Source organism: Pseudorca crassidens, chromosome 19 (assembly GCF_039906515.1).
Source record: "Pseudorca crassidens isolate mPseCra1 chromosome 19, mPseCra1.hap1, whole genome shotgun sequence".
NCBI lineage: Eukaryota > Metazoa > Chordata > Mammalia > Artiodactyla > Delphinidae > Pseudorca > Pseudorca crassidens.
In genome coordinates, this window is record NC_090314.1 from 56,229,633 (window position 1) to 56,365,776 (window position 136,144).

Genomic DNA, 136,144 nt, shown 5'->3' on the forward strand with positions numbered 1-136,144 from the left:
CTTACCACATAGTAGGGTCTCAATAAACACTTGCTGCCTGAATGAGTGAATCACAGTTGCTGTCTAGGGAAGGAGCACAGGGTGTTGGGTCTAAAAAGACAAAGTCTTAACTTTGGGCTCAGCTGGCACAGAGGCCATGTGGTCCAAGCTTGGCACACAGGCTGTGTCTTGCCCTTTCATGGAGGGCGGCCACCTGCTTCTAGGCCATCTGCTTCCCTCCCCACGCGTGGCCACAGCTGCACCAGCCCTCATAGACTTGAGGGCACACCCTGATCTTTGGGGCCCCACTCCCCAGGGCCCTTCCCATGCTTTCTGGCTGCACTTTTATACCCATGACCAGACCCCTCACTCCCGCCTTCTCAGGCCCCATCTGCAAAGTTGGGATCCAGAGAGGTGTGGCGGCACTCATGCTGGGCAACAGAGCCAAGCTTTCCGTTGCAAATCAAAGTTTAAAAGATGCCACTTTTAATTATGTTTGACTGCAACGTACCCTGAGGCTTTTGTGGTAAATGGCCCTCAATAAACAGTTTCTTTGTTAATTATTATTCATTATTGAGCAGTGGCAAGGGGGAGGCAGGACCCTGCTCAGCCCACAGCCACATGTCAGCTGTCAAACTCTCGGATGAGTGGGGCTCTGAGCAGCTGCCCCGTCGGCTCCATCAGGCTCGCCTGGGCCCAGGGTGGGCAAGGGAGCAGCCTGAGTGGCGCCAGAGCCAGAGCTGGGAGCTCGAAACTCTGGGAGGAAAGAAGGCAGGGGAGAGGGAGAGGGCTGTACTGGCGAAAACACCCCTTCCACCCGGGAGACACCTCGCCTCTGGAGATCCCCTCCATGGGGTAGTGAGGACTTTTGTCTTCAGCAGAGCAGGAAAGAGAAGAGAATCACCACTTACTGAACGATGACTGAGGCACCTTATACATGGGATAAACCTACTTTCTGAAAACAAAATGCAAACGAGACCTTCAAAGCCCTGATCTGCAGCACATGCCAATTTCCAAGGTGTAAACACTCCCACCACGGCCAGTTTCAAGATACCAACAAGTTAACAGTTGGCTTGTAAAATTCCTGAAAATTTAACAACCATTTCTGCACGTTAGTGGGAGCCAGCCCCAGCACCACAGTGTGTGTGATGGTATTCAAAACTTCCCTGCAAGAAGGTGTCATGGTTAGTTAATTTCATGTGCCAGCTTGACTAGGCCATGTGTACCCAGATATTTGGTCAAACATTAACCTGGGTGTGTCTTTGAGGGTGTTTTGGATGACATTAACTGTTGAGTGAGTAGACTGAATAAAACAGATTGCCCTCCCCAGAGTGGATGGGCCTTGTCTAATCAGTTGAGGACCAGAATAGGACAAAAAGACTAATGCTTCCCTGAGTAAGGCCTGACTGTCTTGAGCTGGGAAACTGATTTTTTTTTCCTGCCTTTGGACTCAAACTGAAACACTGGTTCTTCTGGGTCTTGAGCCTCTGATTTTTGGACTGGAACATACTCTCTTGGCTCACCAGATCCTTAGGCTTTGGACTCAGACTGGAATTACACTGTTAGCCCCCCTGGGTCTCCAGCTTGCCAGATGAAGATGGTGAGAGTTGCCCGCCTCCATTTTACATATAGATAGATAGATAGATAGATAATCTCCTGTTGGTTCTGTTTCTCTGGAGAACCCTAATACAGGGGTAGTGGTGGTCACCAGAATAATGCCCCCCACCTACACAAAGATGTCCATGTTCTAATCCCCAGAACCTATGAATAGGTTATGTTACATCATGTGCTGATTAGTTTTATGCGTCACCTTCACGGGGCCACAGTGCCCAGATGCGGTCAAACGTTATTTTTGGATGCGCTTATCATTTAAGTAGCTGGACTTTGAGTAAAGCAGATTGCCCTCCCTAATGTGGGGGGCCTTATTCAATCAGTTGAAGGCCTGAATGGAACAAAAGACTGAGCTCCCCTAAGAGAAAATTCTGCCTTCAGACATGAACTGCAGCGTCAGCTCTTCCCTGGGTCTCCAGCCAGATGGTCCACTCTTCAGATTTTGTACTATCCCAGCTCCATAATCACATGAGCCAATTTCTTAAACTAAATCTCTCCCCATATATGTACATATCCTGTATATACACATACATACACATCTGTTTCTCTGGAGGACCCTGACTAATACACATGGCAAGGGAGAAAACAGGGAAGAATTAAGGTTGCAGATGGAATTAAGGTTGTTCATCAGCTGACTTTGAAATAGGGAGACTGTCCTGGATAATCCACAAGGGCGCTGTGGAATCACAAGAGCGGGCAGGAGGGTCGGTGTCCAAGCGATGAGATGCGACAGACCTGGCCAGCCATGTCATGGGGCCACAAAGCAAGGAATGTGGGCAGCCTCTAGAAGGAGGAAAAGGCAAGGACACAGATTCTTCCCCAGAGCCTCTAGGAGGAACACAGCTTTGCTGACACCTTGATTTTAGCTATGAGACCCATCTCGGACTTTGACCTCCAGAACTGTAAACTAATACATTTGTATTGTTTTATGCCACTTAAGTTTGTGGTCATCTGTTACAGCAGCCATAGGAAACTAATACCGATATGTATTGTCCGCAGTTAACTAGATGAGCCTAAAACTCAGAGAAGCAGGCTGCCCAGGTTGCCATAGCGATGAGGGTCAATGGGGTTTGAGCCTAGGGCTGTCTGATTCCAAGGGCCAAGTTCTTTGTTCTGTCCCATGAGAAAAGCCATTCTTTAAATGTAAACGCCCTTAGGAAGGTTACCAACTTGGTCCTATTTCAGCCTAGGTAACTGGAAAGTTTTCTTTAAGAGCAACGTCTAGGTGAAGGCTCAGCTGAGCTTGCTGGAGGAGGGACCCCGCCCCCTCCGCGGGGTAGGTGTGGCCCAAATGAAGCTGGAGATGAAAACTACCAGGTGGTCAGTGTATGAGCCTGGCCTTTAAGCCTATGAGGCCGAGAGGCGATTCCAAACCCTGCACCAAGGGGCTTGGATGTCAGCCTCTCCCTGGAGGCGGGAGACGGGGCCTGGGGATTGAGGTGGGGAAAAGCAACCTCTTAAGGACCACAGCTTCAGTGAAAGGGTAGAGCAGAAAATACCTGTCCCAGTGCAGGGAGACGAGGAGGCTGTTCTGTTTTCGTGGAAGAGGCGAAATACGAGGAGATGCTGGCTGAGCACTTTCCAGAATGGATGAAAACCAAGCGTCAGCAGATTCAGGAAGCCCGGTGAGTCCCACTCCCCCAGGCCCCGGATGCTGGTGCCCAAAACACGGGCACTATAGAGGGGAGACTTTGTATCTTCTGGGTCAAACGCTGTAACAAGCGCCTGTGCTGGGCCAGTGTTTGCTGGATGAATGAGTGACGGGAAATGAGGATGCCAGCTTTAGACAAGGCTGGGAATTCACAATCTCTACCCACCCCTCCATCCCCACCTTCTTAGGACCCCAGAATGGGGTGGACAGAGAGGGGTTCTGGTGGACCGAGGTGGGGAGCTAGGGAAAGGGTATCAAGTGTCCAGGGATATCTCACATGGGTCCAAGATGCCCTCACATGACCTAGCCCCCAGCCTGAAACTCCAAAAGCCAAATGGCCAACCCTACCCAAGCCCTGGGGATCCCTGCTGGAGAAGACGCCCCCGAAAGGGTCTTGATAGGAAGACGTGGCCGATGGTCAAGCCTGGGAAGCCAGGGACAGAGGAGGTAGCTGAGAGTTGAATTACCCAACTCAGGGGATTCAGCTGCGCCGTTTCTCCAGAATCACGCGTCTCTGGAGCCCAGTATTCAAATATATGCAGAAGTCGAGGCTGGGCTATATTTAGCAGAGTCAGGGGGAGATGATCTAAGGCTGATTGAACAGAGCCAACCTGGGAAGTCAGGCTGGAGGGACCGCCCCCCTCCTGCTGGAAGTGCCCGGATGCTCCTCCCAGGTGCCCTGAGAGCCTGTATTTGGGGGTTTTGGCGGCGAGGAGAACGGGCATGGTCCACAGCCTGCCTAGAGCCCTGGGCACAAGCGTTGTTTTTCCTTTGGGGGCTTTTATTGAGCCAGCACCACGCTTTTATGAGAAAAGATGGACTGGGCTGTGTGCTGGGGCCGACAGCCTGGCCGGGGGGCCATTGGGCTCATGACTGAGGGCACTCAGTCTGGTTACCTCTCTCCTGCTATTATCTTTAAAAGCAGCAGAAATCTGACCCCCGTCTGTGTTAGTTTCCTGTGGCTGCTGTAATCAGTTATCACAAACTGCATGGCTTTAACAACAGAAATGTATTCTCTCATAGTTCTGGGGGTTAGAAGTCTGAGATCAAGGTGTTGGCAGGGCCGCCTTCACTCTGAAGCCTTGAGGGAAGAATCTTCCCTCGCCTCTTCCAGCTTCTGGTGTTGCAGGCAGTCCTTGGCGTTCCTTGGTTTGTAGCTACATCGCTCTAATCTCTGCTCCGTCTCCAAATCGCCTTCTCCCCTGTGTATGTGTGTGTCCAAATTTCCCTCTGTTATAAGGACTCAGGGCCCATCCTAATCCAGTATGACCTCGTCTTAACTACGCCTATGCAGACTCTTTCCAAATAAGTCACATTCACAGGCACTGGGGTTAGGACTTCAACACAGTTTTGGGGGGGGATGGGGAGCGGTGCTCAATTCAATCACGACACCTTGCATCTCGTTCTACCCAAGGACAGCCATCCCCCACCCCCAGCAGCTGTGGCTAGAAGAAGGCCCTCCAGGTTGGGGGTTCAGAATATCTGGTGCAGCAGCAGGCTGGGAGCAGCATTTCCCGCAAGCCTTACTGGTCTCACCTGCCAGGAAGGGGTGGTCAGCCCCTCTTACCTGGAAGCACCTGGAGGCGGCTCTGGGCCTTCACAGCCCACTGGCTCAACACCCGCCTCATCCCACACATCGCAACCCGGCTCGTACCTACCTGGCCTTGTTTCATCTTCAACCCCCGTGTGTGCTGGGATCATTTTCCTCGTTTCACACAGGAGAAAAAAAAGGGCAAAATAAGGTGAGCCCCACGGCAGCAGGTTGGGTGCCCGGATGCCAGCTCGGGCCTGACTCAGCTCTTGTAAGAGCTGGAACAGGGGCTTCCACACCTGTCTTCCCTTCCGAGCTGGGGGCAGGGCTGCACAAGCAGAGGCCACGGGGAACAGGGGGAACCTCTCCCTAGCACCGTCCTGAAAAGACCCCCCCAATTAAGGAAATGTTGTGACCACTTTAAAGGTTACTAGGATAAGATACTGGAGGAACCAGCGTGACGCCATGGGCCACCGGGACTTCCCTGGCAGTCCAGTGGTTAAGACTCTGTGCTCCCAACGCAGGGGGCGTGGGTGGGCCTTTTTTCTTGAGACCTCACCCCTGCCCTGGGCTCATTCCCCCAGACATGGCAGGAGGAACACATGGGGTTTCAGGGGACTTTGAGTCAGCTAAAGGGAGGGGCTGCAGCTGCGGTGCCAGGACATGGGGGAGGCATATCTGCCAGGCCCAGCCCCGGCTAAGAGGGTCCTTGGTGACCGGGAGAAGAAACTGGAGTTGGGAATGCCTTTCAGCGCTCTGCAGAGACTAGAGGAAACCCTGCCCCTCGGCAGCCCTCCCCCTCCCTGGTTCTGGGCAAGCAAAGCTGGTCAGCAGCCTCCCTGCGCTCTCTCTCCGGCCCTTGATCTCAGGATTCTGTCTTGGAGCCTGTGTGTGCTCTTGGCTCCAGGCCCAGGCCGGACGCAGCCTCTTCCCTCTTCATTCCCAGGCTTGGCAGCCTCCCGAGCCCTGGGCTGTAGGGAGGAGCTGCTTTTGGCCTGAGGGCTGCAGGTGGGGACTGGGGGGGCTAAGCCTTCAAAGGAGGCCTCCTCCAGCGCCCTCAACCTGATCACAGTCTGTGAGACCAAAGCCAGGAGGTGAGGGAGCAGGGAGGAGCCATCCAGGCATGACGGGGAAACCGGTGGTTCACGCTGGACGCACATTAGAAACCCCGGAGTGTTGTTTTTTTGTTGTTGGTTTTTTAAATTCTGTTGCCTGGCCCCCGCCCAGAGATTTCAGTTTAATTTGCCTGCGTGCAGCCTTGGACATGGGTTGGCTAACGCTCCCCAGGTGACTGCAAAGGCTAGGGCGGGGCCTCATCACACCTGCTTCCTCACCTGTAAGTGGAGAGAATGGAGTCGCCTTGCAGGGTGGGGATGAGGCCGGTCCATGCCTATTTCAGCAGTGGTTGGGGTGAAGCAGGGGGTGGTCAGCTTCAGTTTTAGGGAGGAAGGGCCTCCTGGCACCAGCATCTGGTCTTGTATCCGGGCTGCAGTTTCTTCCCAGCGCCTGACTTTTCTCTTGCCTGCCCCTCCAGCTTCACCGGCCCCCCACCCGCTCATCCACCTCATTAACATTTTAAGAGAATTCAAATGTAGTCTCCTATACAAAAAGCCTCAAAACTCAACAATAAGAAAGCAAACAACTCGATTAAAAAATGGGCAAAAGACCTGAAGATACACAGCTTCTCACCAAGAAGATACACAGCTGTCCAGTGGGCATATGAAAAGATGCTCCACATCCTATGTCATCAGGGAGTTGCAAACTAAAATTCTATTAAAAATAAGTAAACTAGCTACTGGTACCCACTTGATCTAGACCACTGGTGTGCAACGTGTGGGGCTTGGCCCCGCAGCAGCAGCGCTGCCTTGGTAAGAACTCAAATTCCCAGCGCCCACCCCAGACCGACTGAATCAGAAACTCTGGGGGTGAGAGCAGCCTGGGTTTTAATAAGCTCAGACTCAGGTGATTTGATGTCCGCCAGAGTTTGAGAACAGCTGGCCTAGAACAGGGTTTCTCCTCCTCGGCACTGCTGATGCTTTGGGCCAGATAGTTCATGTTGGTGCCGGCCGGCCTGTGCACTGTGGGGAGGTTGACGCACATCCCTGGCCTCTACCCACTGAGTGCCAGAAGTAGGCTACTCCCCTGCCCCTATCATGACAGTCAAACATCTCCAGATCATGCCAGTTGTCCTCTGGGGAGCTAACTGCCCCCGTTGAGAACCCCTGGCTAAGGGAGCGTCTCAAACACAGGATTATGTAAAACCATGAACATATACTGTGGCTTGGGCACCATGCTGGGCTGTCCCTCTATTGGGTCATTTGATCCTCACTTTATAGCAAATCCCGTCTCACTGCTTAGAAGCTCTGTGACCTTGGGCAAGTTACTTAAACTTTGTGCCTCAGTTTTCTCAACTGTAAAATGGGGATAGAATAGTACCTACCTGGTAGGATGGCTAAGCACATAAAATGACAAATCGTGGTGTATCAGACTCTCAGCATGGTGTCTGAAGTACAGTAAATGCTCAGGAAATACGTCTTTTTTTTAAACTGAAGTATAGTTGATTTACAATATTAGTTTCAGGTGTTCAGAAAAGTGATTCAGTTATATATATGTATACATATTTTTCAGATTCTTTTCCATCATAGGTTATTACAGATATTAAATATAATTCTCTGTGCTACACAGTAAATCCTTATTGCTTATCTATTTTATGTATAGTAGTGTGTATCTGTTAATCCCATACTCCTAATTTTCCCTCCTCTACCTTTCCCCTTGGTAACCATAAGTTCGTTTTCTACGTCTGTGAGTCTGTTTCTGTTTTGTAAATAAATTCATTTGTTATTTTTTAGATTCCACATATAAGGGATATAATATTTTTCTTTCTTTGTCTGACTTACTTCACTTAGTATGATAATTTCTATGTCCATCCATGTTGCTCCAAATGGCAAGGTATTATTCCAATATACCTCTTCTTAAGCCAGTTGTCTGTCGATGGGTACTTGGGTTGTTCCCATATCTTGGCTATTGTAAATAATGCTGCTATGAACATTGCGGTGCATGTATCATTTCGAATTAGGGTTTTCATCTTTTCTGGATATATGCCCAGAGTGGGATTGCTGGATCATACGGAAACTCTATTTTTACTTTTTTAAGGAACCTCCATACTGTTTTCCACAGTGGCTGCACCAGTTTACATTCTCACCAGCAGTGTAGGAGGGTTCCCTTCTCTCCACACCCTCTCCAGCATTTATTATTTGTAGACTTTTTGATGATGGCCATTCTGACTGGTATGAGCTGGTACCTCATTGTAGTTTTAATTTGCATTTCTCTAATGATTAGCAATGTTGAGCATCTTTTCATGTGCCTGTCGGCCATCTGTATGTCTTCTTTGCAGAAATGTCTATGTAAGTCTACTACCCATTTTTTGACTGGGTTGTTTCTTTGATATAGAGTTGTATGAGCTGTTTGTATATTTTGGAAATTAACCCCCTGTCGGTTGCATTGTTTGCAAATTTGTTCTCCCCATATCGGTTGCCTTGTTTGCAAATTTTTTCTCCCAGTCCATAGGTTTTTTCATTTTGTTTATGGTTTCCTTTGCTGTGCAAAATCTTTTAAGTTTGATTAGGTCCCATTTGTTTATTTTTGCTTTTATTTATTTTGCCTTGGGAAACTGATCTAAGAAATATTGCTACGATTTATGTCAGAACGTTTTGCTATTTTCTCTTCTAGGACTTTTATGGTATCATGTATTATATTTAGGTCAAACCATTTTAAGTTTGTGTATGGTGTGAGGGAGTCTTCTAACTTCATTGATTTACGTGAGGCTGTCAGCTTTCCCAACACCATTTGCTGAAGAGACTATCTTTTCTCCATTGTATAGTTTTTCCTCCTTTGTCGAAGATTGACTGTAGGTGTGTGAGTTTATTTCTGGGCTCTCTATTCTGTTCCATTGATCCATATGTCTGTTTTGATGCCAATACCATGCTATTTTGATTACTGTAGTTTTGTAGTATTGTCTGAAATCTGGGAGGGTTATGTCTCCAGCTTTGTTCTTCTTCCTCAGGATTGCTCAGCAGCTTTTGTGGTTCTGTACAAATTTTAGGATTATTTGTTCTAGTTCTTTGAAAAATGTCATGGGTGATTTGATAGGATCGCATTGAATCTGTAGATTGCTTTGGGTAGTAAGGCCATTTTAACAATATTAATTCTTCCAATCCAAGAGCATGAGCTAACATTCCATTTCTTTGAATCATCTTCTATTTCCTGAATCAATGTTTTATAGTTCTCAGCACATAGATCTTCCACCTCCTTGGTTAGGTTTATTCCTGGGTACTTTTTTTTCTTTTTTATGTGATTTTAAATGGGATTTTTTTTTTAAGTTTCTCATATTTCATTTTTAGTGTAAAGAAATGCAACTGGGACTTCCCTGGTGGTCCAGTGGTAAAGAATCCGCCTTCTAATGCAGGGGATGCGGGTTTCATCCCTAGTCAGGGAACTAAGATCCCACATGCTGCGGGGCAACTAAGCCCGTAGGCCGTGACTACTGGGCTCACGTGCCTCAACTAGAGAGCCCACATGCTGCAAACTACAGAACCCATGCACTCTGGAGCCTGCACGCCACGACTACAGAGCCCATGTTCTCTGGAGCCCGTGTGCCACACGGAGAGAAGCCCACATGTCACAACTAGAGAGAAGCCCGCATGTCGCAATGAATAGCCCACGCACTGCAACGAAAGATCCTGCATGCCACAACAAAGATCCCTCGTGCCACAACTAACAGTGCAGCCAAAATATAAAATAAATTAATTAATTTAAAAAAATAATCTGCCTTCCAATGTAGGAGATGTGGATTCGATCCCTGGTCAGGGAACTAATATCCCACATGCCACAGGGCAACTAAGTCCATGTGCCACAACTACTGAGCTCGCGCATCTCAACTAGAGAACCCGTGTGCCACAAACTACAGAGCCTGTGTGCTCTGGAGCCCGTGCCACAACTAGAGAAGAGAAAACCTGCACGCCACAACTAGAGAGAAGCCCGTGCACCACAGCAAAGAGCCTGTGTGCTGCAACAAGTGCTGCAATGAAGATCCCGCATGCTGCAATGAAGATCCCGCATGCTACAACGAAGACCTGATGCAGCCAAATAAATAAATAAATGTTTAAGATAAAAGAAATGCAACAGATTTCTATATATTAATCTTGTATCCTGCTACCTTGCTGAATTCATTTATTAGGTCTAATAGTTTTTGTGTAGAGTCTTTAGGGTTTTCTATGTAGAGTATATCATGCCATCTGCATATAATGACAATTTTATCTCTTCCCTTCCAATCTGGATATGTTTTATTTCTTTTTCTTGTCTGATTGCTGAGGCTAGGACTTTGGATATTATGTTGAATAAAAGTGGTGAGTGTGGGCATCCTTGTCTTGTTCCAGAATTTAGTGGGAAGGCTTTCAGCTTTTCACTGTTGAGTATTATGTTGGCTGTGGGTTTGTCATTAATGGCTTTTATTATGTTGAGGTATGTTCCCTCTATACCCACTTTGATAAGAGTTTTTATCATGAATGGATGTTGAATTTTATCAAATGCTTTTTCTGCCTCTATTGAGATAATGTGGTTTGTGTATTTTGTTGATGGGGCATATCACATTGATTTGCATATGTTGAATCATCCTGGTGACTCTGGAATGAATCCAACTTGATCATGGTGTATGATCCTTTTTATATACTGTTGGATTGGTTTGCTAATATTTTGTTGAGTTTTGTTTGCATCTATATTCATCAAAGATATTGGCCTATAATCATAGTGCTGTGGTCAGAAAAGATGCTTGAAATAATTTCTATCCTCTTAAATTTGTTGCGGCTTATTTTTTATCCTACTTTGTGGTCTATCCTAGAGAATGTTCCATGTGCACTTGAAAAAAATGTGTATTTTTTTAATATATAGTATCCTGTAGATATCAATTAAGTCCAACTGTTGTATTGTGTAATTTAGGATCTCTGTTACCTTATTGATTTTCTGTCTGGAAGATATGTCCATTAATGTCAGTGGGGTATTAAGTTCTCCTAATATTGTTGTATTCCTGTAAATTTCTCCCTTTATGTCTGTTAGTATTTGTTTCATATATTTAGGTGCTCCTATATTGGCTGCCTATGTTAACGAGTGCAATATCCTCTTCTTGTATTGATCCCTTTATCGTTAAATAGTGTCCTTCTTTGTCTTTCTTTACGGACTTCATTTTAAAGTCTATTTTATCTGATATGATTATTGTTATCCCTGTTTTCTTGTCATTTCCATTTGCATGAAATATCTTTTCCCATCCCCTCACTTTCTGTCTACATCTTTCACCCTAAAGTGAATCTCTTGTAGGCAGCATATTGTAGGTTCTTGTTTTTTTATTTGATCTGCCACTCCATGTCTTTTGATCAGAGCATTTAGTCCATTGATATTTAAAGTAATTATTGATAAGTATGTATTTATTGCCATTTTAAACCTGGTTTTCCATTTGACTTTGCAGTTCTTCTTTGTTCTTTTCTTCTTTTGTTTTTCCTTTAGTGTTCTGATGGTTTTCTTGTATTGTGCTTGAGTTCCTTTCTTTTTGGTTTTTTTGTGATTCTATTGTATGATTTTGGTCCATGGTTACCCTGGTTTTCAAGTATGTTAACCCATAACTATATATGCTTGCTGTAGACTTATAGTCGTATTAGTTCAAATACATTCTACAAGATCTACATTTTTTTACTTCTCTCCCCCACATTTTGTAATTTTGATGTCCTATTTTACATCCACATGTTTTTCCTTTGCTATTAATTATAGTTATAATCACTTTTACAAAAATATTTTGATTAGTTTTTAATCTATGTACTGGCTTATTTAAGTGATCTTCAGTCCTTTGATATATTTGCCTTTCCTATTGTGTTTTTCCCTTTCCTATTGATTCTTCTTTTCTATTTAGAGAAGGTCTTTCAATATTTCTTTTAGGTTAGGTTTAGTATTGCTGTATGCTTTTAGTTTTTGCTTGTCTGAGAAATTCTTAGTGTCTCCTTCTATTCTAAATGATAACCTTGCTGGGTAGAGTATCCTAGGTTGCAGATTTTTCCTTTTCAGTACTTTGAATATATTATCCCAGCTGGCCTGCAAAGTTTCTGTAGAGAAATCAGCTGATAGCCTTATGAGGGTTCGTTTGTAACTGACACTTTTTCTCTTGCTGCCTTTAGAATCCTATCTTTAACTTTTACCATTTTAATTATGACATGTCTTGGTGTGGGTCTGTTTGGGTTCATCTGTTTGGGACCCTCTGTGCTTCCTGTACCTGGATAAGTGTTTCTTACTCTAGGTTTGGGACGTTTTCAGCCATAAGTTCTTCAAATACATTTTAAATCCCCTTTTCTTCTCCTTCTGGAACCCCTATTATGTGTAGGTTGGCACATTTTATATTATTCCATAGATCTCGTATATCGCCTTCATTTTTTTTTTAATTTGTCTTTCCATCTGCTGTTCTGATTGGGTGATTTCCATTATTCTATCTTCCAGATCACTTATTTGTTCTTCTGCATTATTTAGTCTGCTATTCATTGCCTTTAGCTCAGTTTTTATCTTGGCAATTGAGTTGTCTAATTTTGACTGGTTCCTCTTTATAGTTTCTAGTCCCTTGTTACAGTGATCTATATTTCTATCAATCTTCCTTCACTCCTTTAACATTTTTATTACCTCCTTTTGGAATTTGGGGTCTGGTCAACTGAAGAGGTCTGTTTCATTGTTTTTTCAGGGGATTTCTCTTGTTCTTTTAATTGGGAGTAGTTCTTCCACTTTTTCATTTTACTTAAATTCTCTGTCTCTGAATTTAGGAGAAACAGTTTTCTACTGTGGTCTCAAAGGGCTGCTTTTACGTGGGAGTGACCCGGTATAGACGGTGTGAGTCCAATATTTTTGGTGTGAGGGCTGTTTTGGGTATGGATGTCTGCCACGTCTTTCCTCAGGCTGTTGTCCCTTTGATAGGGGGCGTGTTTGGTGTTGTGGTGACCAGAACCTGCACTGGATGTTGGGTGGGTCCTCCTCTTTGCTCTGTGGTTGTCACAGCTATGTTGGGGGCAGGGTCTGCTCCCCAGCTGTTGGAGTAGAAGCTCCCAGATCTGGCTCTAAACTGCAGTGTGAGGTAGGTGGGACTGGAGCACTTCCACTGGGAAAAGAACCCTTGTGTATTCCTCCCCAGGGGTTGCCCACTGGGGACATGCAATTCTGTGATGCTGCCTGACACTCAGTGTGCCTACCAACAAAGTCAGCTGCTGCTGGACCTGCCCCTGCTGAGGGAGTGCTGATAATAGGCTCAGATGTCAGCTCTGCCCCCGCAGTGTATGCACTCACAGAGCCCATGGCCACTGTAGCCACGCCCCACCTGAGCATGCTGACAGCAGGGGTCTTATATGGCAGACTCGCGCCCCGTCTCGCACGTGTTAACAATGGTGCCCAGACCATACTCCAGGCCCTTTGGGCTGTTTCCACACAGCTAAATCAAGTCTTCTCCCTGGGTCTGTCTGCTGAAGCCCCAGCCACTGTGCATACTAGCAGTAGCATGTTTTGGGCTGAGAAGTGTGGAGACGTGGCCGCTGTCGGTGCTGGTCTCTCTCTACCCTGCCTGGCAGCAAGTCAGCACCCACACACACCTCCCGAGCAAAGTCCAGGCCACTCCAGCTCCCTGTCTGCCCCAGCGGGGCTCCCAAATGGCAAAGAGGGCTCCCAAGATGAGGGAACCTTTCCTCTTTCAGAGCTCCCTCCCAGGGGCCCAGTTTCCATCCTGCTTTGTTTTTTTTCTTCTGTCCAACCTGGTTACAAAGAGATCTTTCTTACAGCTTTGGTTGTGAAAGATCTTCTGCCAGCTTTCAGTTGGCTTTCTGGGAGAACTCTTCCACCTATAGATGTATTTTTTTTTAAATTTATTTATTTTTGGCTGTGTTGGGTCTTCGTTTCTGTGCGAGGGCTTTCTCTAGTTGCGGCGAGCGGGGGCCACTCTTCATCGCGGTGTGCGGGCCTCTCACTGTCGTGGCCTCTCTTGTTGCAGAGCACAGGCTCCAGACGCGCAGGCTCAGTAGTTGTGGCTCACGGGCCTAGTTGCTCAGCGGCATGTGGGATCTTCCCAGACCAGGGCTTGAACCCATGTCCCCTGCATTGGCAGGCAGATTCTCAACCACTGCGCCACCAGGGAAACCCTATAGATGTATTTTTTGTTGTTGTTGTTGCAGTACGCGGGCCTCTCACTGTTGTGGCTTCTTCCGTAGCACAGGCTCCGGATGCGCAGGCTCAGCAGCCGTGGCTCACGGGCCCCGCCGCTCCGCGGCATGTGGGATCTTCCCGGACCAGGGCATGAACCCGTGTCCCCTGCATCGGCAGGCGGACTCTCAACCAGTGCGCCACCAGGGAAGTCCCTACTCTGCCATCTTGATCTCCCTCCCCTAGTTAGTCTTCTTATCACGACCTGGCTCAGGCTCTCATCAAAATGCATTTATGTTCTCTGACCTCACAGCAACCACAGCCAGCAGAGGCCAGCCCCAGGTGAACAGAACTGGATCCAGCCCTGCTGGTCAAGCGGGGTCCCTGGAGTCACAGTGCTGGAGTGGTGGGAGGGGCCGTGGACTTCTGGCGCACGCAAGGACTTCCTTTAGGCAGCCTGACACAGCCCCAACTTTGTAGATGGAGTGACAATGTGGAGGAGGGGCCCGGGGGCCCCAGATATTCACCCCCGCCCCCACCCACCCAGGGTGTTCACACCGCCTCACTCCTCCAGGCCTGGGCATCCCAGGAAAAGATGAGAAACAGCACAGCTCCTCCTCTGCACCTCACATCCCAATAAAATATTTATTATTTCAAGAAATCTTTAAAAAAAAAAGAGAGAAAAGAGTATCTCTATTGCTTTCCGCCAACAGGTCAGGTCCTTGGTGACTGTTGAGTTTCTGTGACCACAGGAGCTGCCCAGGCCGAGAGGGCTCTCTGATGGGAGGTATCCACCTTCAGGCCCTGCCCTCTGGACGCAGGGCCCTGCGGCTGCCTCCCTGGAAGGGAGGAGGGGCAGGCCTAGGTGGGTGGGGCGGGTTGCCTGGAAGGGAGTGGGATTAAAGACGGGGTTGGGGTGGCAGTGTTTCTGACGGCCCCATCTGTTTCCTCAGGTGAAGGGGAAGGCATGCCACACGGATGGACGGCTGGATCCAGAGGCGGTTGGAGGCTGGAGGAAGCTGGAGGTTAGGGACACGGACACAGCATTGATGGGGCAGGGGTGGCTACGTGGGGGTAGCAGGCCTGGGCATCCAGGAACTGGGCCACGTGTGCCATGGGGCTGAAGCTTCATCCCAAGCCGACAAAAGATGCTAGGAGGTGGGGGCAGGGTAGATTCTAGAGCCTGTGCTCAGAGGCTGGGGTGGGGACTGAGGCTTTGGAAACAAATCCACGGTCTGGAATCGCAGTCATGCTGGGACAGGTTTCAGGAAATGCCCAAAGTGAAGAAAGTTGGAATAAGCAAGAGGGAAACAATTCAACCCAGGGTCTAAGTGGTCCCTGCAACCCTAACTGTGGTGCCCAAGTGTGGAAAGGAGGGGAATCTGGGAAAACAGGAGGGGTGGGGGGGCTGAGGAGGCATGAACAGGGTCCCCCAGCCTGGCCTTCCCCCAGTCCCTGGCCCTTTCTGTCCACACCCCAAACAATTCCACAGGGACAAGGCTGACCCCTCACACATCACTCCCCACTCTGTGGACCCTCCAGTGGGCCACTGGGCAAGCATCACCCCGCTTCCTCTATCGTATGCCCAGAGGCCCCATCCTTGGGCCCAAGAAGGACAAAGGCCCTCACTCCACCTGGTCCAGATCTGGTCTTGCACAAAGCAAGGGGCCTCCGACCATCTGCTCCTGGGCCAGTGGGACCCTCTGACCAACTCCCAGCTGCTTGGCCACAACGCTGCCACGAGCCCTTGGGGTGAGAGCAAGGAGCCTGCCTAGGGCGGGCACCAGGCACTCGGCAGACTTGCCTCCCTCCCCAGACCTGCGCACCTATCGGCTCGGCCCACGTCCCGGCCAAGAAAGGAGGCTCCAGCCTGCGGGCGTGGGGGGGGGGCGGGGGCGTGGGTAGGGCGGGTCGCTGGAGCTCAGAATCTGCTGGTGCTTTCTCCTGCGGCAGGGAGGGCCAGCCGGGTGGGCGCCCTCACAGACAGTCCTGGCACAAGGCCACCTGGCCCTTGCGGAAGTCTCGGCAGGGGCAGAGCCGGCGGTACTTGCTGCTGGAGCCGGCGCAGCTGAAGAGCAGAGGCTCCTTCTGCAGGAAGCACTCCTGGCCCGGCTGGGCAAAGGCCGGGTACAGGTGGTTCATCTCCGACTCAGTGCCATCACAGGGCACCTGCAGCCTGGGTGGGCACCAACGGAGGTGGTCACTCAGCGTGCGGGGCGGGGGCTGCCCCAGCCTGGCACTGCCCACTCCCTCTCCCTGGCCCATCCCATTCCAGACCCAGGGAGACGTCTCTAGGAGGCGCCAGGACAAACGCTGGGCTGCAGCTCCTTCTCACCCCTGCTGTGAGAGAGGAGAGTGGGCAGGAGGGCGGGGGGCCCAGGCTCACCCATCAGGGGGAACCTGGGGCAGCTTCTGTGGCCTGGACCTAGAAGGTCCAGGCCACAGACCATGCGCCACAACTGAGCAGGGAGCTTCCCCTGGTGGTTTGGGGCAGAGGCTTTGCCAAGAGTGGGCAGCTGTGCTGTGGATACCTGCCCAGAGGGTCCCTTCTGGATCCTTCCTGACTCACTGGAAAGCACCGCATGCCCCCACTGCTGGCAGGGCCGGGGGCAAGGCGGCCACGGGAGCAAAGGAGCTACAGGTGAGGTCAGCTGGGCCGGGTCGGGCCGGGGCTCACTCACGTCTGGAAGGCGTCCTGGCTGTTGAGGAAGGGGAAGAAGGAGGGCTCGCAGATCAGCCCGTGGTCCAGGCAGGCGTCCGTGCAGGCCCTCCCAGCGGCGGCCAGCCAGGCCCGGAGGGAGTGCGCTGGGGGCCAGGCCCCGGGGGCCAAGCTGGCGTTGCGGGCCCACTTGAGGTGAGTGGCGTTGGGGGCCAGGATGAAGGGGCTCTCCGGGGCTCGGGCCCCTGCGGGGGCAGGGCCTGGGGCCGCACAGAAGTCCTGCCCAGAGGAAAGCATTGTCAAGAGGGGAAATGGAATACCTCACTCCCAACTCATCCTTTGGGTAGGGGGTGCAGGGGGAGGGTCTTCCCTACGCCCCACTCACTCACTAAACTTCTAAACAACTGTGTAATAAAAATGAAAAATGAGTCCTTGCATTTCTGTGCTGTGATATGGGGGTTGAGACTCGAGCTGGGGGCCCAGGGCAGGGGTGGCCCAGGCCTGGTCTCTGAGCAGTACTGCTCGGCCCCGCCCATCTCCAACCCCCGCGCAGAAGCAAACAGATTGGAGAAGGACCTGGAGGTTAAAGCACGCTGCACCCTGGGCAGAGGTGGGGCCTCAGACACTGGAGCCAGCTCGGCCCCTGGAGACAGAGAGTGGGGGACCCACCTACCTGGTGCTGGATGTAGGCATGGACCCGCTCCAGCATCCCCTCACACGTGTACTCGTAGGGCAGGTAGGGGTCCACCTGTGCGAGAGACAGGCAGACACATGGGGCAGGAGCAGCCCTGGGCCTCCCCAGACCTGGCTGCTCGGCCCTGGGAGCAGCCAGATCTGGGGGCTCTCACGGCCTGCACCCAGGGAGCCGACCACCCTATCCATGCAGATGCCCCGCTCCCCGGTGCACCCTTCAGTGGCCTTCGGGGGCCTCACGACAGCTCATCCCTCCCTGACCCCCTCCCACTTCCGCTGAGCTTCTCCTCTTTCCCTAAAGCTCGGCATTCCATCCCCTCCTCGGCCGTGATGCCTGCTCTTCCCCAGCCAACCACCGGATGCACCCTCCCCTCTTAGACGTCACCTCCTCCAGGAAGCAGACCCAGACCTCCACTCCCCCCCCTCCTGTTAAAGGACCACTTTCCTTTGCACACACTCCAGACTTTCCCAGTAGAGAATTAGTGCCTGTGTCATCATCTCTGATTTACCCCTTGTCTCCCTCAGGTCATAAGCCCCATGGGCTGTGGGACCACAACCTGTTCGCCACCGAATCCCCGGGGCCTGGCACAATGCCTGGTACCCAGGAGTCCCTGAGGAACTGGTCACGGAACGAAAAAGCATCCCCAGCTCTGCCTGTGTCCTGCCCAAGATGTGGAAGTTGCACGCAAAGCAACACAGGGCATCTCCCAGCCTGGTGGAATGAGATGACATTTGTAAAGCTTCCTGCCCGGACCAGGCACCCGGGAGCTACATGAACTAGGTGCCCCCAAAGGGAGGCCACATACCGTCAGTCTAAATATCAGAGTTACAGAACAGCGCACGCTGGGGCCGACGGGACCAGGTGGATTTGGTAGCTGGGGCGCAAGGAGCAAGGGGAACGGAAGAGGTGATGAGGCCGCCTCCCCAGCGCGGGTACCCCCACCTCCTCTCCAGTCTTCTTACCTGGCCACCCCCTCCCCGTTTACAGCAACCCTCGGTGGCCCAGCACACACAGCCTCCTTGGAGGAGACTGTCGGCCAGGTGGGCGGGAGGCGAGATGGCGGTGACCTGGGAGATGTTCGTCTCAGACTCAGAGGAAGGTCTCTTTTAGCCTTTGGCCCCACCCCCCACTCCCCACCATGTGTGTTGGCACCATACCCAGCCCAGCTGCCTCCTGATGATGCCGTTTCCCTGCCAGCAGCTCCAGAAATCAGGCAGTTTCAGCCCAGGTAGTGAAATGTTGCTGGTCTGCCCAAGTCCTTTCTCCGCATCAGAGATGGGTGTGTCAGAACCCAATCAGGCTGCGCTGGGTCCTGCCTCCTGTAGACCCCACCTCGAAGGGCTGGAGGCCCATCATGGGCCCTCTGGCCCAGGGGACATCCCCGACTTCAAGCTGAGGAGGGTCTCAGGGAAGCAGCAGATACCACCAGGACTGATTCTCGGGACCAGGCCCCACCCATCTGACCGCGCCGCGGTTCTGACTTCACCTGCCCTGTGAGTCGGTGTCCTTAATCCTGGGGCAGATCCGGGATCCCAGAGAATCCCCAGGTCCACATCCAGCCACCACTTCACAGCCCATCAGCCAGCACAGCCTTTCCAGCCCTGAGCTCCACACAGCCAATCCCAACCCCAGCTGATGGCCACGGAGGCCCCGGCCGCCAGCTGCTGCCCCAGGGGATCCCCAGTCGCCTCGGATCCAAGACTTCAAGTCCTGGTTATAAATAAACCCACCAGAGAAGAGATTTCCCCTCCAAATATCACCCTGCCTGCTCCTGGCGGCAGCCACCGAGTCATCCCCCGGGGTGGTTTGAAGCCCGTCACGTGGTGATTCTAAGCCCCCCTCCACCCGTGCGAGGGAGGGGACCATTCGCAGCAGCCACGTCCCGCCTGCCGTGAATCTCCCACCGGAGGAGCCAGCCTGCCTGGAAATTACCCCCATTAGGTCTAATTATAGGTGTGCGCGGTGATCCGTCTGGACAGAACGGCAGGTGCTGGTCCTGCCGGGATTGCTGCCCTGTGATGATGAGGGGGGAAGGGGGCGGGAGCAAACCAGCAAGATTTCAATAAAAAATTTTAAAAACCCGCAAACTCCAAGGCTGCACCGGTCCTTTTAAATCAGAAGCTGGGGATAGGCCCAGGAATCTGCATTTTAAACACCTCTCAGGCAATTCTCGGGTAAAGGGTTAACTGCCCAAGAGTCAGGGTGGGGGTGGGATGGCTAAAGGCAGGGGGGCCACGGGCTGGTTTGGGGTCCAGCTGCAAGTCAGCCTGACGAATTTGCAGTACCTTGGTTCCTGGACCCTTTTGTTACTGATTTTTTTTTTTTTTTTTTTGCGGTAAGCGGGCCTCTCACTGTCGTGGCCCCTCCCACTGCGGAGCACAGGCTCCGGACGCGCAGGCTCAGCGGCCATGGCTCACGGGCGCAGCCGCTCCGCAGCACGAACCCGCATCCCCTGCACTGGCAGCCGGACTCCCAACCACTGCGCCACCAGGGAAGCCCTGATTTTTAATTAACTAACAATTAAACAGATGTTCATGTTTTAAAAAATCAAGAGAAAACAAGGCAAAGCAAGTTCTCCTATGACCCCAGATGCCCAGCCCCTTCCCCAGGGCAGGCACTGTTACCAATTTCTTGTGTCCAGCGAGAAATAACGCGTGAATAGATGAGCATGCTCACACGCACAGACGCCCCCCAACATACACCCCTGTTTAGGTCTGCGGCTGGGAACATGGCTCTCCACAGGGCTGGGATCTCACTCACTCAGTCACCAGGGATCTTGAAGGTGGAGCCCGACCTGAGGCCTGGGGGTGGACAAAAGCCTTCCTGGTCCCCTTCCCACCCCGGCCCTGCTCCCCTAGGGTGGAAGTCCCAGAGGGTTGCTTTTGCAAGGGGTGCAGAGAGGGAGCAGGGACAGAGTGCAGGATGGGGGTCCCCTGCAGGGCAGGTTCTCACAGCGCCCTCCCCCACCGTCTGTCGGGGGGTGGGCGGCTTTCTCTAGCTTGCTCAGCTCAGTGTTGAGAGCTGACACCTGCCCTCCCGGTTCAGTCTCAGCCAGCAGTGGATGCAGCTGTGGGAAAAACACCCCAGTCTCCTCATTTCTCAGGACAATCCGGGATGCGAGTACCCCACCTCTCGGAGGTCCCCGCCGGCACTGAGCACCAGGTGGCTGGAGGCAGGGGTAACCTTCTTGATGACACACCCTGACTCACCGGCACTCCAGGACCTTCCTTCCTGGAATCACCCCCCAGACAAACTACTTGTGCTCAAATCCCTGCCTGGGGTCAGCTCCGGGAAGAGCCCAACCTCAGTCCAGGACCTGGAGGAACTTCCAGCAGAGGAGGATTTGTTTAAGCGGTTGCTTAAGAGGGGGCAGAGGGCTCTCCCTGCACCACTGGTGGAGGTCCAGGGGTTCAGCCACTTCGCGGGTCAACCTGGCCACATCTGCCACGACCAGAGATGCACCTAGGCTGTGACACAGCAGTTTCCTTGGTACTTTCACTAGAGAAACACTCACACCCAGACAGGAGGGAATAACGAGAGTGGGGTGGGTAGAAGAAGGGGGTGGGCAGGGTGGGCATGGATTTTCTGGGGTCATTTGCTGAGGGGGTGGGCTAAGACCGAGAGTGCCGAATGGGAGGGACTGATCCACGGGATGCAGGAGGGTGTTAAAAAGAAAAAACAATGCAGGGACTTCCCTGGTGGCGCAGTGGTTAAGACTCTGAGCTCCCAGTGCAGGGGGCCCGGGCTCAGTCCCTGGTCAGGGAACTACGTCCCACATGCCTCAACTAAGAGTTCGCATGCCACAACTAAGGAGTCGGCGAGCCTCAACTAAGGACCCTGCCTGCCGCAACTAAGACCTGGTGCAACCAAATAAATAAATAAGTAAAATTTTAAAAAAAAGGGCTTCCCTGGTGGCGCGGTGGGTGAGAGTCCGCCTGCCGATGCAGGGGACGCGGGTTCGTGCCCTGGTCCAGGAAGATCCCACGTGCCGCGGAGCGGCTGGGCCCGTGAGCCATGGCTGCTGAGCCTGCGTGTCCGGAGCCTGTGCTCCGGAGCGGGAGAGGCCACAACAGTGAGAGGCCCGCGTACCGCAAAAAAAAAAAACAAAAAAAAAACCTGGCAGTCCAGTAGTTAGGACTTGGCACTTTCACTGCCAGGGCCTGGATTCAATCCCTGATCAGGAAACTAAGATCCTGCAAGTTGTATGGCACAGCCAAAAGAAAATTTAAAAAAATACGCAGCCCTGCCTCACGGTCAGGACAACCAAGCAGGGCTCTGGACCCGAAGTTAAGCCCTTAAGACCGTATGGGGCATCGATGCGCGCTGGCCTCTGCCCAAAGCCCGGCAGTGTCCCCAGCTCCCCAGACAGCTGTGTGTCCTCCCGGGCAGGGCTCTCCCTTGCGGTGGCCCCTGCCCCAGCAGCCTAATGCTCTCTGATTCTGCCACAGGTCCGCCCAGAGCAGCACAACCACCCCCTGCCCCCCGCCAGGGAGGGCACGCTCGGTGACCTTGGTGATGGGCAGAGAAGGGGACCTGACAGGAGTGGGGTTTTTTGCTCAGCCTGGTGTCCGAGCTACAGCAAGAAATGGGTCCAGAGGGATCACGGAGAGCAGGGCTGCCCCTCCCCCATGTGCTCACACAGTCTGCCCGCTTCTCAAAATGAAGGGACCGCGAGAGCGCACACGCACAGGGAGCCATCAGAAGCCACAGAGGTGCCCACCGGGGAGAGGAGCTGCACGAGCCCCTCCTCGCCCTCCGCCCACACCCACCAACACTTACTTGCTGGAGGAGACGCAGAACGCTCTACCCACTTGCTACGCAAAGGCGGCACCACCCAGACCTGGTTTGAAATGCAGGGCTTCAGCCCCACCCAACCTGCTGACTCTAAACCTGCGCTTTAACAAGACCCCCAGGTGATCTGTATGCACGTTATAGTCTGAGATGTGCTGCTGAAAGACCACAGAGACAGCAGAGTTCAAAGAACCTTCACGCTTTCATCCCGAAAACATTTCCTCAGCACTTAACCTGTGCCAGGAGTGCTCACAGGACCCGGCCCCCAGAGACACGCGATAAATGATTCTGGATCCAGGGCTGCCCTGTACAGTTGTGCGGGTTGCTCACAGCACAGAGGCAGGTTTGCCCCCCACTCCCTCAACAAACACACACGCATCCAAGTTGCCAGCCCAGGCCTGCAAGTCTGAATTCACCAAGAGGAGCATCTTCTTCTAATTATAGCAAAGACGCAAAGTTTAGGAATATTGGTGGCCTGACTGGATCCGAGCCTCACCTGGGTTCTCACGATGGTCTTGATGGCTGCTTCGAGCTCCTCTGAGTTGTTGTAGTCGACAGTCCACACGTGGGGCTTGCCAATGAAGCTCTCTGCGTAGGGATGCTGGGAGAACACCTAGCCAGGGCACAGAGATGGGAGGCTTCTCCCTCTGCCTGCCAAGCTGGGCTGCGTGAAGAGCAAAAGCCCCCCACCCATCTGTCCTATCTCTCCCTTCACCCCGTGTCTCAGTCTCCCCCTTCCAGGAACTGCAGGGGTCCCATCTCGGACCCTCCCGATGTGGGACCAGGCCCTTCCCACTCACCTCTCTGGAGGTGGGTTTGCCCCGGAAGAACTCATGGTTGAGCGAGCTGTGGGGCGGGCTGAAGCGGGACTGCAGGAAGACACAGCCGTTGGCGATGGCCTCCAGCGGGGCAGGGCCCTCGTAGGGGAAGCCAAACCCTATGAAGAGCTGCAGAACCGAGGTGGCACGATGGTCAGGGAAGGTTGGGTATCACAGCCCAGGAGCCCCAGGAAGCTGGGAGTGAGGCTGGGGTTGGGACATTCACAGGAGGCAGCTGGGGCAGCAGAGAGCCCAGAGCAGCTGTGTGCCTCAGCCATTGTGAAATCAGGACATCTAGTTAGGTCATATCAATGGCCTCCTCCTGCTCTAAAGGCTATGATTCTGGAGGGGAAAAGAACAAGGGTTCCCAAGCTTAGAAGGCTTCAGGCCACTCCTACAGCTGACCTCAAAGGACCTTTACTCATTCACCCAAAAAACATTCATTCAGTACCTGACTTGTACTAGGAGTGCTCATAGGGTTGGCCCCTGGAAGGTGATCAATAAGTGATTCTGAATCTGGGGTTGCCATGTAGGGTTGTTCAGGTTGCTCACTGCACAAAGATAACCTCTCTCCACCCTGACACACACACACACACACACACACACACACACACACACACACACACATACACACACACACACACACACACACACACACACACACGAGGCCTGAAGAAATAAGTTATGGTGAGAACAGGAGAGGACCTGGCAGCTGGCTAGAGACTCTCCAGCCTTCGCTGACACTTCAGGGCCCAACAGCAGGATCACGCTTCAGGGACACAGCTCAGGGAATTCCAGAAGCAGTTCGTCAGAACTACTGGCCCGATGGAACTCCAGCCAGGCTGCGCCCCGTCCCTTTGCCCCCAGCCTGCCCTTCCACCCTCTCAGTGGCTCTGAAAGCCAGGTCCAGGAGTCAGCTGGGCTGGACTGCTGTTGGGGCGGGGGGGCAGGTGGGCAGCCCAACTCCTCTTCACCATCACTGAGCCCCACTCAGATCCGTTTCACTGTGGGGCCTCCCCTGCCTGATGACCATCCCCATCTCTGCCCCCAGCTCTGACCAGCCCCTAAGAGGCCCAGACACGAGGCTCAGGGCAGCAGAGTGTGCTGGGCATGTCCACACGTAGAGGGGGCCACAAGTGATGGTGGCAGGCATGGCAGGCACGTATGGGCACCTCCTGGACATCTATGGCCGGGCTGGGGTGAGGACGGAGGACGGGGTGGGGCTCACTTTGGCCTTGCGCAGCAGCTGCTGGAACTCAGGCTGCGGCAAGAGGCCGTGGTTCTTCACGAAGGCCGGGACTTCGGGGGGCCGCTGGCTCTCGTAGTACACGGTGCCGTGGATCTCCATGTACTTGTTCAGGATGCTCAGGAACTTCTCCTTCCCCTGGAAGAGGAGATGGAGGGGATGGGAGCCTTGCTCCAACCTCAGACGGCAGAGCCAGCTGAAGAGACGCCCCCGGTCAGGAAGTCGGAAAACATGGGGCCAGTCTCAGGTCGGCCCCTAACCAGCTGTGTGACCCTGAGGAGGCCCCTGCCCTCTCTGGTCCTCAATTTCTTTATCGATGAGTTACAGAGGTTGGATTAGACCAGAGGCCTCCAGACTATTTTTAGCCACCGACCTGTTTTCTTTCCAAAGGTCTCCCATTGAGACCAACATTTAATTGTATCCAGCTGGAGCTACATGGCCTCCCCTGAATCCCTGATGACTTCCAAGGACCTCTGAGGAGGCACGGAGCATAGGTGAATACATAACCTCTCAGCGTCCGGGCACCCATCTGACGCTACGGCCAGGGCCCTGAGCTGGGAGCGAGCTGCGGTCGGTGTAGGACCTCGACGGGAACAAGCATGGGATCGGCTGCTGGGTTCTATTTTTTAGAGGTTTTCTGAGGCTCGCAGAAGAGAGGGAGGGGAATTAGCTTCGAGATCACGGAGAAGGGTGGGGCGTGGGGCTCTCTTCAGGGAGGATTAGTTCCCAACAGGCCAATGGGTCAGAGGAAAAGAACTCATGGTTCCCCACGTCCCGCCAGCCAGCGTGAGATCAGACCACCATGAGCTCCAGCCCAGGTTCACTTTATTAACCACAGCTCTTGTAGAATATTATCAATGGACGTCAGAATAATTGTTAACAATTAACATTTTGAAACTCAAACTGTATACATTTTTCACAAGGAGGCCTTCCACTTTGGGTAATGCAGATCAGCCCTGCCTCTGAGAATGACCAGGAAAAATGGGAAAATGTAAAATACATCTATGAAGGCCCTGGAAAATCTAACAAAGAATGAAGAATGACAAGGCCAAGACCAGGGAGAAGGAGGAAAAGAGATTGCTGAGGCCAGCGTTGGGGTTGGTTTTCCTCCTGGGGGCACCTGCTGATTCCAGGGGCAGCATCTAGGCAGCTAAGCAGACCTGGAAGACAAAAGTCAGAGTTTGGGGCCTGCCAAAGATGGGGAGCCCTGATGGAAATCCACACTTTGGGCTGGAACTCTGAGGAGTTACAGCCTGGAAGAAAGGAGGGACCAGAACTAGAGCAGCTCTGGCAGGGGCTGAATCCTTTTAAAATTGTCTCAATCACTATCATTGGTTGAGGTGACCTGGGACTGCTAGGGCCCCAGCTGTAATCCAAGGATAAAAGTAAATCCTCTCTGGAAGAAGAGAGTATCATCCTTGACCTCAAATTATTTCTACAGTTTTTCATATTCATTTTCCAGAACTACCTAGAGGTAGCTTTCCTCAAAAAGAAAAGGGAACCAGTAAAATCCCAATCAAAATCCCAGCAGGCTTTTTAAAATAGGAATTGACAAGCTAATTCTAAAACTCATTTGGAAATGCAAGGACCTAGAAGAGACAAAATGACTTTGAAAAAGAAGAAGAAATTGGGCAGAGTTATATTACCTGATTTCAAGACTTATTGTAGAGTTACAGGAATCAAGACAGTGTGATATTGGCATCGAGAGAGACAGATCAACAGAACAGAACAGAGAGTCCAGAAATAGACCTACACATGTAGGGTCAATTGAATCCTGGCAAAGATGCAAAGACATTTCAGTAGAGGAAGGATAATCTTTTCAACATACAGTCATGGATCACTCTATATGCAAAAAAAAAAAAAAAAAAAAAGGAAAGGGAAGGGAAAAAAGGACTTCAACCCATACTTCATATCATATATAAAAGTTAATTCAAACTGGATCACAGACTTAAATGTGAACCTAAAACTATAAAACTCATAGGAGAAAAATCTTTGTGACCTGGGGTTAGACAAAGATTTCCTGGATACACCAAAAGCACAATCCGTAAAAGAAAACACTGGACTTCATTAAAATTAAAAACTTTTGCTCTTTGAAAGATGCTGTTAAGAGAAAGACAAGCCACAGCCTGGGAGAAAATTTTTGCAAAGCATCTATTTGTTAAAGAACCTATATCCAGAATATGTAAAGAACTCTAACCACTCAATAATAAGAAAATAAACAACCCAATCTTTTAAATGGGCAACCTTTTTGAAGGTATTTCACCAAAAAAGATGAACGGAAGACAAATAAGCACAGAGAAACATAGTCAACATCCTTAGTCATTAGAGAATTACAAATTAAACCCACAATAAGATAATACCGCACACCTGTTAAAATGGCTAAAATTAGAAAGACTGACCATGCCAAGTATTGATGAATTTGTAAAGGAATTGGAACTCTCATACATTGCTGGCAGGATTGTAAAATGGCAAAACCACTTTTCTTAAAACGTTAAACACAGTTCTACAATATGACCCAGCCATTCCACTCCTAGGTATTTACCCACAAGGAATGAAAGCATATGTGTGTACAAAGATATGTATGCGAATGTTCATAACAGCTTTATTTGTAATAGCCAAATACTGGAAACAACCCAAATGTCCACTAACAGGTAAATGGATAAAGTGTAGTCCATCCACGCAATGGAATACTACTCAGCAATAAAAAGGAATGAACTATCGTTACATGCAACAGGATGAAGGAATCTCAAAATAATTATACTCAGAGAGAAAATCCAGACAAAAATGAATATATACCATATGATTCCATTTATATAAAATTATATCAATAGAAGATGAGAACTAATCCATAGCGACAGAAAGCAGACCACTGGTTGCCTGGAGATGAGGAGAGGAGAGATGGGAGGAAGAGATGCCAAAGGGAAGAAGGGAATTTCAGGGGTGATGGAGAGAGGAAAAGAAAAATATTACTAAACTTGTGTTTAGTAATATTAGTTAGCACTCGATTCTCTCTCATGATTGTGGTGATCGTTTCACGTAAGTCAGAAGCCATAAAATTATACACTTTAAACAAGTTTAGTGTATTGCATGTCAATTTTCCCCAATAAAGCTATTAAAATAGATTTTTAAATTTAAAAATTTAAATACCTTGATTTTTTTAAAAAAAATCACGTACATAAAGAGACAAGACTATATGATCAACACCCAAGAGACACGACAATAAAAACAGATTCATAGGAGATCTATATGCTGGAGTTACCAGGCACAGACTTTAAGATAAATATGCTGAATATAGTCTAGGAAATAGAAGATAAAATTTGAAACCAAATGGAAAAAAAAAACCCCACAGTGGCAGAAACTAAAGACTAAATGGATGGATTTAACAGCAGATTAAACACAGCTGAAGAGAAACTTCACTTACTGAAAGAACAAAAGAAAACATCCAGAATGAAGCATAGAGAAACTAAAGGATGGAAATTGCAGAAAAGAATGCTGGAGACAAGGGTTTATAATGAAGATTTAATGTCTGTGTAAATGGAGTCCCAGAAGTACAGGAGAGAGATTGGGGCAGAAGCAACATTTAAAGAGAGAGTAGCTGAGAATTTCCTAAAATTAGTGAAAGGTCAAACCACAGATCCAAAGAGATCTACAAACTCCATGTAGGATAAAAACAAAACAAAACAAACAAACAAGCAAAAAACCATACAGGCTTTTCATAGTAAAACTTCTGAAAACCAAACGGAAGCCTTCAAACCAGGCAAAGGAAAACATAAAAAAGAAATTACCTTTAAAGGAACAATCAGACCTACACTGACTTCTCAACAGAAATGACAGAAGGCAGAGGACAAGCTAGAATTTGTACATAATGAATATATCCTCCGAGACATTCTTAGAAAATCAAAAACAGCAGTCCCAGACTAAGTTGGTTTCTTCTGGAGACGGACAATGATTCCAGATGGAATCTCAGAGATGTAAGAAGGAACAGAGAACAATACAAAGGGTAAATGTGGGTAAACGTAAATGAATATTGACTTTGCAAAACAACAGCAGCAATAACAACAACAATGATAATAATATATCGTGGGATATAAAATATTTGGAGAGTATTAAAATACCATGAAACATATAAGTTGGGGCCGGATAGAAATAAAACATTTTAAAGTTCTTTTATAACCCAATGAAACGTAAAAGTATTGGCTTAGACTTTGATAAGTCAAAGGTGCGTGTTATAACCTTTAGGGTATAAAAATATTAAGAAGATCGGGACCAAAAGAATATGAGAGTACAATTAGCTAAAGGGAGGTGGATTTTTTAAAATATATCAATGTAAAAGGATAAGAAATGAACGGAAAAGGAACATAGAACAGGTAAAAAAAAAAAAAGAAACCAACTAATAAAATGGTAGATTCAGAGCCAAATCACATCAGTAATCACACCAAAAATGTAAAAGGATTACTTATTATAAAACTGAATTATGGCCCTAGAAAAGAATCAAATCAAGGACATAAAGTGTTTAGAAAATGTCTCCAAAGCCCCCATTCAACTTCCTGATCCCATTACCAGAGCAGCTATTATTAACAGTTTCTTGTGTGCCTTCCTCAGATCTTTTATGCATTATAAGCAGGTGTACATTTCCTTTAAAACACACACATACGGGCTTCCCTGGTGGCGCAGTGGTTGAGAGTCTGCCTGCCGATGCGGGGGAACACGGGTTCGTGCCCCGGTCAGGGAAGATCCCAGCGGAGCGGCTGGGCCCGTGAGCCATGACCACTGAGCCTGCGTGTCCGGAGCCTGTGCTCCGCAACGGGAGAGGCCACAGCAGTGAGAGGCCCGCGTACCGCAAAAAAAAAAAAAACAAAAAAAACACCACACACATACATGCACAAATAGGTTCACGTTACATGCACTGTTGAGCAACTTTTTTTCACCTAATCATACACGTGTGTGTATTTATGTATGAAAACTTAAAGTTTTACAAAACAATAATTACTCTTAATACATATAAAGTCCTCTGATATCCTTTTATTCTATTGTTTCTAAGTTATTCTGCTTCATTTTAAAGGCTAATCAAGGCTCTCTGAGTTAAAAAAAGACAAATACTGCATGATCTCACTAATATGCAGAATTGAAAAGAGTCAAACTCATAGAAACAGTAGAATGGTGTGTGTCAAGGGCTGGGTGGGGGGGCATGGGGACATATGAGTCAAAGGAGACATACTTTCAGTTTTAAGATAAATAAATTCAGGGAGTTAATGTCCAGCATGGTGATTATAGTTAATAAACCTATATTGTATACTTGAAATTTGCTAAGGCAGTCCATCTTAAATGTTCTCACCACACACACATGATAACTGAGGTGGTGGATGTGTTAATTAGCTTGACTGTGGCACTCGTTTCACAATATAAATGTTTATCAAGCCATCATGTTGTACACGTTAAATACATACAATTTCTCTTTGTCAATTATACCTCAGTAAACCAGCGGAGGAAAACAACCAGAGCTAAGCTGCAGTTTGAAAAGTCCACCTTAGCTCCCCCAGAAGCACTCCTGAGGTCTGGAATGTTTCCTCCAACAGCAAGGCTGGGTTTGCCCTGCATCCGGACGAGCAGCCTCTCTCCCATCCCTCAGTCCTGCTCCCTGGGACAGGCTCTCCTAAAACAGCAGCATCTAAGCCTTAGCCTCCAGCTCTGGGGACCCAGGATAAGACAAGCCTCCTCCAAAGCCCTCTTCCTGACCCCGGCTGCCGCTCCCCTAAGGATGTCACGACCTCATACCCTCCTCCCTCCTCCGCTTCTCGCCACCTGGTCCCCTGAACTCTAGATGGCACTTGTCCCAGGATACTGCTGTCATTCCTTTCTTCAGCCGGCCACCTCTGCCTTCCCTGGGTCACAAAGACCAGAGCAGAGATGTCTTTTTTTGGAAGCAGCTGCTTTGAGGTCTCTTGCTGCACAGCGTTGCTCCTGGCTAACCCAGAGGCTCCTGAGCTAGAGAGAAAACTGTTCTCTTCCCAGGCCTCATAACCTCTCATTCTCTTGGAGCAGTTTCTTAACAGTATTTTCTGGTCCAAGCAGACACCGTCTGTGCTCGCTCCCAGCACCCCGGGCATCCTGGCAGCCAGCTTGTTTGGCCTCAAATGAGGATGAGTCCTCGCCCCTCTCCCCACACCTGGCAGTGGGCACTGATGTCTCAGCCCGGGCTTGGACCCATAGTCCAGCTTAATCCAGAGCGTCTCTCTGCCTCTATCCAAGGCGTCATAACGGGGAGGCTACGTAAAGTCGGAGTTAAGTGTTCTGGCTCTTAGAGTTAGATGTGGCTTCAAATCCCAGCCCCACCACTTAACTAGCTTGTCACTCTAACCTCGTAGTTGATGGTCAAGTGAGAAAATATATGCGAGCACCTGGCAACAGTAAGCTCTGGATGGACCAATATTAGCCACGGCTATGGGCTCATAGGGTTGTTGTGGCACAGACCATGAGATGAACCATAATATCGCTTTCCTCCCCCTTCCTCAGTCACAGGACTCCAGGGCTGAGCTGGGCACCTGGTTGCCGGGGGCACAGCCACTTCCAGCATCCCGAGACCAGGCATGGCCACGGGACGGAGACCTAGCCACAGGGCCATATGGGGAAGAGATGCGCGTAACGGTCAGGCGACGTCCCTAAACCTGACCTTCCCCCACCCCTCCTCCTTCCTCCTCTTCCTCTCCCCCCACCCCCCAGCTGGAGGGCAGATGTAATGACTGTGCACTGTCTGTGGTCATCTTAAATGATGAGGCAAGACCAGGGTGGGAACTAAACAGGGCGGGTCAACCAGGGAAGAAGAGCCCCAGGGGTCAGGCCAGGACTGACACCTCCAGAGTTTGTCAACAGAAAAGAAGACATACTTGCATCTTGCCTCCATCACTATTATTCAGGGCTTTTCTGTGACAGCTGGACTTAATCCTAATCAACACAGCATGAGAATCAGTAACTAAGATGGTCACGTGACAGGCTTGACATGGGGTACGGGGGCTGCTCAACGTTCCCCACGATCGGCATCTTTATTATTAACCTGTAGCCTCATGCCGCCTGCCTTAGGTCAATGGCCCATCCTAGGAGCTGCCCCGCGCCACGCGGAGCTGGACCCTGACCTCCAGGGCCTGCCTCCCCTCAGAGGGCCCCGGGAAGAGCCTGAGACCCCGCTGTCCCCGTCACCCTCCTCCCACCTTGGTCTGGTCCATCCACAGGAGCCACAAACCCCGGGGAGCCCGCCTCGGGAGCACCCCCAGGGGAGACCCTATAGAGTAGAGGGGGGCGGGAGGCGAAGGGAACACGTGGCATACCTGGAGCTGCCTCGTTGCCGGGGGGGCAGAGAGAAAAGAGGAGAGAGGACAAGTCAGTGGCGGGGTGAGTGGGTACCCTCCCATGCTGGTGGTGCTTCTTGTGGGACCCCGCCCTGAAGACGGGGTTCCAGTTCCTAGGCCTCTCCTGCTCCTCCACGGCCTCCCATCCCACAGAATCCCCACGTCTAGCCTAAACCCCCTTTGCGGGGTGAGAGTGTCTGTTGATCCATCTGAGGGAGGGTGGAAGGTTAAGCCATTTGAATTTGTTGCAAGGCGTGGGAGCAGGGAGAGGGGTGAGGCATGAGTCCCCGGGTGGTACTTCCAAAGGCAGTTCGAGGCCTCTTTTCTGACCCATTGGTGGGGCTGTTTCCCACCGTCGTCCGGTGCCGGGGGCGGCAGATGGGAGCCGAATCCTGGGGCTGGGAGCCCCTGGGGGCCGAGGGCTGGTGCTTGCGTTCAGCGGGGCTCACCTTCCAGATACTCGCCTCCTTGCCGTACACCACGGCCATGTTGCTGGCCTTGCCGCCTTTGATGAGCTGCTTCTCCGTCTCGTTGAGCTCCTCGGACACGAAGCCCATGAAGGAGTTGTCCGGGGTGTGAGCTGCGGCCAGACCACGAGGTCAGGAAGAGGGTTACCAGGCAGCCAAGGGCACACCCTGGGTCTACCCGGCCCAGCCCCATCAGAGGGCTCCCTGTTTGGCGAGGATGGGGAAGGGGGCTGGGAGGGAAGGGGTCCTGTTTGGGGCGGGGAGAGCATCAGTGCCCTGGCCCCCTTCCATGGCATCTCTTACCACCTACCCAGCCCTCTCTCCACGCAGCCCGTTGCTCACAAGTCCCTGCTGAGAGGTCTCTCCTGACCCCAATCCCACTCTGTCTCCTTTCCCTGCTTTATTTTTTGTCCCAGCACTCACTGACCAGATGTGATAGTATATATTGATTTGGTTGTGTATTATCATCAGAATCTAAGCCCCACGAGAGCAAAAGCTCTGTCTGTGTCCCCGGCACACGGGAGCGCCCGGCCGGCTGGCTCACAAATGCATGGACATCTTCCCTTTCACACCTGCCAACTCCTGCCCTGTCCTTCCCTCTGCCTGGAGCGCCCACCACCCTTTTCCAGGATGAGAAAATCCTATTCCCCTTCAGGGCCCCACTCACACATCACCTCCTCTCCTCCCAGAAGCCTTCTCTGGGGTCCACGTGCCCTCCCTTGTGGCCCCATCCACTGTGGTTAGGTCTCCGGCAAAGCGCGGATCGCACCCTGCCTCACCTCCCAGAACCGAGCACACCAGGGGCAAGGAATGCGTTTCAGCTAGGGCTCCAATCCCTCGGCCACGCTGCAGGAATGTCACTGATTAGCCCTGTCTGCCGGGGCAGGGTAGAGGTGTAGGCACAAGTGCCAGCCATTTGCAAGTCACGTGATCCCTCCGTCCCACGTAGAGGACCTTGAATAGAGCGCTTATGGAACCCGATTAAACCTACTCTACCTTCCCAGGTGGGAGAGGCTGCGGGGAGTAGGCTGGTAACAGCCAAACACCCTTGATTTCCCAGAACAGCCCCGATGCCAAATACCCTATTCTTCATTTCAGATGCACGTTTTTTCACATTTTAGCAGTTCTGAAATTGGGATGCATACTTTAATCAAACGTGTAGATTTAACACAATATGTCTACCCACCCCTCTCCATACCCACAAAGTTTATAATCAGTATCTGGTGTACCTTAGAAGAGGTGGTGGTTTTCTGTCGAAATGCCCCAGAAAGCTCACGGGTTCTTGAGTCTGAAAATCCGACCACTATAAGGACGGGCTGCAGAACAAAATGATCTCTCCTCTAGGGCTTCAGAGGCATAAGGGGGGCCCTGGAGGCCTGGAATTGTTTCTGTGATGGTCAGAGCTCAGGCAGCTCTCCTGTCTCAGGAGGCTCTGCCAGGCCAGGGAAAGGCCCCAGGAGGGCAGACCAGACCCTCCCTGACTCAGTTTGCCTGCCCAGCCCCACCCTGGCCTCTGTCCCTACCCTCTGGCTCTAGCTGGGGCTGCACCCAGATCTCTCTCCCGTTTGCCATTTCCTCCCTATTCTCAGAGATGAAGAAAATCTCATTCCACCAACTCCACCAGAAGGGACAGGTTTAGAACAATTAGCTAAACTAGTGGGCGTGGGACAAGGAAGTATTGCAACCAACTAAAATATCAGGGACCATTAAGCAAAGAGCTCCTGGGGGCAGGGCAAGGCAGGGAGAGGCAGCCAGAGCAAAGAGCAAAGGGAGTTAGCTCTTTGGGGAAATCAACCAGCTAGCAATAGATGGGGAAAGAGGTCTGCTCATGAATTCCTTCCTGGACTTGGTATATCATTAAGACCGGCAAGTCTGTTTTTTGTTCTCTCTTTCTTTAATTGATTCAGTCAATTAACATTTTTCTGAGGACCTTGATAGGCTCCAGGGAAATAAAGATAAATCAGTCAGTGGCTCCTTTTTGAGTGATTCATACATAATCTATCAGTGGATATAAATGTATAAGCAAATAACTCTATTTCAATATATGCTTTAACACAATTAGGTTGAAGAGTTATAAAAACATTCTGCCTGGAATAGATAAGGTGATCAGTGAAAGTGACAGTAAAAAGAAGAGACATTTGACATGGGGTTTTGGAGGATGAGTAGGAGTTTGCCAGCTTTGGAACTCTAGATCCAGTGGGTTTTACCCCAGGGCAAGTCCTCATTTTCTCAGTGTAGATTATCACAGAGGGCTCTTAACCCATCTCCTGCTTCCCCGTCCTCTACCACTGTCCCTTTGGCCATCTGCAGTCTGCCAGAATAATGTATCTCAAAAAATTTGGGGGGTGGAATTCCCTGGAGGTCCAGTGGTTAGGACTCCGTGCTTTCACTGCCAAGGGCCTGGGTTCAATCTCTGGTCATGGAACTAAAATCCCACAAACTGCCTGGCGTGACCAAAAAAAAAAAAAAAAAATTTCTCCATGATATTCCCTAGCTCAAGAACCTACAGTGAACCTCGAATTACCATATCCAATGTAAACTCTGGAATCTTTGCTAAAAGACCCCACCCCTCTGCTCCCAGATCCTCAATGGTATTTTCCACAGCCTACAGCATCACCTCCACTACCCACCCCCACTTCCTTTCCCTCCAGAAATCTCCTCAGGACCCATCCCACTTCAATCACTCTGCTGGGAGCACAATGCCACCAGATGACCTGTTAGGACAGTCACTCTTCTCTTGGAGAAGCCTCATACAACCTTGCAATGGGCTATGGGGAGGGAGTCTGGTCCCCACAGAGCCATGTGACCTCAGACAGGACATTCCACCTTTCTGGGCCTCAGTTTCCTCATCTGGGCTCCAAGGAAACTTCCCACCTTCCCAACCTTCTGGGATCCAATCAAGCCATTACTCCTGTATTATTCAGAAATCTTGTCTGCCTCTAATACAGCCTAGAACCTGCAGAGTAATACAAAAGGAGTCCCTAAGCACCCAAAAGGGAGGCATTCATTTGACAGGCTCAGCAGAGATCAGCTACTTTACTTACGAGCAAGTTCCTCGGGACCCTGCTTGGAACCAAGCTCACTCTTAATTTAGAGACAATCCTAACGAGGGCGCTTATCCGGCTTTCTGACCCACAGCCTTCAAAGAGCTGCCAATTAGACGTCCAAGATGCTGCTGGATGCAGATAGCTTGACGACGATTAAAAGTGACAGCTGACAGTCTCCCAAGTAGGAGAAAAGGCGCCACACCAAACAGCGACAGGAGAAGGGGCCACTCAGCAGGGGACGTGGCTCCACACACCTCTGCCGGCCCCGCAGGGCAGGCCCCACACCAGAGAGATAGAGCATTGGCCCCGAGTTGTCAAGAAAAGGTTAAATTATTTTCAGCGTGCTGCATGTAAGAGGGGAGGTCAGTGTGTATATATTTTAAAGTCTCATTAAAAATCACGAAAGCGGGCTTCCCTGGTGGCCCAGTGGTTAAGAATCCGCCTGCCAATTCAGGGCACACGGGTTCGAGCCCTGGTCTGGGAAGATCCCACATGCCGCAGAGCAACTAAGCCCGTGCGCCACAACTACTGAGCCTGCACTCTAGAGCCCGCAATCCACAACTACTGAAGCCCACGCGCCTAGAGCCCGTGCTCCACAACAAGAGAAGCCACCGCAATGAGAAGCCCGCACACGAGAGTAGCCCCCGCTCACCGCAACTCGAGAAAAGCCCGCGCGCAGCAACGAAGACCCAAAGCAGCCAAAAATAAATAAATAATTTTTTTAAAAAATCACGAAAGCTCAGCTCGAATGGCATCCCTTGCCCGAAGTCCGTCACCCACAGGGGCCCCAGCCACCCCACCCCCCAGCCTTACTTCCCATTATCCCCAACGCTGGAGCCTCCCGGAGCATTTGCATTTCCAGAACCTTCCATTCTTTCCATATCCATCTTCACTACGTCTGTTCCCTCTGCTTAGAAAGCCTCCCTCTGCTGCCCCCTCGCCACTCACTTAAGTCTCCCTCCACGTTGGAATGTCTCTCTTTCTCAAAGGCCATGGAACCCTCTTTGTTCTGGAACCCTCTGCTGAGCCGCTCTCGAGAGCAAGACAGCAACGTGTGCTCCAGGAGGACAAAGGCTGCGTCCTCTGGGTGTTGGAAAGGTCACCATGCTTCCCCCCCGCCCGGCACCCAGGCTGCCCCCTCCCTACACAGCCCAGAGGCTTCCTCTGTGGCTCACACATTTGCAGAGAGGGGAACAAGGCTTTCCCGTCCAAGGGGACACACCAAGGGGGTGTGTTCCCCCCCTCCCCGCACAGGCCCCAAAAGGAAGGAGAGGAAGGAATGGGGCCTGCCTCCTCCCGGGCCACCTCGGAGAGGCCCCCACCGCCTCCCAGAGCTGGACACTCACGGAACATGGTCATGAACTGCTTAGGGTTGAGGTTCCAGTAGCCCCAGTTTGTCCGGTAGCCGTGCAGGGTGGCGTACTCCTCGTGGTTGTATGCAGGTTCCGTCCCAAAGGTGTCGATGACCCGGATGCGGCACCTGTCCACCCCCCCGGGATCAGGAACCAGGGTCACCAACCTCCCTGTGTCTCCCTGGGCTAGGATTGTGCCAGCCATGGGCTCTGTAACCCAAAGGTGGCTGGTCAGGATACTGTGATGTGTGGTCAGGGCTTGGGCTCAGACACTAGCTGGCTGTGTGACCACCGGCAAGTGCCTTAACCTCTCTGGGTCAGCTTCCCCATTGGTGAAATGGGGATAACTGTCTCAGGGTCTTAGTGATACACCTGAACCAGGGACCACTAACTCAGAAACTGTTAGTTTTTACAGCTGCCCCAAGGGAGCCTAGAAGGGGAGGCCCAGCCTGGAATGGGATCCCTCCCCACTGCCCCAGGGGTCACTTGTACAATTTCTACTTTCCTGGGCAGGGGGTCCACAGTCCCTCTGCCCAGGAGCCTGACACCCGCAGGATGTGCCAGGGTTATCTGGGCTGAGATGCAGAAGATCAGGGCCTCAGAGGGACCAGCCACTGCCACGGGCCCATCGTGCCCATCGTGCCTCAAAGTCTCCTGCAAGTGTGGCCACTTCAGGTGGGCCTCCCAGCCGGTGGAGGTTCTGTCCCACCCTTTGGCCCATTGAGGCTGCTGTCAATGGGCCAAAGCCCAGAACCTCTCCCTCCATCTGGGCCACCCCGGAGTGGGCACCTGAAGAAAACCGCTGAGACTCAGACGCCCCTACAAGGAGTTCCCTCACCCAGAGTCCTTGCCGGTGACCCAGAATTGACCAGACTGCTGAGGTCGGCACTCCTCCCCCGGAAGAGGCGGGAATGGCAGGAAGAGGCCCCCAGTGCATGGAGAACATGCATTAATAATAAAAGCAATAATGCTGCCTGTCACTTTTTTTTTCCCTAATAAAATCATGTGGGATAGTCAATGAGACTAGAGCAAACGTAATAAACAGCAGGGCTCTCTGTGCTAAATTAAACCCTGTACCCGGCTGGCTGCAGAGAGACAGAGCTATGGCATCGGCCTTCCTCCTGCCCTGGAGGGGGTGGGGTGGAGGAGGGAGTCGGGGTCAGGGGCTGCTGGGTCCCCACCCACAGAGGTCACGCCCCGTTACCTGCCTTGTTCCCCTCCACCACTCCCTGCAATTCCTCTGCCCCCTCCATCTGGATCAGCTCTGACCCTGCCCCCCAGCCTGTCCAGCAGCACAGGGGCCTGGATCGCCTGGCTGTGGTTTATTAATTGTCATCTGAGTCAGCCTTAGTCAGGAGGCAGAGCTGTCAGAGAAGGAAGGCAGTGGGGGAGGGGAGCCTTCTCTCCACCGCGGAAGCTGGGAAAGTGCAATCCCCCACCTTGGGGACCAGCCGGCAGCCAGACCCTGGGGGCTGCCATGGGCCATCACCACAGTCCCACTGCCCTCTCACCGGTACTTCTTGAAGGAGAGTCCCATGTGCTGCTTCATCTGCTGCAGGCCGTGGTAGTCGGTGTAGATGAGGTCGAAAGGCAGGGGCATGGTGAGCGGGCAGTTCCCCCGGCCTGGCGGCACCCCTAAGTTACTGAGAGAAGAACCCTTCAGAGTCTGAGCCCCGAGAGGGACCCACAGACAGCAAAAAGCCCTCTTCCCAAACAGGCTTGCCTTGGGGGAACCTGGAGCCCACCCTTGTTCCTATAGCCCAGAATAAGTGGCAGGGAGAACACTGTAAAGGAAAGTGAGGTCAGTGCATGAATCCTGGCGAACTCTTGGAGAGGAAGCAAACAGGGCAGCCATGTACGGTTGTATAGGTTTTTCACTGCACAAGAGGCTCCAACGAGGGGCAAATGGGACTGAGATCCAGCCCCGGCTAGCTTGCCAAGACTGTTCCTGGCCTGGGCTACCTGCCAGAAGGGAAGAGCACCTTCTGTTAATTTGCACAAACTTGATCCCTGCAGGGCTGTGTCCACCCAGAGGGGGCACCTGTACCCAATGTTCACAAGGTGCCATAAACCCCTGCCAAGGTCCCCAGCGCAGCTTCAGCATCTGTTAGCAGCTGAAGGGTCCCCAAACCTGTGCCCCGCGCTGCTGACTGGCTCCTGGCCCACGGAGATGCCTAGCCCTGCCCCACAGGCAGACCCTGCCTGCTGGGTCACTTACTCGCAGGCTTTCATACGGGAACAGGGCTGCCACTGGTGACCCAGGTGGAGACTTTGGAGCATCTCACTGGAGCCTGAAGGACACGGCCTCCCATCTGCCCAGTCCACCTCCCTGGAGACGGGCTCAAAGCCCCCTGCCTGGCCCCCACAGTGCCAGCGTGAACTTTGTCCTGGATGTCCCTGCCCACCATCCGGGAGCCTTTGCTAAGCCTGACTACACACCCCCTGCAGAGATGATGCGGCTTTCAGATGAATGACTCAGTCAGTCTGTACTGAGCGGCTGAGCCAGGCAGAGAGTAGTGTCGGCCCCCAGGGAAGCCCCCCAGCAGCTGCCCACCTCCCCCATTCCCGCCTCCCTCGGATTCGTGGTCCAGATGCTGGAAGGCATCCGTGAGACCTCCCAGTGAGCCCCTTCAGGGATCCACATGGCAAAAGGCCACAGTTATCATCAGTTCCCTGGGTCGCATCTCCAGCTCCTTGAGACAATTCAAGCCATGTGGAAAAGCAGCACCTGGACGCCTCTGCACTATCGAGCGCACATTCAGCAAGACACCCACAGAGGCTCGGTAAACACTGTCCGCTGAGCAAACTGCCCTAACGCGGCCTTTTCAGCGATGTTGATGATAACCTGATGACAAGGCCATGATGGAAAGATGTCACGGGGAGCTTCGGGCGACGGGGATCAAGGCATCAGGGGTTGGTCTGTGGCCGGCAGAGAAGGGCATGCCCTCCCCCCGCCAGCTCACCCAGCCTCACGCAGCTCCCCCACGCTGGCTCCCCCAGTGGTAGAACCTTTGCTGCTAAGTGGGGAGAGAGGAATGCAAAAATCTTATAACCATTTTCTCCCCGTTTCTTATCTATAAACTTAAAAATGGCCAAGCACCCCCCCACTCCTGTCTCCACCCGTCCAACCCTCCAATGAGTCCCTCTTTCCAACCAGACGGCCACACAGGATTCTCAAACCCAGGGCTTCTCAGGCAGGACGTGCTTCTTCAGGTTTTTGCTGAATTACTCAGAAAGCAAAGGGGAATAAGCCCAGGACCCCAGGGGTCTGGAGCCATCAGAGGAAACAGTTCCCACAGCCTGGAGACTGCATGAACTATTTGGTGGTATTTTTAAGTGGTGAGCAGGCTTTACATTCTCCTCTGTAGGATCCCTGTTTTCTTTCCAGTGTGGCTGCCTCTCACACCCCAAAGCCCTCCAGTCAGACGGAGCATCATTTCTGTCCTGGGCTACAGAAGCTCCGGGTTTAGGACAGACCCTGGTCCCCCTCCCCACTTCCTCCACTCAATTGAGAACCACAAATAGAAAGACAAGGTGATGATTCCTCTTGCAGAAGTGAGGAAGCGGGTGGCTGCTCCTCCCTCATGGAATCTGGGTCTGGGAAAATTAAGACGATTCTGAAAATATAAACCGTAGGTGGGTCTAGTTGCTGCTACCTGCACCAGTCACATGCTTGATTTTCCCACACTGCCTTTCTGGCTGGTTACCAGGCAACGTGTTGTCCCTCTGTGGCCATGGGTGGTACCAACAGAGTCATGGGTGCTTCCTCTGGTTGCCTCAACCCTGACCGCACCCCTGGCCCCAGCCCCAGACACCAGGGCCACTGAGAGGCCAGATAAGCAAGTCACAGCCCTCTCCTGGGAAAATGACCGCACACTGACTTCCTAGAGCCTGTGTGGTCTTCCTCACCTTCATGGCTACCATTTTGAACACAGGCACCATTCTACGTGCTTTCAACTCATCGATTCTTCAATTCCTTTCATCTGGGCAACTACCCTATGAGATCAGACCCATTCCCATCCTGCTCTCCTCTTTACAGATTAGGAAACAGAGAGGTTTAGTCATTTACCCAGGATCATACAGCCAGGAAGGCGTGGAGCTGGGATTGGAGCCCAGGCAGTGGGCTCCAGCGCCCACACTCCCACCCACTGAGCTCTCCTTCCTCCCCAGGGCCACCGGGCATCAGACAGCACAATGGTGGGTCACTGGACCACAGTGACATCCTGAAATTGGAGCCCCGGGCTGCCAGCAGAGATTGGGCCCAGTTTTGTTGCTAACTTTGGAGGGGCCACTAGCCTCTAGGGATTTCATTTTTCTCATCAGCAAAAGACAAATAGAAATGCCTACCTTGGGCTTCCCTGGTGGCGCAGTGGTTGAGAGTCTGCCTGCCGAGGCAGGGGACGCAGGTTTGTGCCCCGGACCGGGGGGATCCCGCATGCCGCGGAGCGGCTGGGCCCGTGAGCCATGGCCGCTGAGTCTGCGTTTCCGGAGCCTGTGCTCCGCAACAGGAGAGGCCACAGCAGTGAGCGGCCCGTGTAACGCAAAAAAAAAAAAAAAAAAAAACCTACCTCACGGGGTTCCTGGTAGGATCAAGTGGGGCAAGGACAGTGAAAGTTCCGTTGATTATTATTACTTTAGTCATCAGGTTCACCTTCTGAATTTCCAAATCTGGCAACTCCTTACCCCATCCCCACGCCCAACACACACACCCCTCACTTAAGGTCACGGTCATTTTTCAGCTGGAATCTTGAGATAATTTCCTCTCCATTCTGCCTCCCTCCTGTCTTGCCTGACTCTTTTCTAGAGAGATCTTTCCATGATGTCAACCTGGTCAGTCATCCCTGGCTCCATCTGATTCTTTCCAGAGACTTCTCACCTCCTGTTCCTGGACTCAAACCATGCCTCCTCCTCCAGGAACCCTCCTTGGACCTCTGGTCAGAGTGAGACGCCCTTCTCCCTCGATCCCCCTGCCCCAGCATCCCACTCCCCTCCCCACCATCCCTCTGCACTGCCCTGAGTCACCTCCTCACAACCGGGGCCCCTCCAGGGCAGGGCCAGGTTATCTTTGAAAGCCCAGAGCTGGGACAGGATCTGACCCAATAAGTACTGTTGTGTTCATGAACGAATTCACAAGGTAATGAACCATGGGAACCCGCCATCCCCCCACCCCTGGAAGAACTGGTTTAAAGGCTGAAAATATGGTCAAGAAAAGCATGTTAGGAGAGAGGGGGTGGGTGAGTGAGAGGGGCCCAGGGCTGATGGGCGTTGCCGAGGGTTATTAGCTGAGTAGCCTCCTGGCCTGGACTGGACACAAGTGGCCCCACGGGTCCCAAAAGGACATCACAGCAGGAAGAAGAGGAGGAGAGACAAATTGGTCCAGAGACAGCAGGTCCTCTTCCCAGGAGGAGTTAACGAAGAGACCCACAGTCCCCCCAGCCCTAGAAAACAAAGATTTTCAATTCACGGTGACTTCACTGGAAATGTGTCTGAAGCTTCCTCATTACTCTTGTCACAAGGAATCTGAGCTCGTCCCAAGGACAGCACAGAGGGTCAGCCGAGGGGAGAGGGGGCTGTGGTTTTATCACTTGTAATTTAAGTTCACTTTTATGGGCAATTTTACTCTAAGTGGTTGGTTGGAGCAGTGACATGAATTGAAAAACGCTGTCTCTTGACAACCTTCAGACAAAGGTGCCCAGGGAGGCTCAGCTGTACAATTCCACCTTCCGTGCTGACTCCTCAAAAGGCCCCTGTCCAGACATTTTCCTAATTCCAATGTCAAGTTCACTTCTCTTCCGACTCTTAGCCCAGGGCTGTGTCGGGAGGGGCTCACAGAGCCTCCCCACCCCCATGGCCCTGGTGAGAGGGGGTCAAGCAGCCTCTCAGCATGAAGGGGCTTCAGATGCACCCGCTTAGCCTCCCCTGCCCGCCCACTACCACCCACAATGCTTGGGAAGTTTCCGTGGAATTGCCAAATTGGACGGTTGGAATGGATTTCCAAATGTCCCCAGGCCACCTGAGTGGGAGTCTAAATACAGATGAAGGGGCTGGGGGAAGGAGTGATCTAGGGAAAAAGAGCCTTTCTGCAGGTCACCTGGTCATCTGGTCCCGGTGCCCAACCCAGATTAATCCACCCTTGAAAGTCAACCTGTCAGGGGCAGTGGGGGATGGGGACTTAGGGTTTAATGGGGACCGTTTCAGTCTGGGGAGGGGAAAAGGCTCGAGATGGATGGTGGGGATGGCTGTACAACCATGTGAACGGACCTAACGTCACTGAACCGCACACGGTTAAGATGGTAAATTTTACATTGTACGTACTTTACTACAATTTTTTTTAAGAGCCAAAACCAAACTGTCCACACTCACGGTTCCGTGCCCAGACGCACAAGTGCACGCCCAGCACTCTGTCTCCCAAAGGCACCCGTGTCCCCATTTCTCCAGGGCCCCCCACGATGTAGGGGCTCAGCAAAGAGCCAAAGCAGGGTGACTGTTACTCTTTGCTAAAAGATCAGAAGGTGAATGAGCAAATGGGACAAGGCAGAGAAAAAAATATAATCTACGCCCAAAAGAAAAGAAAAAAACGAACCTCAGCTAGGAATCAAAATGCTGAGTTCCACATGGTGAAGAGCAGCCCTGGGCCTACAGCTGCAGCACGAGCTCGCTGGGTGGCCTCGCGCAGACACGGAATCGCTCTGGTGTCCACCTCCGCTCCCATTCCATGACACGTGGACAAACCTCCACGGCTCCTTCTAGGCTAAAAATTCTCCGGTTTTATTTCTCCCTGTGCCTTTGGTCTGTGGCTAGAAATAATCTCTCCAGGTAGTGCTCAAATTCTGGAACAAACTATTCTCTCTCCCTCTCTGTCTTCTCTGTGTGGGATGGACCTAATTAAAAAGAATCCTACAAAGCCTCAAAGATCTTTGCCTCCAGGCGCTAAGGGCCCATGGGGAACTTCAGCTTCCCTGGATCCATCTCCTCATTACTGGGAGCACCCCGCCTGGGCAGCCCAGGACCCTTGTCTCCTCTGGGGCCTGTTAGCCCTCTGACCCCGTCCGGTGCCCACCCCCTGAGCACTAAGACATTGAGCCCGTCTCTCTCTCACGGCCATTGTTAGAGCGGCTGCTGCCCCTTCTCCAGAGCGTGAGGACCACAGAGAAATAAATCCAGAAAGTTAACTGGCCTTCTAACGAGCTGCTTTAGCAGGTAGGATCACTAACAAGGAAGGAATTAAATTCTCCTGCAGGGTTTTCTTCTCTTGCCCAGCCTGAGCTGACCTTCCTGAGCCAACGAAAGCAGCCTTGCGAAGCCCTCACGATGGGCTCACCCGCAGCTTCCGTCTCCTGAAAAGGCAGGTGTCCCAGTGCCCTCGGAGGGTCAGGGATCACAGCTAAAGAGAACGGTCAGGTCCCCAGTGGAGTCAGGGCTCAGAGGAAAAGGGAGTTCAAAGGAAAAGCCACTCCTTAGCCAAAGCCCAAAGGAAACACAGGCAGGAGGGTTCGGAAATGGCACTGGGCGGCCGGCACTGGGCGGCCCGCATTGGGCCTGTGGTCCAAAGCCGACACTTTCTTCCCCAGCGTTCCCTCCTCGTAAGCAAACTCAGGGCTAAAAATATGGCTGCTGCTCCCAGGAGAGCAGGGTGAAATGACAGACTCATTCTTCCAGCTCGCTGGGGGCCGCCGGGCAGGGAACACGTCCCTCTGGCTGTCCCCTGCCTCCTTCCCCCATTTATGTAACAATGCACGTGAATGCTGCGAATGAAACAAGGCTTCTCTCGTCCAAGCCAGGATTTCAGTGAAGGTGGCTCTCAGGCCCGGGTGCAGGTGAGGGTCACTGAAGCCCGTGTCGGCTCTTGATGGCCAGGTTGGTCCCAGAGGTGCCACCTCTTCGCTCTGGGGTGGGGCCTGCCACTGGGATGTTGGTTTTCAGTTCTTCTGGGGATTCTCAGGTCCTAGGGGCCCTCGCTGTTCTATCCAGTTCCACAAACCTTTGTGAGGAACCAACCCATGGAGGAAACAAAGATGGGTGAGACTCTGCTCTCAGTCCCACTGGAACAAGCCCCGTGGGGGACTCGGGTTAAAGAAAAGACACAGCCCTGGAGTGCCGCCACGAACCGTAGGGTAATCTGGGTCCGTTCCAGAACAGTCTGGCTCCCAAGATAAATCCTCTCTTGCCCAGGGGCCCTTTTATGATTTCGGGGAAGTCAGAAGGAGTGCTAGGGGTTATTTGTACCATCCTATGCTTCTGCCAGCTTCATTAGGAATGAAAAGAGTCCCAGGCCGGCCCTGCCCCTGCTCTGAGCGCAGAGCAGTGGAGTTTTATCCCTCCTGTGGGGGGTACTTCAGTCTCCAGGAAGTTCATCCCACTGTCCGCCTTCCACCTCTCCAGCCGCCATGGGACAAGACCTCCCCTTGCTCAGGACCCCACCTCTGTTTACAAGAACACATGGCTCCTCAGATTTGAAGATGTACTGATGCCTCCCTCCCGCCGCCCCCCGGAAGGAATCCCACCTCCTTAGCAACTTCCTTCAAAAGCCTTCAGAAGCCACTCCTCCTCTTCATTTCTTCTCTGACTCCCCCCAAGTTCTCCCCACCCCACTTGGGTTGCGTGGACCTTTCCTGAGGGCCTGTGATTTCTTTTAAATCACTCTTCCTTTACGACCTCCCAGCCCCAGTGTGGACCAGGCCGGAGCTGGAAAAGGCGCCTCGGCCACTACATCCATGAGGTCACACTTACGGGCCAAGGTCAAGGCTTAGGGGCCTTGATTTGCAAGAGACAGACTCCCACTCTTTGTGGCTCAGAGCCGCGTGGAGGGGCAGGTGCAGGGAATCATCCCTCTTGGATCCCAGGGAAGGATGAAGGGCAGGGACCAGCGAGGCTCCTTGGAACCCAAGGAGGAAGAAGGCAAAAGAAGGGAGAGGCGGGAATTCCCTGGCAGTCCAGTGGTTAGGACTTCACGCTTCCATTGCAGGAGGCACGGGTTCGATCCCTGGTCAGGGAACTAAGATCCTGCAAGCCACGTGGCACAGCCAAAAAAACAAATAAACAAACAAACCAGAAGGGAGAGGGGATGCAGTGTTTTAGTGTAAATTAGTCATTTGCCTCTCATGCCTCCTCTGGGAATAGGTGGGGGAGAAAGAACCACTGTGTTCAGGGTCTGCTAAGCGCCAAGCAGATGCTGGATGCAGCTCTTCCCCCTCTGTTCGGATTGAACAACAAAATATTTTGAGCATCCAGAAAGTTATAGAAAATAATACAATGATATAATGAGTATCTGTGCTCCCACTTCCCAGCCTTGTCAAGTCATAAGATTTTGCCATATTTGGTTGAAATCTCTTTGTTAAGGGCTAACACAGCACAAATCCAGGGCAGCCTTCAGGGTGTTCTGGTCTCGTCCACTCTCCTCACACCTCCCACCCCCTCCACCTCACTCCCAGCAGATGTTCATCCCTCCTACAACAAAGATAAAATAAAAAGCATCAGTGGGCACGCTGCAACCCCTGCCTCCATCCCTGTAGCCCCTTCGGTGCCCCCACCACATCCTGCCTCTTCTTCCTCCTGGGGGCCATCCTCTTGGGCCACCATGCATGATACTATCTTCCCTCCTGTGGCTTCAACTCCTCCTTCTCCTCCTCCTTCACACCAGCATTTAAACATGCTTACAACTCTCCCATCTTGAAAAATAAACATGCAAAACTCTGTTATGGGTTGAACTGTACTCTCCCCAAAAGATGTTGAAGTCCTAACCCCAGTATCTGGGATGTGACTCATTTGGAAATGGTCTTTGCAGATGGTCAAGTTAAGGTGAGGTCATTAGTGCCCTCACAAGAAGGGGAAATTGGACACAGAGACAGACACGATAGAAGGAAGATGGTGTGAAGACACTGGGAGAAGACAGACATCTAGAAGCTGAGGAAAGCTTGAGGCTCCCAGCATCTAGAAGAGGCATGGAACAGTCTTCCACCAGCCTCAGGAGGAACCAACCCTGCCGACACCTTGATTTCGGACTTCTGGCCTCCAGAACTGGAAGACAATAATCCCCCAGTTTGTGGTACTTTGTTTCAGCAGCCCCAAGAAACTCACACACCATCTACGACTCCACTGTCCCCGCGCTTCTCTTTCTCTCTCCTCCCGCTCACAGCTCAACTCCTTGGAGAAGCTAACTCGCTGCTGGTTTCCTCAACAGCCCCCTCATTCCACGACCCACAAATTTCTGGCTTCTGTCCCCACAACTCAACCAAAATGGCTCTTTCTAGGGTTGACAATGACGTCCATGTGACCAAATGCCGGGGACATTTTTCAGTCTCCTTCTTAGTTTTTGTGAGCATGTGACATCATTGGCCACACCCTCCTTCTAGAAGCATCTTCTCCATGGGTGCCCGCTCCTTCTCAGTCCCTCTGCCAGCACCTCTCTCCCCAAGAAGCCTTTCAGTGTTGCTCTTTCTTAAGGTTTTGCTCTCAGGCCTCTTCCCCTATCACTTGGCAATTTTATTCACGCGTGTGTTCAGTTACCAGCGGCCTCCGAGATGCTGTCTCCATTCTGAGCCCCCGCGGCCCATCACTCAGCTGCCTCCACGTGGGCACCTCTAATTCGACGTGTCTAAACCCAGATTCAAGGTCTTCCCCATGTGCCTCCCAAAATCAGTGCTCTTCTCTTCTCTCCCCTCCCCCCACTCCAGAGAATGGTAGCACCATCCCCCCAGTGGCTGCCTTAAGCTGGCTAGTTCAGGCCAGTTTGAGCCAGTCACAGACAGATCTGAATGAGTTCAAACCCTGAGGCCTGCCTGGACTGGCTCCTCAGAGGGTTTACTGGCTGCAGCTTGGTCAAGCTGGGCTGAGCACGAGGGACAGGATGCGGTCCCAGCCTCTGTCATTCTCCGGGGACCCTCCCCAGTATTTCCCTTGAACAAACACTGAACAAACAAAAATGCCAGGAGACCGATTTCCACAGGGGCCGGGGCTACACAGCCGAGCTTCCCGTCCTCGTCCTCCTTATTTAAACATTCTCCTCTCAAACTTTCATTATTTTCCAGTTAAGTCAACTAATTTTCTACTAAACCCAATTTCACTCATGGAGGGAGGAAGAGCTTGGTAATTTTTCCTCATGCCAATGTACTATTAATGACGCTTGAAATTACGCAGATAAAATGGGTGAGCACAGCCGATTCTGGGCAGGCAGGGAGGGAAAGGCTTCACTTTAAAATGCCCACCGTGGACCCGGGCATCCACGAGGATGTCTCAGATGCAGCTGACGGGAGCTCTGGCTTCATCTCTCCTCCCATCTCACGCGCAAGGCACGGGCGGGACTGTCTGACATGCCCAAGCTGCAGTCTGATCAGGGCCCATTGTCCCCGCACGCCACCGCTCTCACCCCGGAAACAACTAGCAGCAGCAAAGCCAGATGTGGGTTCTGTGCATTGCCCCAAACATCCCTCCAGTGAGTCGGTTAATTAAAACACCAAAACACGAGGAGCAGAGAAAAGCGGCTCATCCGTCCGGCCTCGTCATTGAGTCAGTGGCCAAGACATCTGCCATGAACACCTGTGAATAAACTGCACAAATGTACAGGCGGCATCTTGGTCCTGCGGTTTTCCCCACGAGGGGCATTTTGCCAGCCCAGGGAGACGCTCTATAGCAGGACCCAAGCTGCGACCCTCAGAATTCGGATTACCTTCACATCCCATTGACCTGTTTTCACGTTACCCTGGTGCCAGCTGCATGCAACAGCTCCACAAGGCTGGGAGATGGGGTCCCCAGATGATCCCACCTCCCGCAGAACCCATGGCAGTGCCATGCCTGTATTCATTGCTATCTCTGCCCACAAACCCTTTCTAGGTTCAAATGGTCACCTCGCCAAACGCCCAAAACCCCAGAATGTGACCTTATTTGGAGGTAGAGCATTTACAGAGGTGACCAAGTTGAAATAAGGTTATTAGTGTAGGTCCTGATCTGATATGACTGGTGTTCTTATAAGGGGAAAATTGGACCCAGACACATACACAGAGAGAATGCCATGTGCAGATAAAGGCGAAGATGGAGGTGATGCTTCCACAGGCCAACCAACGCCAAAGATCACCAACAACCGCCAGAAGCTATGGGAGAGGCCTGAGACAGGTCCCCCTTCACACCCTCAGAACCAAGCAACCCTGCCAACACCTTAATCTCGGACTTCCGGCCTCCAGAACTAGGAGACAATACACTTCTGTTGTTTAAACCCCCCCAGTCTGTGGTACTTTGTTATGGCAACTTTAGCAAACTAAATCACATCTGTATTTTAATCTCCACTCGAGGAAAGGCCTGCATTTACGCAGCGTCCGGGTGGTCCCAGCAAAGAATCAGTTTGAGGAGCTCATAGCCCCAGCTGACAGCTGTCACCAGGAAAAAGTACATCCAGGAAAGGGCGTGGCATGAAGTACACTCCAGGGCAGAGGTTCGCACGGATGTCCTGGGTGGGCTGCGAGAGGCCCCGCTACCTGGGCCACCTCCAAGGAGTACCTGCCTGGCCTGCCCCTCCACTTGACCCCGACCCTGCAACCAAGGGCAACATTGGTGCTTTTGAGTGTGCAAATGCAGGCTCGGGAGGAATCCACACATCTTTAAGGCGCTGAGCCCTTACCCCAGGCCCTAATCCTACTTCTCAGGACCGTGCACACATTCTGCAATGTCCTAACCCCACAGCTATCCTGCTACCCAGACTTGGGGCGGGGGGGGGCATTGAAAAGCCACAGCCTCAACTTTCCGACTTCCCAACCGTCACTGCTCATTAGATCGTACATTGCCTGGGGGAGCTTTGAAGACTTGATACCCGGCGCCAGCCCAGATCAATTAAATCAGAGACGCCAAGAGTGGGCCCAAAGGTCGGTATATTTCTAAGGCAGCTTGGCTACAGCCAGGGTTAAGAATTCGCACCTGAAACGAATTCCAGCACAGCGGGCATGGCTAATTTTATAGATACAAGCATGCTGTCTCCTGCGGAAGGTGGCTTTCTTTTTTTTAATTTTTATTCGTTTAGTTGTTTTAAATTGTACCTGCTAACAGATTTAGAAAGGGTCTTCCTGAGACTGTTTCCTGAGGTGACTGAGCTGTTTACACAGTTCTGCCCTGTCTGGGCAAGTCTTTGCTTGCACCTACACCCCGCAGGGAGCCAAGGGCAGAGCTGTCTGGGCACAGCCTTGGGCCTCTGCCCCTTTAACACACTGCCAAGCGGAGGTGGGGCGACCTCTCCCTAGAGCCCCTGCTTCTGGGAATTTCAGATCCGTACAGGCTTGGCAGGAAGTGACACACTGTTGGAAAGATACGGATTCTCTGTGGGGTGTGTGCGTGTGTGCATTGGGGGTGTGCGTGTGTGCATGTGTGTGCCATGGGCTGCATGTCATGCACGGGGTATGTGCGTGTCCATGTGCAAGGGTGTGTGTTTGCGTGTGTGTGGAGGCGTGCGCCCGTGTGCAGGGGTGTGCATGCGTGGGGTGTGCACATACAGGGTGTGCATGTGTGGTTGTGTACAGGGGCGTGCATGCACGCACGTGGGTGCATGTGTGGAGTGAAAGAAATGGCAGCAGGGGCATATTTCAGATTCTGGCACTTTTCACCAGGGCCTCACTTTCAGGGCCTCCCAAGTGCAGTGACCCCCATCTTCACCGCTCGGGCCCTGTGATGGGCAAAAGCAACCTCACTGACCACAGGCTCAGCTCCAGCCGGGCCAGGGTGGCCAGAGGAAGAGGAAGTACTCTGGGCAGGTAAAGACTCAGGGCCCAGGTTGCAAGAGGAGACACCCCAGCACGGGCTGAGAAGCAGAACAGCTGAGTTAAATTCCTGCCTCTTAGGGAGACTTGCCATAACCTGCTCTCTCTCACGGAAGGACAGAAGGACGGTTCTCTAAGTGTGATGCTGGGCTGTCACAAATGCACGGGAGCCTTCCCGTTCCCTGAGGGAGCAGTAAAGGAAGGAAGTTCTCGCCTCTCTGGCCTCAGAAGATGCACGGTCAGAAGGGAGGAATCCAGCTCAGCGCTGTTTGATAAACGTGAGTTCATCTAACGCTTGAGGTGGAGCTGGGTCCGTGGTGTTGACAGAAGGATGCTTCACACTGACAGAGGACTTGTACGTGGCAGAGTCTGGGATGAGGGCTCTGAACAGTCCCCACCCCCAGGATTCTTCCCACTGCATCTTGGGGTCTCTGGTGACCCAGGGGATAAGGGTCCCCCAACCCTTGCCTGCTGTTCTGCCTGAGGCAGGTCTGGCTTCCCACGGCACTGGTTGTACCATCCCAAGTGGCCTAAGACCTCTTTGGTGTCCCACACCTCGGGTCCCTTTTCTCCTCCCTCCCCCTCCCCCCACCCCACCCCATCTGAGTTTCCCCGTAGGAAGCTTTGAGGCCAGGGAGAGATGCCTCTTTTCATTATTCGCAAATGTTAGCTGCCTCTGCAGTGCTCTGCTCCACACACAGTGTAGACACATCTCCTGAGCCCTCGGGTCAGGGGGAGCAGGGCCGGGCACAGCTCAGCGAGCAGCAGTGCGCTCTGGTGGGCAGCGAGAGGGCACACTGCTCTGAAATGGCCCGCACAATGGCAACAGCTTGTCTGACAACGAAATGCCACAGGGATGTGCCGGTTCCCTCTCCCGGCACCGGGTAGCTAGTTTGACGGTTCAGCACCGGCATACGGGGACAGCTCCCAGCCTAGTTGCTTCCCACTCTGGTGACATTCAAACAGATGGGGCAGAGGTGCCTTTCAAGGCGGCACCTCCTTCCCCAGAACCTGCTGCCCCCCCCCCCCCCCGCCGACCTGGGATGGGCTTCGCAACGCTGCCACAACCATGCAGCCCCTTCGTCGGTCCCTGTCGCCTTCTCCCCCTTCAAAGCAGACCCTCTTCCACATGCACACTTACATGTTCCGTTCCCCTCTGAAGACACTTTCCATCTTTACTAGGCCTACTGGAGACAAGCGCATCAACTTAAAAGGATGACTCCAGAGGGGTGAATTTCAAGCCATGGGGATGTAAACCTTCAAAGCACACCCCAGTCTCAGCCTCCCTCTCCCCCTACGCTCTCTCCGACTGAGGTCACAAGAAGTTCTACCTGAGTCACTGGCAGACTTTAAGCCTCAGGGGAAAACTGCAGAGGCTGATTAGCTGCCCGAGACCAGCTCCCCCTGGGCCCTGTCGACCTAGGAGTGTCGATGGCTCTGTCCCCATCAGCATCCTCCTCTCTCCAACACTTCCACGCTACATAGCACCAGCACTCGTGGTCGGGACAAAATGCCAATCAGAAAAAGAGAAAGACTTCTAGAACCAACAGACCATCCGGCTGGTGGGAGGGCTCTGGAGAGGAATCACATTCTAGCTTGAAAACCACCTGAGAGTAAGTTGATGGGCTGATGGAGAAAAGTTCATTTGCAGGCGAACAACTCAGAGGCCTTCCTTAGTTATGCCCTGGCACAAAGTGAAGACAATCTTATCCCAATGCCAGTGAAAGGAACAGACATTCACCAAGCACAAAATCCCAAGCCGTAAAGGAAATATTTGATAACTTTGATTACATTAAAATTAAGACCTTCTGTTCCTTAAAACAAAACAAAACAAAACAAAAGACCATAAAGCAATTACAAAGACAAGCCACAAATTAGCCTTCGAGGATTTTAAAACACATATCATATACACAGGATTTATACCCATAATATATAAAGAACTCCTCCAACTCAATATGGAAAAGACAAACACGGCAGAAAAGTGAGCAAATGACGTGAAGTGGCATTTCATCAAGAGGAAACAAGGAGGGCCAAAAATATAACCAACTGCTCAGCCTCATCAGCTGTCAGGGATACAAGTTAAGACCATAACAAGATACTACAACACTACTCCACAGCCCTAACGAGAAAGTCCGATAACACTAAATGCAGGTAACAACGTATCCCACTGGGAACCTACACACGCTAGGACTGGACTGGTACAGTCACTTAGGAAAACAGTTCGCATTTCCTTGTCAAGCTGAATTTTCAGACACCCTAAGTCCCAGCAACTGTGCACAAAAGTCTATACCAAAGAAAAAACTCAGTCTATACCCAAGAGAAACTCTGACCCAGGGACGCCAGGTGACATGTACAAAATGTCCACCACAGCATCATTCAAAATAACTTGTAAAGGACTCCCCTGGGGGCACAGTGGTTAAGAATCCGCCTGCCAATGCAGGGGACACGGGTTCGATCCCTGTCTGGGAAGATCCCACATGAAGCGGAGCAACTAAGCCCGTGCGCCACAACTACTGAGCCTGCACTCTAGAGCCCGCATGCTGCAACTACTGAGCCCGTGGGCTGCTGCTACTGAAGCCCACATGCCTAGAGCCTGTGCTCCACAACAAGAGAAGCCACCGTAGTGAGAAGCCCGCACACCACAATGAAGAGTAGCCCCCGCTCGCCACAACTAGAGAAAGCCCACACAATGAAAGACCCAATGCAGCCAAAAAAAATATATAATTAAAAAAAATAATAACTCGTAAAAACAGGGGAAAATGTCCACAGACAGGAAAAAGTGATAATTATGGTACATTCGCACAATGGAATATCACACAGCACTGAACATGAATGAAATAGGGCTACAGGCAGCAATGTGGAGAAATCTTTAAAACCTAATAATAGGTGGAGAAAACAAGTCTTGGAGGCTACAGACAGCAGATGTCATTTTTACAGAGCTCAAACCAAACGAAAATAAGGGCTTCCCTGGTGGCGTAGTGGTTGAGAGTCCGCCTGCCGATGCAGGGGACACGGGTTCGTGCCCCGGTCTGGGAAGATCCCACATGCCGCGGAGCGGCTAGGCCCGTGAGCCATGGCCGCTGAGCCTGCGCGTCCAGAGCCTGTGCTCTGCAGCGGGAGAGGCCCCAACAGTGAAAGGCCCATGTACCGCAAAAAAAGAAAAAAGAAAAGAAAAAGAAAAGAAAACTAAACAATATATTATTTATTGATACATGAATTTGTAAAAAAAACAACTAATTTTTTTTTTAAAAAGCAAAAGAGGGACTTCCCTGGCAGTCCAGGTGTTAGGACCCTGAGCTGCCACTGCAAGGGGCAGGGGTTTGATCCCTGGTCAGGGAACTAAGATCCCACATGCCGCACGGCCAGCCAAAATAAATAAATAAATAAATAATAAAAAGCAAAAGAATGATAAACACAAAATCCAAGTTCCAGGTTTCCTCCAGGGCCGGGGCGGGGGTGGGGGTGGGGGGTGGCGGGCAGGACAGAGGGATGGGCAAGAGGAGTCCCAGGCGAACATGAGAGCCCTGGTAACATTCTCATTCTAAAGGTGGATGGCAGAACCATGGGCGATCACTCCATTCTTGTACTTCATGACATACGGTACATATATTTTTGTATGTATCAAATATCATATAATAAATATTATTAAATAAAAGAAGAAAAATCTTACGTATTTCTACATCCCACAGATACAGTGGTTAAAATAAACCTCATCTCACACACACACACACACACACACACACACACACACACACACACACACAATCCTACCCACTCTAACCACTAGTCTCCCACCTCCAACAATACCAGAGGGACCCTGGAAAGGCAAGCACTGGAAGGGGTAGGCATCGCCGGCCCACCCTCACCACCCTCCAGGTCTTCCTGGCCCCCAACCCCCAGAACAGGCCCAGGAAGGAGCCCCGTTCCAGAAGAGGACCCCTGAGGCTGTACCAAGTCCACCAGGACAGCAGGCAGAGGGGACCCCATCTGCGTGACATGGCTCAACTCCACAAGCCAGTAGTGGTCAGTCCCTGAGCACAAACAGTAGCCCCGAGATGGAGACCAGGACCCTGTTTGAACAGCACTACGCAAATACACTCCCTTGGTGCAATCCCCAAAATGACTAGGCATCAGCGATGAGGACGGAAGGGCAGGAGGCAGACTGAGCAGCCGGAGGAGGGAATTAGGAATGTCTCCATCCGACAAGCTCCCGGGCGACGAGGGACTCCCCTTCCTCCCCTCCGCTCCCCCGGCACTCACCTCTGCAGCTCCTTCAGGGACACCGTGACCCGGAGGCCGTGGCCCAGGACGTAGAGAGCAGCCAGGATGTCTGCCCACTGCACCATCTCCCCCAGAGGCCCGCCCTTCAGCACCCGTGGGCTGAACACGTCCCCAGACTCCTCCGTCAGGAAGCCAATGTGGACAAGGACCTGGTTGGGGGGGGCGGGGGGGCACAAAGGATCAGCACAGAGAAGCAGCAGCCCTCAGCCCTGCCGCCCCAGGGAGACCCGGCCAGCGGAAGACACTGTGTCCAGGCTGTGCCTGGAAGGGCGCTTTCTGGCACCAGAGCACAGCGGAGGGGCCAAGGGGCAGAGTGACCTCGCTGGAGACACAGGTGAACAAGACAGTCACATCCTGCCCTCTAGGCGCTTACGTTCCAGATGGAAGAGGTAGACAATAGTAAACACAGATAAGAGATAATTTCATGAAATGATAAGGACTCTGAAAGAAATAAACAGGGTGATGAGAGAGTCAGGTAAATATTTATTGCATGGATGGATGGATGGACAGACAGATGGACGAACCAATGAACGAAGGAACTTCCCCCAAACAGGCTACATTATTCCCAACATTCCAGGCAAATGCCATGACTCTTCTGCCTGACAAGAACAAGATGTCTACAGACTGCAGGACTCCTAAGGTGGAGGGGGTGTCACTTTGCCCCAAACATGAAAAGGGCCAGGGCTACCGCATGCATCTATCCAGACTCTGCCTCCCCCTGCCCGCGGCTCAAATTCCAACAAATGCAGTAAAACTTTTGTAAGGGTAGACCCCGTGTCTACTTGGCAGCCTGAGGCCCTGAGCTCCCTTCCTAAGCTCTCTGAGCTCAGCTCCTTCAATGCACATAGAGGATAAGGTACCTGCTTCTGGTCCCGCCGGGCGCCCCCCAGCTTCTGCGCCAGGCGCTGGGCAGCCAGTGCCCACTGGGCCGTGAGCCGCTTGGTACGTTTCTTCATGAAGATCAGAGACTCCTTCCCGCTGCCCATCAGCTCCAGGAGGTGGGATAGATTGCTCCGGAAAACTGCCTGGAGGAGGGTCCAGACCTCAGTTCTCTAATCCTCCACCCAGCAGCCACGACACCGCCATTACCCACTGCCCTGGGCACAGGGGCTGGCACCTTCCCCGTGAGGCTGGGCCTGTTCTAGCTTCTCCACCTTTTTCTGTTTTCTTGTTTTTTGTTTTTATTTTTTGGCTGCGACCGCCCGGCCTGTGGGATCTTAGTTCCCTGACCAGGGATCAAACCCGCACCCCCTGCATTGGAAGCGCGGAGACTTAACCACTGGACCGTCAGGGAAGTCCCTCCCACTTTTTCTGAGAGGCCCACCAGTCCCCACAGTCAGGGAGCCCAGCTCTCCTCCCCCCAACACTCACTCCCCAGCCACATTGGTCTGTCCCAGCCCAGCTCCAATCAGCCACCCGTCCCGAGCCCTTCGTGAGCGGGTCAGCTATGACAGTTCCCAGGATCCCAGCCGCGACAAGGAAGCAGTAGGTAGTGGTCGGAGCCGGGGCTCCAAGGGCAGGGAAGCCAGGCCGCCTTTCAGTGGAGCCAGAGTAACTATATGCCTTGAAGAAGTTAACTCAGCTCTCCAGACCTCAGATCCGTCATTTATGAAATGCGATTGCATAAGGACAAATAAAGTGGCACACAGGAAGTCCTCGATGAGTGACAGCTATTATTACCATTATTCCAGTCCATTAAGGGGGCACCTCCAGGGCCCCAGCCTGCCCCTTAAGCAGCCTCAGCTTGCAGCATCCTGCAGAAGTCGGGACGGGCACCCGCAGGCTGGCGGGCTGGGAGCAGCCCACCCACCTGGCAGAGCTGGCTGGCAGCCCCGTGCCGGCCCACTCACCTCCCACACCTACCTGGACTTTGGGGAGGGGCTTGCGGGCTCTCTGGGTGGCCGTCCGGTTCCTCCAGGGCAGCGGGGGACAGAACCACTCGACCTCACTGAGGTAGACGAGGAAGGAGCACTCGGTGCCGTCCACCCCGAAGAAGGCGTAGCAGGGGTCAGAGGTCCAGCGGGCACGCATCCACTGTGGAGAGGGCCAGCCTGGGCCAAGGAGCCAGCGCCAGCCCCGTGCGCACCCTCGGTGAGCCCCTGCATGCATGTCCCTGGGGACCCCGAGGTCCCCCAGGACAGGGTCTCCGGGGCCCACCCTAAAGACGCAGCAAGGCTAGAAGCAGAGAAGAGAGACTAGACCGGGGCCCTAGGACCCAGCCCTGTGTCCTGGCTGCTGAGAGCCTCAGGGAAGGCCAGACAGGACCACCATCGCCCAGGCCCAGAAAGAGAAGGACCCTGGGGGAATGAGGCCAGTCCAGGACACATGCGGCCAAGGTTCCAGGGGCAACAGTGGAGGTGCAGCAGCTCAGGGCCTGGCTGGTCCCTCTTCCTTTGTCCTCCGCCCGTAACCAAGAGCAGGGTTCAGCTGAAGCCAAGGTCAGGGAGCAGCCTCTGAGGGGGGCCAGGGCTGCGGCCAGGGCAGGACTCATCCACAGTGACCCCCACCTGGTCCCCAAGGAAGGGGTCTGCAGTGCCAACACCCCACGCTCTTAGGGATTTCAGCACCAGTGAGGGGGCTGGTTTTTATGCCTGTGGACTGGCTCCCCGGATGGACAGACTTCATGCAGCCAGAGGTGGGACCCTGGAGGCGGGGACAGGGAGGGGGTCTCTCCCTCCAGCTGGTCAGCTGGGCCGGGAGGGAGGGGGAGAGAGAATGAGGTCCACATCGTGTCTGAATTTGTTGGGAATCAGGCTGCTGGTGGTACCATACGTATACTCAATAGTTCGCCTGCTGTAAGAAAGCACTGAAAACCCTGCAACGTGAGCCATCCTGGCACATTTGGGTTGGTGCCCCAGGCAGATGGCCCAAGCAGAGAAGTGGTTTCCCTGAGGCGGGCCTCTGCCAGCTAGTGCCAGGTTCTGAGTCCAGAGGTCAGGCAGAGAGGCCCTTGATGGGGGATATCCCTGCCAGGAGCAGAACCGCAGAGCTAATCTGGGGTATGGCCCCCGCGGAGGAGGCGCCCCCGGTCATCCCCAGCCCCAGGCCCAGGCCTCACCTCTACCTTCCCTGAGCAGTCAGGGAACTTGGGGTCGCTGGGTGCCTCACACTGGTCCCGCCGGCCTTCAGACACTGCAGGGAGAGAAGGTCACCTTGCTGAGGACCTGGGTCCAACGAGGAGCGCGGTAGAGAAAGCGTGAGGCAGGTGGGCTGGTCTGGGGTGGGGCAGTGCAGGAGCCCACTCTGCCCTTGGCCTGAGTTTTCTCCCCTGAAAGGCCACCGCCAGGGGGTCCCTGTGCCGGGGGTTCCCCCTCTTCCAACGCTCCCACCCTCCTGAGGGGGTTCAGAACCAGTGCGGAGCTGGTCTGAATGGCTACGAACCAGCTTTCTGGACGGGCAGACCTCGGGCATCCACCCAAATGTACTCCTGACTTTTTGACGGGGGCAGAGGTAGGGCCTCCCAGCCTGATGCCCCCACATCAAGAGGAATGGAAGGGGCCGCCCAGGGACGGTGGGGTGAACCCTGAGGCACCCCGCTGAGAGCCAGACACAAGGCCCCCGGGAGCCTGGGCAGCTGCCGTGGGGAGAAATCAGGGCCCCACCCCGGACGTCCCACCCTGTACTCTGGCCTCCTGGGAGTAGAGGGGTGCCCCCGGCCCCCACCCTTGCCGTGCAGGAGCAGGCTGTGGCGCAGGATCTGGTCCACCTTCACGGCGATGTCCGAGACGTTCTGGGCTATGGCCTGGATCCGCTCCATGAGGCCGGCCCCGGGGGGTAGCCTAAGTGGGAGAAGCCAGGGTGAGCCTGCCGCGATCTCCTTCCCGGGCAGGGCAGGCCTCAGCCTGCCAGCAAAGGCAGCAGGACTGCAGGGCCCCCGGCACCCAGAGACCGCCCTGCCCCAAACGGAAAGGTAGCGATGGGTAAAGTCAGGCCAGGAAATGGAGCCGCTGCTGCCCCAGCCCGGGCTGGAGGGGCTCGCTAACCATCAACGGACCCACGTGGCATTCATCTGGGAAAGCCCACATCTGCCGGTGCCAGGCGTGTCTGCACACGTGTGAAGGGCAGTGCCTGAGGCTGACATGGGCAGAGGAATTCCATTCAAGAGCCTGGACGAGATCTGTCTAGGGATCTCCAGGTGGTGGAGGCCCTTTTCCTGAGCACAGCCGGCTGCCCTGAGTCTGTTTTCTCTATTTTCTCCCAGAGGAATTGTATCTTGCCAAAGTAAATTCCACCCAGAGCAGCCTGGGGACTTGCCAACTATTAAACCTCTAGTAAACTACTTTTATCTCATTGCCGAAACTTCTATTGAGACAGATCCCACTTGGCTGGCACGTGGGTCTCGGAGCAAGGAAGGCTCTGGAGGCCCTTCTCCAAGAAGCTGCTCACTTTTTCTGAAGACGATAATTCCAATTCCTTTGATTTTCCCCACCTCCTCTGGCTCCGCAGGCCCCGTTTAAGCTCCATTTATCCCTTTACAAGGACTTTATTGTAAGGTCTTTATTGCCACACATAATGAGAATTATACGAAGGAGGATTTTTCCAACCTGGGCTCCTCTGGGGTCTGTAAACCCCATCTCTCACCAGAGGAGGCAGAGTGGTGCCCCTCCTTGGCCACCTGGCCCCTCGGGCCGCCCCCCGCCCCCCCTATCTCTACCTTCTGTAAGGCGAGGAAGGGCGTGGCCCCATCCACAGAGAAAGGCAACTGGTATGGGAGACACGGAGGTGGGGGTGGGGACACAAGGCAGAGGTGACAGGAAGGGGGTGACAGACGAGCCCTCCACACACATATACACATGTACACACACACATACACACATGTGCACACACAGTCCAGTCCACTCTCTCCAAACTATAATGGAAAATGGCATTGCCTTTTATTCACTTCCTGCTGTAACAAATGACCATGTACTGGGGGGGCTTAAAGCAACACAAATGTCTTCTCTCACACTTCTGGAGGCCAGAAGTCTGAAATCAAGCTGTCGACAGGGTTGGTTCCTCCCGGAGGCCCTGAGGGAGCATCTGTCCCAGCTTCTGGCTGGGACCAGCGGTCCTCCGCGTTCCTGGGCTGGTAGACACATTACTCCAGTCTCCTCCGCCTCTGTTTTCACTGTCTTCACTTGGCCTTCTTCTGTGTGTATCCGAATTTCCTCTCCTTATAGGGACACCAGTCATTGGATCAGGGCCTACCCTGATCCAGTATGACCTCCTCTTAATTTGATTACATCTGCCAAGACCCCATTTCCAAATAAGATCATATTCATAGGTACCGGGGGTTAGAAGGTCAACGTATCCCTTTGGAAGATACAATTCAACCTTCAACAACCTTCTATGAAATTACAAATAAGAATGAGCAAAGACATATAAGATGATGTTTCTTTTGCTCAAGAAAGTCCTCAGGCAGGAAGTAGCAATATTTCTCCTTGGTCTTCAGATTGTCAAGGAATGCTATAGGGAAGAGAACAGTCAGTCCATCTCCAATTTACAGTGACACACAAGGAGATGAGCTGAAGCTCTGCCTCTTATGAGCTGTGTGACCCTGGGCAAGTCACTTAGCCTCTCTGTGCCTCCGGCTCTCGTCTTTTAAAATGGAGGAGAAAGGAACTTCCCTGGTGGTCCAGTGGTTAGGACTCTGCACTTTCACTGCAGGGGGCCCGGGTTCGATCTCTGGTCAGGGAACTAAGATCCTGCAAGCTGTGCACACGGCCAAAATTAAAAATAAATAAAAATTTTAAAATAAATAAAAAATCAAATAAAATGGAGGAGATAGTGGCACCTCCCTCATAGCACTGGGGGGACTCAGTGAGGAAAGGAGTAAGGCACACAGGACAGCAATGCCTGCGTGAAAGCAGCCCCGTCTGTGTTAGCGATCATTATTGTGCAGGTGGGGTTGGAGCTGCAGCAGAAGGGATTTGGGCTGGACCATTGTTTCCCAACCTTTTCTCATTATCACCCCCTTAAGGAGCCTTTTTAGACATTGTTTCCCCTTCTCACCCTCCCCCCTTGAAATGTCAACTCCACGGTATTCTGCAGATCTGTTTACACACTATAGCCTGTGGAGGGCCACAAACCATCGTAGTAGCGAAAATTACAAGAGCCAATTTTCACCCTTCAGGGGGTGATACGCACCCATTGACAATGCCTGGGCTACAGCAGAGAAGGAACGTGATGACTGTGATGACCTTGGTGTCCATTGGGCTCTGAAATAAATTCTGAATGAGGGTCGTGGAATGCTTTCCCCACTGACCTCCAGGGACAGGATGGACAGTGCACTGCCTGGAAGGAGCATTTTGGTGATGGAGGGAGGCGGCCACAGGGTAGAAGGCCAGACCTGACAGCTGCTGGGTCAGGGCTGGCCCAGAGCACGGGCAGCTGAGGCCCAACAGGAGGGGCTCCCAGGTGGAGAAGGACTGGGTGCCCTCCAGCTTCTAACCAGGGACCTTAGGGCACAAGTTACCCCTGTGTGGGACCAGTGGGGGTCCTGCCAGGTCCCTGGAAACTTTGGAGGGGATCCCACCTCACTTCAAGCCTTCCTGAAGTCACCTCTCCGTCCAGGCTCTGCTCCATCCACCTCTCTGGGCACCACCATGCCTGGGGGTGGCTATGAGTGGCTGGTTTAAAACCCCCAAAGGAGTCCTGCGCCTTCAAGAACAGGGATTTGCTTTCATAAGTGGAGCCTGGTACTGCCCCACATGGGCCACATGCCCAGAGCTCCATCACTATGCTGGGTTGAATAGTGTCCCCCCAAAATTCACATCTACCTGGAACCTCAGGATGTGACCTTATTTGGAAATAGGGTCACTGCAGAGGTAATTAGTTAAGATGAGGTCACACTGGAGGAGGGTGGCCCTAAGTTCAGTTACTGGTGCCCTTATAAGAAGGCCGTGTGGAGACACCCAGGGAGAAGGAAGCCATGTGACGATGGAAGCAGAGACTGGAGTGATGTGTCTACAAGCCAGGGACACGTGAAGCCACCAGAAGCTGGAAGAGGCAAGGAAGGATCCTCCCCGGAGACTTCAGAAGGAGTGAGGCCCTACGGATACCTAGATTGTGGACTTCCAGCCTCCAGAATGGAGAGAAAATAAGTCTCTGTTGTTTTAAGACGCCTGGTTTGTGGTCAGTTTTTACGGCAGCCCTAGGAAACGAAACACAATCACCGTCTGCAGAATTGAGGGAAAACGGCTTTTAATCCACTACAGAAAAAGAGCCCAGGTTCTCCTGCCACCCTGCTGTCAGGAACGTCTTATCTCCCACCCATCCTCCTCTTGCAGAAGTCCAGCCTCCATCCTGCTGCTCCTTTCATGGGAGATGAAGAGCCACGGGGGGCGGGGGAGCCCTTGACTCCTCACACTTCTAGGTCCATGACTCTCCACATTATTCGGAGACTTATTGGACCAAGAAAGGGCCCCAGAGTCTGAGGTCTTGGATTCAAGTCCTGGTTCCACTGGAGAGCTGTGTGACCTTGGGCAAGTTATCTAACCTCTCTGAACCCCTTTGATTTATAACCCTTTATGTGAGGGTTAGCTCATATAAAATCTGAATAATCTCAACTACCTCACAGAGTGATTAACTGCAAGGATTAAACATGAGGCTGACTGTCAGGTGCTCAGCATACAGTAAATGCTCAAAAAATGCTTGAGATGCTTTTCTTTTTCTCCCTACCTATAGTGGTCACCCCATCCCTGAGAGGAAGTCTCATAAGTCTAACTACGGAGCAAAGCAATTTACTTTTGGGGAGATTCAGCAATTTTCATCTGATAAGCATTTTTTGCATAAAACGTATCACCAGCCCTGGCTTTAAAACAGTGCAGATGGCATCTGTCTGATTTAACAAGTTCAACTTGTTCAAAACAGAATTACTTGGCGTCACTATTATTATACTGGACTTAGCATTTGCACAGCACTTTCTGTTTTCAAATAATATAGGATTAGGCTTCTCTCCCTGGGAAGCTTTTTTTAAAATGACAATCAAAGAAGATGTCCCGCAGCACATCTATGACTTGGGAAATGCTTCCGTGGAAAAGAAAAAGGGGGGATGGATTGGGGAGACGGTGTGCAGCTGCCTGCAGCTAACAGTGTTGTCACCATGGGGTCAGGGTGGTGGCAGGGCTGGCTTCCCCATCAGGCCCAGGCAGTTCAGTACCAGGGCCCATAGTGCTTTTAGGGGTCCACGAAAGTGTTTCCATTTCTTTAAACATCGGGAAACAATTGCAGGTCAAAGAAAAGGTTTTAATATGTAATGTCACTATATTCATCTTTCTGCCAATGCAGTCATAAAATATTATTTTGCTATTGGTTAAACTGTGTCCCCCCCGGTCCCACCCAAGTTTGCCCAGGGCATCAGCCTTGCGCTGTCCCCTTCCAGGCCCGGGACTCTGTAGGTGCCTGGGCTCCAGGCTGAGGCAGGTTTGGCCCAGGCCTTGCACTTCCTCCAGCAGCAAAAGGTTCTTCCTGAACCAGTGTGGGAGGGGCCCCACAAGCACCCCAGCAAGAGGAGTGAGGTTCTCTGGCCCCAACCTATAATCTGTAGGTGTCAGGCCGGGGCAGAAAAGCTGGGGACATTCTGCATTATCACGCCAGCCCTAAGGGTCCAGCCATCCTCTCAGCCTGGCGAAGATTCCACCTCGCACCCCTCCCCCACCAATGTGATAGTCACGTGGTTGCCTGGCTCTCAGCACCAAGGGGCAGTGCAGACAAGGCAGGCAGGCTCGGCCCCCTCCAGCCCTAAGACCTGGGCCAGTCCTTTTCCTGTCTGAGCCCAGTTCCCTCAGATCTGTCAAATGCAGACCTGAACAGGATCTTCCTCATTGGGCCGCTGGCCAAGGTCAAAGTTCATAATATGTACCCAGTAGGGGGTAGCCGCTTTTACTATTCTCATCATTAATCATTATTACTGCTACTTCAGTTAGCTCTGAAACTGGCCCAGAGAAGGTAAAATGATTTCCCAACGTTGCACTGCAGGCGAGACTGAGACACTGGTGCTCTGGACCAGCCCTGCTCCCTCCCACTGTATTTGCAAAATAACTAAACCTGCTCGGACTGTGAGCCCTGGGCCTCTGCGCACACATACTAAGTATCAGGCGTTCCACCAAAATGATCAATTCTTACTTGGAAAGTAAAAGAAGGCCAAGACAGGCCCTGGTCACCCGCCCAGCCACTCCTCAGCCCCAGGGAGCCTCCCTGGCGTATTCGAAGCGTTCATGGTTCTCTAAATCCTCAAACACCTATCTGAGCATTCCTCACTCGCAATGACAGATGGGCCACCAGCCCCTCCTACTCAGGCGTAAGTGGCTTCCTAGAGCCAGCCGGCCTCCAAGGTGCAGCCAGCCTCTGAGCACTGGCCCATCACTGAACCAACACCACAGGCCACCCACTGGCCTCAGGACACCCTGCTCCCTCCACCACCCAGGGCCAGGTGCCAGGGGTCAGAGCCAAGCCGGGAACTCTGGCTCCCCCCAGGACACCAGCTCCAGGCATCACCTCCCAACAGGCCAGGCCCCCTTGAGGCTCAGCCCCCTCCTCCCAGCCCCACGAGGCCATCGCTGATTCCAGCCCTCAGTCCCCTGGCCCTGAGCGCCAACTCTCCAGGAAGCCACGGGAGGGAGGGTTAATCTCGAGTTCCTCCCATGATCTATGAGGGTTGCATTCAATTAATGAGATATTGATTTCTGCGAGTTGTTATTTCACTATGAAACTGATCGCTTTCCTTTTAAAACACAGACTCGAGCTCACAGGGGCCCGCAGACACACGTACCAAGACATGCTGTAGACAAACACTACAGCCAGAAACACAAGCACCACAGACAGGAGATGTGTACTTTCTGGGTTTGTCTGTCTGTCTGTCTATCTGTCTACCTCTCACGCACACCACATGGGACACAGGAAACCCCCAGCCTGGTGTCCAGCCTTCCCTGCATTTTTACTGCTCTCCTCCTCTGCTTCAGCCCCTGCCTCATTCCCATCAGAGGTCCTGATGCTGTGAGTGCCCCCACGTGATGACTAAGGACCTGCCTGCCCCTCCCCAAGTAAGACCCTCCTTCTCTCCTGCACCAGGAAATATATATACACGTACATGTACACATATATATTTCTATTAGATGGATAGATAGATGTCTTCCCACTATTGATAGGAAGAGAGCTGGAGTTGGACTGCGTGTGTGTGGTTTCATCACTTGGGGAAGGGAGTGGTACCCCATGGGCGGGGCAAAGCCGGACTACGGGGGATAGAGGCCCCACACACAACCCAGGGCCCAGACTTCCCCTGGAGGATTTTCCTTTTTAACATCTCATATGTTTATTCTATTTAAGACACATTGAGATCCTGCTACATACGCCTTGTATCTTGCCTCTTTTACTTAGACTGTATGAATAAATACATTGCCGGTCAGTAAATCTCTTTTAAAACATATTTTTTAGTGGTTACATTTTATTCCATCACAGATATCCCCTACTGTAGTGGCCCTTTTCCTAGTGTCTTCTTAATAGTAGTGCTTTTAAGTACCTTCAAAGTACATGTGTCTATTTGGCTGTACCCTCAAGGATAAAAGTCTTATAATTAAAACATACTTGTCAGTTTGATAAGTTAAACCATTTCTTAAGGGTGGGATTTTTATTATTAGCGAGGCGGAAGTCTTTGTCCTGTTGAATGTTCTTTTGCCTCAAATTCTGCTTTCTTTGCTATAAACACTGCCATCTAAACTTTCTTTCCCTTTGTGTGTCCTGGATACATTTCTTTTTATTCTTAATTTCTGAGTCATTTGTTTTTAGGCCTGTCTTACAAATGGCATATAATTGGATGTTGAGAACCTCTGTCTTTATTAGGGATGTTTAACCCTTCACACTTCTGGCACATTTGATAGGTGTCTGCCCTGGAGTGACCTTCTCACCCACCCGCCAACTACCCCCGACATCCACCAGTCTGGCCTCTCCCCAGCCCCAGGAGCCAGACACGCTCCCAGATCTGTCCTGTTAGGAAGGGGCAAATCCAGGGGCTGGGCCCAGCACAGGGCCTGAGAAAAGTGAGGCATATCTTTTAAAATTGAGGCTGAGGTCATCTTAACCGGTAGCATCTCCCCATCCTCACACATAGAACCCCAGGGAAGCTACGTTCCCCGGCACCTGGCCCTGCCAGTACAGAGATGGCCAGGAATGTCTAGAAGCATTTTTGAGTTTTTAAATAAAGCTTTAAAAAAATTGGGAAAAAAACCTCAACTCCTTACCCACAGACAAGAATTTTGATGTATCTTCCTTCCTGCCGTCTCCTCTGCACAGGGACAGGGTGCTGGCTCCCTCTCCCTAAGAGGCTCGGACACTCTTTGAGGACAGAGCTCTCTGACTTCTGTCTCCTGGGTCTTCTCCACTCATCCCTGACGCTCCAGCCCAGACCCCGCACACAGTAGGCACTCAACAAATACGGACCGGCTTGAACGCAGGCAGCCTCAAACCCCGGCCTTATTTGCCACTGCAGAGAAGCCTTATGGAAAATTCAGAGATCACTACTATTTGGTTTTAGGATACATAATATGATGCCATTTGCAACAAGTCTGCAAATAATCCCAAATTTTGTTTTCCTAGGCTAAAAAAGGCAAATGTGTTTTCCCTGAGGATAAACCAGCCATAAGTGCGAGGCACAGCCCAGAAGCTTCCAAAGGGCAGAAGGAGGGCAGTGGAGGTTGTTCTTTTTTAAGCCACAGATAATTGTAAAGTGAGAAATCCAAGTGCAGGTCATTGAAGAGTTTGCTAGAAACACAGCAGGGTTCGCGTCTGCAGGATTCTCGCCCGCCAGCTCCATGTTGACAGCCGGAGGGGGATAAGGTGCGGAGGGGGCTGCGGTGTTTGTGCACAGGGGGAGTGGGGGCAAGCAGCCCCAGCGTGCCCTGGACACACCCACTGCTTCTCGCCCCGAAACCAGAAGCAACAGTGTCCCTGAAATTTATGGCTCTGCCCTTGGGGTTTGATGGGCTCTGCTGGTCATGGTAGATTGTTGCTATTTCCTGGGGATGGAGCTGGAGGGGGTGGAGATGAAGGGCAGAGCATGGGAGGGAGGCAAGGCCAGGACTGGAAGAAACCAGAGACACTGAATGTGCTGGCAGGAGCACATTCAGGAGTCAGGCCTGCCAAGGAGGAGACCTGGACCCGCTGCCCTCACCCTGATGAACAGACCTGTGGACAGAGGCTGGATCCGCAGCCCAGACAGGTGGGAGCACAGCTGGGGGCAGCCGGGAAAGTGGAAAGGATGAGAGGGGGGCGAGGGGCTGAATCAGAGGGGACACAGCAGCATGGGAGAGAATCGCCCTGTGCACGTGGAGAAGAAGCAGTCTCACGCCTCCGGGGGGTGTCCATGGGAGCCCAGCAGCTTTGCCTCCGTCTCCTGTCTCTGCCACTGGCCCCTCTGCTTCCCCTCTTCCCACTCCACTAACCCACAGCTCTAAGAATAGTGTCCCAATGCTACTTACCACAGCTGACCCCTCCCAGACCCCACCACGCTCCGCCAGGGTGGCCTTCACACTGGTTCCTTTCCTCCAACACACCAGCTTGCTCCTACCCCAGGGCCTTTGCACTTGCTGCTCTCTCTACCTCAAATTCTCTGCCCCCCAGCTCCTCACGTGGCTGGCTCCTTCCCATCATGCAGAATTGAGCTCAAATATCATCGATTCCCAAGGGCCTTGCCAGACCGCCCTGTTTGAATAGCCCCTTTCCCAGTCACCCACTGCCTCATCCTTAGAACACGGCTCAGTATCTGACTTTATCTCATTTCTTTCTTTTTCTCAGTTACTGTCTGTCTTCCCCGCAGGAATGAGCACAAGGCCCACCACTGTGTCCCCAGCACCGGGAGCAGTGCCTGGAGCTTAGTAAGTGCCAGGACATATTTCATGAGCAGACAGATCCCTTTAGTTTCTTCTGTCAGATGCTCAGTCCCTGGAGGGTGAGAGCATTTAACCGGGGACCCAGCACACAGCCGCACAGCCCACCCAGGGGCCCCGACTTCCCGCGGGTGGAGAGCTCCCACCTGGAGCCAGGCGCTGAGGTGGGCTCCTCACACCCACAACTGCATTTCATCCCAGGCTCCAGGACTGTAATTTCAGTGCCTACATTTTCCAAAACAAAAAAATCAGAGCAAAGGTCTAACAAAGGATTTGTTTGCCCTGAGCTGTGAATTAATTGATATGAAAAGTCTTGCAAAGGGATAGAAACGAACCCCTACGTAGCGAACGGCCACCAAGAGCACACCGGTTAGAAAGGTGGGGCCCTGGGGCCATCTGACCGGGGCCCCAGCGCCTCAGCTGCTGTGCAACTTTGAGCAGGTTCATGAACATCTCTGTGCCTCAGATGCCTCCTCTATGCAACGGGGATTGAAGCCCCCCATAGGTGGCTGTGGGATTGGCAGGATCATGGCGGCAACTCAATAAGGTGAGCTTTCAGTACATGGCGCCCCTTATGAGGACGGGGATGCTGCCATCGGCTGACCTGACTGGGCACCCAGAACATTCAATCAGCAAGGCCTGTTGGGGTCGGGACCCACGGCCAGTAGTCCAGCCCAGGCAGCCTATGGGGCAAAGGATCCCCCCACTAGACCAAAGGGGTGGGCTGTGCTCCAGGCTCCACCCAGCCAGGGCCCCTCAATGACCAGGACTCACCACCACCACTTTCTTTGATTTTGCCCAACACCGAACTTCAGAAATGCCTGGAACTTTGGCTTTTACATCACACGCATTGGCTGAGGTATAGCTTTCCCACAAACTGTCTAAAAGTGTGGATTTCAAACATAATTTTCAGCAGTAGAACACTTTTAGCAAATCACACTGGCCGAAGTATAGCTTTTCCCAAATTGTGTAAAAGTGTGGGTTTCAAACGAATTTTTCAGCAGTTAGGACACGTTGAGCAATTCCATCTCATCAAGAACCTCAACATCTAAAAGGTCAGGTGCAGAGTGCCTCCCTGGGATGGGTGGGGTCCAAGCCTCCTCCCTCCACATCCAAGTCTGGGGCGCAGGACTCCCAGCTGGGACGGCCCTGACCTCACATCCCCTCATTCTCTGGGATTCAGGAGAACCCGACACTTAAGCTGCACCACCTGGGTTCCTGGGGCTACACAGAGGCACGTGGGGCTGCAGCACAAAACCTTGGGGAACTTTGCACATTCTGGCCTCAGTGGGGGTAATATTTAGAATGAATAAACCAGGAAATCCTGCTTGCAAAGATGGCCCATGTCGGGGCTTCCCTGGTGGTGCAGTGATTAAGAATCTGCCTGCCAATGCAGGGGACATGGGTTCGAGCCCTGGCCTGGGAAGATCTCACATGCCGCGGAGCAACTAAGCCCACGTGCCACAACTACTGAGCCCACGCGCCTAGAGCCCATGCTCCACGACAAGAGAAGCCACTGCAATGAGAAGCCCGCGCACCACGACAAAGAGTAGCCCCTGCTCGCTGCAACTGGAGAAAAAGCCTGCGCGCAGCAACGAAGACCCAACGCAGCCAAAAATTAATAAATAAATAAATAAAATACGGCCCATGTCCACAGGAGGAGGACAGGTGATCACTATGGCCATCACAACCAAGTACATATCCACACATGCCCATCAACATGGACAGAGCTCAAAATCACCACCGTGAGTGAGAAAAGCAGGGGCAACATATGTACAATGGGAAGCCACTTAGGGAAGTTTATAAAAACCACACACTATGCATTTTGTGTGTGTGTGCGTGTGCGTGTGCGTGTGTGTGTGTGTGTGTATGAAATGCATTTCGAGGCCGAATCCCCAGCCCAGCACACAGTGGGGTGCCTCTCTCCCTCCCGGGGCCCCCTCACCTGTCCACAGGGAAGCGCCTGTCACCAGCAGCCCGGTGTAGCTCACTGCTGTTCTCCAGTCTGGCCAGCGTGTCCATGCGCCTCAGCATCAGCTCCAACAGGTCACTCATCTTGCGGAGGACACCGCGGGACTCCGGCCCACCCATCACTGCAGGAAGAGCGTGGGTGCAGTCAGGCACAGCCCAAGCAGCCCGGAGGCCACCGGAGACCACCTGGTGTCTGGTGGGGTGTCTCAGACCCCAGCCCCACCCCCATCTTCTCGGGAAGGGGAGGGGCCAGGAGAATGAGCCTGCCCCACCCCCTACCCCTGCAGGACAGGAATCCAGAGAGGCCTGGGCCCACCCTGCTCCCTACCAGCTGTGTGACATTGGGATGACCTTTTAACCTCTCTGGGCCTCAGTTTTTGCCACCAGCAAAATCTGGCTTTAGACATAATCTCAGGTCTGTGAAGGGACAGGGAAGGGCCAGTAGTGGGACAGGAACCCCAAAACCCCCTAACAGCAGGTTCCAGACAGAACCTGTAAACCAGGGTTTCTAAAAGTGTGGTCAGCCATCCACCCACACCTGAATCTCCCGGCCAGGCTGCTAAAGTCCAGATTCCTGGGCCCTCGCTGTCTAGATCTGCCAATGCAGATCTCTAGGGCATGGGGCCCAGGACCCTGCATTCTGCTTGCTCTTCACGTGGCTCGGATGCACAGGCTGTGAGCCCGTGTTCAAGGGGTTCGGGGCCCCAGCCACCTCCCGTCCCCACCCACTCCCCCAGACACCACCCTAGAAAAACCACTGTGAATTTGTCCTGACTCTCAACCCGGTCTTTGGGTTCCCAGAGATCAACTCCAGGGTTGAGGGGCCGGGATACCTTGTGAAGAATAAAATTAAATGAAAACGAGGTGCTTCAACCAAGATTCCATTAACCGGCCCGATACTTTCCACAATGTCCTTACTAATCACTCCCGATCATTAGCATCGTGCCCGTGTGGGAGAGCAGCCCTTGCCTTCCTTTTCAATTAAATTTTGTGAAGGTTTTAAGCAGCGCCTCCAAACCATCCGTAGGTGCTCAGTTCCAGACGCTGCAATCCCCACCCGGGCTGCCTGCAAACCCCAGGGGCCAAGCTCTGAGTCCCTCTTAATTAATGAGCTGAAACCATGGGGACGCAGATGCTCCCCGGGACTCCCCAGGCTGCTGGAGGGGCGGGGGTGTCAGGGGCTGCCTTGGGTGGGGCTCCCCAGAATCAGACCCTGAGACAAGGGTTTGAGGGCAAGTCGTTATTTGGGAGGTGAAGGGAAGTGGGGAGGTGACCCAGGGACGAGGAGGCAGCCCAGAGAGGGCATGTCATCAACCTGGGGAAACCAGCAGGTGTAGAACCGGCCTCAGAGTTCTCCCCCAGGGGGCGAGGGGGCCAGGCATGTGCACACCACCTCCCGCCAGTCACCGCTTAAGGGCTGCTCCCAAGGACGGCCATGTTCTGGTACTTTCCACCTGCCGTGGGGTGGCAGAGCCGTCTCCAGCGTGTGACAGGAATCGTGAGGGCTGAGGACGTGGGCACCAACAGCATCTGCTTCTCAGGAAAGGAAAGGGTCAGGGCCCAGCGGACTCAGAGGGGCTACGGTGGACACCTGGCCTCTCACCTGCCTCTGCCAGCACCCCCTGCATGGCCATATGGCCAAGGGAGTCGTCATACTGCTCTCAGCCTCAGTGTCCCAAACCCAAGGCAGTAACACCAGGCCCTGTCTGCAACTCAATGTCAAGGTGCCAGGAGCGGGGCGGGAGAGACCACGGCTGGCCACTGAGGACCAGAGGCAGAGACGGGGGGAGACGTGGGGAGGTGGGCAGGAGGGGGCCGGTCTCCTCCGCTCCATGCTTGGGACTGAGCCAAGGAGGGGGGCCTAGAGAGGCTGCACGTCACCAGGGCTGCTTGTGACATTTCTGCTTTGCTTGTCCCCATATCCCCTGGCACCAGGCCCGTTCCAGTGACTGCCACCGCTTTCTCACACCAAGTCACCTCCTGGCTGGGTCCCCTGCCAGCTGAGCCCACCTGAGGTCAGATGGGAGGCCATGGGGAGCTCGACGGGGGGACCCAGCCAAGCATCAAATCCAGAGCAGGGAGGAGTTGCAGGTTCCTCAGAGAGCCTGGATCCCTGGCTCCGAAGAAAAGGATGGGCATGAATGGGGGGCTGGGGGCCAAGGGGGGGGAGAGAAGAGGAAGCGGAGGACAGACACAGGGTGGGGTTGGGCACTGGAGAAACTGGGCTTCAGAAGGAAGGAAGGAAAGAAACTGTCTCCAACCCCTCCCACCCGAGTAGCTGAAAGAGGTAATGGTCTTCCCACTTTCCCCTCAGAAAACTGGATGGATTTTTCAGTTGGGATCAGGAAATTTCACCATAGTGTTAAATGAAGCAAAACTGAGGTCTCTCCCACCACTCGGCCCCTCCCGACTCACTTGGCCTCAATCGGTTAGTCAATCAAAAAGCAAGATATAAATAGCTCCTTCTCTCTTTCAACTCCACAGAGCTGGGGACAACAGATGACTCTTTCAAATCTCTCTCATCTTGAGGACAACCCCCAAAGCCCATCATTCAAACGCAATACCTTGCTTTCAACCAGTGCTTGGAGCACAGAGTAAAACAAGAAGGGAGTTCCCTTCATTTCAGCTAGAGAAATCCGAGCCCGGCAGATGATTTGTCCTGACAGCACTTTGCACAGCCCCAGGGGAGCCGCTCATGTTGTGGGCCACCTGATGGATGTCCTGGAGTTGTGCAGTGCACAGCCTGGCCGGCCTCACCGGGCTGCCCTGATCGCTCATAGCTCAGGCTGGGGTGGCCCCTTCCCCAAAGGAGTGGGATGAAAAACGGAGAGCGAGGCCATGGCTGGGAACATTCTCAGGCCAGAGCCTGAGAGGCCCCCCAGCCATGCACTCAGGCCCAACTGGACCACAGAGCCTGGGCGGCAGCTGGAACCTAAAACAGCACTCCAGCAGTGCTGAGGCACATCACTGCTCCTGGGGTGGCGCTGCGTTCCCACAATGCCTCAGGCCTGGCACCTGCCCTGTCACACGGCTGCCCTCTCTCCGGGCTCATCCCAAGCTTCCTTTTCCCCTCTGAGCTCACTGTCTGTGCCCCTCCCAAGATCTCACTGACAACCATACCCCACCCCCACTCCCAACCCCATCTCATTTCAAAAACTTCAAAATAGCTGATGGAGCCAATAACTGCAAGATCTGGCCTAGAGCTACAGCGGCCCCAAGAGCCAGACAGAGCCTGGGGGTAGCACTGTGGCCCAGGAAGCCTTGACTCCAGACCTGCTCTGCCCCAACTAGATGGGGGAAGGGGCATGTCACTGTCCTTCTCTGGGCCTCAGCGTCCATCCCCACCCCCCACCACGGTCTACAGCCTGGGACCCTTGTTTCTGCTCTTCCCCTAATTGCCCCCAGAGATCAGGGTAATAGAAAAGGAAAGAAGTGTTCCTATAAAAGCCATCAGAATCTCCTTAGCGAGAGAGCTCTGTTTTGTTTTGCTAAAGCCCTGGGTGGGCCAGAGCTTCATCTAGATGCCGGGAGCAATGAGACAGAGAGAAACCTAAATGATGCTGCGTATTCAGCCAGGAAGACTGGAGTTTCCCAGCCCAGCCTAGGAGACCAGGAGAGAGGACAAGGCCTGAGGACATGGGCAGGGGGCAGGACAACGACCCAGAGGGGCTAAGCAGGATGGGGGAAGCTCCGCTGCCATAGGGATGACCCGTGGGGAAGCGTGGGAGGGGGGGCTGCGAAAGGCAGGGATAAAAGAGAATTGTCATCTGTTTGCTGTGCTGAGCAGTGGTCCGAACCCCACCCCAAATCCCCCCACCCCTGTGGAGGGTTTAGGGAGGAAGGTGTGTCCTTCCCACTAGGTCAGTGTAGGGGACACAGAAGAGGCAGGAGGGGAGACATCCAGTAGGATAATTCAGTAGAAGCAGGGAATCAGAGCAAGAGGTGACCAGGGAAACATAAGCCCCCTAGAGTATTTGGAGATATCTGGGGGTTCTGGAGTGCCCTTCATACAAGGGACGAAGCCAATTCTTTAAGAGTGTCAACAGAGGGAATTCCCTGGCGGTCCAGTGGTTAGGACTCTGAGCTTCCACTGCAGGGGGCGTGGGTTTGATCTCTGGTCGTGGAATTAAGATCCCGCATGCCACATGGTGCGGCCAAAAAGAAAAAAATAAGTCAACAGAAAGAGGGACCCCAGAAGACCAGAGGGCTTATAGGCTGGGGCTAAGGAGACAGATCTCACATGGGTCTGTAAGGCCACCTCCATCAGACTGGACGAAGACACCCTCCCAGGACCTGGGGTTCGGGGGCCACTCCCATTGTCTGCAGATGGTACAGGACTCCAGGAGCTCCTGAGACCTCAGGAGACAGCCCCCCACCAACCCCCCACCCCCGTCACTTCCTGAGGAGCTCCAGGACACTAGGCACGTTTTCTGCCCTGGACGAGGCAGGGGGTGGGTCCCGGGAGGGAAGCAGGCCACACACAGCCAGTCCAGCCGCTCGGCCACATGACGTGCCCCCTGGATGCCACCGCCGGCCAGGGCTATCAGCAGAGCGGGTTCCCGACGTGCCTGCCCTGAGTCACCTCACCGCTCTCAGCGGCGGCTAAACTGAAACGTATTTAATGTGAGGCCCCAGTGACACATCGCAGAAGTCACACAGGTTCCCTCCATATTTCCATATAAATAAGGAAAGCTGGGATGCTGAGAGAGACAAATGGTCCTCACATGTATCGACAGGGGTGCTTTATCACCCGCCGAGGCCCCATCCCCTCCCCAGACATGCTCTCTGTTTCTCTCTCCTCTCTGCCCTTGTCCCCTTTCTTGTCCCCACCCGCCACCCGTTCCCACTGGTTCCTGGAAACTGAAGGAGCCCCCACCTTGCCAGACAGAAGAGACCTCCCAGGCACTTGAGAGGGGGCTGTGAGTTGGTGTTTGCACAGCTGAAGGAGTGTGCACACTTGTCTCTGCACAGGGCCAACGCGGAAACCAGCTGAGGCCACGGGAGCTCTGGGCAGCGTGGGAGACGAGGGCAGGCCCTGGCTCACCCCTCCACTGCCAGCCTCTGAGAATAGAAGCCCCATTAGCACCGAGATCCAGGGCCAGGGCCAGAGCAAGGAACTACGTCTCTGATATTCCCCAGGTTCCAAGGCTGGCCAGGGTCCGGGACGCCTGGCAGGGCCAGTCCACGGGGGAACCTCAGGGCGGACACAAGCAGCTGAAGCAAGGACCTGTGGCCTGCAGCCCTCTCCCCGGAGACGGCCTCTGACCTCTACTTCAAGACAGGACAGAGAGCCAGGAACCGCCACACAGGCTCTGCGGGATCTGCGGCGACCCCAGGAGGGAGGCGTCAGACATAAGTTCAAGTCCCCTCTCGTTAGGAGCGAAGCAAGTTCCTCTTAGGACAAGAGCAGGAAAGCAGAGGCAGGAGGCAAGGAGGAGGGACTGGGGTGGGGAGGGAGGACTGCAGAGGGAGCATATAAAAAACAAAAATCCTCCCCCAAGGCCCAAGCTGGGCCCAACTGCGGCACGAGGGAATTAGGCTTAGCCCTCCTTCCAGTTATGATTCTCTGCTCAGGCTACTGCTCCCCTGAATCTTAAGATGAGTGTGCAGAGTACAGAATGAGATGTCTGTCACATTTTTATCCCCAAACTAGAGAACTTTATCACGAAATAGGAACTGGCCCACAGGGGAAACCAGAGCCTCCCCAGGGAGACCACAGTCCGCAAGAGGCTGTGGCAGGCGCTCCGCTTTTTAGAGAAAACCCTTCACCCTGCCCCTCCCCCCCCAGCCATGTCCACATCTTCGCAGGCTTGACAGGCAAGGAGAGGAGAGGTTATCTCCCTATTTGTGCTCAGACAGTTTTATTGACCAATGGAGGATTTTTCTTTCTAAATCGTTTTTCTAACCCTTAGTGGGTTTCCTTCTGCTTTTGCCTTGGGGCTTCACAGACCCCCAGAACAAACATTATCCAACATCCAACCCCCACTGTGACCTCCAGTATCGCTCCCCAGACCCCTTCCCAACCGCCCCCCACTTCCAACCCCATCCTTCCCTGGGCGGCTCCTGGGTAGAAGTGCTGGCACTCCTAGGTTGTCTGCAGGGCCACCCCAGGTCCGGGGTGGGGTTCTCATTTGGGGGGTCATCTCTTACAGGACCAGGATTCTAAGCCCACAAAGTCAACTTAGGGCTTTTCCAAGTCTCTGTTTTGGGTCTGTCCAAGCAAATCCACTTAATCCAAGGGCATGAAAAAAATTGAGGGGAAAATGGGACCTGGGATGTGAACCGAATTGGGGTCAGTTCCCAGGGGTTCTCAGAGGGTTCCCTCCCTGTCTAGTTCCTCCTCACGGCCTTTACTTCCATATTCCAGGCACGAAGCTTCCAGCACAGGGGCCTGGGAGGTGTGAAAAGACTTGAAAACACTTGGTCTGAGAACTAATGTCACAACACACAGGAGACCCGGCAACTCCACCCCCAGGTGCACCCAAAAGAAATGGCCATATGTGTCCACCACAGACGTGTGCTGGAATGTTCACAGCAGCACAAACGCCCCAAATTGGAAACAGCCCAACGTCCGCCCCGGGGTAGAGTGGATAAATATATTGTGATGTGTCCACACAACGGATGCTGTGCAGCAGTGAAAACAAACGTCTGCAACCGCACACGAGACGGACGAATCTCACAAATGTGCTATCGAGAGACGGGGGGCACGCGATGGAACACCTGCCATATGGTTCCATTCTCATAAAGGCAGAGAACCAGGCAACACTCCTCTGTGCTATGAGAAGTCAGGGTCCTGGAGTCCTTGGGGAAGAAGCGAGTGGAAGGAGGCCTGAGGGCATTTCTGGGGTTGGATCACACTCCGTTTCTTGATCCAGGTTGCTGGTGCATGCATGGGTTCCGTTTCTGGATACTGTACTCCGATAGGAAGCTTAACCACGTGTACGCGTGCCCATGTACACACACACACACACACACACACACACACACACACACGCCTCTAGTCTAACTGCATGACCCTGGGCAAGTCCTCTGCCCTCTATGGCTCTGCCCACCCCTTAGACACAACATCTAGATTGGAGTTGGACCCTTTCTCCCTCTGCCAGGCAAAACTGCACAGTGCAGAGCACGGCAGGACGCCCACAAGCCCCCAGTCCTCTGGGCACTGGGCCCAGCCCCTGCCAGGATGGGACCCCCATCCCCCACCCCAGGCAGATGAACAGAAGAACCAGAGCCCAGCCATACATCCCTCCTCCCCCAGTCCCTGACTCCCACCTGCTGGGGCCCTGACCTTGCTGAAGGTCAGCTTGCCCAAGCCCCCTGCAGCAGCCCACCCAGACAGACACACCCCCTTGCTAGGGACGGCACCCAGGTAGCCTGAGCATCGCTCCCTATACCCATTCCCCTACTCTCCACCTCCCCAAGCTACCCCTCAAGTGCACCTCCACAGCCCCCCCCCACATCCTCAGGAGTCTCCCACGTAGAGACCTCAGTATCTCCTTGGTCCTCTTTTCCCTAAACATTCTTTCCGGCAATGCCCCCCCCGTCTCAGACTCACCACATCCAGTAAATGTTTACAGAGCTCACAGTGTTTGCCAGAAGCTGCTCGAGACCCTTCACATATGTTATCTTCACACCCCCTCATGACAATCCCGGGGAAGAGGGTAATGTTAGCCCCGTTTACCAGAGGAGAAAACGGAGGCTCCGAGAGACCGAGGGATCTCTGTGGGTCAGAGAGGGGATAGATTCGTTTACATTCAGGCTAGAATGTCTAATAAATGTGAAATTCCTGCTGGGAGCTGTTGCAAATTTAAAGAAGTGCGTGTTAAACCAAAGGCATGAATCTAAGGAGACACCAGATGGCAGAGTAAGTGCCCCTCGGGGCACCGACCCTAGATCACAACCCATCCTACTGGAGGGTTTATCCGTTGCTGGGAAGAGGGGAGCCGGATGAGGCCTGGGGGGACTTTCCCAGAGGGGCAGGGGAGAGCTCACAAAGCAGCCCCCTGAACAGTTCCAGAAACCCCCTTTGCCCCAGTTTCCCCACTATGTGTCTCCTTCCCACGGTTACTGGGAGAGCCCCCATGACACACTGAGCAGCTCTGAACTGTTCTCCATTCTTCCTTGAGCAGGATGAGGGGGGAGCGGGACTCACCTTCAGAAGGAGGTCTCCCAGGCCACCACCCTATCACACCCCCATGCCACGTGAGCCCATGTAATCCAACCCCTGAAAACGGTCACTGCTTTCCTTCTCTGAAGGTGAGTTAAGTGATGTGGCCAATGGCACACAGCTAGTAAATGATGAACCAGGGTACGAACAAGGTCCATCTGGTCCCCACAGCCCATGCTCTGAACCTCCATTCCACTGCCTTGTAAGCATCACGTGGGCAAGAATGAAGGACCAGAGAGCTTGGAGATAAGACACGTGAGCCCACGGCAGTCCTGCCCTCTCCCCTGTGCCTGGGCCGAAGGTACAGAATATGTGTATCTCAGAGAGACAGGAGTCATATCCAGAAACCTCAAACCACCCCACTAGAGAAGCAACACAGGCAGCCTCTTCTGATGCTTGGGAGACCCTGGCTCAAAGGCCCCTCCTGGCCTGAGAGGCTAGACCAGAGGAAGCCTGATTACCACAGCCAGGACAAGAGCCAAAGCAGGGTGCAAGGCCCCCACCATTCACACAGCCACCAACGAGGTGGCCAGATGCCCAAGACAGAGCCCCAGAAAGCCTCTTGCAGCGTTAGGCTCAAAGGCTTCCCTCTCCTCTGACCCCCCAACCCCTGCACCCCTTTCCCCACCAACATACCTTCTGTGCGGACAGTGAAGGGGGAGTCCCCCGGGCGCCGGGCTGAGAACTGGCCTCCCAGAGACGTCATCAGGAAGCAGAGTGAGAAGAAGCCAATGCCCAGGACAAAAAGCCTGCGGAGACAATAGGGCAGGTCAGGGTTAGGTCAGCACATGCACCCCTATCCTGTAAGGGCTCCCTACGAATGAATGAGTGATGGATGGATGGAGGAATAAAAGACCAGGGGGTTGAGCTCCCAGACCAGTAGGTCTCCCATCACACAGGATAAAGAGAGCTGGACTACAAGGAAGTGGCCACATGCAAAACCATGCAGGACAGTGAGGCATCCTTAAGGTATAAGGTTGGGCAGGTTCTAGTCTCCAGACGGAAGCTGGCTCATTGACAGCAGAGGTCCTCAACGTGTGGTCCCCAGACCAGCTGCATCAGCATCACCTTGGACATATCAGAAATGCTCATTCTTGGGCCCTAGTCCCAGGCTTACGGAATCACACACTCTGGGGGTGGGATAAGCAATGCATTCTAACAAGCTCTCCAGGTAACCCTGATACGCGCTCAAGTGTGAGAACAACTGGTATAGATGGAAACAGCAGGACCTGATGCCAGCCAGAGGGCAAGTAATTGGTCCAGACAAAACCCACCTGGAGCCCATCAATCACCTGGGTCCTGATCAGCACTTGTGTACACAGGCCTGCTGCAGCAACCAGCTTGAACACATCCTTGTCATGTTCAGGGCAGGGGGTGGGGAAGGGCTCCCATCACTACCAGATGGTAAGATCTAGAAGGGCAGGGTCCTGTGGCTGCCTTCTGTGTCCAGACTCCCCCTATCCACATCTTCACCAGGCAGGCACACGGTAGATTACACCACGGCTCAGAGTAAGCCAACACCTGTGCACGGGGTGTCATACAAGTGTGTGCCGTCACAGAGGTCAGGGGAGTTGGCCAAAACATGACTGTCTATACTTCAACACATAGTTTTTGATTACATCCCAAGTGCCAAGAACTAAGGTATCCCCAGGGGGACAGCAGGGAACCCACCCTCAAGTCTGGCCCCAGGCTCCTGCTGCTTCCATACTAGATTCTGGGCCAGCACAGCCTTAGGGAAGCAGAGGTGGAGGCTGTTCTGGGATCTTGAATCTACCCGAGGACTTGATCAACTGGCAGAGCTGAAAGGGGAGCCCCCCCAGGTCAGGGTGAGGAACCCCAACTCTGGTGGAGCCAGGCTCACCACGGGGGGGCCCCCCAAATCATGCCGGAGACCTCCAGCCTTCCCACCTCCACCTCCATCCTCAAACCCCACATTTGTTTGTATCTCTATGCAAGACTTGTTTATGCATTTTAATCTTCATTATTTGAAACTGGCAGAGCAGTATTTAATTAAAATTTGATTCATTAAAGAAAACACATAATTGTAGCAGAAAATAAAAGCACAACAAAATTCCCAACCCATACTTAAAGGAAGCTGTTAGAGATTAAGTCAGAGCGGCGGCGGGGGGGGGGGGGGGGAGGGCAGAACCCAAAAGCAGATATGGCACTGGGAGCTTCCCCCAGCAGATGGCACAAGGAACACTGCTCCCTCACCTCCCAGGGACCCCTCACTGAATTCTACCAAGCCTGGGGGTGGGACTCTAGCCCTGGGATCTCCAAGATGAAGTCAGGCTGGTCTCAGGGTAGCAGCCAGAAGGGCCGTGTAGGGGGAGGGTGGTCACACATCCAGGAAGATCCTGGGGGAAATCAGCGGTTTGTCCCCCCAGCCTGAGGACGAGGATGGGTCTCTCCAAGTTTCTCGCCCCCCACTCCCTCTCCCCTTCCCCAGCTATGGGGTACTTGTATTTAGAGCTGGGGACCTGAGCTGCCAGCGTCCAAAAACCTGCTGTGAGAAAGGTATCTAGGCCTTTAGCCCAGAACCTGAAGCCCCAAAACACCTCATCTGCATCTCTCTCTGCCAGACCCAATACTGGGACTATTTACAGTAGATTCAAGTTAAAATGGTTTTGTCCACCCATGTATCCATTCAAGCAACATTCCAGAAGCAATTATACAATAAGGACCCTGCCGGAGGCTCTGCGAAAACCATTGGGAATAGGGCTCCCAGCTGCCCTTGAGGATTAACAAGTAGGGCTGATACGTTGGAGGTCGTAAACCCCCACACACACACCCCGCATCTGAAGGGGACTTGAAGACTTCACTGGTGGCTGTGGGTCTCTGTGGGAAGCCTAGGGATACCCTGAGAAGAAGTTACATAACCTGGGGGTGGGGAGGGGAACCTATGCAACCCCACCTCTGCATCCTGCTTTCAGAAAAGAGCCTGAAAGAGCCACAGGGGCAGGACCCAAAGGGAAGGAGCGCTAGGGAGCTGGCGCTGTCCGTGGTGCTGGCGCCAGCCGCTACCTCCTATTGTGCCGGGAAATGTCCAGCCAAGCTGGGGTCAGAGGCTGGGCTTCCCACGGCCTGGAGGGAGGGGCCAACACTGGGTGGGAGAGACAGGGCTGAGGAGGGTCTGGGTTGGCTAGGGATTTGAGGATTTCCCCGGAGGAACAAGGCCTTTTCCAGAGATGCTAGCTTCCCACCTGCTTCCCATGGGAACTTTAGGGCGTGGGGGCTCCTGACACCCCCAATCACCTGCCCAAGGCTCTATTCTGGGGACCCCCAGCTCTACGGTCGTCCCGAATCCTCTGGACATTGGTGGTCCAGCTTGACCCCTGCCGTCCTAAAGGTTGTCTCCTCAACTCTGCACCCTACGCCGGAGGATCCAATAGCTGGAGGCAATGGCGGGGCGGGAGCCACGTGAGCCACGGTCTTTCCATTAGAAGGAAAACCAGCGGGGGGCATGGGAGGGGCCGGGTCTCCGCCTCAGGTCTGGTGGGGAGGGCCTCAGATCTGGCCCCTCCCGCCCCCAAACTTCGGGCAGAGCCCGTACAGCTCCTGCCTTCGCGGGCTCCCTCCCGCGCCCGGACCCCACCTGTGGCCGCATCCCGAGTGCGGCCCACCCCCGACCCCCGCCCCGGGCCCCGCCGCCCCCTCGGCGCCCTCCGCGGCTCAGCCCCTGGGCGAGGTGGCATCCTGACTCCGCTGGGCACTCATCGCTTAGCGCCCCTCCCCAGCCCCGGCTGCAGGCCCGGCTCCGATGGCGCTTGGGAGGAGCGGGAGCTGCCCCGGAACCGCGGGGCTCTGGGGGCCCCTGGGGTGGGACTAGCAGAACCCAGGCAGACCCAGACGGCCGTAGCCCTGCCTGGCCTTGACCGCCGAGGTTGGGGGGGGGGGTCGGTCTCCGCTTCCATCCCGCCTCCACGCTCTCGTCGCCCTTCCGCCCCACAGCGCCGCCCCTGCCCCAGCCTCTCCAAGGCCCGCGATCGGGGATCGAATTCCCATCAGAGGGGGTCCTTGCCGCAATCTCGGGGACCCTCCCGTTGGACAGAGGCCCGCACCCCGCGGAGAGGAGTGCGCGCAGAAGGCGGGGTCAGAGGGGGTGGGACAGGCAGAGGGGGTGAGCGGGCCGACTTAGGGCTCCACTGGCCCGCCAGGTGGGGGTACCGCCCCGCCCAGAGCGCTAACTTTGCCGCGGGGGTTGGGCCGTCCGCGAGGTGGGGAAGGACCGGAGGGGCAGGGAAGGGGCACCCTGGCTTGGGCGACTTCCAGGGTCCAGGACCACAACATCGGTGACTTCTGCCCCCATTCCCACCTTCACACCCCGAATCCTCTCCAACCTAGACCAAACTCGGTACCCGTCCCAGAGTTACACACCCTCCCTACCCGAACCGGAACCCCAGCTCCATCCCTTTCCCAGCCCCACTAGCCACCACCGAGGGCCGAAGCACAAACCGCCCCCTCTGCTAACGGGACAGGCAGCCTTGGGACAGACACTCTGGCAGGGGCTGACCTCGCCCACCCCAACCCACGCCCCCTTGGAGAAAAAGACCTCCCCACGCCAACCGGGAAACAACTTTACCGAAAGGGTCTCAGGGTGACCAGGCATCTTCTGACCATTATCTTCCCATCAGGGTTGACTGTGATCATTGTTCAAACTTGTCTGGGCGAGGAGCCGCGGGCGAGGCCGGACGCACCACGGTGCGTCCCGGGCCCTGCTCCTACCACGTCCGGGCCACGAACCCGCTGCGGGCCGAAGCCGGGTCCGAGCGACGCGGGGGCTCAGCGACTTCGCTGCCCGGGCCGTGGCCCGCGGGGTCGGCGCGGCCTCGGCGGGCAGGGGAAGGGGAGCGCGGCGCGGCTGCCGGAGGGCGGCGAGGGCGCCCGGCCGGGCCGTCTCTGCGTCTCTGCCCTCCCCACTTCACATTCTGGGGGCCGGGAGGCGGCGCGCCCCCAGACCGCCGGCCACGCGTCTGCCTGCTCGGGCTCGCTCTCTGGGCGGGACGGCGCCGCGGCGCGCAGACGGGCTCCCCGCCGCGGTCGCCCTCATCCCCGGGCCCGCGCCCTCGGTGCCGGCTACAGGCGGCCCCGGGCCCGCGCCCCGGCCCCTCGCGCCTCCGGGCCGCGCCGCTCCCGGGCCCTGCGCCGCGCTGCGCCCATGGCTCCGGGCAAGGGCGCCCCGCGCCCGCCCTGCCTCCCGCTCGTTCGTCTGCCCGCGCTCGGGTGTCCGGCGTCCGGCCCCGCGCTGCGTTACGCCCGGAGGCGCCGCATTGTTTCCTTGGAGGAGGCGGCCGAGCAGCGGCTCGGGCGGCCCAGGAGCGGCCGCCGCGCTTCCTCGGCGCGCTGGCGCCACCTCATGGCTGCGGCCCAGCAGTGCGTTCTCCCGGCCCGGGGCGGGGCGCGGGGGGCGGGGGGCGGGCGGCGGGCTGGATTTCGGAAGCATCCCGGGTGCCACCAGCTCTGAGGGCCGAGGCCTGCTTCGGCTCCTGCAGAGCACAGAGGAGGTCGGCGCTGGGAGGCGATCCCCGCTTCCGCGCGGTGCCAGGGCCCTCCCTCCGGTCGCCGCCGCTGCCTCTGCCGCCACAGTGGGCTTCTGCAATGGCCCCTTCACACCCACAGTGATTTCGCTTTGCAAACTTCGCCCATCCTCTGGCCCTCTCTGAACAGAAACTGCAGCAGCTCCCCTTTGCTTTCTGATTTCAAACTCGGCCTGTGACACTGAGGCTCTCCCACTGATCCCAGAAGCAATGGCGCGCCCTGTGGGTCTGGGTTCTAGTTTCAGACCCTCCATTGACCAGTGGGTGATGCCTAGAGTCAGGGGGACTCCCGGGCCTCGGTCTCTCTGCTATGAAATGAGAGTGACCCGAGGTTCACTAATGCACCTTCCAACTCTGTAAAGCGTGCACAGCCCCCCTTCACCCCCACCCCACCCTCCCTCCACTTCTTGACTCTGGAGAGGTGTTTGCCACCGCAGAGAGGGGTCAGCAGCCCCTGTGAGCACCCGAGGCACGGCAGCTCCCAGAGCCAGGCCTGGAGCTGAAGATGCTGCTCAGTCAGGAAGGGCATTTGCCAGACCAGCTTGGCCAGGCACAGACGGAAGAGCCCAAGGCCTCAGGCCACGTGTAAAATGACATGGATGACCCTGAGGGTCTTTCTACAAGACAAAACCTTTATTCTGGTCCATCCAGTCCCTGCCTGGTCCAACTAGGCCCCCAGCCCCCAGCCCCTTTGCTGCTCGCCTAGCCCAACTCCCAGCCCCTTCTGAGCCATTTCTCACCAGCTGTGACTCTTGTTCAGTTTCTCCTGCTCATTCCTCATCAAAATTCACCTGTCCCACGTTCCATTACCTCATCGCCTTGCTCTCCGCTGATATGAAAACCAATGATGAATGGGTGTTGGCAGATTAATATGTTAACTCCTGCTAGGTAGCCCGTTTACACTGAACAAGGACACGCTGACCAGGCCTTCGTGCCGAAGAGTGACAAATGGTGACGGGAAATTTGGGCATCACGGCAGGCTGGCCAAGGAGATCTCTGAGGGTGGGGGGGTGGTCTCTCCTGGGGTCCCACTTGTCCCTGGGCACCTACATCTGCTACACACTCAGGCAATAACTGAAGCCTTGGATGTCAGGGCAAAAGCCACATCTACACTCGGGCATGAAATGCCCCTTCCCATTGTGTGCACCTCTCCCGTAAGTTCAGGGGGTCACATTTGCTCCTGGTTGGCATTTAGGCCAAAAGGGAGGGGAGAAGATGGGGGTCCCCCCCAAGGTGTGGCTCATCTGGGGAGGTGTTCTCCTCTCGGCCGGAAGCCAGATTTCAGAAGGTGGGAGAGGGTACCCCATTGCAGGCTCGAGCCAGGCAGGGAGGCTTGGGGCAGACAGCGAAAGATGCTGAACCAGACCACCCTGCTGCCTCTTCCTTTCGGAGCCCATTTCCCCTTTGTCGGCCTCTTGTCTGTGGCGAAATTCAGTGTACGTGGCCCTGCTTGCTCTCCGCTGTGCTGCAGACATTAGGGGAAAACTTGTGAATTGCCAGTCGTGAATTGCCGAGCACCTCGGAGCCCTCGCAGCAGGTGGTTATACTTTTCTTGTTATTGTCTACCTGTAGCAGCTGCTGCCGGCGCCTCGTCCTACCCACCGGGCATCCAGCTCTACATGCCAGAAGACAGACCACGGAGGATACATGTAACGCTGCCTGAGGCTTTTTTCCTGGCTGTGAGAATATGCTCGAACATGCAGGGGCAAGATAGAAGTATCAGGGAATTCATGCCCTGGAAGCAGCCCTCAAGGGCTCCCTCTCCCTCAGGTGGGCTGCTCGGTTCCCAGAGTTCCCTGAGCTCCCTCTGCCCACAGCGGTAACCGGCTCGGTCATGTACCCCATGTTGGCTTCCTTCCTTCCCTGCCTCATCCCCCACTCCTCCATCCATGTTCCTGAGGCCACCTCCCAAATAAACTACTGGCACTTGAACGCTTGTCTCAGAATCTATTTCTGGGGAACCCAAACTAAGACCCTGGCTTATAGGCCAGTGGTTCTCAGCCCTGACTCACAGCAGAATCACCTGCAGAATGCAGTCCTTATTCTGATTCGGTACCTAAGATGGGCCCTGGGCATTTATTTTTGGCCATGTTGTACGGCTTATAGAATCTTAGTTCCCCGACCAGGGATTGAACCCGGGCCCTCGGCAGTGAAAGCACCGAGTCCTAACCACTGGACCGCCAGGGAATTCCCGGCACATTTGGGGGTTTTTTGGGGGGAGGGAGTTGTTTTGTTTCGTTTTGTTTTTTAACATCTTTATTTGAGTATAATTGCTTTACAATGTCACATTTGTTTTTTAATGCCACAGGTTATGCCCACATAGCTGGCCAGGGTGGAGAACCATTGGAGAAACACCCATGTTCTAGATACATACCCACAGCCTTCAGATAAGCAGCAGAGTGACCCGAAACAAATGAGAGGAGAGTAGGGGACACTTCTGCTGGGGGGCACATCCAAGGACCCAGGATGCCGGCTCACACCACATTCCAAAACCCTCCCCTTTCTACTGTTTTACTCTTTTGAGGCTATGAACAGAACCACAGCCTAGCCCAACGTGGGGGGTCAGGTGCAGACCCTGCATCGGCCCGGGTGCTCTAACCGTGGCACTTCCTGGCTCTCTCCCGCTGCCCTCTGCATGACCCGATGGTCTGGCTAGAGGGGTCAGGAGGAGCTCAGCACCAGCAAGAGGCCCTGGGCAGGCAGGGGAGGGTCTCTGTCCGAAAGGGGAGCAGGACTCCAGGGAAGGAATTGGGGGAAAGTGGGTGATGTAGTACTGTTCGGGGGTGTCGTACTCAAAATACCTAGATGGTGGGCCATGCAAAGAAGGGAGGGGTGGGCTTCCCTGGTGGCGCAGTGGTTGAGAGTCCGCCTGCCGATGCAGGGGACGCGGGTTCGTGCCCCGGTCCGGGAAGATCCCACGTGCCGCGGAGCAGCTGGGCCCGTGAGCCATGGCCGCTGAGCCTGCGCGTCCGGAGCCTGTGCTCCGCAACGGGAGAGGCACAACAGTGAGAGGCCCGCGTACCGCAAAAAAAATAAAAGAAGGGAGGGGAGTTATATTAGTCTCCTAGGTATGCTGTAACAAGCGACCACAGACTGGGGGGCTTCAAACCATAGAAATGTATTATCGGGACTTCCCGGCGGTCCAGTGGTTAGGACTCGGTGCTTTCACTGCAGGGGGCCTGGGATCGATCACTGGTTGGGGAGCTAAGATCTGGTATGCTGTGCAGTATGGCAAAAAAAGAAAAAGAAATTTATTCTCTCACAGTTCTGGAAGCCAGAAGTCCTAAATCAAGGTGCTGGTAGAATCAGTTCCTTCTAGAAGCCCTGAGGGAGACTGTCACGTGCTCCTCTGCTGGCTTCAGGCGGGGCCCAGCACTCCTTGGCATCCTCGGCCTATAACTGCATCTCTCCGGTCTCTGCCCCTGTCTCCGTGTGACCTTCTCTGTGTGTGTCTCTCTGTGTCCTCTCCTCTTCTTATAAGGACCCCAGTCATTGGATTCGGGTTCACACTAATCCCGAATGACCTCATCTTAACTAATTACATCCGCAAAGACTTTGTTTCCAAATAAGGTTATGTTCTCAGGTTCCAGATGGACATGAATTGGGGGTGGGGGGGGCGGGCGGGCACTGTTCAACCTACTTCAGGGACCTGGTAGAAAGGGGCTGGAGTGATCAGAGAACGCCAAAGACTGGAGGTCCCTGAGGGGATGTGCCGCCATTGCTTTGTGTGACTCTGGACCCAGTTATTTCAAGGGAGTCAGAAACCTGGGCTTCTCACATGTGGTCACACAATTTTAAAATGCAGACTCAATATTTTTAGAACATTGTGCAAGACCGATAAAATCCATTGGAGGTCTGCCATCTGGGTCCTCCTGCAGATGTCACCCAAGGGCAGAGCAGGGAGCCCACCAGCCCTGCCCACCCAGCAAGTCCAGCTTCCCTGAGGCCAGGTTCCCCTCCCCACAGCAAAGACACAGTGCTGCCCCCAGGAAGGTCAAGACTCCTAGTGGTTCTAGGGGCTCCCTGGGGACCTCCCTGCCCCCTTGAGGGCCCCCCTGGAGTCTCCTGGGGCATCACAGCTTTGACTACACACCCACCTGCCCAAGGCTTCAAGGTTGCTTCTGGAGCTCACAGCGGCCTGGGGTGGGAAGAGGAGAGAAAGAAACATGTGGTTTACGGTGTTTGAAATCCCCATTTAATGTGCTCCGACCGCCGCAGCAGACAGCACATTAAGAGGCAACAGGCCATTGTCCTTTGCCGGAGAGCAGAGCATTAATAATGTCATAACAGCGTTCACTGACACTGCGCACAAATCATCAGCCGCCTCTCTGGGCGGGAACAAGAGCCGCACGCAGCCTAGCGCCGGGCCTGGCAGCTGAGAAGCGGGGAGAGCTACCGCTCCAATTCATCTTTCATGCTTTCTGTTTCACATTTAGCCTAATCTTCCGATTGAAAAGCAGTGTCTGGGGTTTATTTTTATTTATGACAGAAGGCCATTCTGCCGCACAGCTTGTGAGAGCAGGGAACACAGCCATCGTACTTCCCTGTTCTACAGGGAAGTTAGCGGCTGTGTCTGTGTCTGTGTCTGTGCGTGTGTGTGGACGGGCAGGGAAGCCCAGGACAGACTAGACAGGGGACCCTCCCAAGTGGACCCCATCCCAGCGCCGGAGACAAGGGCAAGCTCTTCATTTAACATGTTATTGAGCACCTACCAGGTGCCCAGAAATGACTCAGGGATTCTAAATATGTCACCACAGCTATATGGCTATTTTATTTAAATTTTCTTTAGCAGGGCAACTTGAAAAACATGACCCCCAGGACTCCCCTGGTGGTCCAGTGATTAAGACTCCGTGCTCCCAAGGCAGGGGGCACGGGTTCTATCCCTGGTCGGGGAACTAAGATCCTGCATGCCACGTGGCACGGCCAAAAAATGATAATAACCAAAAATTTTTTTAAAAGACCCCTTTCTTTCTGGACAGTTTCCCCAGTTGCATCACAGGTCACTGCAGGAGTACGGGAGCAGCCATCTGGGGTGAGCAGAATCGTGATCTCCCAAAGACGACCATGTCCCAATCCCCATAATCTGTGAATATGTTATGTAACGTTGCAAAAGGAGAGTAAGGCTGCAAGTGGAATTAAGGTTGTAAATCTGCTGACCTTAAAATAGGGAGATCATCCTGGATTATCTGGGTTGGCCTAATGTAATCACAAAAATCCTTAAATATGGAAGAGGGAAGCAGCGTGAAAAAGACTCGACCGGCCACCTCTGACTTTGAAGATGGAGAAAGAGGCCACAAGCCAAGGAATGCAGGTGGGCTCCGGAAGCTGATTCTCCCCAGAGCCTCCAGGAAGAAAACAGCCCTGCTGTCACCTTGACTTTAGCCCCATGAGATGCATTTTGGACTCCTGATCTCCAGAACAGCAAAATGATTGGTACATTTGTGTGGTTTTAAGTCACTACATGTGTGGTTACTTGTTACAGCAGTAATAGAAAGCTGACATACCGTCTTTTAGAGCCACCACTGCCAGGCACTGCAAAGGCTGATGCTCCCCGCACACAAGCTCATATCTCCACTTCACAGATGAGGAAACAGAGGTTCGGAGAGGTGAAGTATCTTGCTCAAGGGGTCACTGCAGATCCAGCCTCCAATCTCAAGCCCAGCAGACCTCAGAACCTATGTCACTCATTGTGTTCAAAACTCTGGTCCAGGGGTCCTGGGGGGCAGGCATGAGCAGGCATCCTCCAAAGAGTTCAGCCCCCAGGAGGAAAGCTCCCTCCCTCCAAGAGCTGCTGGTGGACATGGGAAGCCACCCAGCTGCCTCGGTTTCCCCCTTCTTCTCCCCGAATACCCCTGGATCATCTCAAAAGAGCAACTGCCCAAAGGCTCCCCTCTCTGGTGTCCATTCAGGCAAGGGTGATGCAGGATTTCAAGTTTCGCTGGGCTGTGTCTCAGACCACCTTGGAATCTGTCCCTTTTTAGCAAGATCTCCTGACATCCAACCCCATGTGGGACCGTCCCCTACTGAGAGGCACGGACCTCCCAACACCCGGCAGGTGTGGAAAGCAGTCCCTTCCCCCTTCATCAATCCCACTCTGCCTCTGCTTCCCACGCCCCAGCTTGTTGTGGGAGAGCCGTGATCCCTTCTAGGTCCCTTGAGAGGTTTGAGGAGGAGGCAGATGAGGGAGGGTGAAGATGCACTCCCCCAGCTAGGAGAAGGATTTTTATCTCTTGTTTACCAATGTGCCCCAAATGTCCTGGACAGTATCTGACACAAGCTACATCCAGTAGAGAAGTTTGGGCAGGGAAAAGTCGAAGGGCTGGTTCTAAGCAGCCCAGTTTCTAAGCCCAGCCTGACCTGTCGTCAGCTGGGGCCATTTCTCACTTTCCCTTCTGCACCCCACTTCTACTCCGCAAGCCCCCCCCCCATGAAGTATTCACTCCCACGCCGTCCAAAGAGTTCCTGCCCCAAACCTTCCCTACTTTCCACTGTCACCAAATCTGTTTCCTTTGTGCAAATCCCCATTCACTCTGAGTATCACCTCCAAGGTCAGCCTCCCTGTGCTATTCCTGGCTTTTTGGGGTGTATATACACATAGCCCCCAGGGCATGGCCTGGCCCCTGCCCTGCATGCTCACCTGTGCACCTGAAGGGCAGCAGTGTCTGCCCAGATCGAAGCTGCCTCATTCTGGGAATTCCCTGGTGGTCCAGTGGTTAGGATTCAGCTCTTTCCCTTCAGTGGCCCGGGTTCAATCCCTGGTCGGGGAACTAAGATCCCACAAGCCACTGCCTCACTCACTGCAGGAGTCTGGAGTTACAGGGGCCTGTGCTCCAATCCTGCCACCGCATCCCCGCCTTAATTGGGCAAATTACTGTCAGAGCCTCAGTTTCCTCATCTCTAAAGTAAGGATTGCACCTACTGTATAGCACAGGGAAATATACCGAATATCTTGTAATAACCTATAACAGAAAAGAATCTGAAAAAGAATATATATATATGATCCTACTGAAAACCCGAATGAACTTTTGGCCAGCCCAGTATGTGTGTATGTATAACTGAATCTTTGCTATAACCTTGAAATTAACACAACAGTGTAAGTTATCTATACTTCAATTTTTTAAATGGTTAAGTAAATAAATAAAGAGTGAGGATTGCACCTAAGGACTTCTCACGGGGCCTGATACCTAGTAAGTGCTGATTTTTGTCTGTCTTATTTTCCTACTAAATTATAAGCTCCTCAAGGACTAGATTCAGGCACAGAGAAAGATAAAATCATTGTTATTATTAGCTTCCATTTCTTGAGCACCCACCTTGCACCAGGTACGCGTCTCATCAATTTACACTAAGCCCGCAAGGTCGCAGCTACTATTTCACGAACAAACACTGAGACTCAAAGGATGGAGTAATTTCATTCCTAGGTCAGTTCCCAAGAGAAACGAGAGCACACAGCCACACACAAGCCAGTACACAAACGTCCACAGCAGCATGATTCAGAATAGCCAAAGAGTGTAAAAAACCCAGGCTGCTCACTGATGGATGAATGCATGAACTGTCGTGTGTCTGTATGATGGAATGCTATCTATTCAGCCTTAAGAAGGAATGATCCTCAAAAAATTAAAATAGAATCACCATATGATCCAGCAATTCCACCTCTGGGTATATACCCCAAAGAATTGAAAGCAGGGTCTCAAGAGCAGTGTTATTCACAACTGCCAAAAGGCGGAAGCATCCCACATGTCCACTAACAGAAGAAGGAAAAAATAAAATGTGGTCCATCCATACAATGGAACGTTATTCAGCCTTGAAAAGGAAGGAAGTTCTGACACACTACAACATGGATGGACCTTGAGAACATTATGCTAAGTAAAACAAGCCAGTCACATATTGTATTATCCCATTCATCAGAAAAGTACAGAACAGGCAAATCTATAGAGATGGAAAGTAGATTACTGATTACTATGGGCTTGGGGGAGGGGAATGGGAGTGGCTGCTTATGGGTAGGGGGTTTCTTTCTGGGGTGATGAAAATATGTAAGACTGGATAGTGGTGATATTTGCACAGTCTTATGAATATACTAAACCACTGAATTGTACACTCAAAAGGGGTGAATTTTATGTGAATTATATCTCGATTTTTAATAAATGAAATAACTTGCCCACAAGTACACAGTTAGTAAGGGGGAGAACCGAGATTGGAACCCAGATTCTGTCTCCAAGCCCGAGCTCCCTGGTTGCTCTGTGCTCTTGTATATCTGCAGACACAGCACAGAGGGCGCTGTGGACCAGACACCAAATAAATGCTGCTCTGACTGGCAAATGCTTAAGAAGTGAAGGACCAGGACCAGGCCCCTGGGTTCCCAGCGTGAAGACAGCCCTTGTTCCCGGCCTGTGACCCACCAAGCCCCCCTACCGAGGGTCTCCAGCGTGTTATTGCAAGTACTTAAAACTTTTCTCCTAGAATATGGGTCACAAGCCCTGTCTCCCCACCATCTTTTCTTCTCCAACTGATGAGAAAGAATCTTAATTAAGTGCCCCTTGGCTGCTGGTTTAATTCCATAAATATAAAATTGAGGCAAGCTAATAAAGCCATCAGTCATCCCAAATCCCAGCAGTTCTCTGAGGGCTTTTTTTTTTTAATAAATCCATCTTTAAGATGATAATGAATTAAGTCTTCTTTGGAATATCCGAGAAAGCTGTGGCCCAGTGAGGTGACACTGGGGAAAAAGGGACTTGTCACCCCTGCATGAAATCTCTCACAGGACCCCAGAGGGCACACACTTCCTCCCACCCCCTGTGAGGCCAGGCCTCCACCTCTCCACGGGGCCCCATCTCCTCAGCCTGTTCCTTCTTGCTTCTGCCCAGGGCGGCTGGGGGGCCGGGGTGGGGTGGGGTGTAGAGGGTGAGGGTGGAGGGGTGTGGGGAAATGGGGAGCTAGAAGTGCGCCCCCTCCTGGTCCCACTCTCTCACTTCATGGAAGTCAGAGGTATTTTGTGTGACTTTCCAGGAACACGTTGAGATGTCTCAGATGTCTCAGAGTATCCTGCCCTGCTCCTGAGCTGTACTCAGTCCCACCTGTCGGCACCTGTCCCACAGGTGTGGCCCGCCCAATCTTAGACTTGCCCTCAGGTGGAAAGGGGGGAGCTCAACGAACTCAGATGGTGACATTTTTCAGTTTTGTCCTAGACAGATTTCTCCTGACTCCGCCTGCATCTTTTTCCCTTGGTGATCCTACTGTGTGTCCTTTCGCTGTAATATACCTTAGTCGTAGGTACAACTCTATGCTGAGACCTGTGAGTCCTAGTGAATCACCAAATGTGGCAGCAGCCTCGGGAACCCCAGACACAGGGGAACCAAAGAGAAAGACGGGGACTAAGTGGAAATCCAATGAAAACTGTCTCCATTCAAAACAGGAATCAGTTTGTGCTATATTGATGGGTTACCTTGGCTACAAGTAATCTGAAAACTTAGAACCCCTTCAGCATAACAGTCATGGAAGACAGGAAGGGGCTGGCCTGGGTGAGGGTTGCAGTGCTGAATGGGATCCCGGATAGGCGTTGCAGGGAGTCAAACCCTCAGAGAACTGCCCAACATCCCAGGAGACAGGCACGGCCAAAGTCTGCTGGTGATGGGCCACCCAGAATGGTTAGGATAGGGGGGGCCCCAGGGCAGAAATCCTGCTCCTTGCCTGTAGTAAACTGGGCAGCTCCAGGCCCTGGGGCTCTGACCACACCCACCCTCTCCAGGCCTTCCCAGCTCATGTCACACCCTTTTCCAGGGCTGTAGATTCCAATCTGTCCCAAGGGAGGTCTTCCTGGTGACTTGTTTCCACATCCATCCCCCATCCTTCCTCCCCGTAATACATTTAGGCACCCATGATTCCTCCTGAGGGGGTCTACTGGGCCGTGCACTGTCCAAGGGGAAGACTCACCTCGCTTCTCACCTTGACCCACAATGCAGTTAGGGCATCAGGATTTGGCAGTGACCTTCAGAAGGTCTCCAACAATGAGAGTGGCCGGCAGGCATGACTGGGACACAGGGAGCAGAGCAGTGGCAACAGTATGACTCAGAGTCCCAGCAAGCGCCTTGGCCTGAGGGTGTTGGAAGCCATCCATCAGCTCCACACCAGCGCTCCTCCTGTTTCTCTCATCACAGAACAGATGACTCAGGACAGCCACATTCAAGGAAACAGGAGCCAAGCTTGGCTGCTCCTGCCCTGACCGGACACTGATTGATACTCTGACAACCTTGTAGAAATGGCATGCTGCAAAAGGGATGGAAGAGAAAGTGAACAGTGGGGTGACATTAATCTAAAAAGCTTCTACGTAAAGAAAAAGGAAAGCTTCTATGCAGCAAAGGAAACCATCAACCATCAAATAAATCAATAAATATTTTTAAAAATAGCATGAAAAGGCAACCTATGAGTTGGGAGAACATATTTGCAAACCCTGTATCCAATAAGGAGTTAATAACCAAAAAAAACCAAGAAATGCATACAACTTAATAGCTAAAAAAGGGACTTCCCTGGTGGTCCAGTGGCTAAAACTCTGCACTCGCAATGCAGGGGGCCAGGGTTCGGTCCCTTGTCAGGGAACTAGATCCAACATGCTGCACCTAAGATGCTGTGTGCTGCAACTAAGACCCGGCACAGCCTAAATAAATAAATAAATATTTTTAAAAATAGCAAAAAAAAAAAACAACCCCAAATAACCCAATTTAAAAATGGGCAAAGGACCTAAATAGACATTTTCCCAAAGAAGACATACAAATGGCCAAGAGGTACATGAAAAGAAGCTCAACATCACTAATCATCAGGGAAATGAAAAACAAAACCACAATGAGATATCATCTCACACCTGTTAGAATGTCTAGCATCACAAAGGCAAGAGAGGGCTTCCCTGGTGGCGCAGTGGTTGAGAGTCCGCCTGCTAATGCAGGGGACATGGGTTCGTGCCCCGGTCCGGGAAGATCCCACGTGCCGCGGAGCGGCTAGGCCCGTGAGCCACGGCTGCTGAGCCTGCGCGTCCGGAGCCTGTGCTCCACAACGGGAGAGGCCACAACAGTGAGAGGCCTGTGTACCACAAAAAAAAAAAAAAAAAGGCAAGAGATAGTGTTGGTGAGGATGTGGAGAAAGAGAGTTTTTGTGCACTGTTGGTGGGAATGTAAGCAGGTGCAGCCACTATGGGAAACAGTATGGAGGTTCCTTAAAAAACTAAAAATTTCCATGTGATTACCATATGATCCAGCAATCCCACTTTTGGGTATATACATGAAGGAAACGAAGTCACTGTCTTGAGGAATTATCTGTACTTCCATGTCCCTTGCAGCCTTATTTGCAATAGCCAAGGTATGGAAACAACCTAAGTGTCTATCGACAGATGAAGGATAAAGAAAAACTATATGGGGACTTCCCTGGTGGCACAGTGGTTAAGAATCCCCCTGCCAATGCAGGGGACATGGGTTCAAGCCCTGGTCCAGGAAAATCCCACATGCTGCGGAGCAACTAAGCCCGTGTGCCACAGCTACTGAAACCCGCATGCCTAGAGCCCGTGCTCCACAACGAGAAGCCACCGCAATGAGAAGCCCGCGCACCGCAACAAAAAGTAGACCCTGCTCACCGCAACTAGAGATAGGCTGCACGCAGCAACAAAAACCCAACGCAAAAAAAAAAAAAAAGAAATGAGGTTTTTTCCTCTCCTGATAACCAGGAAAAATAAGGAAACGATGAACAGGCTGAGGAAACAGCATAAACAGGCCTGAAAGAGTTAAGCAATCTTGGTTATTCTTTAGTTGTTACTACTAAGAAACACTTGTAGCTAGACTTGTCCTTCACAAAGCTGATTGCGCTCTGACTCCATACAAATTACCCTTTGCACCTGGCAACACTCTCCCCCTACACTCCCTTGTGGCACTCATCGTTTCAGAAAGAAGGTCACAGGCCGATAACTTCAGGAACACCAGACCCGGTTGATGAGCCGCCTGATGCCAGCTTTAGCCATGAATTTACAGAAGAAAAGAAATGCAAGACCTTCACTACTTTTGATCCTTTATCACATGCCCCAGACTGCGAGCCCCACATATAAAATCTTCTCCAATTCCCCAAGGAGGGGGCACAGTTCTCGAGGTGTTAGCCTACCGTGTCTTCCCTTTGCCTGGCAAAGAAAGTAAAAAGCCTCTCTATTTCTTATCTTCCAATTCTCTGTCTCCGTATTGTTATTCGGCATAGGTGCACAGGGAGCCAGATTTGGCAACAAGCTCAAGGGTGATACCAGGAGGCGGGAAGGATGCTCAGGTCCATGTCCTCATTAAGGAGGAGGGACGGGGCTTTCAGGCCTGGGCACCACTGGTAATGCTCGGCGGCCACTCACGGAGCTGCCTGGCTGCACCTTCTCCAGGGTGTCCCTGAGACATGGAGCCCAGAGGACAGAGCGCAGGCCGGGAGTCAGCAAGGGGAGGGGGCACCCTGTCCCACCTCTGGGCTGACTCCCTGGATGCTGTGCTGAGCGGCACTTTGCTGTCTTGCTGCTTCTTCTCGGTACAGGTTTCACTGGCGCTGGCCCACCTCCAAGGCTGGGCCTGAGCTCTTCTTCAGTGGGTCCGGGCCAGCGGGGTCCTTTCCACAGGGTCCGATCCACGGAAGCAGACATCTGTGCCAGGAAGGGTCTGAGCTGCTTCCCCACCCCGTGAGCTTGGGGTGAAGGTGGCGGCCCCAGCCTGAGGCAGGCCAAGCGGGGCCCCAGGATGCCGGGCCTGGGAGGGGCTCACAGGCCCAGTCTCTGCTGCTTCTCGTGGGTTCGTTCCCCTCACCCTGCAGATCCCCCTCATGGGAAACAGCCTGGGTCGTCTGAAGGCCCCACCCCACTTGTGCTCCTGTTCCCAAAGAGAGAATAAGACACCGTGTGTTAGTTTGCTCAGGCTGCCACAACAAAGTACCGCAGACGGTGGGCTGAAACAACAGAAATGGGTTTCCTCACAGTTCTGGAGGCTGAAAGTCCAAGGTCGAGGTGTCGGGGGTCTGGTCTCTCCTGAGGCCTCTCTCCTTGCCTGCACATGCTGCCTTCTTGCTGGGTCCTCACAGGGTCTCCCCGAGCACACACATCCCTGGCGTCTCTCCATGTCCACACTTCCTCTTCCTGTGAGGGCACAGTCACACTGGATCTGGGCCCATCCTAATGGCCTCGTTTTAACTTAATCACCTCCTAAAGGCCCTGTCTCCAAACACAATCACAGCCTGAGGCTCTGGGGTTGAAGGGACACAATTCAGCCTGTAACATACAGTCTACAGGACCTATTCCTGGACACTATTTTTTTTTTTTTTTTTTGGCCTTGCTGCGCAGCTTGTGGGAATCTTAGTTCCCCGACCAGGGATTGAACCCAGGCCCTCAACAGTGAAAGCACTGAGTCCTAACCACTGGACCGCCAGGGAATTCCCTAGACACTCTCAAAACAGGAGGAAACAAAGGCAGAAGCCACCTCCTCACCACAGCTGCCCGCCACTGCCTCCAAGAGACACAATCTCAGCTCGTCGCTATGACCCACCTCTGGGTTCAAATCCTGCACGATGGTAACGATCCAAATTATGTAAATTAAGTTTGGGGACAGGGACTTCCCCAGTGGCACAGTGATTAAGAATTCGCCTGCCAATGCAGGTGACACGGGTTCGATCCCTGGTCCAAGAAGATCCCACATCCCGCAGAGTAACTAAGCCCGTGCGCCACAACTACTGAGCCTGTGCTCTAGAGCCCACGAGCTGCAACTACTGAGCCCACGCCTGCGAGCCACAACTACTGAGCCCATGTGCCACAACTACTGAAGCCCGCACGCCTAGAGCCCGTGCTCTGCAACAAGAGAAGCCACCGCAATGAGAAGCCTGCACACCGCAACGAAGAGTAGCCCCCGCTCACGGCAGCTAGAGAAAGCCCACGCGTAGCAACAAAGACCCAACACAGCCCAAAAAATAAATAAATAAAATAAATAAATTTATTTAAAAAAAAAAAAAAGACTCCGTGTTTCCAATGCAGGGGCTGCAGGTTCAATCCCTGGTCAGGGAACTAAGATCCCCGCATGTGAGGAGGGGCAACCAAAAAAAAAAAAAAAAGGCAATAATAGGGAATTCCCTGGTGGTCCAGTGGTTGGGACTCTGTGCTTTCACTGCAGGGGACCTGCGTTCAATCCCTGGTCAGGGAACTAGGATCCTGCAAACCGTGCAGCGTGGCCAAGAAAAAGAAAGCAATGACATGTTAGCATAAATAACATTTTTTAATGAAAAAAACTCCAGTTTCCAATACAACACAATTTCTGCGCAAAGAAAGGCATCGTTTTACAATAGTGCAGCTCTCTTTAAGGTCTGGCGTACCCGAAGGCAGCTGGATTCTCATGTCTGTTTCTGCATTTGGTCAGCTTGTGTAAAGAAAAGTTCCTGGAGCTTTGTGAGGACCCCACTTTGAGAATGGGTGACTTAAATGAAGCCCCTGGTCCCTAGTCTCTGGTACAAACAGGAGCTCGATAAACGTGCACCCCCTTCCCTGGGCACAGGGCTGGGTGGCGCCCCTGGGTTCTCTGGGGACGCTGTCAGGCTTGTGCCATTGATCCTGTAGCTAATTCAGCAGCACGGGGGTGGCCTCGTACCAGGTCCTAGAGGCAATGGGAAGTGACAAGATTGGAAGGTGGTGATGAGACAGGATAGAATTGACCCAGAAAAGCAAACTTTGATGTGCTAAAAATATCCATCAGTTAGGCAACCCCCCGGCCCCGCCCCCCCACTGTCTCTCCAGATTCAAATCCAGGAAGTGCCAAATGCAAAACGCCAAGCCAGGATTGAGACCAAGCAATTAGACCATTTAAGACAAACTTTCAAAGCTCAGACCCCCAGACGTTTAAATCTCACAAAGAAAATGTGCATTCGGTGTACACAATGAGAGCAAATCAGTTTCCCTTTTTCGTTCCCTTCTCCGCCCCTGCTCAGAGGCAAGCGGTGGAAGAAAATAAGCATAATTGGGCACAGACAAGGCAAAAATAAATTTAGCAACAAAGGGAACATCTCTGGGGGAGGTGCAGAGCTGATGTGGCCGTGTAGAGGTGGGGAGCGATGGCCCCCAGGGCTCAGCAGGCTGAGGCCCTGGATGACAGGGGCTGGACAGAGAGACCACTCTCTGGGGGTCTTTGCTGAATCCACAGGGATCAGTGATGAGGGCAGCCCCCCAGGCTGGGGAGGACTTCTCTTCCATCCAAGATGGGTGGCTGTCCTCCCTGACTGAGCCCTCAAGGGGCTCTCAGGTTCTCTGCAGGAACAGAACTTGCAGGTGGCCGTTGGAAGAACATAGTCCAATCGCTGCCCAAAGACTGCTATTCAGCCTCGCCCTGGCTCAGAATCGACCTTTGTGCCTTTCTCTCAATCATGAGACGCCACCAAAGGTCAGGGACTAGACCCAATCAGATACTGTCCTTCACCCCTGACCTCTGCTGAATGACAAGCAACCTCCTGCTAAGAAGGTTGCATTCTCATCCATCCAAGGGTCCCAGCCTCCAACAGATGACATCCTGTAACTACACTGAGCTGCCACCGGGCAAGGCAGAAGCTTCCAGAGGGGCAGTTTGGAAGGCTCTCTCTTCAGCTGCCATAACAAAACGTCATAGACTTGGGGGCTTAAAGAACAGAAATTTAGGGCTTCCCTGGTGGCGCAGTGGTTCAGAGTCCACCTGCCGATGCAGGGGACACGGGTTCGTGTCCCGGTCCGGAAAGATCCCACATGTCGCGGAGCGGCTGGGCCCGTGAGCCATGGCCGCTGAGCCTGCGCGTCTGGAGCCTGTGCTCCGCAACGGGAGAGGCCACAACAGTGAGAGGCCCGCGTACCGCAAAAAAAAAAAAAAAGAACAGAAATTTATATTCTCACAGACCTGGAGGCTGGAAGTCCAAGATCAGGGTGCCAGCATGGTCGGGGTCTGGTGAGAGCTCCCTTCCTGGCTTGTAGACAGCCGCCTTCTTGCTGTGTCTTCACATGGTGGAGAGAGCGAGCTCTGATGTCTCTGCCTGTAAGAGCACCAATCCCATCATGAGGACTCCATCTACGTGACGTCATCTAACCCTAATTACCTCCCAAAGGCCCCCCTCTCCCGTTATCATCACACTGGGGGCTGCGGCTTCAACCTGTGAGTTTGGGGACAGGGATGTTCAGTCCGTAACACTCTGTAAGGCTCCTTCGCCACTGTCCCCCCACAAGGGACCAGGGAGGCTGCTTGGGGCCGCCAGCAGGGAGGGGGATCCATCAATGCCCTGCATCCCTATAGCATCATCATTTACGAGGAGACACTCCTGGAATGAAATGCGAATCAGAGCAGCACTCTGTCCTTTCCATCTCTGTGAGCTACCCTCCCAACCTCGCCAACACATACACATACTTCCACTCCCCACACTTGCCGCACAAAAGGAATGCCCCTCCACAGCAAGCCCACATAAACAGTCAGCATTCCATATCAGAAGAAAAGCTCTGGTTTTCTTGTTTTGTCGTGGGGGACGGGAGGAGAGAGGAGACGCCCAATACTTCACGTGACTGTGATACGTCTGTAATTCTGCCAACCTCTTGCATAGATGATTTAACCCTCATACCACCTTACGAAGTAGGTGGTATTATCCCCACTTTATAGATGGGAAAACTGAGGTCTGACAGCTGGGAAGTCGTGAGGCCAGGGTCCTGAAGGGTCTGTCCTGTCCCACATCCATGCACTTGCTAATACATCACACGCCCGGAAGAGCCAGGCGGAGTGGGGCTCCCCACAAAGGGCAGTAGATCTTGGGAGGAGGAAGAGATAAAAAAGCAGAAGTAGGACCTGGCCGAAGTTCCCGATCAAAAGTAGTCATTCCAGGGCCCCCTTTAGTTGAACGGAATGGGACCACATGCCCTGTAATTTCCTAGGATTCTAAGCTGCTTTAAAATATGTCCTTGTTCAGGAAAGGAAGAGAGTGTCCTGATTCCTGCTCACCCTCCCCCAGTTCTCTGCCCAGTGGCCTAAGGAGCTGGCCTGGCCCATTCGGTGGGGTGGTCCCCTCTAGCCAGAGCTGAGCCTTGCCGAGTCATTTCCACCACAAGTGGCAATGGAGAGAAACCACTGTCTAGGACCTTGATTTCTCCAGGGTAAGCACGATCCGGTGGCAGCATCAACGTGGGTCTGGCCGAGCTCCCCTAGAGGATGGAGTCTCCCCCTGCCCATTTTTCAGGCAGAGCCCCAATCTGCAAACCTACAACTGTTGACAAACAACTTTTCATGCTGACATTTGAGAGCTGGCATTTTCTTTTTCTTTTCTTTAATATTTATTTACTTATTTATTTGGCCGCACCGGGTCTTAGTTGCAGCATGTGGGATATAGTTCCCCGAATAGGGATTGAACCCGGGCCCCTTGCGTTGTGAGCTCAGAGTCTTAACCACTGGACCACCAGGGAAGTCCCTGGCATTTTCTTATATGTGCAGCTACCTGCTCTTATACACATCTGTAATTTGCGGATTTTAACTGGATTTTAACTTCTATCACAGACAGAAGCAAAGTGGTTTGCAAAGTGTACAATATGATAAAGTCAAATAAATTAATGGGCCACCGAGTGGGTCTCTCTCTTCCAGATAGCCAGGAAGAGCATGCTCCTGACCTATAAATCTGTGGATGTTAATAGCTCCCACGGAACCAAAGTCACACTCCCCTGACACATATTCGTTCCCATAGGCTGTGAACTGGTAGGCGGCTCCGACGATGGCCCCATGATCCTCACCTCTGTGTCCCTGTGGAATCTTCTTTGCTGGAGCGTGGGCTGGACCGAAGGACCTGCTTCTAACAAGTAGAAAACACAAAAGCGATGGGATGTCCAAGATTAGGTTACACAAATTCTGTGGCTTCTGTCTTGCCTGCTCCTTTCTTGCCCTCTCTGGGGGAAGCTGCCCTGGAGGACTGCCGTCTTTGGAAAAAAAAAAGAAAGGAATGTGAGGCTGCCCACTGTGCATGGGGGGATCTTTCTAAAGCTTCCCCTGCAGACTTCCCCCATGAAGGCACTGCCCTTCTGGCGTTAAGGATTAACACCACACCTCTAGTGAGGCAGGCAACCAGCTTCTCCCCTACCATAAACCCCCAGGCTGGGACTTCCCTGGTGGTCCAGTGGTTAGGACTCTGAGCTTCCAATGCCCGGGGCCCGGGTTCGATCCCTGGCAGGGAAGTAAGATCCCGAAAGCCACGCAGCCTGGCCAAAAAAAACAAAAAAAAACCTAGGCTTGGAGCACGTTCCCCACCACCACCACCAAAACAGAGGCTCTGGTACCTCCGTAACAAGATCCAACGATGAAATGCTTTCTCCCATTTTAATTAATCCACGTAGAATTTCATCGGCAGAGCTGCGCCCTCTCTCCAGCCAGGAGACAGCAGGTGTGGAGCCTCGTTCCCCAGCGCTTGCCAGCCGGGCCCTTCCAGTTGCTGACGGAGATTCCCAGGAAGAAACCTCAGCCGTACTGAAAGGACGAGGCTGCGCTGAGCAAGACGTCCCAGGGCTTCAGAGACCCTGGGCCTCATCCCCCACCCCGTTGTCTCACCCTCGGAGCAGAGTTGGGAGAGAAGGGAAGCCCTCATCACCTTCCCCTGGAGGAGCCCCTATAGCCGCGGAAGTCACAGCGCGCCTGCCAACTGGTCCTGTTCAACCTCCACCATCCGATGGCCTCCACGGCCACCTGAGCCCCCAAGGCCCAGAGCAGAGGTGCCTCGCTCAAATTCAACAGGCAGCTAGTGAGGGGTTGAGCTGAGACCCACTCTCCACTGGTACAGACCCCTGGCTGGCCCACGTGTCCCCAGCTGGGAGCTGTTACAGAGCCAGCGGGAGGGTAAGGCTCCAACCCAGGAAACGTGGTAAAGAGATGGAGGATCCCACGGGCTCCATCCAGCAGCCACGGTCATGGTCACAGGAGCCCCTCCAGAGGCAGGCCCAGATTCAGAATGTGCAGAGCCCAGAGGGAGGCCCACGGTGTGAGACCTAGAACATGGACTGCCTTTATGGACCATCCGGGAGCTGAGGAAAAATGGGATGAATGGAGTTCCAGGGACAGTAGTCTTAAGAAGAAGGGTCTTCAGTTTGTTTTGTGTTCAAGACTGGGAGTGGTTTACAAGGTGAGGAAAATGTGCTGGGGGTGGAGGGAGAGCCTGCAGATGTGAGAGAGAGGCCGTCAGACAGTCCACCTTTCAGAGAGTCCTGGGGGGGAAGGACAGCTCAGAAACACAGCTGCAGCTGCACCCCAAAGCACACTCACTCTCCGAACGGTGGCCCCCCCAAAATATTTGTCCACTTCCCGGATCCTGTGCGAGTGACCTTATTTGGAAAAAGACTCTATGCATATGTCATTAAACCAGGGGTCTCATGATAAGATTATCCTGAATTATCAGGTTGGGCTTAAATCCAATGACACCTGTCCTTATAAGGGAAAGGCAGGGGAATTCCCTGGCGGTGCAGCGGTTAGGACTCCGTGCTTTCACTGCCAAGGGTGTGGGTTCAATCCCTGGTCAGGGAACTAAGGTCCCACCAGCCTGCAGTGCAGCCAAAAAAAAAAAGAGAGAGAGAGAGAGAGAGAAAGAGAGAGAGAAAGGCAGAGGGAGATTTGGGAGGCAGAGATTGAGTGATGTGGCCACAAGCCAAGAAGCACCTGGAGCCTCCGGAAGCTGGAGGAGGTGAGGAAGGACCTTTCCCTAGAGGCTCCGGAGGGAGCATGCTCTGCTGACACCTTGATTTTGATGTCTGCCTTCCAGAGCAGTGAGCAGATAAACTTGTGTCGTCTTATACCTACACACAATGGAATACGACTCAGCCACAAAGGGGAATGAAATGTTGTCATTTGCAACAACGTGGATGGACTTGGAGGGTATTATGGTAAGTGAAATAAGTCAGACAGAGAAAGACAAATACTGTATGATCTCATTTATATATGGAATCTAAAAATACAACAAACTAGTGAATATAACAAAAAAGAAACGACTCACAGGGACTTCCCTGGTGGCGCTGTGGGACTCGAGGGACATTGTTCCAGCTAATGATTAAGAACTCTCCAGACAATAGGGGCTTCTTAGACAATGGGTGAATTTCCAGGATGTCCGGCCCCCTTCCGAGAAGGAGGGGAGATAACAAAATGTAAAAAAGGTGTCTGTCAAAGACCAATCAGGCAGCTGGGGACAAGTTCCCTCTCTGGTCCGAGCCTAAGCCGGGACCAATCAGCAGGAGAACACAACCAAATCTATAATTTACATACGGGGAAGTGGGAACCTATAAAACTGACATATTCGCGCCCAAAAGGGTTCCTTCTTCGACCTCCTGCGTGAGGACCAAGGAACCCCGGTGCACCGGCCTTCAATAAACCTCTTGCGTTTTGCATCGACTTCCGACTCTTGTTGTTTCCTGGGCGAGTCGAAACTCCTAGGAGACCGCGCAGGTCTAACATTTGGGGGCTCGTCCGGGATTCCACTCGCCCCGGACCACAAGAACATCGGGAGTTGGAGGTACCAGGTAAGCTCGAGCTTGATTGTCTGTTTGTCCCTTGTTCTTTGTGGGCCATTATCGGAGGAAAGCCGTAAGAATCGGCTTATTATGGAATCTGTATCGGACCTCTGGCTAGGCAGACGTGCTAATAGCCGGCGTCCATGAGCCCTAGGGGACGCCCTAGTGGCTCATCTGGAAGGAGAGGCAAACTCTGTCTCCCCTTCACTCGGTTTCGGCAGTTCCCTTGGTGATAACTGCCATCTGAAGAAGTTTCGGTTTTGAAGCGAGCTCGCGGTGGCCCATACGTATATGTGTTTCGTGGAGTTTTAACTGTTTCTGTATTGTGGTCTATTCTTCTTCTCTGACGGACGACAATGGGACAAACTATGACGACTCCTCTTTCCCTTACCCTAAGCTATTGGACCGAAGTTCGGGCCAGAGCCCATAATTTTTCGGTAGAGGTAAAGAAAGGAAAGTGGCAGACTTTGTGTGCCTCTGAATGGCCAACATTTCAGATAGGATGGCCCCCCGAAGGATCCTTTTTATTAGACAAGATTAAGCTGCTGAAGTCTAAGATATTTAATATAGATCCCCACGGACATCCAGACCAAGTACCATATGTCTTGGTCTGGGAAGATTTAATTCTCTCCCCACCTCCGTGGGTCCGGCCCTTTGTTTCCTCAACAGGTACGTCCGCGCATACATCAGCAGCGTCGGAGATATTAGCCTTAAAGAAAAACCCCAACACGGAGAAGCTACCCGACGCCCCGGATCTACCGAAGGCGATTTATCCTGACCCGCAGTCCGATTTGCTGCTTTTGGATTCCCCACCCCCTTATCCTCCGGCCCCGAATCCCCTACCACCTAGAGGACCCCCAGCTCCACTGCCCTCGGCACCAAGGGAACCATCCATGATGGAAGAAGAAAGGGGTCCCTCAGTGGGCACTAGGAGCCGGAGGGCTATCTCCCCGGACTCCACTGCCCTACCTCTTAGAGAATATGGCCCCCCCGATGGCCAAGGGAATAGACCTCTCCAATATTGGCCCTTTTCCTCTGCAGATCTTTATAATTGGAAAATGCATAACCCAACTTTTTCCGAAAATCCACAGGCCCTTACCGCTTTAATAGAATCTCTTGTTTTCTCCCACCAGCCCACATGGGATGATTGTCAGCAGCTGCTCCAGACTCTCCTAACAACTGAGGAGAGGCAACGGGTTCTTTTAGAAGTCAGAAAAAATGTATTAGGCGACAATGGGCAACCTACCCAGCTGCCTAACGAGATTGATACTGGTTTCCCACTCGTCAGGCCAAACTGGGATTTCAATGCCCCGGAAGGTAGGGAGCGCCTGAAAATGTATCGCCAGGCTCTGGTGGCGGGTCTCCATGGAGCGGCCAGACGGCCCACTAATTTGGCTAAGGTAAGGGAAGTAACTCAGGGGCCCCAGGAATCGCCAACTGTGTTCCTGGAACGTTTAATGGAAGCCTTTAGAAGCTTTACCCCTTATGATCCAACTTCGGAGGGACATAGGGCTACTATAGCAATGGCTTTCATAGATCAAGCGGCCCCTGATATTAAGAAGAAATTACAGAGGCTAGATGGCTTGCAGGGATTTTCGCTTCAGGAGTTAGTAAAAGAGGCAGATAAAGTATATAACAAAAGAGAAACAGAGGAAGAGAAGGAAGAAAGAAAGCAGAAAGAGCAGGAAGCCCATGAAATAAGACGGGATAAGAGACAGGAGAGGAATTTAAGTAAGATACTGGCCACTGTGGTTGGAGGAAGAAATATAGGGGATAGAAATAGGCAGGAAGGGCGAACGGCAGACAGAAGGCGGCCATTAGACAAGGACCAATGTGCCTACTGTAAAGAAAAAGGACATTGGGCGAGAGAATGCCCTAAGAAAAAGAATGGAGGAAGGCCAACCAAAAACAAAATCTTAACATTGAAAGAAGACTAGGAAAGTCAGGGCTCGAACCCTCTCCCCGAGCCCCGGGTAACTCTTAAAGTGGAGGGGGAACCTGTTCAATTTTTGGTAGATACCGGAGCCCAGCACTCCGTCCTTCTCCACTCAAAAGGTCCTATCTCAGCTAAAAGGTCATGGGTACAAGGAGCCACTGGGAATAAACAATATTCATGGACCACACGAAGGACAGTAGATCTTGGGATTGGACGAGTAACCCATTCATTTTTGATTATTCCGGAATGCCCCTATCCTTTGCTGGGAAGAGATTTACTCTCCAAAGTAGGGGCTCAAATCCACTTTCAGCCAGAAGGTCCCACCATAACTGATAATAAGGGAAGGTTACTTCAAATATTGACTATGAAATTAGAAGATGAATATAAATTATACGAGCAGCCTTCATCCTCACGAGTTAATGTTACTGATTGGGTAACTCGGTTCCCGCAAGCCTGGGCAGAAACTGCCGGAATGGGGATGGCCAAAAATCGGCCCCCGGTGCTAGTGGAACTCAAGGCAACTGCCACCCCAATAACGGTCCGTCAATACCCCATGAGTAGAGAAGCCAAAGACGGTATCCGTCCCCATATACAGAGGCTACTAGACTTGGGCATCTTAATAAGATGTCAATCAGCATGGAACACCCCTCTCCTGCCGGTAAAGAAACCAGGAACAAATGATTATCGGCCGGTGCAGGATCTACGAGAGGTAAACAAACGGGTGGCAGACTTCCACCCCACAGTTCCAAACCCTTACAACCTCCTGAGCACTCTTCCACCTCAACATATGTGGTATACTGTTTTGGACCTTAAAGATGCTTTTTTCTGTTTAAGACTCTCTCCCCTGAGCCAACCCTACTTTGCCTTCGAATGGAAAGATCCAACATCGGGAATGTCTGGTCAGCTGACATGGACACGGCTACCTCAGGGATTTAAGAACTCCCCGACCATCTTTGATGAAGCCCTCCATCAGGATTTGGCATTATATAGAGAATCAAATCCCCAGGTAACATTACTCCAGTACGTTGATGATATTTTATTAGCTGCTGAGACCCAAGAAGATTGTATCAAGGGTACTGAAAAACTGTTAACGGAACTTGGAACCCTGGGATATAGAGCCTCAGCCAAGAAAGCACAAATATGCCAACAACAGGTCAGTTACCTGGGGTATCTATTAAAAGGGGGGCAAAGATGGCTCACGGAGAGCAGAAAGGATACGGTGGCCCAAATTCCGGCTCCCAAAAACGCCAGGCAGGTTAGAGAATTTTTGGGGACGGCCGGATTCTGTAGACTATGGATTCCAGGGTTTGCTGAGCTGGCAGCCCCATTGTACCCCCTAACCAAAAACAGCACTCCTTTCGTTTGGGGCGATAAGGAACAACGGGCTTTTGACCAAATCAAACGAGCTTTACTTTCAGCTCCAGCCCTAGGACTGCCAGATGTAACCAAACCTTTTCATTTATATGTGGCCGAAAATAAGGGCATTGCAAAAGGAGTATTGACTCAGAAATTGGGTCCCTGGAATCGCCCAGTTGCTTATTTGTCAAAAAAATTGGACCCTGTGGCATCAGGATGGCCCACCTGTTTAAAGATAATCGCTGCAGTGGCCGTTCTAGTCAAAGATGCTGACAAACTAACTTTAGGACAAAATCTAACGATAACAGCTCCTCATGCCCTGGAAAATGTAGTCCGTCAACCACCGGATAGGTGGCTAACTAATGCCAGGATGACCCATTACCAAACCCTGTTGCTAAACTCAGATCGCATCAAGTTTGCTCCAGCCACAGGACTCAATCCAGCCACCTTGCTACCTGATCCTGACTTGGAAGGCTCCACCATCATACATGATTGTCAGGAAGTACTAGCCGCAGCACACGGCAGTAGGCCAGATCTGATGGACCTGCCCCTCCCTGATGCTGATTTCACCTGGTTCACGGATGGGAGCAGTTTCCTGGAGGAAGGTAAGCGTCGAACTGGGGCAGCCATAGTAGACGGAAAACAAGTCATATGGGCAGCGGCGCTACCACAAGGGACCTCAGCCCAACGAGCTGAATTAATTGCCCTGACGAGGGCATTAGAGATGGCAGAGAATAAAAAAGTAAACATCTACACAGACAGTAGATATGCGTTTGCTACCGCTCATATCCACGGTGCCATTTACCAACAGAGAGGGCTACTAACTTCAGGTGGCAAAGAAATTAAAAACAAAGACGAAATCGTGGCTTTGTTGACTGCACTCATGCTTCCTACTAAAGTCAGTATCATCCACTGCCCTGGACATCAAAAAGGAAATACCCCAATAATTAGGGGAAATAATATGGCTGACCAAGTGGCCCGAGAAATAGCATCGGGAGAAGTCATTTTAGGACTGTCAGATAAAGTTCCTGAAAAACCAGGCCGCGATGAAGAAATCATCCCGGCCACAACAAAAGGAACTTTGTCCCCTCAGCAAGCAGAATCCATGTTACAACAGATGCACAGATGGACACATTTGGGGACTAAAAAGATGGTAGCCTTGTTACAAAAAGCCGGGTACGAAACCCCTGGAATGACAAAATTAGCTGAACAAATTGTGCAGGAATGCGTCCCATGTCAACAGGTAAATGCTCACAAAGGGAAACTTGAAACTGGAAAGAGACTCAGGGGGGACCGCCCAGGAACTTACTGGGAAGTGGACTTTACCGAAGTGCGTCCTGGAAGGTACGGTAATAAATACCTTTTAGTTTTTGTAGACACTTTTTCAGGATGGATAGAGGCTTTCCCAACAAAGAAAGAAACAGCTGCTGTAGTAGCCAAGAAGATTTTAGAAGAAATTTTTCCTCGATTTGGAGCATCAAAGGTAATAGGGTCTGATAATGGTCCAGCCTTCGTCGCCCAGGTAAGTCAGGATGTGGCCAGATATTTGGGGACTGATTGGAAATTACATTGTGCCTATAGACCCCAAAGTTTAGGTCAGGTAGAAAGAATGAATAGGACTCTAAAAGAGACCCTAACTAAATTGTCCTTGGAGACTGGCGGTACCGATTGGACGGTGCTCCTTCCTTTGGCCCTATTCCGGGTTAGAAATACACCTTCCCGATACCATCTTACTCCTTTTGAAATATTATATGGTGCCCCGCCTCCCCTCCTCACTTTAGGAAAAGAAATAAAACCTGATTGTCAAAATAACACTGACTTATATGCTAGGCTACTGGGACTCCAATTGGTCCAGAAAGAAATATGGTCCCAACTCGCCAAGGCCTACCAACCGGGAACACCGGGAGAAACTCATCCTTTCCAAGTCGGAGACTCCGTATACGTCCGTCGGCATCGAACCCAGACGTTGGAACCTCGATGGAAAGGACCATACACCGTCCTCCTCACCACCCCAACGGCCATAAAAGTGGACGGCATCGCTGCCTGGATCCATGCTTCACATGTGAAGGCTGCACCAGCGACGGCATCATCAGGATGGCGGGCCCAAAGAACCGACAACCCGCTCAAACTCAAGCTTCTACGAAGCTAAGACTTATAATTTTGGTTTTACTGCCTTTACTGACTGTAAGTGATTTTAGCCCTCACCTCCCCCAACGTTTAAATTGGCAGGTAATTTCTCAGACTGGAGATGTAACCTGGTCCATTAGTCATACTGCACCCCCCTGGACCTGGTGGCCAGATCTTTTTCCTGATGTTTGTAAATTGGCTATAGGAGCACCTTATTGGGATACAGAAGATTCTCATGATATGAACACTGCCCCTTCCAAAGTTTCGGAAACTGATTGGTTTGGGCCGGGTTGCAAAAATGCAGGCAAAAGAATGATGCTTGGTATCCTCACTTTCTACGTATGCCCCGGGTTCCACCGCCCTTGATCTCTGAATTATAAATGTGGTGGAACTGAAAACTTTTATTGCAAAAGCTGGGGATGTGAAACTACCGGGGATACTAATTGGAAACCCACCTCAACTTGGGATTTTATTACTGTAACGGCTAATTATTCTCATAATGAGGATACCGGACACCGGAGTAAATGTTCAGGATGGTGTCATCCCCTTAAAATTTCCTTTAGTAATCCCGGAAAAAGAGATAAAAAAATGGATAAATGGTCATTCTTGGGGCGTTAGATTTTACATGAGGGGATATGATTTAGGAATATTAATGACCCTTAAGCTAAAGATTGAGACTCCTGCTCCTATATCAATAGGCCCAAATCCCATACTTGGCCCCCCTTTGCTTCCCCCGGCCCCTTCAACTACGTCAACAAAGAATGAGGCTAATGAAACCTCTGGATCCAAAGAACCCACAGTTAAGCCTGGGACTCCTCAGGATAGGATGCTTTCTTTGGTGCAGGCAGCCTTTACGGTTCTCAATGCTACAAACCCAGAGGCTACAAAATCATGTTGGCTTTGCTATGCTGCCCCTCCCCCTTATTATGATGCTATAGGATATAGCTCCAACTATACTAATTCTACCTCCTCAGACCAATGTCGATGGAAGCAAGAAGGGAACAGTAAATTAACCCTGTCCTCGGTTTTTGGAAATGGTACTTGTATAGGAACACCTCCCCAGTCCCATAGACACCTTTGTCATGATTTTAGCCTCCCTTCAGGCTCAGGATATCTTGTACCTCCTCAAGATGGATGGTGGACATGTAACACGGGGCTCACCCCTTATGTCTCTTTAGAGGTTCTTAATACTTCAGCTGACTTTTGTGTGTTAGTGCAATTAGTCCCTAGACTTATCTACCATTCAGACTCATCCTTTTTAGATGAATATGTAGGAAAAACAAAAAACAAAAGAGAACCTGTAACCCTCACATTGGCTGTCCTTCTAGGACTAGGAATATCTGCCGGGATAGGAACAGGAACCACAGCCCTCATACAACAACCCCAGTATTATGCAAGTTTAAGACAGGCTGTAGACATCGACCTTCGAGCATTAGAAAGTTCCATAACTCAACTAAAGGAATCACTCACCTCACTTTCAGAAATGGTGTTGCAGCCTAGATTTGCTGTTTCTTAAGGAAGGGGGATTATGCGCCGCTCTAAAAGAAGAATGTTGCTTTTATATTGATCATTCAGGAACCATTACCAAAACCATGGATAAACTAAGGGAACGCTTAGATAAAAGGCAAAGGGAGAGAGAGAACGAAAAAGGATGGTTTCAATCATGGTTTGATAAGTCCCCCTGGTTTACCACCTTAATCTCTACTCTGTTGGGACCTCTTATTGTTTTATTGTTGATTTTAACTTTTGGACCATGTGTTCTAAATCGCTTGATAGCATTTATTAGAGAACGTATCAGTACTGTACAAGTTCTAATGTTAAGACAACAGTACCAAAGTTTACGAACAGACGGTTGAGATTCCATGATTGGAATCAATAGTCACAAGAAAAAGGGGGGAATGTGGGACTCGAGGGACATTGTTCCAGCTAATGATTAAGAACTCTCCAGACAATAGGGGCTTCTTAGACAATGGGTGAATTTCCAGGATGTCCGGCCCCCTTCCGAGAAGGAGGGGAGATAACAAAATGTAAAAAAGGTGTCTGTCAAAGACCAATCAGACAGCTGGGGAGAAGGAGGGAGATAACAAAATGTAAAAAAGGTGTCTGTCAAAGACCAATCAGGCAGCTGGGGACAAGTTCCCTCTCTGGTCCGAGCCTAAGCCGGGACCAATCAGCAGGAGAACACAACCAAATCTATAATTTACATACGGGGAAGTGGGAACCTATAAAACTGACATATTCGCGCCCAAAAGGGTTCCTTCTTCGACCTCCTGCGTGAGGACCAAGGAACCCCGGTGCACCGGCCTTCAATAAACCTCTTGCGTTTTGCATCGACTTCCGACTCTTGTTGTTTCCTGGGCGAGTCGAAACTCCTAGGAGACCGCGCAGGTCTAACAGCGCAGTGGTCAAGAATCCACCTGCCAATGCAGGGCACACGGGTTCGAGCCCTGGTTCGGGAAGATCCCACATGCCACGGAGCAACTAAGCCCATGCGCCACAACTACTGAGCCTGCGTTCTAGAGCTCGCGAGCCACAACTACTGAACCCGCGTGCCACAACTACTGAAGCCCACGTGCCTAGAGCCCGTGCTCCGCAACAAGAGAAGCCACCGCAATGAGGAGCCCACACACCGCAACAAAGAGCAGCCCCCACTTGCCGCAACTAGAGAAAGCCCACGCGCAGCAACGAAGACCCAACGCAGCCCAAAATAAAAATAAATAAAATAGGGCTTCCCTGGTGGTGCAGTGGTTGGGAGTCACCCTGCCGATGCAGGGGACACGGGTTCGTGCCCCAGTTCGGGAGGATCCCACATGCCGCGGAGCGGCTGGGCCCGTGAGCCATGGCCGCTGAGCCTGCGCGTCTGGAGCCTGTGGTCCGTAACGGGAGAGGTCCGCGTACCGCAAAAAATAAATAAATAAATAAATAAGATAAATTTAAAAAATAGGTAGTCTATTTTCAGGAAATCAACAGAGAAGAGAGGACAAAGCAGGAGAAAACATCATTAGCCTTCTGAGACTCTTTTCAGCTAATGACATGTCACTGGGCCTCAGAGCATAAGCAGCCCGCCCAAGTGAAGGTGAGAGAAAAGGCACCCAGTCGGCCCCACTGGAGGTCAGCAGAGCAAACCTGGTGGGAAAGCTGGCTGAAGTCAGGGAGGAGACTGTATCCATGAGGTTTACCACGGCCCAAGGCAGAGGGGCCCAGAAGAGAAGTCCTGAAATGTAAATTATTCAAAAACACAGGATGGTTTAACTGAGAATCAAAAATGAGAGGCAGCCGCAACTAAGGAGCCCGCCTGCCACAACTAAAGACCCAGCACAACCTCATTAATTAATTAGTTAATTAATTAATTAAAAATAAGAGCCAGCCATCACACACCCTTGTTGAAATGGTCAGGGCTTGGGGAGGAGGTGTATTAATCTCCTAGGGCCGCCGTAATGAGTTACCCTAAACCGCGGGGTTTAAAACGACAGAAATTTCTTCTCTCCCAGTTCTGGAGTCTGGAAGTCTGAAATCAAGGTATCGGCAGAGTTGGTTCCTTTGGAGCCTCTGAGGGAGTAGCTCTCCCAGGCCTGTCTCCTAGTTTCTGGGAGTTTCTTGCACTCCTTCGGAGCCTCTGAGGGAGGAGCTCTCCCAGGCCTGTCTCCTAGTTTCTGGGAGTTTCTTGCACTCCTTGGTGTCCTTGGTTTGCAGCTGTATCACTCCAGTCTCCGCCTCCGTCTTCCCATCACCTTTCCTTCTGTGAGCCTCCATTCCGCCTCTCCTTTCTCTTATCAGGACACCAGCCATCGGATTCAGGGCCCATCCCAAATCCAGGAAGATCTCGAGATCCTCACCTTAATCACATCTGCAAAGACTCTATTTCCAAGTAAGGTCACATTCACAGCCCCCAGGGGTTAGGATATGGACAGGCATATCTTTTGGTGGGGACACTATTGAACCCACTACGGAAGGGTAACTAGCTCATCCCGAAAATAAAAACAGGGAAATTCATCTAAGTCCCGGTAAGGGCAGCAGATGTTAGACAGCAGCTGTGTGTTTCTGACAGCAAGTGTTGAGGGACGCTATGACAGGTGTCCCCTGGATGTGGGAGGGAGGGACAAATGACCCCTGGAGCCAGCCTAAGAGTTCCATACTGTGCTCACGGAGGAAGACACAGGGGACCACAGAGAGCACAGAGGGATGGGAAACGGCACTGCGTCCGCCCTCCTCTCCCCCACAGCTGTAACTGCTCCGCAATAAGGAAGTCCTGTGACAACGGGTTAGGGCCCCTCCTCTGTGCCGCCATTCGGCCCCTACCCTCCTCATGGCAACCTGCAGTGGTATTAAATGGCTCTAAGGCTATATATATATATATAATATATATATATATCTATTCTACGGTACTTTCTTTTTTGGGGGGGCCATGTCACATGGCATGCAGGATCTTAGTTCCCCCACCAGGGATCGAACCCATGCCCCCTGCAGTGGAAGCGCAGAGTACTTTCCAGGAATTCTAGAGCTTGGTTAGAAATGAATTTATACATTGGTTTTAACTGTTACTTCACAGTTTTCCTGTTTGTGTTTTCTTCTTAAGTAAAGGGCAACGGGAACCAAATGAATCAGTCCTCCTGGGCCTTGTAAGTTCTGTTTTTAGGCAAAACCACTTTCAAAAGAGTAATATCTGTAAAGTGGTTTTGCCTAAAAACATAACATACAAGGTCCAGGAGGAGTGGACCTCATTTTCCACAAATTGAGTTCTCAGTGTCTTTCAAAGAGGAAATGAAAGATAGGGACAATTTATGAACTCGGGGGTTTAAATAGGAACGTGAGAATGTAGGCCACGGGACAAGGACAGACGTCTCCACGTCAGCCAGAGGAGAAAGGCACAAGTGTGGCAGTCAGAACAGTGCAGCAGAAGTTTCGTTTGAGGGGCCGAGTCCAGGTTTAAATTGCATCGGATGTTACTATGTCAGTTCCATTCCTCTTCCATCCCAGCCCTGGGCCTCAGCCACACGAAAAGGAGGCAACGACCTACAGGATGCATGCAGGCCGACCGCAAGAGCAGGACGCCCTCTGCAGGCACAAGAGGACAGAGCCCGATTTCCTGGACGTTTCTTTCCTGCAAGACTCCAAAACCAGCACAGTAATTCCTACTCACCCCCTGGCTAGAAAGAGGTGCATTCCAGCTGGAACTTGTTGATCTGACAAGCAGTGCAGGACTAGAGGGCCACAGGGCCGTGGCTGAAACTTCTGCCCAAGCATTTGGAATTCATCTGAAGCTCTAGCTAAGGATTGGTGGTATTTGACCGACCAGGACATGGAAACAAACAGAGGTGGACCTGGTCTAGCAGGGCCCCCATCCACGTGAGAATCAGTCTGTCCTGGCTAATAGAAATCCCAGAGGCCGTCATGTCCAAACCTTTCTTTTCAGATAAGCAAACTCAATTTGAGGGAGCCCATGGCCAACCTAAAGACCCACAGCAGGGACCAGAACCTGGGTTTCTCATTTGCCAACTTCCTCACCCACCCATAGGAGTGAGCAAAAATCCCAGGAGGACAGAAGGAAGTTCGGGAGGGGTCATTCACCCCGTGGTCTGGCATCTGAAGCTTTGCCTGGACTGGCTTGTTGGAGGGCCTGCTAGGACCTACACGCCAACTCCATCCTTTCCTAAGAAAGTTCTGTTGTATTATCTGGGCAAATCCTGTCTTATTCCTCATCTGTAGTTAACGGATTTGCCAAGCTCCCTAAACAACCCTGTGTAGGCTGGAAACTCTAGGAGGACCAAGCTCTGTGGCTTTTGCTCCCTAATGTGTGGTACTGGGTGCTTGGTACTCGCTGAATGTATCTCAGTCAGTGAGCATGACTTAAACATTCTCCATGCAGTTGGGAGGATTTTACCCTGACCTGGCCGCACCCTCTCACCTGCTCTTCCTCATAACAAACAATATACGTTTAATAGACAACTGGCCAAAGTTATAAGTGCCGGGTGAAGCTACAGGGGAATCACACCGAGTATCTACTGAGCAAGCTGATCCCACGCAAAGTATTTCCCATGGTCTGCGATCTGCATCAAAAGGAAAACCGGGGCTTCCCTGGTGGCGCAGTGGTTGGGAGTCCGCCTGCCGATGCAGGGGACACGGGTTCGTGCCCCGGTCCGGGAGGATCCCACATGCCGCAGAGCGGCTGGGCCCGTGAGCCGTGGCCGCTGAGCCTGCGTGTCCGGAGCCTGTGCTCCGCAACGGGAGAGGCCACGGCAGTAAGAGGCCCGCGTACCGCAAAAAAAACAAACCAAAAAAAAAAAAAAAAAAGGAAAACCGCAAAACTGCTCTGTGTGTTACTGTAGTGGTGGACACATGCCACTGCACATTCGTCCAAATCCACAGGAGGTACACCACCAAGAGCGAGCCCTGCTGTAAACCGTGGACTTTGGGGGATAATGACGTGTCAGCGTCGGTTCGTTAATTGTAACAAATGTCCCACTTTGGTGGGGATGCTGACAGTGAGGAAGGTTGTACGTGTGAAGAGGCAGAGGGTATATGGGAAATCTCTGTACTTCCCACTCAATTTTGCTGTCAACTAAAACTGCTCTACAAAATTAGGTCTATTAAAAAATCTTTTAAAAAATTTCTAAGTGAGACAATGAATTTAGTCAGTTTTTGCACAACCCGACTCCCACGGTAAATGGGAAAAAGACCCCCAAATTTGCACTGTTCAATCTGCATTTCACAGACACCCCCTGGGTGCTAACTCTCAAGAAGAGAGGTCCGCGGGGCTCCCAGTGGGACGCTGGCTGATGGATGTGCGTGACTGAGGTGCCACGGAGAGATGAGGGTTCAAGACGGACTTCCCGGGTCCAGGCCGGGTCTGCACTACTTCCCAGCTTGACTTCCAGCAGGCAATCATCCCAGCTGATGGGTTAGAGGTTGCCTCAATGCCCAGGCCATCAGTTCCCGTGAGCCCCCGCAGGAAAGAGGAGGACTTAACCTCATCGCAAAGTTTATGGCAGACACTGCTTCCAACTTCCCCTCGCCAGCAAACAGCACTGTGCCGTGGGAGTGCAGGAAACCAGGCACTGTTCCCCCTCTCTGGAGCCTTGTCTAACTGAGGAAGAACAACCAATGCCACTGCGCTCATTTCTTAGTCCCTTCAAACACCATACATTTATTATTTTACAGCCCTGGAGGTCAGAATTCCGAAACGGGTCTCACTGCGTGTCAACAGGGCTGAGACAGGCTGGGACCCGAGACCCTTGGCTGCATTGCTTACACCTGAACAAATGTCTCCACAACAACAGAATACAAAGAAACTACAAGGGGCTAAAAACAACTGCGGTGCATGTGCAGTTGGGGCAATTAGGAACAATAAGATACAAAAAGGTTGGGACTTCCCTGGTGGCGCAGTGGTTGGGAGTCAGCCTGCCAATGCAGGGGACGAGGGTTTGGGCCCTGGTCCGGGAAGATCCCACATGCCGCGGAGCGGCTGGGCCCGTGCGCCACAACTACTGAGCCCGCGCGCCGAAACTACTGAAGCTTGAGTGCCTAGAGCCCATGCTCCGCAACAAGAAAAGCCACCGCAATGAGAAGCCCGTGCACCACAATGAAGAGTAGCCCCCGCTCGCCGCAACTAGAGAAAGCCCGCGCGCAGCAACGAAGACCCAACGCAGCCAAAAATAAAAATAAATTAATTAATAAATAAATTTATTTTTTTAAAAAAAGATACAAAAAGGCCACAAACCCACTGCCATTTCTGAGGTGCCGGGAGCAAAAGCAGGATCCTGTGCATGACCCCTGCACACGGCACCACCAAGGGGGTGGACAGGCCACCTAAGCCCCCCTCCAGCCCGACCCACCGATCCACCCCTGCCCTCCCCCCATTTAAGGGAGCAGCTCACCCCCGCCCGCAGGAGCACGCAAGGGCACCTGTTACTTGTTTTCACTCTCTCGGGCTCCACAAGTCCCAGTAAAGCTTTGCCTGAATTCCTCGTCAGGTTTCTTATCAGTTTCTACTGATTAAAGAGTCCAAGGACCCGCGTCAGTAACGGGGCTGGTTCCTCCTGGAGGCTCTGGGGAGAGTCCATTTCCTTGCCTTTTCCAGTTTCTAGAGGCATGTGTTGGCTCGTGGCCCCTTCCTGCACCTTCAAGGCCAGCATCTTCAATCTCTTTCCCACCTCTGCTTCTGACATCACCTCTCCTTCCCTGTCTCTGACCCTCTCCTGCCTCCCGCTCGCGAGGACCCTGTGATTACACGGGAGCTACACAGAGCATCGGGGAATATCTCCCCTCTCAAGATCCTTAACTTCATTACAGCTGCAGAATTCCTTTTGCTGTGCGAGGTGACATTTTCACAAATTCGGGGGATTAGGATGGGGACGTCTTTGAGCGGCCATTATTCTGTCTACCGCATCAACCACACCATGAAGTGGTCATTTATATGGAGCTGATTTTACTCCAAGAGGGCGATTTGACCCATTCTGAGAAGGCAGTCCCTTTCAATGCCTCAGAAGTCTTCAGACTCAGCTAAGTGTTGCCACCTCCTAGAATAGAGATTCTCTACAGGAGTGAGTGGGGACGATTCTGCCCCCTCGGGGACATGTGGCAATGTCTGGAGATTTTTTTTGTTGTTTGTTTTGGCTGCCCCGCACAGGATGGCATGGGGGATCTTAGTTCCCTGACCAGGGATCGAACCTTCACCCCCTGCAGTGGAAGCTCGGAGTCTTAACCACTGGACCGCCAGGGAAGTCCTGGAGATATTTTTGGTTGTCACAACTGGTGGAGGGGAGTGCTGCGGGCACCCTGGGGGTAGAGGCCACGGAAGCTCAACATTGTGTCATGCACAGGACACCCCACGAGAGAAATGACAGGGCCCAAATGTCAAAGGGGTCAGGGCGGGCTTCCCTGGTGGCGCAGTGGTTGAGAGTCTGCCTGCCGATGCAGGGGATGCGGGTTCGTGCCCCGGTCCGGGAGGATCCCACATGCCGCGGAGCGGCTGGGCCCGTGAGCCATGGCCGCTGAGCCTGCGTGTCCAGAGCCTGTGCTCCGCAGCGGGAGAGGCCACAACACTGAGAGGCCCGCGTACCAGGAAAAAAAAAAAAGGGGGGGGGGGGTCAGGGCTAAGAAACCCACTCTAGAAATCTAAAAAAGGGTAAGGTCGAGAGCAAGCTGGGCCACAAAAGAGGGTACTAGGCAGAATAAAAGAGACACGCTTTCAGATCACCCAGGAGACTGGAAACCATGGTGACAGGGACACACAGGGCCGAGGCCCCCAGCGACTCCGAGGCACTCCCTCCTCCCCCACCCGGAAGACAGTGAATCCCTATGACTCCCACCTCACAAATGGCGGGTCACTGAAGTCCTCCACATTGCACAGACCCTGTTCCATTCTGTGATGTTTCCCAACACCTGTGACTCTGGTTTATTTGTCCAGTGCAGACACTTGAAGGTACTTTTTTTTTTTTTTTTTTTTTTTTTTTTTTTTTTTTTTGCGGTACGCGGGTCTCTCACTGTTGTGGCCTCTGCTGTTGCGGAGCACGGGCTCCAGACGCTCAGGCTCAGCAGCCATGGCTCACGGGCCCAGCTGCTCCGCGGCATGTGGGATCTTCCCAGACCGGGGCACGAACCCGTGTCCCCTGCATCGGCAGGCAGACTCTCAACCACTGCGCCACCAGGGAAGCCCGAAGGTACTTTATTGACTTGAATTTTTCTTTTTTTTGTGGTACGCGGGCCTCTCACTGTTGTGGCCTCTCCCGTTGCGGAGCACAGGCTCCGGACGCGCAGGCTCAGTGGCCATGGCTCACGGGCCCAGCCGCTCCGCGGCATGTGGGATCTTCCCGGACCGGGGCACGAACCCGCGTCCCCTGCATCGGCAGGCTCAACCACTGCGCCACCAGGGCAGCCCACCTTGAAATATTTTTAATCTCGTTTTTCTTTGCATGGAATGAAATTCACTCTGCCGCCCTCCAGGCCATTTTTAATCTCTTCTCCCCCGGTGACACTGGTGAACAGTGCGATGAGACCTTCCTGCAGCAGGCTCTATCATTTTCCCCGTTTTCGAGCATAAGTGTTAATGCTTGCAGACTCTACTGCGTTTAAATTGGCTTTACTGTGGATACCATGACATTTCCAATAACACAGAGAGACAAGTGGTGAGAAATCTGTACGGAGGAGCATAATATTGGAGAGAGAGACAAATGAGATGGAGTCAGCACGAGCTGGGACCCACAGGCCCACTTTACCCACTTAGCATCTCAGCCCTGTGCTTCAATTTCAGAGGCACATGGGATATTTAAACAATTTACTCCCTCCTAGAGGCTTCTGAGATCTTCCTAACCCACTCTCCTCACCTGGTAATAAATATCCCAAACACTACTGGAACTTCAGTAAACCCAGGCTGCACAATGGGACACATTCCCTATGTCCCGATAAAGCAATGCTTCCACAAGCTGCTCCGATGCACTAACTAAATTCTCTTAGACTGGATCAAAGAAAAAAGATGCCATATGCTCTTAATTCAGTTTGGAGAATTCTAGTCTATCCAAGTGTTGCGGGAAGGGGGACCCCTTCCAGGGCCCGAGAGTGGGTTCTTGTCTAACACTCGGAAATGAATTGTGCGAGGAGACACACGTGCTGACAAAACAAGAGACTTTATTGGGAAGGGGCGCCTGGGCGGAGAGCAGGAGGGTAAGGGAACCCAGGAGAACTGCTCTGCCACGTGGCTCGCAGTCTCGGGTTTTATGGTAATGAAGTTAGTTTCCGGGTTGTCTCTGGCCAATCATCTTGCTCGGCCCATAGTCTGACTCAGGGTCCTTCCTGGTGGCACGTGCATCACTCAGCCAAGATGGATTCCAGTGAGAAGGATTCTGGGAGGTTGGTAGGACATATGGACTGGAGTCTCCTCTCTCCTTTTGACCTTTCCCGAATTCTTCTGGTTGGTGGTAGCTTATTAGTTCCATATTCCTTACCAGGACCTCCTTTTTTTTTTTTTTCGGTACGCGGGCCTCTCTCTGTTGTGGCCTCTCCCGTTGCAGAGCACAGGCTCCGGACGCGCAGGCTCAGCGGCCATGGCTCACGGGCCCAGCCGCTCCACGGCATGTGGGATCTTCCCAGACCGGTGTACGAACCCGTGTCCCCTGCATCGGCAGGCGGACTCTCAACCACTGCGCCACCAGGGAAGCCCTCCCTATAGATTTTAAAGTCAACCTGTCCCCACACACACAAAAAAAATCCAGCTGGGATTTTGTTAGAGATTGCATTGATTTTATAATCAATGAGGTGAGAACTGCCGCCTTGACAATACTGAGTCTTCCAGTCCATGACCATGGAACTTCCCTCCATTTATTTAGAACTTTAATTTCTCTCAGCAACGCTTTGTACTTTCCAGCAAACAAAAATTGCATTTTTTGGTTAAATCTATTACTAAATATTTTATTCCTTTTGATGCTATTGTGAATGGAATTGTATGAATTGTATTTGCAGATTGCTCAGTACTAGTATATAGAAATGCAATTGATTTCTGTATGTTGAGCCTGTGTCTTGCCACTTTGCTTAACCTGTTAGTTCTAGTGGGTTTGTGTGTGTACATTCTTGGGATTATTTACATACAAGATCACGTCATCTGTGATTGACAGTTTTATTTTTTATCGATCTGGATGACTTTTTTTTTTTGTCTTACTACAGAAGTGGCGAAAGTGTACGTTTTGCCTTTCTTTTGCTCCCGATCTGAGGGAAAGAACATTCATTTTTTCACCACTAAGCACGTTAGCTGTGGGCTTTTCCATAGATGCTCCTGTTACGTTGAAGAAGTTCTCTGTTCCTACTTTAATGAAAGGTGTTTATATTTTTATTTTCTCTTTTCTTTTCTTTCTTTTTTTTTTTTTTTGCCTTACCACTTGGCTTGCGGGATCTTAATTCCCCGACCAGGGATCGAACCCGAGGTCCCTGCAGTGAAAGCAGAGAATCCTAACCACTGGACCACCAGGGAATTGTTTGTTTTCAATCATGAATGGTATTGGATTTTGTGAGGGGCTTTTTCTGTGACGTGAGTGATCATGTAGCTTTGTCCTTTATTCTATTAATATGATGCATTACTGCAGTATAATAAAATATATATATATATATATATATATACACACACACACCCCTGGTCTTTGTCCTGGATTCCTGGCACAGAGCTCCTAAAATCCTTGGAATTTCCTGAGCGCTAGGAGTGTCTTTATTCTTAATGAGTCCCTTTGGACCCTACCTGAGTTTATGCTAATGAGGTGATTCTTGGGGCCCCTAAATAGCTTCAGGATGGGGGCTGGTTGCCAGAGGGACCAAGCATGTAATTAGACAGTTAGAACTTCAGCCCCCGCTCCGGGAGGGGTGAGGAACTGGACATTGAATCAATCACTAATGCCAGTGATTTGATCAACTACGCTTACATAACTAAATCTTTTTTTTTTTAATAAATTTATTTATTTATTTATTTTTGGCTGCGTTGGGTCTTCGTTGCTGCGCGCAGGCTGTTTCTAGTTGCGGCGAGCGGGGGCTGTTCTTCATCACTGTGTGCAGGCTTCTCATTGCAGTGGCTTCTCTTGTGGCACACAGGCTCTAGGCACGCGGGCTTCAGTAGTTGTGGCACGTGGGCTCAGTAGTTGTGGCTCGCGGGCTTAGTTGCTCCGCGGCATGTGGGATCTTCCCGGACCCGGGCTCGAACCCGTGTCCCCTGCATTGGCAGGCGGATTCTTAACCACTGCACCACGAGGGAAGTCCTACATAACTAAATCTTGATAAAAACTCTTGAACAGGGTTCAGGGAGCTTCCATGGCAGTGAACACCTCAATGTGCTGGGAGAGTGGCATATTCAGATGGGACACGGAAGCTCTGTGCCCCAGCCCACCTTGCCCGTGCATCTCTTCCATTCGGCTGTTCCTGAGTTGCATCCTTTATAATAAAGCTGCTAAAGTATGTATAGTGCTTTTCTGATTCTGTGAGTTGTTCTAGAGAATTATCAAATCTGAAGGAGGAATGTGGGAGCCCCTGAATTTGTGGTCAGCCAGTCAGAAGTGCCAGAGCCTTGGGGAGAGCCGAGATTTGTGGCTGTGGCAACAGAACTGAGGGCTGTCTCGTGAGACAGGCTTCAAATTAAGGGGTCTGTGCTAACTCTGGGTAATTAGTGCCAGAATTGAATTTACTTGTAGGACAACCAGTGGGTGTTGAAGAATAACTGGTGCTGGAAAATGACACAATTATATTAATTGATTTTTGGATGTTAAACCGTGAAAGGGGAATCAAAATTCAGTTGGTATTGCTAAGAGAGCACTCTTAAGTGGAGCCTGGAGACTATTAAGGAAGCGTGACTTATGCACGTCTCAGGCTGGATGGAATGTAACCTTTGACCTGATGGAGTCATCCAGAATGCCTGCCAGAACCTCAAAATACTTATCGGACACTTACCCTAAAATAACTCATGACAGCGTATCTACTAATTAGACCCCTACCCTGAAACAACTTGTGATTCCTTAAGGACAAATATTTTCTGACTCGGTCAGAGTGAATCACAGTTCTCGCCAGGCAACCTTTAACAACTTCATGGCTTTTTGTCTTCATAAGTCCCCGACTCCTTCTGTTCCCTGGAACACTCTTTCCGGATTGCCCGAATCTGTGTCTCCCGAACTGCAATTCTTTTTTTTTTTTTTAATAAATTTATTTATTTTATTTTTGGCTGCTTTGGGCCTTCATTGCTGCATGTGGGCTTTCTCTAGTTGTGGCGAGCAGGGGCTTCTCTTGTTGCGGAGCACGGGCTCTAGGCTAATGGGCTTCAGTAGTTGTGGCTCGCAGGCTCTAGAGCGCAGGCTCAGTAGTTGTGGCACACGGGCTTAGTTGCTCCGCGGCATGTGGGATCTTCCCGGACCAGGGCTTGAACCCGTGTCCCCTGCATTGGCATGCGGATTCTTAACCACTGCGCCACCAGGAAAGCCCCCGAACTGCAATTCTTAAGACCCCTCCCCCAAATAAACTCTTTTTTTTTTTTTTTTTTTGTGGTACACGGGCCTCTCACTGCTGTGGCCTCTCCCGTTGTGGAGCACAGGCTCTGGACGCGCAGGCTCAGCGGCCATGGCTCACCGGCCCAGCCGCTCCACGGCATGTGGGATTTTCCCGGACTGGGGCACGAACCCGTGTCCCCTGCATCGGCAGGCGGACTCTCAACCACTGTGCCACCGGGGAAGCCCTAAACTCTTTTCTTATTTGCAACCTCCTGCATAAGTTTTTGGATGACAAAACTGATCTTGCATTCCTGGGATAAATCCTGCTGGGTCACGGTGTACCATCCTTTTTATACGTCCGTTTTCTCTGGATTCAGTTTCCTAATATTTTGGCCTCTATGTTGACTGTGGTTTTCTTTTCTGTGATGTCTTTAACTTTGGTATCAGAGTCATACTGGCCTCATGGAATGAGTTGGAAAGTGTTTCTCTCCTTCTCTATTTTCTGAAAGAATTTGTGAAAGATAAGTATTATTTCTTCTTTAAATATTTGATAAAATTCACCAGTGAAGCCATTTGGGCCTGGATTTGTTTGTGGGGGGAGGGAAGATTTTAAATTACTAATTAAATTTTTTATTTGTTATAGGTCTTTCCAGGTTTCCTATTTCTTCTTGAGTCAGTTTCAGTGTCTTCCTAGAACAGTGTCTTCCTGTCATTTTCACCTGAGTAGTTTAATTCTCTTCCTTTTGAGGTTAACTTTCACTAATATGGAAGGTATTTAATATTGGAAGAGGCAATATTTCCTTATTTATGCTTGCTCACCACTAAATTTAAACTCATAATTCTCATTGGTCGTCGCAGAGCATGACCATACCCATCATCCTGTCATACATTTGAGGTGGGGATGGTATTTATACACGTACAAATGCAGGAGATTCTAAGTATGAGTACCTTCTGCTCTGATGCATAGAACACGTCTCAGCTTCTTTCACTGCAGCCAATCAGTCCGGTAGCATTCAGGGAAGCCTACAGACAGCTGTGCACTGCATTCATTGTTCTGCAGCCAGAAAACAAATCATGATGTCCCAGTAAGTGGCTTTTTCAAACAGGTTATTATGTGTGTGATTTTCTTTCTTAAAAAAAAGATTACTAGCAGCAACAATCCATTGCGAGCTGGCTATTACCCACAGGGGAGTGACCTGGCCAATATAAAGACCACAGCACAGAGGAGAAGGCTGTTTAATTGGAGAGAATTTCATAAAGACCATTTATGGCATTTATGGCATTATTAAGGCAATTCTTCCCTCTCTATGCCAGAATAAGTGATTTCTTACAGGACACATAAGCCAGCTTTTGAACTTTTTACCTCCCTTAAGGATATTACCTCAGTGCTTTGACTCCAAGAAAAGCCTTTTAGCCAGATATTTATTAAAAAGAGAAAACAAAACTTAAGGCTACAAGAGTGGCTAGAAAAGCAAGAAGGAAAGCAAGCAAATTCATGGAGGAAGATTTTGGTGATTTTTAAGCTTTGGACAGACAGGTTTGAGGTGGGATAAGTTTATACCAAAATTTAGGACACAGAGGTGTGGTTCTGTGCGCTAATTGGAAATGATGAAGACTTTTATATTCTGTATCTGTGTTCTAGGTTTTAAATATTCTCTGAGGTTCCTTCCATGTCCAAACCTTAAGATCTCAGGGCTGCCTGTCTGAATCTATTATGTTTTCATATTTTCAGAATCATAACAGAGCAATAATTATTTACTTGCTACCTACTTCCCAAGGGTCACCATGTAGCTCAGATCTATACTGGTTGTGATATAATAAGAAAATATAGGGCTTCCCTGGTGGTGCAGTGGTTAAGAATCTGCCTACCAATGCAGGGGACACGGGTTCGAGCCCTGGTCCAGGAAGATCCCACATGCCGCAGAGCAACTAAGTCCATGCATCACAACTACTGAGCCTGCGCTCTAGAGCCCACGAGCCACAACTACTGAGCCAGCATGCTGCAACTACTGAAGCCCATGCACCTAGAGTCCATGCTCTGCAACAGGAGAAGCCACTGCAATGAGAAGCCTGCGTACCACAACGAAGAGCAGCCCCCGCTCACCACAACTAGAGGAAGCCTGTGGGCAGCAACAAAGACCCAACGCAGCCATAAATAAATAAATAAATAAATTTATTTTTTAAAAATGTTTAGGCTTCATCTGGTAGGAAATTAGGAACCACCAACATTTTCTAAACTAAGACAATTAATGAAAATTACACCACCTCTTATCTTAGATCTATTCTCAACCATCATGAAAGAAGTAGTTGAGTAGTTCATCAGATAGGATTTTTAAAAATTAATCTCTCCCTGTATTAATTTTCTATGGCTGCTGTAGCGAATTGCCACAAACTTAGTGGCTTAAAACAGCATAAATCTATTATAGTTCTAGAGGTCGAAATCCACAACGGGTCTCACTGGGCTAAAATCAAGGTGTCAACAGGTCAGCACTCCTTCTGGGGACCCTAGGGGACAATCTGTTTCCTTGCCTCCCCAATTTTGCTGCTTGGAGAGACACCGCTTTAGGAGAGATCCCCAGTGTTCTCCTTACTTGCTGCAAGTAGTAAGAAATCCTTCCTTCTCCTGCTCTTTGGTTTGGTTGTTTCTTTTGGCTCAACACCCACCAAGAGGCAAACAAAAGGGCATAGAACAGTGTAGTTAAGGGAATTCCCTGGTGGTCCAGTGGTTAGGACTCTGTGCTCTCAATGCCGAGGGCCTGGGTTCGATTCCTGGTTGGGGACCTATATAAGATCCCACAAGCCACGCAGCACCGCCATAAACAAAACAAAACAAAACAAAACAGTGTAGTTAAATTAAGCACTCAGTATAGATATGGTACAGTTAAGCACTCACTACAGATTAGTGAAGTCTGTAAACAAAGGAAATTAGCCTTGGAGAATCAGGCCTTGGAGGGCTTGGTGGCACTGGCCCATCTAGCATATTAAGTATTTAACATGAACAGACACAAATAATCATGCCCTGGGGCTTCCCAGGTGGTGCAGTGGTTAAGAATCTGCCTGCCAAGGCAAAGGACACGGGTTCGAGCCCTGGTCTGGGAAGATCCCACATGCGGTGGAGCAACTAAGCCCGTGCGTCACAACTACTGAGCCTGCGCTCTAGAGCCCGCAAGCCACAACTACTGAACCTGCGTGCTGCAACTACTGAAGCCTGCACGCCTAGAGCCCGTGCTCCACAACAAGAGAAACCACCGCAACGAGAAGCCCACGCACCGCAACGAAGAGTAGCCCCCGCTCGCTGCAACTAGAGAAAGCCCGCATGCAGCAATGTAGACCCAACACAGCCAAAAAATAAAATAAATACATAAAGATATAGAAAAAAAAATAAAAATAATAATAATCATGCCCTGTATTGGGCTCTTCACTTTTTTGCTAGTTTCAATGATTACGCTGATCCAGAAAGGAGTAAGATGATAGAGCTGATCTCTCAGGAAGGAAAACTGACTGTATACCAAACATAATCTACCTTATCCTGCAAAATTATGGGACAGGCCAAAAAAAATGGACAAAGAGTGTGGCCATCAAGCCATCAGCCACGGCAGACATCCCATGGCGCAGGGGAACTGAGGGGAACTCAGGATGGAGATAAACAGGATACTGGCCCAGATAGTTAAGGTGCACATCAAAGGAAAAGTTGCAGTAAGCCCCAGACTCTTGCATCTTCCCAGACATAGAAAAGTGCTAAATTCATTAACTTGAGACATCTGGTTTTCTTTAATTAACAGTAATCTTTTGATGTTCTGACTACCTGCGTTTTTTTGCAAAAACTCCTCTGTATCCTGGCTCCTCCCTGACCTCTTCAGAACCATCCCTCAGTTCTATCTGAGAGGCTGCATCCCAGGCTTAAGACCTGAGTAAGTCCACCAAATAAAACATAATTCTCAACTTTTAGGTTGTACATTTTTTTTTCAGTCAACACTAAGTCAAAGTGAAATGGAGCGGGACCCTGCAGGGCCCTTCTGGGTACAAAGGCCTTTCTGTGTCCCCCGTTTCTTATTTGTAGAAAAAGGCTTTAGTCTCCTGGGCCTTTCCGAAGTTCCAAAGAGCAGATTCAAGCATCTACTAATTAGGGAAGTGAGGAAATGCAGGAATAAAGGAAAAGCAGTCATGAAACAATAGCTCAGGGGTTTCCCTGGTGGCGCAGTGGTTAAGAATCTGCCTGCCAATGCAGGGGACACAGGTTCGAGCCCTGGTTCTGGAAGATCCCACATGCCGCGGAGCAACTAAGCCCGTGTGCCACAACTACTGAGCCTGCACTCTAGAGCCCGCAAGTCACAACTACTGAAGCCCGCAGGCCACAGTTACTGAAGCCTGCGGCCTAGAGCCCGTGCTCCACAACAAGAGAAGCCACCGCAATGAGAAGTCCACACACCACAATGAAGAGTAGCCCCCACTCGCTGCAACTAGAGAAAGCCCACACGCAGCAATGAAGACCCAATGCAGCCAAAAATGAATGAATGAATGAATGAATGAATGAATTTAAAAGATAAATAAAGTTCTGGACACAAAACAAATCATTTCCTGCAGAGTCGGGCACACACAGCATAGTTATAGGTGCAACCAGCTGCAGGAGCAGACCCACTTGCAGGAGACCCAGCCCAGACCCCCAGCGTGGCTCTCTCTGTCAGCAGCATCTATCCAACAGTCCCCTTACCCAGCACAACACACTGACTGAAAAGATTTACTGGCTCCTCTCTTATTTGAATGGTTGTAACCACACAAAATCAGAGGAAAAAAAAAAATCTGCTTTTTCCCTCCCAGTGTCTGTGAGATGAGTCATCCAAAGACTCTGCTTTTCAGTTCACGTGACAGTTATCCCAAAAGATCCCTTTTAAAATGTAAAATAGAATGAAACCAATTTTAAAAAGAAGTCAAACAGGCTTAGAATATAAACAAAGAAGATTGAAGAACTGGGAATATCTGACAATGTTTTAAGTAAGAAAAGAGAAAAGGAAGACCAATGAATTGAAATGAAGTCAAAAAAGAAATGCCCAAATGAGCCTCTTTTGGATGTGACGTCTCTAAAATGGCAATCAGGTTTTCCTTTAAATTACCCATCTCAGTTCACACAGAATTAGGGCAGAACTACTCGCGATAAAAACATCAAACCTTCCAGATTTAATAGCAGTTCAGAAAACCAACAGTCACAACCAGATGCACCAGGGAAGAGCTGATGGCATATTCAGACCATTTGTACACAAAGTTGAAAACAGTCTCAAGTTTGAAAGCCACTACGAAACGTAGTTTCTTGGCTTTTACCAGGTTAACAAAAATATACTTCGTAATGTACTTAGTAATTAAAATTTAGTATATTATGGATCAACAAAAAGAAATCGCACTCAAGAGAGTGACAAGATAAGCCATGGGCTGGGAGAAAATATTTGCAAAAGGTACATCTGATAAAGGACTGTTATCCAAAATATAAAAAGAATAAGGAATTTAATAGACACCTCACCAATGAAGGTATACAGATGGCAAATAAGCACATAAAAAGATACTCCACATCATATGTCATCAAGGAAATGCAACTGTGAAATAAAATTTATATTTTATGGCAAGACAAGGAAAATTTAAACACAAAAAAATTTCCTCTGCCCTTGGGCCTCCTCTCTCCCCACTACTTTGCATTGTGTATCTGCATTAGGCATCGAGCAAACCTCCCCCAGCAGCAGAAATACCTGCTCAATAAAAAAAAAAGCAGCATTCTCCTAGCATCAACAAGGCAATTCCTTAAAAGATAACATTCCGTCTTTATCTTGTAAGAGGCCACAGGACCCACCGCCATGATGACGCTCAGATCTGGATTGTGTAAACTGTCAACAATACGTCATTAAATGTACAGCTGTCTTGTCTCAAAAAACTCATATACCTGTGCCTTGACTTCTAACAGGCAATTTTTCTCAGAGCTTTCTGAGATGCTCTTCCCAGGTTTTATAAAATCTTCAAATTTGGCTTGAATAAAATTTTCCATTTTCTTTCTTAGATTGACTAATTTTTTGTTGACATAACTTAAAACAATGAGATACCAATACACACCTATTAAAATGACCCGAATCTGGAACACTGACAACACCAAATGCTGGCTAGGACGCGGAGAAGAGGAGCTCTCTCATTCATTGCTGGCGGGAAGGCAAATGGCAGGGCTGCTGTGGAAGATGGTTTGGCAGCTTCTTGCAAAACTAAGCATACTCTTACCATACGATGCAGCAATTGTGCTCTTTGGTAATTATCCGAGGGAGATGAAACTTATGTCCACACAAAACCTTGCACACAGATGTTTATAGCACCTTTATTCATAATTGTCAAAACCTGGAGGCAACCAAGATGTCCTTCAACTGGTGAATGGATAAACTGTGTACATCCTGTTAAAAGGTAAACTAAGGCATATTAACATTTTTAAACGTTTGGGCAAACATCGATTCGAATCAGGCAGCATCCAATCTAGCAGATAGAAAGGAGGTCTGAGGAGCTGTACAAAATGAAAGACTTGGGAATTCCCTGGCGGTCCAGTGGTTAGGACTAAGGCACTTTCACTGCTGAGGGTTCAGGTTCAATCCCTGGTTAGGGAACTAAGATCCCACAAGCCATGTGGCATGGCCAAAAAAAGTCTGCTTTTAAAAAATTCAATAAAATAAAAAGTTTCTAAAGAAACAAACAAAAAAATAAATCACACAAAATTTCAAGAGTCAGACTATTTCCACGGACATTTCCTTATTTCTTTTTTTAAATTTTTTTAAATTTTTTTTTTTTTCATTTCCTTATTTCTTAAGAAAATATAGACAATTCTTTTCTTAAGAAGTATAAGTTGTTTAACTGTGTTTTACTTGCTGGAAACCAAACCAAAAGAAGCCAACCAAACAAGCCAAAGTAGTTACGTTAATAAGACATTTTAACTAATTATGTAATGAGACATTACATTTTAATGAGACATTAACTTTTCAAATCTAATTATCTTTTTTAATTAAAATATTTTTTTGAAGTATAGTTGATTTACAATGTTGTATTTTTTTTAAATTTATTTAGTTTTGGCTGCGTTGGGTCTTCATTGCTGCGCACGGGCTTTCTCTAGTTGCGGCGAGCAGGGTCTAGTCTTCATTGCGGTGCGTGGGCTTCTCATTGTGGTGGCTTCTCTTGTTGCAGAGCACGGGCTCTAGGTGCGCGGGCTTCAGTAGTTGTGGCACACGGGCTCAGTAGTTGTAGCTCACAGGCTCTAAAGCGTAGGCTCAGTAGTTGTGGCGCACAGGTGCTCCAAGACATGTGGGATCTTCCCAGACCAGGGCTCAAACCCGTGTCCCCTGCATTGGCAGGTGGATTCTTAACCATTGCGCCACAAGGGAAGTCCCTACAATGTTATGTTAGTTTCTGGTGTACAGCAAAGTGATTCAGTTATACATGTATACATTCTTTTTTATATTCTTTTCCATTGTGGTTTATTACAAGATATTGCATATAGTTCCCTATGCTATACAGTAGGACCTTGTTGTTAATCTTTTTTTTTTTTTTTTGGCTGGTGCAGCTTGCAGGATCTTGGTTCCCCAACCAGGGATCGAACCTGGTCCCCTGCAGTGAAACTGCCAAGTCCTAACCACTGGACCACCAGGGAATTCCCATGTTTATCTATCTTATATATAGTAATTTGTATCTGCTAATCCCAAACTCCTAATTTATCCCTCCCCCACCCCCTTTCCCCTTTGGTAACCATAAATTTGTTTTCTATGTCTGTGAGTCTGTTTCTGGTTTGTAAATAAGTTCACTTGTGTCATATATATATATTTTTTAATTATTTATTTTTGGCTGCATTGGGTCTTCGTTGTTGCATGCGGGCTTTCTCTAGTTGCAGCGAGCGGGGGTTACTCTTTATTGTCGTCCGTGGGCTTCTCATTGCGGTGGCTTCTCTTGTTGCAGAGCACGGGCTCTAGGCACACGGGCTTCAGTAGTTGTGGCTCGTGGGCTCAGTAGTTGTGGCTCGTGGGCTCAGTAGTTGTGGCTCGTGGGCTCTAGAGTATAGGCTCAGGAATTGCGGCACACGGGCTTTGCTGCTCCGCGGCATGTGGGATCTTCCCAGACCAGGGTTCGAACCCTTGTCCCCTGCATTGGCAGACGGATTCTTAAGCACTGCGCCACCAGGGAAGTCCTTTGTGTCATATTTTAGATTCCACATATAAGTGATATCATATGGTATTTGTCTTTCTCTGACTTACTTCACTTAGTATGATAATCTCTAGGTCCATCTATGTTGCTGCAAATGGCTTTATTTCATTCTTTTTTATGGCTGAGTAGTAATCCACTGTGTGTGTGTGTGTGTGTGTGTGTGTGTGTGTGTCTTTATATATATATATATATATACCATATCTTCTTTACCCAGTCATCTGTTGATGGACATTTAGGTTGCTTCCATGTCTTAGCTATAGTAAGTAGTGCGGCTATGAACACTGGGGTGCATGTAATCTTTTCGAATTAAAGTTTTCTCCAGATATATGCCCAGGAGTGGGATTGCTAGATCATACAGCAACTCTATTTTTAGTTTTTTTTAAGGAAACTCCATACTGTTCTCCATAGTGGCTGCACCAATTTACACTCCCACCAACAGTGTAGGAGGGTTTCCTTTTCTCCAGGCCCTCTCCAGCTTTTTTTATCAAATCCGTCTCCTAATCAATAGCCATAATCCATATTCATAATAATTTCACTGCTGATTATAAAACAAAGGCTCACAGTATCACATTTATCCCCTTATATGGCTGGAATTTTATCCAATCTTCCCAAGACTTCTATTTTCTTGAAATACCAAAAGTAACAGAAGTGGGGGACTTCCCTGGTGGCGCAGTGGTTAAGACTCCACGCTCCCCACGCAGGGGGCCCGGGTTCAATCCCTGGTCAGGGAACTAGATCCTACATGCATGCCGCAACTAAAGAGTTCACATGCCACGACTAAGGAGTCCTCCTGCCACAACTAAGATCCAGAGCAACCAAATAATTAAATAAGTATTTATTTTTTAAAAAAGTAACAGAAGTGGACACTTAGGCCATATTGTAAAGAATCTTTGCTTTCAATTAGTCTCTCAATTTGAGAAAATAAGGATATACACATATTCTATTTAGATGACTTAATTCACCTAAAATTTCATAAAATTCGTTCCAAGAACAGCAATGACAGTTTCTAGAATCACTTGCTATCCTGGTCTTTGACACTGGTACAGGAGTCACACCTAACAACAGGGGTTTCGGAAATACCATCATCCTTGAGAGCAATTCTAAGATTCCCTGACACAAAGCACCCCAGGGAAGCCTCAGAATGGGCGAAACTGGAGATTCCCATCTGTGAAAGTCACATACATCTAGCTCACAAGAACAAGCCAGAACAATTCCAAGGATTGTGGCCCTGAAGGAAAAAGCCTGACAACGATAAACCCAGGGCTAGTTCACTTCAAGGCCTTTCCCTCTATAGGATTTTCTGTGTCATTGGTGATGCAGAAGAAATATTCTAACCTTGTTTGTAAGATGCTCCTTTAACACTGCCTTGGCCTTGTGCATGAAAGGGTAAATACAGCAGGCAGGGTTGATCATCGGTTCTAGCCAACAGTTAACGGGGGCAAGAGTATCTCACTGTGTCTAGACTGTGCAAAAAAATGCGGTTTGTGCTGAATAATTGCCTGCTTTCTCTATGCAAGTCTAGAATCTTGGTAAATGCCAGGCAGAGGGTGCCTGCCACCAGCCCCTGTAAAACCCTTGGGTGCTGTGTCTTTAGTGGGCTTTCCTGGATAGAAACATCCCACACGTGCTGCTGCATCTTCAGTGCTGGGGGAAGAGGAAGCTCTAGGTGACCCCTCAGGGAAGGGAGGGAGCATAAGGTAGCCTTGCACCTGGATTCCTCTAGACTCCCCCGGGTCTTTGTCCCTGATGACCTGGTTGTATATCCTCACCATGTCACTGTAGTGAACCCTAGCTGGGAGTACCCTGATTCCTGCTAGCAAATCTTTCAATTTAGGAGAAGTCCTGGGGTCCCCTGAGACATACCATGCAGCGCCACAAAATTTTATTGTTATTTTTAAGTGGTAAAATACATGAAAATTTTATCCATAAAATTTACCACCTTAACCATTTTTAAGTGTACGGTTCAGTGGCATTAAGTACGTTTACATTGTTGTGCGACCATCACCACCATCTCCAGAACTTTCATCCTCCAAAACTGACACTCTACTCCCACTAAACAATACCTCTGTTTCCCCCCAGCCCCCCAGGCCCTGGCAACCACCATTCTACTTTCTGTCTCTATGAGTTTGGCTCTTCTAGGGATCTCACATAAGTGAAATCATACAGTATTTGTCCTTTTGTGACGGGCTGATTTCACTTAGCATAATGTCCTCAAGGCTCATCCATGTTGTAGTGTTATCGAACCAAGTCCAGCCAAACAATACCAAAACGCTGGAGTTTGGAGCAGAGAAAGGAGACGGGTGAATCATGCCTTAAAACACTCCCAACTTGGGAGTTCCCTGGCAGTCCAGTGGTTAGGACTCGGCGCTTTCACTGCGGTGGCCCATGTTGGATCCCTGGTCAAGGAACTAAGATGCTGCAAGCCGTGTGGGGCGGGCAAAAACAAACAAAGAAAACCACCACCCCAACTCCCAAAAAGCTTTCAGCAAAGCCCTTTTACAGGAAAGGTGAGGGAGGGGCGTGGTTAGTTGTTGCAGACTTCTTGGTGTCAGATCCTTTGTTCCTGAGGCCAGGGCATGGTCAGATCACAGGTTCCTGTAACCCTCCACCAAAACAAATGTTATTCTCTGTTCTGACGAGAAAGGGCAAGGTCCCAAGGCTCAACTTTCACCCTCTGAGATCCAGGCCCTGGCTAAAAGTAGGGGGTCCCTGCACAGGCCGGTCACCCTGCTTGGGACCGTTCGTCCAGCACCCCAGTCTGGGTCCTCCCGCCAGTGCCCAGGCCCGGCTGAGAAGGCAAATCTGGTAGTGCCCTCGGGACCAGGTCCCCAGACCCTGCCCAGCCGTCATCACTGAGGGAGCCAGGGGCCCAGGACCAGCCGGACTCAGGCTTCTCATTTAAACTGGAGGGGATCCGTTGTATAGGATCGATAGGAATACATGTTGTAGCAAATACCCATCAGGTGAAGTCCCAGGTCACAAACAATTGCCCTTGAGAATAGCCCCAGCCACAGAAGTGGACCTGAAGTAATGATGTGCAGTGTCCTTGCAACTGAACCCTGACCTCTGGCCACCTCCTAGCGGGAGACAACGGATCTAAGCTGGACCAATTTTTGAAACTTGAACTGAGAGACTGAAGATGGTTGAAGCTGTTACCTTTTTTTTTTTTCTGGTGCGGCTTGCGGGATCTCAGTTCGCCAACCAGAGATCCAACCTGGGCCACTGCAGTGAAAGCGCCAAGTCCTAACCACTGGACCACCAGGGAATTCCCTGAAGCTGTTACCTTAATGGCAATGTCCACATACTCCAGGTGCTGAGGCCTCCATGGTCTGTGACCCATGGAGACTGCCGCCGCCATCAGGTTGCCGAGGGAGGGATGGGGAGAGGTTAGCTGCTGCTTCAAGGCCTGGTCCCAGCCAGCGGGCAGCCGAGGGGAGGGCTCTGGAGCTCTGTGGGACACAGCCCTCAGCCCGTCCTCAGGCCCCCACCTCACCCGCCCATCCCAAGGCCGGAGGGCCCCAGGGAGAAGGCCTCCATCAGCTCTCATTGTACTCTCCGCTCGAGGACCCCAACGAGGCTGACTGAGCGGGACCTCTAACCCTGGTCTCGCACTCAGGGTCTCGCGTTAACTGCCGCGTGCTAAGCGTGCGGCGGCTCTGCCCCCATTAAATAGCATGCAGGATACTATTGTATGTATGGACCACACCTTGTTTACCCATTCATCCACTGATGGACACTCGGGCCGTTGTGAATAATGCTGCTACCAGCAAGATTGTACAAATCTCTCTTCAAGTCCCTGCTTTCATTCTTTGGGGTACACACCCAAACATGGAATTGATGGATCATACGGTGATTCTAGTGTTAGCTTTTTTTTTCCATAAAGGCTGCACCATTTTATCTTCCTACCTCCCAAGGATTCCAATTTCTCTATATCCTCACCAACACTTTTTTTTCTGTTTCATTGGCAACTTTTCTGTATTCTGAGAACTTAAAAATTTCCAAGGGATTTTTCTGTATTAAATCAACAACCAACCAACCAGCCAAAACTCCCAGAGGAAAGAAACCCTCGGGATAAACAGCCAAAGCCTAAGTTCTGAGGTTTCCAAGCCTTTGGGTATGGGAAGAAAATAGGGCGTGGGAGGGGAACCTCTTCACAGAGAGAAACATCTGTGACTCAGTAAAGGCTGCTCAAGGGCTAAGCCAAATTTCCATACACACCGTATGAAATTTGTAGCAAAAGAGCGGCACACCCATATTTACACACACACACACCCATGTGAGACAAAGCGAAGACTTTTACTTACCTAGAGGCATGAAGATAGATTATTTGACAGAGTCCATAAGATGAGCATAAAAATTAAACTCTTTATTTCATCATATTCCATTTTAAACTCAAATAATGATACAAATTTAAAAGATGAGCTTACTGTTACCAGTCAAATAAAGAGCTCACCAAGGTCAACACTATTTATAGGCACAAAAACTGAGTAAAAAACAAAACCAAACCCTCAAAACACAAAATGTGAGTACAGAACTTAACGTGAATACCATCACACACAGCAATGGGAGGGAGGCAGCCCAGAAGTTGTGTTTCTGACCCACTTACCTCACTCCGTTTCATTTCCCTTTTGACAAGTTACCAGGAATCCTAGCAGTGGAGATGAGAGGCTACAGCTGCCTTGGGTGGAGGTACTCAGCGGCATTAACAGAGGCTATTTAACCTCTGCCGCCTAGTTTTGCAGATCCATCAGGGGCAAAGGGAGCCCGAGCCTGGGAGAATGAGCGACATGGGAGTGCAGGACCCAGTTCCCAGCTGACACGTGAGACAGGCAGCCTTGTGAGACGGTGCTGGGGATCCACTACTGGTCCTACTCACTCCCTGGTGTAACCCCCGCCCCCTCCCTTGAGTGTGGCCAGGAACTAGTGACTTGCATCTAGCAAAGAGAATACAGCAGAAGTGAGATGTCACTTTCAAGATTAAGTTATAAAAGATGGTGACTTCTGGCCTGCTGGCACCTGCCTTTGGCTTTCCCACTTGCTTTCTTTGTTGAGGACAGCTGCCTGAGGACAACCGTGAGAAACTAAGACCCTTAGTCCAACAGGCTGCGAGGAACTGC

The 136,144-nt window shown here is 51.7% G+C and overlaps 1 protein-coding gene and 2 long non-coding RNA genes across 3 annotated transcripts; 1 reads left to right on the top strand and 2 right to left on the bottom strand.

Annotated features, from left to right (window-relative positions):
• Positions 1-14,605: 14,605 nt before the first annotated feature.
• Positions 14,606-82,640, bottom strand: MGAT5B (alpha-1,6-mannosylglycoprotein 6-beta-N-acetylglucosaminyltransferase B). Its single transcript, XM_067717666.1, has 17 exons — positions 81,994-82,640; positions 78,048-78,160; positions 69,219-69,366; positions 58,077-58,192; positions 57,472-57,545; positions 56,277-56,447; positions 55,274-55,438; positions 54,393-54,562; positions 37,908-38,039; positions 36,391-36,524; positions 31,980-32,110; positions 24,170-24,325; positions 22,924-23,070; positions 22,620-22,736; positions 17,312-17,386; positions 16,661-16,917; positions 14,606-16,155 (listed from the first exon to the last, which is right to left on the bottom strand). Exons 1-17 carry the CDS (start codon positions 82,059-82,061, stop codon positions 15,957-15,959), a joined length of 2,373 nt encoding a protein of 790 aa, XP_067573767.1. The 5' UTR covers positions 82,062-82,640; the 3' UTR covers positions 14,606-15,956.
• A 14,582-nt stretch (positions 82,641-97,222) lies between these two features.
• On the bottom strand, positions 97,223-101,354 carry LOC137212566 (uncharacterized). Its single transcript, XR_010937531.1, has 3 exons — positions 100,704-101,354; positions 98,842-98,974; positions 97,223-97,578 (listed from the first exon to the last, which is right to left on the bottom strand). It is a non-coding gene; the product is annotated as an uncharacterized lncRNA (long non-coding RNA).
• Positions 101,355-102,967: 1,613 nt separating this feature from the next.
• Positions 102,968-111,207, top strand: LOC137211625 (uncharacterized). The gene is made up of 2 exons (XR_010937163.1): positions 102,968-103,463; positions 108,577-111,207. It is a non-coding gene; the product is annotated as an uncharacterized lncRNA (long non-coding RNA).
• The last annotated feature ends 24,937 nt before the right edge of the window (positions 111,208-136,144 follow it).

Coding starts and splice junctions, on each gene's coding strand:
- MGAT5B (XM_067717666.1), bottom strand. CDS start 82,061: ATGATCACAGTCAACCCTGATGGGAAGATAATGGTCAGAAGATGCCTG. Junction 56,448..57,471: donor ACTGCTCAGGGAAGGTAGAG/GTGAGGCCTGGG, acceptor CCCTCTCCACAG/TGGATGCGTGCCCGCTGGAC. Junction 23,071..24,169: donor AGCTGCTGCGCAAGGCCAAA/GTGAGCCCCACC, acceptor TCGGTTCTGCAG/CTCTTCATAGGGTTTGGCTT.